At 33.3% G+C, this 135937-nt stretch overlaps 21 protein-coding genes across 39 annotated transcripts in view; 12 read left to right on the forward strand and 9 right to left on the reverse strand.

Moving 5' to 3' along the window:
- The first annotated feature begins 120 nt into the window (after window positions 1–120).
- Window positions 121–930, forward strand: LOC8274740 (PRA1 family protein F3). Its single transcript, XM_002520946.4, has one exon. The coding sequence runs from the start codon at window positions 210–212 to the stop codon at window positions 756–758; it is 549 nt and encodes a 182-aa protein (XP_002520992.1). The 5' UTR covers window positions 121–209; the 3' UTR covers window positions 759–930.
- Window positions 931–2361: 1431 nt separating this feature from the next.
- Window positions 2362–8133, reverse strand: LOC8274739 (E3 ubiquitin protein ligase DRIP2). Of its 2 annotated transcripts, XM_015720393.3 has the most exons (7): window positions 7561–8132; window positions 6953–7052; window positions 5011–5344; window positions 4424–4857; window positions 4256–4306; window positions 3385–3457; window positions 2362–2912 (listed from the first exon to the last, which is right to left on the reverse strand). In XM_015720393.3, the coding sequence occupies exons 1-7, from the start codon at window positions 7673–7675 to the stop codon at window positions 2736–2738; spliced, it is 1284 nt and encodes a 427-aa protein (XP_015575879.1). In that variant the 5' UTR covers window positions 7676–8132; the 3' UTR covers window positions 2362–2735. The 2 variants fall into 2 exon arrangements, with proteins under 2 accessions (XP_015575879.1, XP_015575880.1); XM_015720394.3 differs by lacking the exons at window positions 2362–2912; window positions 3385–3457 and adding an exon at window positions 3657–3817 and having other exon boundaries at window positions 7561–8133.
- A 3226-nt stretch (window positions 8134–11359) lies between these two features.
- LOC8274738 (magnesium transporter MRS2-I) lies at window positions 11360–15296 on the reverse strand. Of its 2 annotated transcripts, none has more exons than XM_015720361.3 (11): window positions 14790–15296; window positions 14669–14698; window positions 14410–14566; window positions 14199–14320; window positions 13870–13944; window positions 12824–13048; window positions 12697–12741; window positions 12450–12494; window positions 12296–12325; window positions 11808–11923; window positions 11360–11701 (listed from the first exon to the last, which is right to left on the reverse strand). In XM_015720361.3, the coding sequence occupies exons 1-10, from the start codon at window positions 15030–15032 to the stop codon at window positions 11855–11857; spliced, it is 1041 nt and encodes a 346-aa protein (XP_015575847.1). In that variant the 5' UTR covers window positions 15033–15296; the 3' UTR covers window positions 11360–11701; window positions 11808–11854. The 2 variants fall into 2 exon arrangements, with proteins under 2 accessions (XP_015575847.1, XP_002520990.1); XM_002520944.4 differs by having other exon boundaries at window positions 11808–11927; window positions 14790–15294.
- Window positions 15297–20157: 4861 nt separating this feature from the next.
- Window positions 20158–26018, forward strand: LOC8274737 (probable galacturonosyltransferase 6). The gene is made up of 9 exons (XM_002520943.4): window positions 20158–20912; window positions 21064–21098; window positions 21432–21479; window positions 21597–21825; window positions 21913–21986; window positions 23148–23380; window positions 23571–23928; window positions 24154–24675; window positions 25238–26018. The coding sequence occupies exons 1-9, from the start codon at window positions 20786–20788 to the stop codon at window positions 25511–25513; spliced, it is 1902 nt and encodes a 633-aa protein (XP_002520989.1). The 5' UTR covers window positions 20158–20785; the 3' UTR covers window positions 25514–26018.
- Window positions 26019–26169: 151 nt separating this feature from the next.
- LOC8274736 (photosystem II reaction center W protein, chloroplastic) lies at window positions 26170–26960 on the forward strand. Its single transcript, XM_002520942.3, has 2 exons — window positions 26170–26377; window positions 26461–26960. The coding sequence occupies exons 1-2, from the start codon at window positions 26281–26283 to the stop codon at window positions 26760–26762; spliced, it is 399 nt and encodes a 132-aa protein (XP_002520988.1). The 5' UTR covers window positions 26170–26280; the 3' UTR covers window positions 26763–26960.
- Window positions 26961–27337: 377 nt separating this feature from the next.
- LOC8274735 (DNA-directed RNA polymerase III subunit RPC8) lies at window positions 27338–30595 on the forward strand. 4 transcript variants are annotated; one of them, XM_002520941.4, is made up of 8 exons: window positions 27375–27537; window positions 27901–28085; window positions 28167–28262; window positions 28951–29038; window positions 29406–29490; window positions 29627–29702; window positions 29784–29867; window positions 30284–30595. In XM_002520941.4, exons 2-8 carry the CDS (start codon window positions 27975–27977, stop codon window positions 30326–30328), a joined length of 585 nt encoding a protein of 194 aa, XP_002520987.1. In that variant the 5' UTR covers window positions 27375–27537; window positions 27901–27974; the 3' UTR covers window positions 30329–30595. The 4 variants fall into 4 exon arrangements, with proteins under 4 accessions (XP_048235766.1, XP_048235760.1, XP_015575848.1 ...); XM_015720362.3 differs by lacking the exon at window positions 28951–29038 and having other exon boundaries at window positions 27360–27537; window positions 29581–29702; XM_048379809.1 differs by lacking the exon at window positions 28951–29038 and having other exon boundaries at window positions 27338–27537; window positions 29406–29702; window positions 30381–30595.
- Window positions 30596–31508: 913 nt separating this feature from the next.
- On the forward strand, window positions 31509–36448 carry LOC8274734 (glutathione reductase, chloroplastic). 2 transcript variants are annotated; one of them, XR_003079346.2, is made up of 11 exons: window positions 31509–31986; window positions 32069–32294; window positions 32664–32942; window positions 33031–33207; window positions 33493–33546; window positions 33645–33793; window positions 34652–34715; window positions 34785–34955; window positions 35047–35184; window positions 35588–35705; window positions 36065–36448. XR_003079346.2 is itself a non-coding variant. In XM_002520940.4 (11 exons), exons 1-10 carry the CDS (start codon window positions 31604–31606, stop codon window positions 35627–35629), a joined length of 1683 nt encoding a protein of 560 aa, XP_002520986.1. In that variant the 5' UTR covers window positions 31513–31603; the 3' UTR covers window positions 35630–35666; window positions 36065–36448. The 2 variants fall into 2 exon arrangements, 1 of the variants encoding a protein (XP_002520986.1); XM_002520940.4 differs by having other exon boundaries at window positions 31513–31986; window positions 35588–35666.
- Window positions 36449–36864: 416 nt separating this feature from the next.
- LOC8274733 (U3 small nucleolar RNA-associated protein 18 homolog) lies at window positions 36865–40257 on the reverse strand. 4 transcript variants are annotated; one of them, XM_048379667.1, is made up of 2 exons: window positions 40014–40257; window positions 36865–38913 (listed from the first exon to the last, which is right to left on the reverse strand). In XM_048379667.1, the coding sequence occupies exons 1-2, from the start codon at window positions 40039–40041 to the stop codon at window positions 37199–37201; spliced, it is 1743 nt and encodes a 580-aa protein (XP_048235624.1). In that variant the 5' UTR covers window positions 40042–40257; the 3' UTR covers window positions 36865–37198. The 4 variants fall into 4 exon arrangements, with proteins under 4 accessions (XP_048235624.1, XP_015575890.2, XP_015575889.2 ...); XM_015720404.3 differs by lacking the exon at window positions 40014–40257 and adding an exon at window positions 39313–39604; XM_015720403.3 differs by lacking the exon at window positions 40014–40257 and adding an exon at window positions 39356–39600.
- Window positions 40258–41420: 1163 nt separating this feature from the next.
- Window positions 41421–44646, reverse strand: LOC8274731 (phospholipase A1-Igamma2, chloroplastic). The gene is made up of 2 exons (XM_048369865.1): window positions 43096–44646; window positions 41421–41855 (listed from the first exon to the last, which is right to left on the reverse strand). Exons 1-2 carry the CDS (start codon window positions 44391–44393, stop codon window positions 41609–41611), a joined length of 1545 nt encoding a protein of 514 aa, XP_048225822.1. The 5' UTR covers window positions 44394–44646; the 3' UTR covers window positions 41421–41608.
- A 7414-nt stretch (window positions 44647–52060) lies between these two features.
- LOC8274730 (F-box/LRR-repeat protein 17) lies at window positions 52061–56701 on the forward strand. Its single transcript, XM_002520936.4, has 11 exons — window positions 52061–52766; window positions 53242–53343; window positions 53529–53673; window positions 53808–53992; window positions 54180–54284; window positions 54371–54468; window positions 54572–54786; window positions 54874–54940; window positions 55059–55144; window positions 55923–56018; window positions 56186–56701. The coding sequence occupies exons 1-11, from the start codon at window positions 52171–52173 to the stop codon at window positions 56249–56251; spliced, it is 1761 nt and encodes a 586-aa protein (XP_002520982.1). The 5' UTR covers window positions 52061–52170; the 3' UTR covers window positions 56252–56701.
- A 578-nt stretch (window positions 56702–57279) lies between these two features.
- Window positions 57280–62325, forward strand: LOC8274729 (putative uridine kinase C227.14). 2 transcript variants are annotated; one of them, XR_001535348.3, is made up of 12 exons: window positions 57280–57475; window positions 57805–57941; window positions 58053–58096; window positions 58259–58336; window positions 59517–59709; window positions 59794–59824; window positions 59901–59959; window positions 60124–60197; window positions 60594–60735; window positions 61765–61826; window positions 61929–61957; window positions 62063–62101. XR_001535348.3 is itself a non-coding variant. In XM_002520935.4 (12 exons), the coding sequence occupies exons 1-12, from the start codon at window positions 57418–57420 to the stop codon at window positions 62147–62149; spliced, it is 939 nt and encodes a 312-aa protein (XP_002520981.1). In that variant the 5' UTR covers window positions 57285–57417; the 3' UTR covers window positions 62150–62325. The 2 variants fall into 2 exon arrangements, 1 of the variants encoding a protein (XP_002520981.1); XM_002520935.4 differs by having other exon boundaries at window positions 57285–57475; window positions 60594–60680; window positions 62063–62325.
- Window positions 62326–64565: 2240 nt separating this feature from the next.
- LOC8274728 (auxin-induced protein AUX28) lies at window positions 64566–67448 on the reverse strand. The gene is made up of 5 exons (XM_002520934.3): window positions 66903–67448; window positions 65683–65906; window positions 65287–65422; window positions 65126–65187; window positions 64566–64847 (listed from the first exon to the last, which is right to left on the reverse strand). Exons 1-5 carry the CDS (start codon window positions 67175–67177, stop codon window positions 64810–64812), a joined length of 735 nt encoding a protein of 244 aa, XP_002520980.1. The 5' UTR covers window positions 67178–67448; the 3' UTR covers window positions 64566–64809.
- Window positions 67449–76665: 9217 nt separating this feature from the next.
- On the forward strand, window positions 76666–78664 carry LOC125371039. Its single transcript, XM_048378819.1, has 6 exons — window positions 76666–76765; window positions 76847–77018; window positions 77092–77202; window positions 77293–77404; window positions 77493–77751; window positions 78351–78664. Exons 1-6 carry the CDS (start codon window positions 76666–76668, stop codon window positions 78662–78664), a joined length of 1068 nt encoding a protein of 355 aa, XP_048234776.1.
- Window positions 78665–86503: 7839 nt separating this feature from the next.
- Window positions 86504–87544, forward strand: LOC8274727 (auxin-induced protein 22E). Its single transcript, XM_002520933.4, has 4 exons — window positions 86504–86861; window positions 86959–87161; window positions 87266–87365; window positions 87463–87544. The coding sequence occupies exons 1-4, from the start codon at window positions 86647–86649 to the stop codon at window positions 87533–87535; spliced, it is 591 nt and encodes a 196-aa protein (XP_002520979.1). The 5' UTR covers window positions 86504–86646; the 3' UTR covers window positions 87536–87544.
- Window positions 87545–95828: 8284 nt separating this feature from the next.
- On the reverse strand, window positions 95829–99433 carry LOC8274726 (protein OSB2, chloroplastic). Of its 3 annotated transcripts, XM_015720399.3 has the most exons (7): window positions 99070–99433; window positions 98245–98987; window positions 97775–97913; window positions 97602–97686; window positions 97399–97508; window positions 96406–96555; window positions 95829–96177 (listed from the first exon to the last, which is right to left on the reverse strand). In XM_015720399.3, the coding sequence occupies exons 2-7, from the start codon at window positions 98577–98579 to the stop codon at window positions 96157–96159; spliced, it is 840 nt and encodes a 279-aa protein (XP_015575885.1). In that variant the 5' UTR covers window positions 98580–98987; window positions 99070–99433; the 3' UTR covers window positions 95829–96156. The 3 variants fall into 3 exon arrangements, with proteins under 3 accessions (XP_015575885.1, XP_015575884.1, XP_002520978.1); XM_015720398.3 differs by lacking the exon at window positions 95829–96177 and having other exon boundaries at window positions 96194–96555; window positions 98245–98984; window positions 99070–99432; XM_002520932.4 differs by lacking the exon at window positions 95829–96177 and having other exon boundaries at window positions 96194–96555; window positions 99070–99432.
- Window positions 99434–99935: 502 nt separating this feature from the next.
- On the forward strand, window positions 99936–105474 carry LOC8274725 (NADH dehydrogenase [ubiquinone] flavoprotein 2, mitochondrial). Of its 2 annotated transcripts, none has more exons than XM_015720397.3 (10): window positions 99936–100242; window positions 100328–100360; window positions 100456–100521; window positions 102355–102471; window positions 103602–103679; window positions 103792–103897; window positions 104006–104052; window positions 104870–104947; window positions 105042–105107; window positions 105192–105474. In XM_015720397.3, exons 1-10 carry the CDS (start codon window positions 100039–100041, stop codon window positions 105297–105299), a joined length of 903 nt encoding a protein of 300 aa, XP_015575883.2. In that variant the 5' UTR covers window positions 99936–100038; the 3' UTR covers window positions 105300–105474. The 2 variants fall into 2 exon arrangements, with proteins under 2 accessions (XP_015575883.2, XP_002520977.3); XM_002520931.4 differs by having other exon boundaries at window positions 99939–100242; window positions 100325–100360.
- A 1891-nt stretch (window positions 105475–107365) lies between these two features.
- LOC8274724 (transcription factor UNE12) lies at window positions 107366–112395 on the reverse strand. Its single transcript, XM_002520930.4, has 6 exons — window positions 111855–112395; window positions 110592–110711; window positions 109935–110000; window positions 108910–108975; window positions 108121–108198; window positions 107366–108033 (listed from the first exon to the last, which is right to left on the reverse strand). Exons 1-6 carry the CDS (start codon window positions 112191–112193, stop codon window positions 107803–107805), a joined length of 900 nt encoding a protein of 299 aa, XP_002520976.1. The 5' UTR covers window positions 112194–112395; the 3' UTR covers window positions 107366–107802.
- Window positions 112396–115996: 3601 nt separating this feature from the next.
- Window positions 115997–119783, forward strand: LOC8274723 (tryptophan synthase alpha chain). Its single transcript, XM_002520929.4, has 9 exons — window positions 115997–116425; window positions 116914–117060; window positions 117134–117199; window positions 117728–117836; window positions 118027–118103; window positions 118532–118609; window positions 118724–118801; window positions 119319–119378; window positions 119468–119783. The coding sequence occupies exons 1-9, from the start codon at window positions 116234–116236 to the stop codon at window positions 119600–119602; spliced, it is 942 nt and encodes a 313-aa protein (XP_002520975.1). The 5' UTR covers window positions 115997–116233; the 3' UTR covers window positions 119603–119783.
- A 1192-nt stretch (window positions 119784–120975) lies between these two features.
- Window positions 120976–124557, forward strand: LOC8274722 (light-inducible protein CPRF2). Its single transcript, XM_002520928.4, has 6 exons — window positions 120976–121445; window positions 121565–121661; window positions 122395–122605; window positions 123059–123134; window positions 123241–123366; window positions 123929–124557. The coding sequence occupies exons 1-6, from the start codon at window positions 121089–121091 to the stop codon at window positions 124385–124387; spliced, it is 1326 nt and encodes a 441-aa protein (XP_002520974.1). The 5' UTR covers window positions 120976–121088; the 3' UTR covers window positions 124388–124557.
- A 709-nt stretch (window positions 124558–125266) lies between these two features.
- LOC8274721 (histone acetyltransferase GCN5) lies at window positions 125267–132125 on the reverse strand. Of its 3 annotated transcripts, XM_002520927.4 has the most exons (13): window positions 131273–132120; window positions 131131–131195; window positions 130947–131027; window positions 130351–130422; window positions 129803–129971; window positions 129228–129271; window positions 128815–128914; window positions 128126–128194; window positions 127981–128035; window positions 127723–127841; window positions 126990–127083; window positions 125714–125855; window positions 125267–125624 (listed from the first exon to the last, which is right to left on the reverse strand). In XM_002520927.4, exons 1-13 carry the CDS (start codon window positions 131882–131884, stop codon window positions 125561–125563), a joined length of 1686 nt encoding a protein of 561 aa, XP_002520973.1. In that variant the 5' UTR covers window positions 131885–132120; the 3' UTR covers window positions 125267–125560. The 3 variants fall into 3 exon arrangements, 2 of the variants coding, with proteins under 2 accessions (XP_002520973.1, XP_048227038.1); XR_001535346.3 differs by lacking the exon at window positions 126990–127083 and having other exon boundaries at window positions 131273–132124; XM_048371081.1 differs by lacking the exon at window positions 130351–130422 and having other exon boundaries at window positions 131273–132125.
- Window positions 132126–133101: 976 nt separating this feature from the next.
- LOC107261401 overlaps window positions 133102–135937 on the reverse strand; it is a 3545-nt gene continuing 709 nt past the window's right edge. For 2 of the 4 annotated variants that reach the window (XM_015720355.2, XM_015720356.2), the window contains exons 3-7: window positions 134650–134776; window positions 134423–134474; window positions 133935–134137; window positions 133462–133781; window positions 133102–133318 (exon numbers count right to left, since the gene is read on the reverse strand). In XM_015720355.2, coding sequence (XP_015575841.2) covers window positions 133484–133781; window positions 133935–134137; window positions 134423–134474; window positions 134650–134776 — 680 coding nt within the window. In that variant the 3' untranslated portion in view covers window positions 133102–133318; window positions 133462–133483. Of the gene's footprint in view, window positions 133319–133461; window positions 133782–133934; window positions 134138–134422; window positions 134540–134649; window positions 134777–135937 lie in introns of those variants that run through there. The other 2 variants (XM_048371183.1, XM_015720358.3) reach the window with 2 other exon arrangements.

A 135937-nucleotide genomic window follows, 5' to 3' on the forward strand; every position in this document is an offset into this window, starting at 1 on the left:
AATAGGTCCTTAAACTTTGGAGGCAGTTAAATAGATCTTTTTACAAAGTTTAGGGCCTATTTGGACCTTATTCCTTTTTACGATTCTATCTTGTTATTTGTTAAGTTTACTAACGACGCGTTTTTATTCCTTAATTCTCTACTCCTCAAAATATCTAAAACATCAAACCAAAAGATTCAAAATACTCTCTGTTCGGCTCTCTCTCTCTGATGTCTTCACCTTTACGCGCCACCACCACCACAACAACAACAACCAACCCTTTCTTCGCCACCCGCCGCCCATGGAGCGAACTAATCAAATTCTCAAGCTTTTCTCGCCCATACTTAATTGGCGAAGCAACAGCCCGCATAAAATACAATCTTTACTACTTTCGCGTAAATTACGCAATGATAATCCTCTTTATTCTATTTCTTAGCCTATTATGGCACCCATTATCAATGATTGTCTTCTTAATAATTTTTGTCGCCTGGTTCTTTCTTTACTTCTTTCGCGACCAACCTCTAACGATCCTCCGCCGTACGATTGATGATCGCGTGGTTCTTGGAGTGCTGTCGGTTATTACCATTGTGGCGCTGGTCTTTACACACGTGTGGTTAAATGTTTTGGTTTCGGTTGTAATTGGAGTTGTGATTGTTGTTTTGCATGCTGTTATTAGAAGAACTGAAGACTTGTACTGGGATGAACAAGATGTTGCTGATGGTGGGTTGTTTTCTGTTGTGGGTAGTCCTCCTACGACAACTGGATACACTCGTATTTGAGCACCAATCCGTGGACGAGTGATTTTTATTTTTGATTGGTTAATTATATCTAGAATTCTTTCTTTCCTTTTTGTTATGTTTTTCTTTTAAAGTTATTTTTAAGTATATATGTCATATTTGTGAATTTCCTACTGCGAATTTAGTTTTAATCTACCACGCAATGCTTTTGTCTTGTTTGATGTGCGGTTGTGTTAGCGAAATTAGTGTTTTATGCTACTCAATCTTGAAGCTGAAATGTTCAATTTCTTGTATATGGATTTATGCATTAATCTTTATGTGAGGGTTAAAATTTTCGTTTGGGATCGATACGGTTTCTAGTGGTCACCAAAGTTAGGTTGCAATGCATTTATGTGCAAAGTAAAAAAAATTAGTGTTGTTATTATCACTTTTGTTGCTTTGAAGTTTATGTATAGGTGACAAATTTCCAAACTCATATTTAATTGCGCTTATTCACAATTAGCACATATTTAGGGGTGAAAATTCTTGAAGGTAGATCTGCTTTTTTTGACAGTTTTCCTTTCCATGAACCCAGTAAGGGCTCAGTTAGGTGAGGGTATTTTCTTCCTGCATCGTGGTTGTTACTTATCAGACTGTCTGATTGATCAATTAACCATGTGTACTACTGCCCCAAAAGATGTTTCCATTATGCTTGAGGTGGAAGTTCGCATAAAGTTGGTTTTTAATTAATGCTTTTGCCCCATGTGAGGAAAGAGTCTTTTTTAATTGATGAAAGTATGGCTAGCATGAAGAATTATTGGTGTCGAGTAGCCATTGCGAAGCCACTGCTTTCCCTTTATTGTCTGGAGACACTCAGAGCTGGTTTCAACGTGGTCCTTTCTTACCTGTAGGTTTACTAGAGGAATTCTTAGATTGTCCTGCCTCTGATTTCGGGCAGGGATGAGTCTCATAATGTAAATGTGTGGTCTGCTATCTTTTGGGAGTTGGGACTGCACAAGACCATCTAGTCTTGTCGTTGATGCTGTTTCTAGGTGATATTTCTCAATACCATTGACAGCATCTTATGCTCGTTAAATTTATTTTTTTAATGCTGCCATCAAGTTCTTAGTTCTTTGAATAAAAGGTAAAAATTTAGTATGCGTTGGCTGTTGACTATATTGCTTTACGGAGATTCATATGCGAAGATTTTGGTTGACGGGTAGGTTATTGGAAGAAGTTTTGGTGAAAGGGCAATGTTAAATGGAAACGTGTATTATACCATTTTTTTTTTTCTTTTTTTCTGTAATATTCCTGATACACTTTTTGTGGGAAGTAGGAAGAGCGCAATGCTCAATTTGCATATAGTTCACAACATTCATATTCAGTCTTCTTGTTGCGGAGTTCTGCGACTCCTACAGACTTTGATATTCCAAAAGTACAGAATGATTAGAGAAAGAAAGTGGAGGGGTAATATATAGCTGCTTATTACATGTCAAATTGCCATCTGTTAGATCGGAAGGCTTATAGACTAGAATGAAAAATCCAAAACATGTCATCTACTGCGTATCCTTTCAATTATGGGAGCCTCAGAAGGCAATCGTGGAACCAACCAAGAGGGCATAGGGCAGATCAAGCAGTTTTGATTAGATACAGAGAAAAAAAAAAGTACATATAATGATGTTTATATTAATAATTGTAACAGTTACAGTTCTTTATCATCTTAAGTCGCGTGTAGCATTGCAGGTGAAACAACTATTTTGGTACATCTTCAAATGTTTATCATAAGATGATCTGTCGAAATGGAATAATCTCAACAACTGTGCACTTGCACCTCTAATAACATGCCACACCTTCGGCCCTCGTAATCCTGCAGCAGAGCATCGTAAGCTGCAGAGTGCCAGCTGCCCGTGTGGTAGAAAACTCATTGGTGGAATTGAATCCAGGCTCATAAGTGACATTGGAGAAATCCCCACCAGCTTGCCACCAATGAGGTTCGAAGAAGCACATGAAGTTGAGAAAGTAGACCGCAGAAAAGAAACATTACTCCTTTTCCTGGACCCTTCGAGCATAGACCAGCACCATCACGAAATCCTTTGCTGAAGAACCTATAGATGTTGTTACTCGTTCAGATGTCGATGCTGTCTGTACCCATTGATCAATTAAATTGTATAACAATAATGTGGGAACTACTGGTTGTCCCATGCATTTGATCTCAACCTGCAAGAACACCGATGGAGAACTCACAAATTCCTTCTCTTTCTTAAAAAAAGAAGAAGAAGAAAATCCCTTATCCTTTTATTAACAGCATAAAATCTCATATTAAATTAGGGAGAGAGAGAGAAATAAACTAGTCAAGATTAAGAGGATGTAAAGAGAAGTGCACTCGTATCTGCACTAGATTAACATGGAAATTAAAGACAACCCTCACGTCCATTGCAATGGCAATTTCATCCGATAATACCTTATGATTTTAGGGCTTATTTCATACTCCGAATCGATTTCTGCATATGCATAATATTAAATAACATATTTGACTTGGGGCCAACTGGGACAGTAGGAACCCGAGGCTAAGACCTTTTCTTTCCTTTTCTTTCAGGTGACAAGTGACCCGCTAGAAAGTTGAAGGCAATTCTCTCCAATTAACTACAAAATGATCTGAGAATTGAATATGTTTGCAAGATCCTCTCACCTCAGCTTCACTAGCAAGGTCAAGTTTCTTCTTCAGGTACTTCTGGATGAAAGAAACAGGTAAATTTCCATCCCTGCCACACAAAAGAAATCCAGAATATGAAAAAGACTCCCAAACGAGTTGATTGCTTTCATTAATTTAACAAAAATAGTATTGTCAATTGTCCAAAATGTATGAGCAGCGGCGAAGTACCACTTGCACACTAACATTAATCCAAAACCATATTATCAGTACTCCATAGAGGTTGACAGAGGTAGCATGGTAGAGAAAGATTCAGCCCTTTAAGTTTCAGGCTCAATTCATTTTCAAAATAGGTACATGCAATGTATATTTACACATGTTTAGATGTCTGCACAAGCTATAAAATTAGGCCTAATCGTCAATGTAGACAATCTGCCCCATCTTTGCCCTATATGAATAGGTATTGTGCAACCTGCAACGCAATAAACTTTCTGAGGGAAACTGTAACAGAAACCTTCCATTTAGAATAGTAAATAACAGAGAACTGATGGCTTTAGATGAATCAGATGCACCAGAAAAATGCATCCACACTCTACTAACAATATTCAGTAGGAATAAGAAAAAACATATAAGTAATATTGAGATATTTTCAACATTTGTAGTCAGCAAAAATAACCCCATCTTTGGACATAATAAGAGATCAGATTCTCCAGGTGATAAGTTAGTAGAGGATTATAAGGAAAACTATTTTTGAGAGAAAAAAACAAGTCATATCAGCAGGCTAACTAAAATTTCTAAATCGTCAACAATATTTAGGAGTGACCTTTGTAATTAAAACTGCAAGAAATGAACTAATGCCGGATAGAAAAAGTAGTTAAACGAATAATTAATGAAGCAAAAAGGAACTCACTTTATCCTCAAATAATTTGCAGGAATTTGTGGCAAGGGTGCATCTCCTTCCCTGAAACAAATTATTTAAAATAAGAACCAAAATATTTTTCTAAGAAAACGCATTCTAAATTTTTCTGTCCTAGAGAATTTGCTGTTAACAAATTAAGAATTTGGAACTGATTCTCACTGGTCCTCTGAAGCTACTAGTGAAAACCAAACTGGACCAGCTCTTTTTTCATGATTTACACTGGCAGCATTCAGCACAGCTTGGGATGAAATGCCTGAATCCCCAAAATTAGCTGCCTTTTTTCGACGAATTCTGCGCAGCCTTTTGGGTCCTGCAGCATCTGAAGGTGTATCAATGTTATTCTTCTCATCCTCTACTTTTAACTTTTCTTCCTTAAATTTAGTTTTCCGCACTTGAGGCTCATTTTCATGACCCTGTGTAGCTTCTTGTTTAGCATCAGAAACTTGTATGGACTTGAAAGACTTGGACCTATTTGCAACTTCTACTAAACAATTTAATGGTTGCCAAAGATCCGATTTCCCATCCCATGACTCAGCACCATTCTCTGCTTCATTATTGGGAGCAAATAAGCTGGCCTCAGCAGAGGAAGAATTCTGCACGAGAAAAATGTGTGTGTCTGAAATATATTAGTTATATGAAGCAAACACACAACTGTCTCTCGAGTCACCAGGAAGCAGAAGTACTTGGCAGCCCTATGAGAATATAATCAACATAAGCACTAAAAAGGGCATTTTGACTTCAAATACCTGTTTAGTGTTCTGATTGAACTTATTTACAGTTTCAGGAGAACTTGAGTTCTCTAGATGGTCTTCGGCAGGATCGTCCTCCTTTTTAATGCGCTTTTCAATAGGAAAATTGGAAATTCGTAAAGCAGTAGCCTTTCTTAGAACAGGTCTTGTTCTTCTTCCAGTTGTTGTAGTTTGCGCTGATACTTTGGGAGCATTGACCACCAGTGATGAAAGTGATCTCTCCTTTCTTCTAACCGGTAATATAACCGAGGATGTAACTTCAGGTGCCTCTACCTTTCTTCTTTTAAATGGGAAAATCTTGGCCCTTACATCTTGCAAATTGTGATCTGGCCTGATATTTCATATATGGATAATATGATTTAATTTACCAAGATTTCCAAAGCAGAGAATTTTGTACATTCTACAGTCTAGACAAGGCATGTTATTATAACCCTTCAGATGACCGATAGGTAACTGCATATCTCGAAAGTTAATATCTAATTGTATATCTTGCAAAACCATCTGGTCAACATCTACCCCATCCTCCCCAGTTCACATATATAAAGGCATGTACAAGCAGAACGGCCAGTGATCCTAGACATTACAGGAAAATAGCACCAACTGAATAAAGCAATGTATTAGGTGTAATTTAGTATAATCCCGATAAGCTAATGGTCCATATTTCATGTGCAAATCCAGCAAGTGGCTACTTTTCTCAGCCTTGGATTTCCGAAATTATAAACTCTTAGCAATCCTGCCAAAGTGTAACCAAGCAGCAACAAGAAAAAGGATATGATACAGTATACATAAGCATCAACAATTTTTCATTTCAAATTCTTTGCTAAAATAGTTATAAGAGACAATCTCCCAGGAATACAATTCTTTCGTATCTTGACCAAATCTACATTTCTTTAACAGCATACTTTTCCCTCCTTTTCTTCAAATTCATAGCTTATTGCTAATCATGACACTTTCCTCAAGTTTATTGCTTGTGTATTTGCAAACAAAATCTAAAATGAAAAATAATGGAATAACAGTAATAACTCTGAAAATTTTCCTACACCCTTGAAACTCTTTCATGTGGTATTTCCACAAAATTGACATTTCTGCATTCCAGTAAACTTGAATCATATGCCGCTGGTTTCTTCAGAAAATTATATCACCATATTTTTGTTAAGCACCATCACTTAGATCGCTAACCTTGGGCCTGAAGTCTTGCAATCATGGTGTTATACAAAACCATCATGGTGTTATACAAAAACAGCCTCATATGGGAGAGAGGGGCCGGGAGAGAGTTTGAGAGAAGAACATATGGCATAAACTGTCACCTTCCAAGTACTAGCTGAAAGGAGAATTGAATAGAGTTTGCAGAAAGCACAAGATTTACCACTAACCTTACAGTTTATCATTTAGGAAAGTAATGTAAATTAATAGAAAAGCAATATATTTTCTACATATTATGGATATAATTCATTACAACTGGTGCATTTAGGAGAACAGAAGTACTAATCATCTTCCTAATTTTTTTCACAAAATTTGCTAATATGATATATGATTGACGAAACCTTCAGACATCAGCAATCATCAAACATGTTACAAGCACCAGCATGACCGAACCGTTATTCTCACAGCTTTTAAATGTGGGAGACCAACCCAAAAAATAAAATTATACTCAAAGCTGTGAAGTAGGTATAGCATATGTAGAAAAGCAATAGTGTTTGATTAAGCAATCAACAACAGAGGTAAAGGCTAGTGTGATGTGCCTCAAGCATATTTAATGAAATAAATCATGAAACGCGTCCTACTAAAATGAAAACTAGCAATCCTCCTCCATTATCTTTTTTTTAAAATATCCTACATTATCATTTAAAAGCTATTACTTTTGCACGTCAATCAGTTCATGTCACGCATGGTATCAACCCAATAGCAGTATGAGAGAGAGCCAGGGTAAGGACGAGACCTTAATTTTTCCAATGGAACACAACCCAGATCGATATTGCATATTGGACAACATTCTACACCCTCATCTGATATCTTCTTATATATGCACTTTCTGCAAACTGAAAAAGAAAAGAAAAGAAAATCAGACATTTTTCATCTAGTGGCTTAAAAAGCAGCATTTCACCAAACTTAATTTGTTAGCACCACGAAACTTGAAAGTTAATATAACATTCTTCACCTAATTAAACATAACATGAACTTATGTAGCAGATACCCAGTTACTATGTCTCAATATTCGACTTCAATCTCAGCAAGCAAAGACGGGAACAAGAAAACTTGTCTATAGTACTACTTTCTTAATCTAGCATCTAGAGAGAGATGAAGAGGCTGATCAGCAGAGTAAGTACTAAATGCCCGTAGTCTAACAATACAAATTACGAAACGACCACGTCAAAATAAAGACAAAAGAAAACCAAATCAAGATAAAGAAATAACGCTTTGAAACAAGAAACAGCCCATAACGCACCCAGATTATCATCAATAATGCAAAATACAAACAAGAATCAAAATCACAATCACTCAAGAACAAAAGAAGAGATAAAACAGATTTAGATAGAGAACACTAACACGTATGTAGACATTCAGATATGGTAGTGGCATCTTTCAATAACATATCGCAAAGAGGACATGTCATGCATGCTGCAATCGTATCTCTCTTCACTTTCACCACCTGATTTGCCATCTCTAATTCTATCTTCAAAACCCCTCTTCACGTATTTTATTAATCCACACAAAGCAACTGCATGTTAAAACCATCCAGAAAGAAAGAAAGGAAACGAGAAAGGCACAAGATTCACGTTCATGTATCTGTATTTATCTGCATTAGAACTTGGAATAACATCACAAGAAGCTGAAAGAATACAAGAACGATAACAATAGAGCTAGCTGTATTATAACATTTTTATGCACATGGATATGTGTGTATGTAGAGAAATAGGAGAGAAAAGTGAGAACTTTCTGATCTAGAAATTAGAGTTCTGAGATTTAAGATATGGGTAATGAAGATTTGTGAAGAACCGACGTGGGTTTTGTTGGATTTGGACACAGAGAGCTTTTGGGATGATCTAAATCTAGACAGAGGGGCTTGGTTTGGGTCGTCGAAGAAAAAGCATGAACCAAGAGTTTCTTTTGTAATTCATTTTTCATGATATATATATATATATATATATATATATATGATTAAAATAAAAAATCTGTACATCAGAAATTGTATTTTATATAATAATTTACTATATTAAATAAATTATTTTGAGAATTAGTGCTCACAAATTAAATTAAATTAAGTTTAGAAACAAGAATAATAAAAATATTAATGTTATAAAATTTCTTAGTTAAGGAGCGTTTATTTCAGCAAATCTATAGTATGTATATTTATATTTTTCAAAAAAGCAAAAAATAAAATAATTTTCAGTTTAATTCTTTATTTCAGTTATAGAAAATATATATATATACATCTAATAATAATAATAATAATAATAATAATAATAATGTGGACAATTATAGAGTTTAGACTAGTACTACGAGAGAGTAATTAATTGAAGCTGGAGAATTTTGATAAAGTGCGCCGGTGGTGCGTAGGAAAACAAGATGTGCACTAAGGCGTGTTTCGTGTAAGCGACGGCGAGTTTTGCGAGGGCGAACTTTTATGGTGTGTACAGGTGCATGTTAGCAAGGCGTGCTACGTGGTGCACTTGTTTTAATTAGTATTATTTTGTTAACAGCTCGACATGGTACAAAAACCCTGATTTATTTCCAACATCCTAATTCATTTATGGCCACACTTTTTTTAATCCCTTTTCAGAAAAGATAAATATAATTGGCAGAATTTATTTTTTAAGTGCTCAATTTTTTTTAAAGATAAATATAATTAATTTTCCTATTTTTATATTTTAAAAATTTAATAATTTTTAATAAAAATAAAAATTTAATAAAATAAATAAAAATCACATAATATATATATATATATATATATATATATATATATAATATTCAATAAAATCAAAAATAAAATATTAAAATTTAATAAAAATTAAAATAAAATTTTAATAATCTAATAAATAAAATAAAAAGTTTCAGATACATAATAATAAATTTTGTCAATATTGTTTATACATTTTGATGAAATTTTAATTAAAATTAGGTGATAAAATATTTAACTTAAAATACAGAACTTAATAATTTTGAAGACCATAAGTGAGATTAAACTCCTTTTTATTTTTCAAATATATTCCTGTCATAAGTCTATTTTCGTCTTGCCAATTCATAATGTTATTTTGTATGATAATATTTTGAGAAAATATATATATATATATATATATGATTGAAAAGATTAAACTGGAGGTTTCAGTCGCTATAATTCTAATTCGCAGATTTGATGTATTACTTAACACAATAATACTTTGTGCTTGCATATGGACCCAACGTCTATTATTTAGATTTGTTGTCCCTAGCTTTAATGTTTTTGTTAATTCACGTGTAGCCTCAGCCTATGTGATTATTGGGAAGAAGAGAGTAATGTTTTAAGTAGAGTTATTTGCGAGAATAAGGAGGTAAGTTAGGGTTATTTTATAGGAAAAAATGAAAGAGGAAAGTGTTAAAAGAAATGGGGTTTACTTAGGTGGTAATTGTAAACTTAATGTGGAAGACAGGCCGGTGAGTAAAGCTCCTTCCTATAAAAGGACCGATGGGAAGGAAGGTATTCATTAATATATACACATAAATTTAAAAAGAAAAAGTACTGCTCACATAGATAGCAAAGCAATTTGAACAAAAATAAAATAAAGAAAGAAACAAGCTTGGCAAAGTCAAAAATAAGAAGAGCATCTTAAGTTGTCTAACACGATCGTGGAGGCCCACTCAAATAACTCTCTCCCTCTCTCTTTTTAAGAGAAAAGATAATTGTATAATCATATTAGTATGTACTTTTATAATCACATGACAATGAGTAAGTGGATAATTTACAAAAGAAAATTGTGAATTCTCAATGCTACTAAAAGCAGGGGCCTGCTGAGTTTTGATGGAACCACTGGAGATGGAGGGTTACTTATCCAATCCCCATAAGTCTTCTTGTACCGATAGGTGCTTGAATGATTACAGAACTAATGCGTTTTGGATGAATAAATACCTTAATAACAGAAGTGGAGTCATTTTTCTTGCTCAAATGGTTTTCCACTAGTTTTTTATTTATTTGCTTTGAGACCCTTATACCCTTTTAATTAATCTTTTTGTTGCGTAAATTTCAACTGATATTGCTAGCTGATCTCGTGATTTATCATTTTTATTTAAGTTTGTGTTATATAATCACGTACCCACTTGCTGCAGGATAAGGTTTTAGCTGTCAAGCTGAAATAATTAGATGACAAAAAGAATAGTAGATATTTAATCTATTATTCCAAGTAACAAAATCTAAAAAATAGCTGAATTCAATTCAGAATTTCGTAATGAGATTTTTTATTTTGTTGTGTTTTCTACGATCACAAACGACAGCAGAAAAACCGAACTCTGTTAAATGAAGGCACACAGCACAACATAAAGGCATTGCTGCTGATTTCATGTTTCACACGGATTAATATAGGATTTGGGTCCACGTTGGAGATTTCTGAAACATCATTCTGATCTCATGTTTCACATGGTTACTAGAAGAGCAACTAACAAGCACAGATGGGTGACAAAAATTAATGTAATGAAAGGGGACTCACCTTTTAATTTGTAACTCGTCTAATTTGTTACAATGCAAAGTGCTTGGGATCAGATAAACTACTGCTGTTTACATCTCCAATTTCTTAGGTAAAAATGGTTCGAGTCGATTATTTAGGTTTAATGTAGATCCAGTTATTAAGGAAGCAATGCCTTTGAGATAATTGGATTTATACGTTTTCAGTTTTCTTAACCATCCTGTCACCGTTGACAGCGAACAAGTAATGCTAAAAATGTTGTCGGGTAAGATATGCACTGTAAAGCAAGCTTGCTTAGGTTCACCATTGCAGAAAACCTGGCAGGTAATTCCTCGCAGACAAAATAATTGCAAATTGCTGAATACTTGCACAAATTATTTCCATGAACCCACAAAAGTAATCATTTGGAACAAAATGAATTGTTATAGAAAGGAGAGAGTGGGGAACATGAACATTTAATTCAAAAAAATTGTTCATAAAAATTGTTTCAATGACCAGTAATCAATAGCCGCGTGCTCTTTTACTAGAGTGCTTTACGGGGGACCTGCCTAATCCTCTGCAATCTGCATGGAAGCCAATTGAATCGGCCCCAGCAGTAGGCCATCTTACCTGTTAAACTCAAATGTAGCACTACTATATATATATATATATATATATATCTATATATAAATATAATATTATGCACATCACAATCACAAGTTGAATTTACCGGCTTTATCATACAAAATAACAATAATTACTCTTTGATTTTGTTATATCTACAGGCCTATAGGCTTATCAGACACTCTTGCTAAATTCAATGACTAATTACTTAAGGCCCCATGGTTCCCTATGTTTCTACATGAAAATGATAATGGGTAATCTAGCATCATGTTTGTTTTGGTTTTTCTTTTTTGGCACCTGAAATGCTGATCCAGTTATTGAAGCTTTGCCCTGTTATCCTATACTCATGACCCAACGAGACCTTTGTGCCGAGCGTATGAAATTATTGATGCGAAAAGAGTTGCACAAATTAGACTTGTAAGGATTACCACCTAAAATTACAGAAAACCAAAAAAGAAAAGAATTGTATGAGGAAAATAAAATCATCCAGTTTATGTGTAATATTGCTTTGGTTTGGAAGATGAGCATTATACATACCCATTTAAATACGTAACCATGGCCCTCCCTCCATGTATATTGCAAATTCATGCCAAAAATGGCTGCCACCAAGGAATATACAGACAAACACACAGTTCCTGAACACAGGAAGAGCTCTAGCTGCCGCATAACATTCAAACGAAAAAAAAGGAAGAGCATTTATCAAAGTTGTCCAGATGGAAAATTGTATCTAGTCAATTGAGTTTTATTAAGACATCTTGACTAGCACAAACAGCAAAGCAAAAAGAGATATAGTTTTAGAGGGCATTTAGAGGAAGGGGAGAAAAAAAAACCCTTAAGCAGAAATCTTTAATATTCAGAATCCCATTCTCAGATTCATCCTCTTGTAAGTCCATCCATGGTAATTGTTAAGATTTAGTGTATATAAATCCATTTCTATTAATCATTTGAATTAACGGTAGAAAGTAAAAGCAAGCTTAAAGAATTAAACAATGAATCAGATTACAGATTAGAGTCCAAGGTCGCACCTGAATGAGTTGATTTCGATGATTATCGAGCTGAAAAACAAGAGAAAGCATTGCAAACTTTATAATGCCTTGGAGAATTTCAATTTAAAATTTATAGATACTGCCCAACTATAGAAAGCCTCTTTCAGGAATGACTGCAACATCAACTATTTACCTGGATGTTGATGTAATCCTCTGTGTCATCAATGTATTCACGCAGCTGATGTGACAAAAATATTAAAACCAGCGTCAGAGAAACACGATCTAACATCAGCGTTCTAGATAATTTGTTTTTGAAGAAAGCAGCTAAGCGCAAGGCCATGCAATTTAGAGTCTACATGCGACTTTTCCTGCCTCGTTTAATATGTCAAGTAGACCATGTAAGAGCAGAAAATGATCTGCAAAAGACGTATGGTGCTTACTGTGGCCAGTTTATTCAATGTGCCATCAATCTGCATGAAGTACGCCTGCAACAGAAACCAGCGTCTAACTTGAGACCATTTTTATAGAATAGATATGTTAATAAGGAACTTAGATAACATGTACAACCTCGAGCAACATTTCAAGTTCCTCAACATCATGCTCTCCTTGCATTGTTGTTACACTGGCCCTACTTGTTCTGGATATCTTTGAACCTATAGTAGGAGAACTAAGAAACCAATTTGGAGGAGCGCCATAGCTACTAATAGGTGAAGAGCTTGCTAATTTTCTTGATAAGTAAAGGTCTGCCATATCATCATCGTCATCCAGAAGTTGTTCAAGTTCATCCCTTATCTGGAACATGACAAGTGTATGTCTAATAATTTGTTGATAGAAATTGTACCCATTCACATGGCATATTGCAATTGGCCTTCAGGAACTTACCCATAGGTGCTCTAGCATGCAGCTCTTACGAAGCATTTAGATTGACAACGTTCAAAACTCAGGTTGATATTAGTACCATTGAAGGATTAAAATAGATACAAATTTCAGTAATTTTCAGTTCTTGTGCTGGGTATCTCCTCCATGTGAAGGTATTAACTTGCAAGTTTATCTGTTTCTAATGTTTGTGTTTAATTTTCAAGTTTTCTTAGATTTTTCAGTCGGCTCCTCGAATGCAACAGCATTCTCACTGAGGCTTCTCCATTTTCAGGATGATGTGTGATATTTTGTTAACATGTCTATTAAAGATAAGAATAGGAGAACTTTTAAGAAAGAAATTTCTAGAAGGTAATACAGATTAAAGAATGAGAAGTTATATGAATTAATCATGGAACGACTTCTGTTAATTAAGAAAGGAATTTTAAACTAAAATGATACGTGCTCTCCATAGTTACATCTAGCAAATAACTATGATTTACATGAATCAGAAGAATCTCATCTGCAAGTACCAATGTCCGATGACATAGCGTAGAAATGAGATGACTAGCTATACTTTTTCACTATCTTTGAGACTACTAACACATATGCACATGCAACACCTATGCATAATTATGATTAAGTTGATAAATTCTTTTGAAAAAGAAAACATGATGTTTTTGTAAATCAGCAAACTATACAAAAGGAGAACTTAACCCGCTGGTAAAATTGTAGGTGCCACAGAAACATTGACATACCTTTTGAACCCGATTTGTCAACCTTGTCATAGAACTCTTCAGTTTACGCACCCGATCCAAATTAAGACTGCTAATCTGCATAAAATGATTGCAATTTGACAGAAGCATTGAAGCATTCCCGAGGATTTGATTGTATCAAGATATATTCAATAGTACAAGTTAAATTCTATGCCTAAACTGCAAGAGACCGGCTGGAAATTACAATAATTCATGTACTGAAGTTGCAGTGATAAAATTGGTATTCATGTAAGTGTCAATGAGGGCAACATAATATGATTCAGGCCAAAAACAAATCAAATACAAAGGTTATTAAGTAAGGCCTTTTTTACCTTGGAGGTGAGCTCATCTAAAGCTGGATAAGCATCAGTCTCCAGTTCTCGAGTCCGTGCATCTAGGAAACTACAAATGGCTTCAAGTGCAACTTCTAATGCTCTGAATTCAAATGGGAATTCTACATTTCACAACCCATATATGAATGTCATCAATAACCAGAGTGAATTGCGGACATTGGAACCATCAACTGCATGTCAGGGTACATACCATTTTCTTGGTCTGTGTCAACATCTTTTCGCACCCCAGGGTGCTCTTCTTCTTCAACTTGAACTTGAGTGGCGGTGACATACACGAGAGGCAATCGTCTTTGAAGTTCCTCAACGATAGGGATTACATTATCATCCAGTGGATCTCTAAGCAATACCTATCAATAGACAATTAATAACTGAAACGGACTCTCCATCTCTAAGCATAGAATTCATTACAAGTGAACATTTACTCTTCTCTAACAAACAACAACAGTTACCTCCTCGGCTGTGATTATAGCTTTGATGTGCTGAAAAGAAATAAGAACAACAAATTAGTAATAAAAAGAAAGAAACAGAAGTAAAAAAGAAAAAAAAAATTGTTAGAAAGTAAGAAAGGACCTCTAAATTGAGAACAATAACTCTTTCTCTGCCTAAAATAGTAGAAGGGTAGGATAAAAGAGGATCAAGAATTCGAAGATCTCTAGCGTGAATCTGAACTCTACGCATGATAGCATACTTGTCCACATCAAGAATGCTACTCTGTCCATTGCTGTCCAGCAAAATCCAGCTTCTTGAAACCGCAGTCTTCTTCTTCAATGACGCCTGTGGTTCCGCTGGAACCACAGCTATGTCTCTTTCCATTTCTTGCAATTGGATTTCACATACAACACCAACCAAGCAAGTACACAAGTACTCCTCTTTGCTTTATTGAAGTAAGCTTGCAAATAACGATGCGAATTGGAGAAAACGAGAAATCTTGAGAGTATGGTAATTAGAGAGAGAGGGAATTGAAAGATGAGTTGAAGAGGTAAGTGAAAGAGAAAGAAAGAGAGTGGTGATGAATATTGAAGGAGAGCAAGAATTGCATGGACGATAGTAGAAGGTAAGTAGTAACTAACTGCTAAGTGGAGAGGAGAGTTGCAGAGTAAGTTAAAATTGGAGGGGAAAAAGGTTTCGAACAGATAAGTTTGTTTCAGTTTCACTCGCATGTTTCGACGCGTGCTGCCTACATCCCGTGACGGTCACTGGGAGAAGCTTTCTTTTATTGAGAAAAAAATAATTACGTGGTTTCCCAATTTTTTTTAATTTTAGTTATTTTATATTTTAAATAACTTTTTCCAATCAAATATTTGAATTCTTCAGAAATAATATATTTAAATTTTTTTGCATGATCTAGACACTGATATAGAAACTAGTTAAAATGTAGATTCGCTCTTATTAAATAAACCAACATCATCTAAAATTAATAAAATATAAATATATATTCTTCTTTCCTTGTATTCATTTTGTTATTCTCAATAAACATAATTCACCTTCAAAATTATACTTTTATTTTTTAGAATCAAGTAATTTAATAATTATATTATTAGATAATTAATAAAACCTATTTAATTAGAGCTTCAGCGAGCTTTAATTGATAACATATCTAAATATTTTATAATTTTTTAAAATTAAATGTTTAATTAATTTAGAAATTATTCAAACGTTAAAATAATAAAAACTAAAAATAATAATATGATCATCGTATTTAGTTTGATATTGCTACCGCGCATGACTTCGAGAGTTGTGATGATATTACGGAGGAACGTCTTTATCAGAATATTTTTACTTTTCACTTCGGACAATTAGTAATAATTTTTCTCTGTGCTTCCAGAAATATCTTTTATGTAGCTTGGCAAGGAAATTTTGAAGCATTGTTACAAGACCCTTTCTAAATTCATTCTATTTATATTTATCATATTTATATATTAATTATTCATTTTTTTCTATTTTATTTTATATTAATTTATTAATTTTTATTAATTTAATTCTATTTATTTTATTTATATTCGGGACAGAGTGAATGAAGGGAGAAACTTCTAGAACGAGGAAAATGATCCAATGACTTCAAAAAAATTGAACGAGGATGTAAGACAACTTATGAGTTTTAGATTAGTGTTACATCATCCATTTAGTATGATTTTTAACTTTACTAGGTCTACAAATATTCAAATTTAAATCTTAATTAGAAATCAATTTATTAAACATAGTAAAGAGATTTTACATAAAGTTAATGACACATAAAAAATAGTATAAAATACCAAATATTGGTGAATTATGTAAGTTTTACTAACCAATTGAATTTATAACAACAATTTTGATATAAATCAATATTAAAGTAGTAAGTTAAAAATTATTATTATGTAGCTTAAAATGTTATTTATTCGAATTCGTTTTCTAAATATATAAATTTATAGATTTAAGCGGGTATAAATCTGAATTTAAAAATTTTTAGAGATAAAATTCATATGCGGCCAGCATGAGAACCCCACACAAGGCATAGCTTAATACTTCATCTCATTGCTGAAGAATAATTCAGAAAATTTTAGAGCTTATCTACTTATAGAAAGTTATGTAATTTTTTAAAAAAATTTAAATGAAAATAAAAGTAAAAATTTGTATTTATTTATATTATTTCTTAAAAATAAAAATAGAAAACAGTTTTTTATTTTTAAAATTATAACTAAATTTAAAAATAAATCATTTGCTTTTAAATAAAAATAAAGAGTTTTTATTTTATTTATTTTAATATGTTTAAAATATTATAAAATAAATTTTTTTATTTCAAAAACTATATAAAAAAAATTATGTATAACTAAACATGTGATTCATTATTTGAATCAATAATCGCCCACGTTATTCTAAAGCGCGTGGTAGAAGTTTAGTTTTGGCTGGTTTTGGTATTTATGTGAATGTGGCCATGCACCCACTGGCATTCATTTTTATCACAAACTCGCAATTATGGAGTAATGCGAAAGCAAATTGTACATTTCAATTCAAATAAATTAACGACACGTCCCACCCGATGTTTATTTTTCTCTTTCAATTTGTTATATGATTTTAATTATGAAAAGTTTGTGGATCAAACCTTTAATTTTCTTAAGATTATCTTTCTTTTCTTCTTTTTTTTTTTTTTCCTTTTTTCTTTATGTAAGACTTTCTCATTTCCCTCGACAAATTCAAACTAAAAACACCAAAATATGTTTTTTTAGCCTTCAATTTTCCTTTTTTTCTTTTCTCAATTTCCTTAGATAATCCTTACATTTCATTCAAATATACAGAGTTTATAAAATTTATTTCTACAAATATAAATATAAATTTTATATAATTGATTATAACTAAACTAAATTCTAATAAGATAAATATAATTTTAAAAATAAATTTATAATAATTAATTAATATATTTTATAACAGTAATTTTTCTAATTTTATTATCTATATTTTACTTCCTCTATTCTATTTTTTAAATAAAATAATTTTTTTAATAGATTTCAACTAAACATAATATTAATCTTAACTAGTAATCTTGTCCAACTCTTTTCTACCTATTTGGAAACACATAATTGATGTTAAATGGCAATGGATCTATGAAAAATTCTAATTTTAGTATATTTTTCATGAAATTTTTTATCATCGTATAAATTATTTAAAATTAACACTTTGAGTTAATTTTTTACCATCAATTATAGTTCTCTTAAATAGATAGACAAAATTGATCATTTGATTATTCTTTTTAATTTATTTAAGTTTTTGTAGAAAATAATAACAATTTAATGTAATTTCTTATATCTCTTAAAATACTAATTTAAAATTTCTTAAATAATTAAAATGTTTTCATTTTCGTTTGTTTATATTATAAAGAGTATAATTTTAATTGACAACAGTATTATTAATTGAAAATATTTTATAATAATAGCAAACAATAATTTACTAAATATTTAACATCAATTACTGGCTAGTAACAATTTAACTAAATAAGCGCCCATAAAGTAGGGAGTGTTTGATAATATATTATAAGCCTAACCTAAAAATTTAAATTAAGTTAAATATTACTTGAAATGACAATTAAGATTATTTAATTTAATTTTTCTACTAAATACGCTTATGAATTTTAAATTTTTTTGTTAAAATGACTTTTTTTCAATTTTAATGTATTCTTAAATTTTATACACAAATTAAAAACAGATTGGCTTAAGTGTTTGCATATGTTTCTATTGGGATTCACTTAATCTGTTTTTCCTTTTAATTTTGCAGTTTCAGACATTGGCGTGAGATTCAACTAAGATTAAACCGGTCCAATGTTTGGTCTATCTGTTCCAGCGCATAATCGAAAATAGCTCAAGCACGCCTCCAATGTCGCAGTTTGTTGGCCTACAATCTCTTTCAACACTTCAGTCCATAATAAAAGGGCTTCGGACAATTCAGTCCATAAATAAGATTACTCCATGAATAATATTTATTCACTCTCATAATTTCAAACATATGTACCATCTTGAAAACAACAAATTAATTAAAATATAATTTGATTTTGAGATTGGAATCCTCAACTCAAAGGGGAAGAAGACATAGTTTGGTTTTGGAATTATCGAACTTAGATTTTTGAATGAGAGACAAAAGGGTGGCTACTTCCAATTGCTCAATTTTTATTTTTTTAATTTATCTCAAAGCCCATTCCATCCAAATTGCAGACTCCAAACTCATTCATTTCAATGTGAAAATTTCCGTGAGCTTCCAAAAAGAAACACTCATTATTCATCCGTGATTATTTGGCATCCTACAACATGTTTTGCTTCTTCTTCTTCTTCTTTTTTCCTTTTTCTTTTTTATGTTTTGTATAAAAGTGATTATAATATTAAAAAATTTGTAGTTTAGTCTACCATATATATCATATGTAGAATAAATTAATTATATAATAATATATAATATTATTTATTAAATTTTATATTTATATTCATTAGTTTTTAATTATGAGTAAGTGGTTAATGATAATAAATAAAATATTACATATTACTATACAATTTGATTTAATTTATAGATGACGCAGTGAATTAAATTTAATTAATTTTTTTTTATAATATTAATATTGACTGTTAAATGACTTGTTTTTAATAATAAAACGGATTATTTGCTTAAAGAAATCAAACAAATTACCAATAAGATCAGAGATAAAAACAATAGGTAAATAAATAAAACAAAAATCTTTCAAAGCCGTACAGTTTTATACCATGCAAAATAAATTTATTTAACCCAATATTTTATATAAATTTATGACAAATAAAACAATAACACATCAGTGGATACAGAAGTATCTAATTACAGAAAATTCAAAATCAAAGCAAGAGGGAATGATGGATCTATGAGCCAATAAAAATTGCGTGAAACAAATGGAATTGGTTACAAGGAACAATTAAAGCAAAATCGATGGCAGAAGAGAAAAGGGGAAATAAATGCAAATAATCTGGTAAAATAAAATAAATAGAATTCCGTGCTAATAACAATATGTATTATTTAAGAATAAAAAATTTGAAATTCAAAGTTAGGTCGGCTTTGGATCACCAAACCCTAACTTTGCATGGTGAGAAAATTTCAAAAATCTCCACATAATTGATTTCTACTTTGATACAATTAGTAGGTTCACAAAAAATCTGATTTAAAAAAGAAAAATAAATAAATTCAGGGAAAATTGTCGTATTCGTGTGCAGCAAACACTTCCTGAATCATTGCAACAATCACTAAAAACGGATGCATAAACCTACAAAAAAAAATGAAAACAGAAAACAAAAAAGAAAATAACGCCGTCCATGTCACGTGGCGTGTTTCTTTTTTCTTTTCTTCAAACATATATTATATTTCATTAATTAATTTTTCCTACGAAGGAGGTAATTGACGCTAAACAAAATTTCCGAGGATATGCAGGTAAAGAAGAAAAACACAAAGATAGAAAGTGGGGTGAGAACATGTCTCTGAAAATAGGAAACCATTTTTATCTTTTTCCAGAGAGCGCCAAAATAAATAAATAAATTATTATGATATTGTTGTCACTACGCGTTAAAAATGGAAACACAGTGACAGGGCCAACAACTAGCACACCCAGATTAGCCACCACTGACACTCGTCCTCATCATCCGCCATCATGTGCGTCACTCATCGTCATTCTTCAGTTCTCATTCCCCATTCTCCATTCTCGAATCACTAAACTACACCCCAAAGTATATAAAAGTCCCATCCTATAAAACCTCTATTTGACCCAACCATTTTATTTTATTTCACAGAATTTTATTATTATTATTGTTTCTTTTTCAGAAATTCTCTCCCCCTCGTCAACAGGGCCGAGCATGGAAAAAACTTTTTAACTCCTAACTCTTAAAACGCAAAGCACTTTTTTTTTTTTTTTTTTTTTTAAAAAGGGAAATTCCTGAAACCCTAAATTTTTCTGTCCATTTCTTGCCAACGAAGTATCGAATATTGCCGATTTGCATTAATGTGTTTTCTGGATAACGATTGATTGAGTAGATACAGCATAGAATCTATTACTATAACCTTTTTTGGAAGATTTATAATTTTGACACGGTTTCATGATATTGATGAAGAAAGTGCTGCTTCATCAGTGGCAGAGGATTTTAATCCTCTCCTTGCTCTGTTTTACTGTCTTCTCTCCACTCTTATTTGTTTCCACTAGGCTCAGAAATTTTACTCCAGATGGTAATTTTCTTTGCATACATTTCAATGTATTCTTGTTTATGAATATTATTTTGATGATTGAAACAGAACTTTCTAATCTAAACTATAAATCACTTGATTTGATTAATAATGTGTTTGTTGGTTGATCTTTGATGTGAATCTGTTTTGGCAGGGAAGCAAGAGTTTGCTGATGACTTGTCTACTTTTGTAAGAACTTCATTTTTATTTTTTTTAACTTTAATATCAGTTTTGTACTCTGTGTTTGGTTGCTAAACAGAGAAAAGAAAAAGGGAGAGAGAATCCCAGATTTGACAAACTCAAATTAATGAAATTAACTTCTAATCAACTGAAAGATAAAAATTTGAGATTTTTATCAATCTCTTGGAGGTAGTGATTGATGATAAATAGAGTACTTTCAAAATAACTACTTAGGTTAGTTCATGTATTGTATTAATGTTATTCAGCAGTGCTAAATTACATTTGTCTGCGGATATTTACGGTTGGTTGAATGACGATTCAGTTTTGATCCTATTTGTTTAGGTGCACAAGTATAAGACAGATACTGTAATACTTAACGCGATTGAACAGGTAGCTTGAGATTATTGTTCCTTTTCTTGTTAGCTTTGCTTTTACATTTTTTGTTTTGCTTGTAGTTCTGTGCTATTTTAGGTTTTATCCTTGTCAACTGGTTGTTTTACACTTTAGGAAGAAGGTGAAGAATTGAAAGGTCCAAAACTGCATATTTACGAGGAGAAAGATTTCGGTTCTGCAGTTACTTATAGTTCTGCTGATGGCAATAAGGATTCTGAGCATTCTGAAATCACTGAAGAGATAATTCGTAATTCTGAGCATTCTGAAAATACTGGAGAGTCAATTCATGATTTAGAAAAATCTGAAAGTGCTGAAAATATCACTTTTCCTCTGAAAAGCAATGGTCAGAAGCATTTTCTATTTTTTCTCAATTATTTCTTACTGTTTTGATTACGTACTTCTATCTAATATGCAACTTTTTGAGTCTCAGGAACTAGCCATGAATTGAAAGAAAAAGATAACCATATTCAGCAGGAAATAGTATTAACCAAGACAGATGATCAGGTACATGTACACTTTGTAATTGTTTTAAAGGCCTCTGTGCATGTTATTGCACTTCTGTATCCTTTACTAAACTTGGGTTGATGTTTGTATGGGTTGTAGGATCATCATGAAGGTAATAAGCAATAGCATCACTTAGAATTAGATTTATCATTTGCATAAACTGGTCTGATTTTTTGAATCTGCATGTGGTAATGCCTGCAAAAGTTGTTTTATCCAATTCTATGAAACTCAATTTGTATGTATTTGTACTGTCTATCCGACATAAATTACATTAACTCATTATTCTGCCTTGTCTATCTCTGCATGTATTAGAGACAGAGCTTGGTGTTACTCTTGGTGTTGCCTTTTTCCTTTTTAGAAGTGTTTCACTTTCTGGTTGGGCATTTGATACATTGTCTGAATATGGTCAAAACAAGGGTATTGGCGGTGGATACTTGACAGTGATAGTTCAGTAAATATCTAGATCCAGTCCTGTGAAGTAAATATCAAATATCCTTTTTTATGTGAAAGGACTACATATTGTCAGGACATAGACTGATATAAGGAGAATAGTTAATGGCTTACGATGCCAAAGATATATGTCTTGCAGCAGAACATATTGCAAAATTTTAATTTCTTTAGCTGTCTTATTAACACCATCATATAATATGCACAAGGATGAGTGGTGTATTTCATGATTATGCCTGGTCCCTTGCCAACTCTATTGGCTTCGTAGAAGGCATGAATGAAAAAGGTCCACTCGACTTTGTCCCACTATTTGTCATGGTCATCTAAACACCACTTGTAGGTTCTTTCTGATTTCTAGGTATTTAATGATGTATGGACAGGTATCTTTCAGCCATTTTGCTTTAGTCAGGTGGCATTGTATCCAATCAAAGACTTGTGTGGTTGTACGTGTAACTAGGACTGTGTGGAATGGACTATGTTGCAAGTGCTAATCACGGCATAGTTCCATTGATTCTGTTACATACGAGCAATTTAAATATGATACTAATGACTTCAAAAAAAAACAGGATGTTCATTTGGTTTTCATATTTTCCTTCTTTCATTGTGCATGTTATTTACATTCCAGAATATATAGCAGATACAAGCATTGACTATTGTTCTTATATTGGAATAATAAGATTTATTGTTCATATTATTTTCTTTATCTGGCTGCAGTGGCGATCCAATCAAACAACAGTTCATCGTTATCAGAATGTGCGTACTCCAACACGGAGAGATAGAGATGAGAAAGTAAAGGAGATGAAAGATCAGCTGATTAGAGCCAAAGCATACTTGAGTTTTGCACCGCCAGGCAGTAATTCTCACTTAGTAAAAGAGTTGAGGTTGCGTATGAAAGAATTAGAACGGGCTATGGGTGAAGCCAGGAAGAACTCAGATTTGTCAAGGAGGTACCTTCACAACCAGTTTGTGCTTTCCTGCAAAAGTCACCAAACGTTGGAAATTGATCGATTATGAAAATTGATAATTTGTAATGTTGCTTTTGAATGAAAATGCCACAGTTGCTTCTGGAAGCATTTTCAAGCTCTGATTAAGAATGATGAGCCAAATTGATTTTATATGTGACATCATTGTTTGCAGTGCACTACAGAAAATGAAATCTATGGAGACTACCCTGTCCAAAGCAAATCGTGTCTACCCTCATTGCTCTGACATGGTCGCAAAGCTCCGTGCCATGAATTACAATGCTGAAGAACAAGTTCGAGCACAGAAGAATCAAAATACATTTCTGATTAACCTTGCTGCTAGGACTACACCAAAAGGCCTCCACTGCCTATCTATGCAGCTGACAGCTAAATATTTTGACCTGCCACCAGGGAAGAGGCTATTTCCTAACCAACAAAGGGTGCATGATCCAGATCTTCATCATTATGCTGTTTTCTCTGACAATATTCTGGCATGTGCAGTGGTCGTTAATTCCACAGTCTCCTCTGCCAAGGTAAACCGCATTGGTCATAACAGTCTTATTCTTAGCCTTCTATAACAAGTCATGAAGTTGGGCTTCAATACTGAGATTGTTTTTTCAAGTATGAGGATGCTACTTTTCTGCTTCGACAACCTTTATATTTGTGCGCAATTTTTTTAAATTTGCTGCTGTGCCATGATATACTTTATGACAAATGCGATAAAAGTTTAAGATTACTATTGTTTTAACTACTGGCAGGATGCAGAGAGTATAATTTTTCATGTAGTGACTGATTCTCTCAACCTCCCAGCCATCTCAATGTGGTTCTTACTGAACCCTCCCAGCAAAGCTACAATTCAGATCCAGAGCATAGACAACTTTGGATGGTTGTCAACCAAGTATAGTTCAACAGTAAAGCAGCAAAATTCACATGATCCAAGTTATGTTTCTGCTTTGAACCATCTTCGTTTCTATCTACCAGATCTCTTCCCTCTGCTGAATAAGATTGTGCTGTTTGACCATGATGTGGTGGTGCAAAAGGACCTAACTGGACTTTGGAGTCTTGATATGAATGGAAAAGTAAATGGAGCAGTAGAGACTTGCCAGGAAAGTGATACTTCATATCGCCAGATGGATATGTTCATCAATTTCTCAGATCCATTTGTGACAAAGAGGTTTGATGCCAATGCATGCACATGGGCATTTGGGATGAATTTATTTGATCTGAAAGAATGGAGGAGACAGAACTTAACTGCTCTCTACCATAAATATTTGCAAGAGGTATGTTAAGCTGTTTCATATGCATCTGCTTGTGCTTATTCGCTAATGTGGGTCATGTATTTATGTTGTCTCTGTTGTTGCTTTCTGGATTTGTGTTACCTGTGCTGTGCTCAGGATATATATATATTTTTTCAAATGTAGAATGAGTTCTTGAAGAAAGGATATAACTTTATTAACTTATAAATTGAACATTTACAAGGGTAACTATTCAATTCAAAGTATCTAGACATGGTTGTCTATTGGGTTTTGGACTGTGGTAAGGTAGGTGAGATGGGATAGTTGTTTCAATACAATACCACCAAGATGTAACCCATCAGACATTTTGATGATGGCATTAAGTACCTTTTTAGTTTGACAAGTAAAGATCTTTGTGTGTCTGTTATAATGCACATTTCTTTACATGTATATTAGAAGATTTTGGAATTTGTCCTAGGTGAGTTAGGGAATTGCACACCAGATATTTGATTGATGTATACATTTGTAATCTTCGCATGTGCACTTCTGAGTAATACATAGATTTGTCAGCTTGCAGTGAATATTCTAATACTTGAACTGGTTGCAGGGCTACAAAAGGCCATTGTGGAAGGCTGGGAGCTTACCAGTGGGTTGGGCAACCTTTTATAATCAGACGGTTGCTTTGGACAAGAGATGGCATAGATTAGGGCTTGGTTATGAATCAGATGTTGGACAGGATGACATTAACCAAGCAGCAGTCTTACACTATGACGGAGTCATGAAACCATGGATGGATATTGGTGTTGGAAATTACAAGACTTACTGGAGCAAACATGTGAACTATGATCTTTCGTACTTACAGCAATGTAATATCCATTCATGACTGGAATCAGAGGGGGCAAGTCGTTCTATGAGCTCAGAAAACATCATTCATTACTTCCTTTTATAGGAAAACTAACGTGTTCGCTTGATTCTTTGAGAATTTTCTCCTGTAAATCTCATCCCATTTTTTCTCTCCCAAAGCCGGCTGTAATTTCTGAGTAGATGAGTCAAGTTATGAAATAAGGGTGTCACTTGTAGTTAGTGTGTAGTGTACATAACTCAGTTCAGGCATTTTGGTTTAGATTTAACATCTTACATTTTAAAAGAAGATTCACTATAGTAAATGGTATCGCTCTTTTCAAACTATAGTTCTTTCTCCTGCTTTTAGATTTCGTGGATGAAAAGTCCCATGGTTCTCTAAGGATTGTGCAATTATTTACGTGATGTTGGACGTTGTGTTTTGTGCTGTTTAGTTGAGGTGTCAGTGGAATTCCCCCTTGAATATTCGCTTTCCCAATTGAATAAAAAGAAATTTTAATGGGTCTGAAGATTTCCCTTGCGCAGAATGTAATGTCTCTTGTAGAATACAGTTGAATTCTTGGATTGCAAACTCCTGAATGGATTATGTGACATGTGGAGGAACGTGGTTGGGCTTTCTTAGATAGCGGATATCAAATGGGGGTCCCTTATCCAGCCATGTCATGTGGTGCGTTGGACAGATTTTGTTTCTTTTCATAATGTTGATTTGTAAACCTCCTGTAACCTATTACTCTTTTGCTGCCAATTTCTGCTCTCTGTTTAATCCATTTTCTTCCAAATCCACGAAAAATGGCCACCATCTTTGCCAGCACTCCAACCTCATCTATCACTCGGGCAAATTTTGTGCACAAGAGTTCATCAGGGATCACAACCTCACGTAATCTTGGTAAGAACTTTGGATTCGTCACTAACATTATATTATTGAATGAAATTGAATTTTGTGTTGTTTAAATGCATAAACGGCACCAGACTTGCCAGCCATGGCAATGAAGCGAGGAAGCGTAAGGTGTTGTATGGATGAGCAACAAAGTAGGTCAAACAAGGGGATGAGTGCGTCGCTGATAGCATCTATATGTGGTGTAACCATGTCGAGCCCAGCCCTAGCTCTGGTGGATGAGAGATTGAGCACTGAAGGAACTGGACTGCCCTTTGGTTTGAGCAACAACCTTCTTGGTTGGATTCTGTTGGGTGTGTTTGGTCTCATCTGGTCTTTTTACACTGTTTACACTTCCACCCTTGATGACGATGAGGATTCAGGATTGTCCCTCTAGTGGGTGGGTGTACTGTTTGTCATAATTTCCATTATTGAAAAGAATATAGAAGAAATGCCAAGGGTTTGGCCTTTTCTTTACCATCCATTTTCACTGTTTCTTCTTTTCTTTTAGCAGTACTTCCTGTATATGTGCAATTTGTGTGCCCTGTTTTTTCTTACCTCTCGTTACTAATATTATCTCTCCATTAATCCTTCAGTTGCTTTGATGCAATGATGTTAATGAATGAATGAGAAAGATAGTTTAATACAGGAATTATTCAAATACCTCTTAGAAAAATACTGTACTAAAAGAAACATTGATGGTAGGAAAAACCTACTGATAATTTATGTACAACCTTAAGAAATAAGTTACTTTACAAAACGCTAAAAATCATATCTAGATATTTAAATTTTAATGGTTTTTATTTATTTAATATTTCAATATTTAATTTAATTTAACAAACGTTTTCAATTATTTTTTAATAAAATTTATATATTTCTTATATGCAACTTCATTTAACTTCATTTATATATTTATATATATTACCCATTGATGTTTAATATTACTAAAAATAAAATTAACATATTTTTTAAATTAATTAAAAATGAAATTATTAAAGTGGCTTGCTATAATCATAATGAACTAATGATCATGGCTATTTTTCCAAAAAGAAAATGAACTAATGGTCCATAAAAAAAGATGTTAAACGACGTCGTAGCAATAAGCTATAATAAACTAAAACATTAAACCTGGCATCTTCCACTAGCAACCCCCGTTTCGCGCGCTCACGACTGTAAGTTCTTCCCCTCTCCTGCTTACCATAATTATTGATATTACAGTTCTCGATTTGTAAAATTAGGGCTCTTAAGTTAGCATTTTGCAACTAGTGTCTTAGAACTGTACTGTTATTTCAATCATTTTATAAAAAAAGTCTTAAATATGATCTGATTTTTCATAATAATTAGATAAAATTATAATGGCATCTTTCATTTTAACTGAAAACTAAATAATAAATGACGCGATATGACAAGAGATTCGTGCTGTTTAGTGAGCTTTTTTTTTTTTTGATTCATAGTGAACTTTTTTTAGTGACCCAGCTATTAGCAGTTTAATCTGCATATGCCACTCCACTATTTAACAATTTAGGGTTTTACAGAGGGATTAGCGTTTGTCTACTGACGGCAACGAGAACTGAAGAACACTAGAAGGATAGCAAATCCGTAAGAAGTGATGTTCTATCTAAGCGAAATAGAACACACTTTGCGTTTACCTCCTTCCCTTCTTAGCCTGCCTCTTCAAGATGCTGTTAAGAAAGAGCTTGAGATTATCTTTTTAGATAAGGTTTGGTTTTTTCTCTTTTCTTTCTGTTCTTTTTAAATATCTTTTATTTTCTGTTTTGATGTATATTTGTTTGTTATGAAGGTTATTGCAAATTTGGGGCTATGCATTTCAGTGTATGACGTCACACATATTGATGGTGGCTTTATATTTCCTGGAGATGGTGCGTCTACATATACGGTATAGTGGAATCACAACATGTCTTTCTCTTCTCTGTGTTTCTTTTACGTTTTGGGCCTTTCAATTGTAGTGAGTGCTAAGTCTACTTTTTAATGCAATATTCATTATTTTTCTTTCCTAGACTGTAGGATAGGAGTTACCAGAATACATAAGGGATATTTGACCCTTACAATCAATGGAAAATTTGACATCACTACGAGAACTTAGCTCATCGGTATAGAAAAGAAGTGATGTGGCAAATAGAGTCTTGATAAGTTACTCGTGATGTCTCAAAGAGAGGTGACATTTTGAAATCATTGGATATATTGGTGCTAGAGCTAAGAGGGTGAGACCTTTGTCCAGTTTAGATGTTTCTAGGTAGTTTGTTTATTCTTCTTCTTCTTCTTCTTCTTCTTCTTCTTATTATTATTATTATTATTATTATTATTATGATTACTATTATTATTACTACTACTTCTATTATCATACAGTTTAATTCAGAGGGGAGTAGGCTCTCAAATTTGATTATGTATCAACTAACTTTGTTTTATTGCTTGTTTTGGTGATAATTACATAGCATTCTATCATGTTATGTTGAACGGGTAGATATGATGCATTAAATTGATCCTTTTTTTTGGCTAGTATTGCCTGAACGATCCACAGTTCTTTCATAAAATGTGTTGTTTCACTTGATTTGTAATTCTGGCAGGTGAGATTTAGAATAGTCGTGTTTCGTCCATTTGTAGGAGAGATAATTGTTGCAAAACTTAAAGAATCTAACAATGATGGTTTGCGCTGTAAGTACTTCTATATGTATCTTTCAACTCTATCTCTTCTGCAACACAAGCTTTATCATTTTAAAAGTGATACTGTGGCACAAGTAACCCAACTGGGTGCTATAGAAATTATTGGAATTATTTGGCATCTGAGTTTTAAGTGTTTGACTAAGGGATGCATTAAGTGAACAAATGCTTCTCTTTTTTTTTTCTTTAAGATGAAAGAGTTCAGCAAAATGAAACTTACTAGTCTATAAGGATTATAAGTTTCCTCCTCATTGCAACAGTTAATCCGATATCTTTCTTTTCTTGAATTCCATTTCATGTCATTGGTTCAAGCTATAACTGTGCAGTCCATGGATACTGATCTTGAACCCATAATCAACAGTGTCACTCGGATTTTTTGATGATATATACATACCATCCCATCGTTTGCCAAAGCCATCTTATTCCCAGCAGGATCCTGAGAATAGGTAAGACTAATATCGTTTTGCCAAGCTTCCCTATTTCCGCTTCTGGTACAACCTTACTTGTCATTGTCATTGTAATCATTTACTTCATAGGTGTTTCAGTACAAATTCTTTTTAAGAAAACTCTAGAAAATTTCAGATATCAGGCTATTTGGATTTGGGAATTTGTTTCGGAAGACAATAAAATGGAGTTCAATATTGATGGCTTAGATGAGGTATATCATGACACTGATATAGTTATGCTTCGAGTTAATACTTTGAGAAAGTTTATTCTGACTTCTGGTTTCAAATGACAGATCAAGTTTCGTGTTGACAGCGTAAAGTATCCTCCAGTTCCACTTGAGCAACAAGAAAAGCCGTTTGCTCCTATGGTGATAACAGTGAGTTTATCATTCAGATTTTCATTACATCACTATCTATTGCCTTTGGGAGTGTCATTACTTGATGCCTTTGCGGGTGTAGTAGAATTATGGCAGAAGATGAATTTAATAGCAGCTCGAAGTATTAAATGGTTATGTAAATGATTTTGTTCCCTTCCTTTTCATATCCCAATTTAAATCATGATCTTCTCTCTGAGATAAGTTGCTTAATATCCTTAAGCAATACTAAGATGATAGCATACTCATTCCTAAAGGTAATTATATATTTAGTTGATCTCTTTGATGACTGATGACACTTTTATCGTCTCCGTCTGGAACATGGGATAAATTTTACCTTTAGAGTGCTATTCTTAAATTTCATCCCCTTAAGGAGAAGTACTTCTCAGTGACTATCTAATCTGATTTTGGTCATGCAGGGATCTATTGATGATGAAGGTTTAGGCCCTGTTTCATGGTGGTGATGCAGGAAAAATTTGGAAATTGTAGCTTATCTTATCTTTTCTTTGGATTCAGGTGGTTGGGGTGGAACATTCATGCAATGGTTAATCAACCCTGTAAAAAGAGTTATAATTTAAAAGCTTGGAGAGAAATTTCTTCTTTTTCATTGTAGAGGTTAAGATTCTTTTTTCTTTTATTAATTTCCTATCCTTTATGTCAAACCAGAAACTCTCATTTTTCATTGTTTTTTTTAAAAAATAAAATAAAAAGAGTCTCTGGTTCGTTTGTTAGTAGGGTGGATCGGCGGACCCAAGTGGGGGCAAGTGAAGGCTGAAGCCTGTATTGACTTTTTCTTTTTACCTTTTTAAGAAAGGAAGGGATTTTGATAGAGTTAAAAACTAGGCTTTGGTTCTTGACCCTTATCTGTTGCCTCTGTTTACAGAACTAGGTTCTCATATCTAGCAGTATACATACTCGTAATTTGATGGCTAAGATGTGAATAGAACTGGTATAAGTTTTCAGCTGCATCACCTTCTGCGGTGTTAAATATTTCTATGTTCATAAAAGTGAAATTCTAAGCAAAGACTTGCTGGGGGGAAGTGATGCAAAAATGAGTTCTTGGTCATTCACACTGAAACTGAAGGCTGCTATATATTAAGTACAAAAGCCAAAACAATGGGTTAGCGGTGTCAATTGCCAATGTCAATGAGTGGTTTCATTATATGTTTTAGCCGACATATTTCATTTCTAGACCATACAGCTATGCCTATTTACTTGTGATTCGTTAAATTTTGTGCATTGACATGCCTGAATGTAAGAAAGACGGTATCCTATAATTTTTGCTGGTGCGTTAAGAAACTCAGTGAGCAAATACTTGGGTCCTTGGGGATTTTATCTTCAGATCATATTTGGTTATTTGTGATTGATCATATTTCTAGAGGCTGTTATGCACTGCACCTGTTGGCTCCCGCGAACAACAGCGGTTTAACAATGGTCAATGATTTAAGATCAGCAATCGAACAATAAAATTTCGGGTTAAGATAGCATTGACATAAAAAAATAAAAAATCTCATTTAGATGTATTACTAAATTATAATTCTGAAAAATACGATATATGATGGTAATTATTAATTAATTTTTAACTTTTGAAGAAAGAAGACCTAAGAATTCCGCAAGCACCTTAAAGACGACCCCACATCATGAACGGTCTAGAAATCTTCTCATTCTACAACCCCCGAAAGGTATATTTATTTCTCTTCACAGAAAATCCCACCAATATTTTTTCTTTTTAAAAAAAAATGGCAGCTACATCTCTGACTACACCTAAGCTAACTTCTGCTACTTCTCTTCAATCCCTCTATAGAAAACTCCCCGTTACAATCCCAATCCCAATCCCTCTCTCTTCCTCCTCTCTATCTCTTTCCAAAACCCTGACCTTTCTCTCTCCTTCTCGCCGCTTCGCTCTCCCTCTCCACCGCCGTCACTTCTCTGTTATCCGCGCGGACTCCGGTAATGGCGCCGAACCTTCTCGCCGCTATGATTTCGACCTTTTCACCATCGGCGCCGGCAGCGGTGGCGTCCGTGCCTCCCGCTTCGCCTCCAATTTCGGTGCTTCTGTTGCTGTCTGCGAGCTTCCTTTCTCTACTATATCTTCCGACACCACCGGTGGCGTCGGCGGCACGTGAGTTAAGAAAACAGTAATATAAATTATTTATTATTTCAGTTTAATTTTTTTATTTATTTTTCAATTACATTTAATGTAGATGTGTTTTACGTGGATGCGTCCCGAAGAAGCTGCTTGTGTATGCGTCGAAATATTCGCATGAGTTTGATGAGAGTAATGGATTTGGATGGACTTATGCGACTGAACCGAAGCACGATTGGTCTACTTTAATGGCTAATAAAAATGCTGAGTTGCAGCGTCTTACTGGAATTTATAAAAATGTTTTAAAGAATGCTGGTGTCACTTTAATTGAGGGTCGCGGAAAGGTAAAATGATTTCTCACTAAACTTTTTTTTTTTTTTTTTTGAAATGATTTCTCACTAAACTTAATTTGCTGGGAAAAGCATTCTTGTTTCTAGTTTTAGCATTAGCATTTAGAATTTGTCTGAAAAGTCTAAACATACATTCATTTTCATTTTTATTTAATTGAATACGTTTTAGTAATCCTGGTGCTTGGAAAGTTCATAGTTAGTAGAATTCACTTCTTTCAACCTTAAAAAGAAAGATAAATAAGGCATTTTGGAAGAAAAGAACTATGCTGAAAATGACATGATTTTCAAGAATAACTCGAGTCAACTAAATTATTGCATTTCATTCATTACAAACAAGCCCTTACGACGTTGGAGTATGTGCAGATTGTAGACCCTCACACGGTTGATGTTGATGGGAAAACTTATTCAGCAAGGCACATATTAATTTCAGTTGGGGGGCGTCCATTTATTCCTGAAATTCCAGGAAGTGAATATGCAATAGATTCAGATGCTGCCCTTGATTTGCCATCAAAGCCTGAGAAAATTGCAATAGTTGGTGGCGGTTACATTGCCTTGGAGTTTGCTGGTATATTTAATGGATTGACAAGTGATGTCCATGTATTTATACGACAGCAAAAAGTATTGAGGGGCTTTGATGATGAGGTAATAATGACGATTATTACTATCATTTTATTAGATACACAGTTATCTTTACCTCGCAACTGATTATCCATCTATATGCTCCTTGCAGATCAGAGATTTTGTTGCAGAACAAATGTCTCTGAGAGGGATTGAATTCCACACTGAGGAGTCACCTCAGGCTATTATTAAAGCAGCAGATGGTTCTCTTTCGCTGAAGACCAACAAAGGAACGGTTGAAGGCTTCTCCCATATCATGTTTGCAACAGGACGTAGGCCTAACACAAAGGTCGGAATATTTTCCTTTTGTTTTGTCACACTGAGATAATTTGGGCACTAAAGGCTTCAATGGAGGAATTTGGTCAATTCCTTAACTATGCCAATCTACAATTAAAATTAAAGAAAATGAAATTTGTGGTATTAGCTGTTTCAGTTTCTTGTATCTTTTTTCTTGCTTTTGGTGTAAATCGATACAAGTGCCAACCTGGTAAATCCCAAGCCACGTAGTCCATTTTATTTTTGTATTGGGTGGGAGGAGAGAAAAAGTGTAATGCCAGTTTGGCTTGCATTGCAGAACTTGGGATTGGAGACAGTGGGAGTAAAGATGAACAAGAATGGAGCGATAGAGGTATCCTTAATATTTTGGTTATCTTTTGGTTGATTTCCCTTATTGTTTGTTTCCCTCTGTTCTGCATGTCCTTAATAGTTCATCACTTTATTGTCCAGGTTGATGAATACTCACAGACATCAGTTCCTTCCATTTGGGCAGTTGGTGATGTTACAGATAGGGTGAATTTGACTCCAGTTGCTTTAATGGAAGGGGGAGCATTAGCCAAATCTCTGTTTCTGAATGAGCCAACAAAACCCGATTACAGGTAATCAATTTTGCAAAAAATGGATTATTACTGCTCATACAGAACTTTCTGTCACAATCCGTCTTCAGTTAGTAGCAAAGTTGGATTGGAAGTTTTTGTAGTATCACATATAGTCACTTCTAGACCTTTTCGGGATTTCACTCTCTCCCTATTGGTATCAGGCATGGAGGTTTGGACACTAGATTGATGGCTCCTCTTTATTAAGTAGTTGAAATTATGGTTCTACATCCTCTAGAAGTGGAAAAGTAGCATAATTTATGTAAAAAATACATTTTTACTTTTCTAAATCTTCTATCAATGTCTAGACAATTGGTAGCTGACTTGGGATGTGTATTTGCGAGTTTTTACATTATTATTTATTTATTTATTAGTGATATATAGGGAGATGGAACTTGATCCTGTGATAGGTGATTACTGACAGATGAAAAGTAGGTTTTTCACTTTGTACAAGGTTTATAAGTTACTCGCCCATTTTTGAGTAATAGTATCACTACTGGAAGATGTTAGATATTAGATAAGTTGATGCTAACCAATGGTATTGATGTGTCTATGCATCTGAGTTATATATATTGAAATGAGTGGACTTTAAACCCATGTTTGGAAATTTTGATGTACCCTGTTCTTCCTTTCTCACTGAAATGTTCCAGCAGGTGTTAGTATGGTCATACATCGTACATAGGTAACTAACACTGTGTTACCTGAACAAATTTGTTTAGGTAACAGAATATGGGGCAGAAGAGGAAAATGAGTCATGCAGCCAACAAATTTGTTTCTAGTGGGCCCAACATTTTCCTCTATTTCCTAAACAAATCCTAACAGTTTTCCCACTTCTGATTTTCTTTTTCTTTTTTTGGACAGAGCAATTCCGTCTGCCGTGTTTTCACAACCGCCAATAGGGAATGTTGGTCTCACTGAAGAGCAGGTGATTGTTTTGTGTTTTCAGCAGCTGAGATTCTACTTCTTGTGCTTAACTTTATGAGGGTTATTGCAGGCTGTAAAAGAATATGGTGACATCGATGCCTTCACAGCAAACTTCAGGCCTTTGAAGGCAACTCTCTCAGGGCTTCCAGATAGGGTTTTCATGAAATTAATAGTCTCTGCAAAGACAGGCAAAGTTCTGGGCCTGCACATGTGTGGTGAAGATGCACCAGAAATTGTGCAGGTTTGTGCCTTGGCCCCAATCAATGCTTCCAGATCTGTATAATTTCTTGTAATCTGGAGTTCAAATGGTTCTCTAATACTTGAATTTGCAGGGATTTGCAGTTGCAATAAAAGCTGGTTTGACTAAGGCAGATTTTGATGCTACAGTAGGTATTCACCCAAGCGCAGCTGAGGAATTTGTCACTATGAGGACTCCTACACGAAAAATACGAGCAGATCCTCCATCCGAGGTAAGTTAAGAAATCAGACTATGATCGAGTTCTGTGATAAAATATGTTCTCCATCCACGGGCGAAATCTATCTTAAATGAATCAAGAGAGTATTTGTTGGCAGTCCTTACACTACTACATGAATGCTGAGTCGAGTTTTCTCTAGCTGCTGACATTAGTACATTAACCTTAAAAACTTGTCTGATCAAATTATTAAGAGGTAGATCTGTGTTTATATAATGTCTTTGGCATGAAAATGGTATTGAAATTGTGAATTGCTCTAGCATCATGTATCACCAAGCTTGCGTTCATCACTCAGATTTATTTGGAGTTGATGTTAACCGATTCCTTTCTGATCTCAAACATGTATCTCATGTTCTTAATGATTCCATCATCATTGAATCTCTATTTTAATTTGTTCCAGGGAACGACAGATCATGAGGTTAAAGCTGCAGCAGGAGTTTAGTTGGTGTATTGCTGTATTATACAGCAACTCCTTTATGGTGCGGATGGTTTCGTACAACTTATTTTACATATTAATGGTTTGTAGATATCATCTATTAATTTCTTCCCGAGTACAAAATAGGAAGTAAATTATTTGGCTATGGGATGCATGTTACTAGCAAGCCTGATCTTCTGCATTTAGTTATCTTCGCTAGAATTTTATCCTGTTGAGACTAGTTTTTGCTAAGGCCATTTCCAGCAGACATGCAAAGATAAGAGACATTAAACAGTTTGTATGACAGCCCCTCAATCTTCTCCTGGAAAGATTGTTAGAATAAAATAGATCAGCTGGTATCTTTAAAGCTGTTTGAAAATCTCTGTAGCTCACCCTAATCAACTAAAGGGTTAATTATTCTATTGGTTTTCATGCGTTAATAAATCTGAACCAACTGGGCAGGTTGTACTGTGAAAAAGTTGCGGAACAGTGACCTGGATGCTGCCATGTGGTGATGATGATGCCTAAATGGTAGGCTTGTCCTGTTGGGAGGAATGAGCGAAAGAGTTCAGCTGTTTAGAAGGAGCAAGGAGCGTGTATCATAATCATATGGATGGCTTCCAAACATGAGAATGAGGAGCAGCGACTGGAACTGAGATCCTTTTTGAAATATTTTTGGTCGTAATTTATTTCTTTTTGCTTTCACAGAAAACACTTTTTCATTAGTTACACTTATAGATGAATAATGTATTTCTCCTTCCCTCTCCATCCATGCTTGGTGTGCTGGTAAATTTGTTATTGCTGCTTACATGCTTTTATTAAATTCTGGCCCGAATGCTTTTGGAACGTCTCGCGAAATTGCTAAAACTTTTAATCAGTGATGTCAATGATGCTATTTTACTTGATGAGAGCCGGGTGGAAGAAGTGCCATCTTTTATCTCTTATGCTGCTCGATATCATAATATACTTTTTCCTTATTTAATATCAACAGGCCACCCTACTCTTATTTATGCAATTTATAATCATGTTACGTCAACTTTTGACTAAGATTTATCCAGTCTATAATCTAAATACTAGGTGCAAATTACGTCTCAGGTATTCATAAGGAAAGCATTTGTAACCATAAACTTTAAACATACTTATCATAGCAAAAGTCGAAAAGTTTTTTCATCAAATAGCAAAAAGTAAGCCAAAATATCTGAGATGCAGCACCAGCAATTACATTACTGATATACAACTTTATTGCGTTAAACCCCTCGGCATCCAAAACTGAGTCTATAAAACCCCTAAAAGATTTGATTGTCAATTAATATAAAGACAAAATTTAGTAGGGTGATGTATAACTGGAAAATTCAAAATCAAACAACTACAATAACTCCCCAGATCATCACATGCAGCTCTAAGCAACGCTACAAGGCAATCTTTAATTCACTAATGTTCGCCGATCAACTCAATGCCCCAAAAGGGAAAAAAAGACAAAAAAAGAGATACATGAACCACCTTCCAGTTGTATAAATATGAATTTGGCTTCATCAAAGGTGCCAAGCAATGCAACAGTAGAGGACAAAACAAACATAACTTCATCGTATATTTGCCCTATGCATGCTGGTAATGATGCAGCTTGTACAACAACACTTTCCCAGCAGCATTTCCTACTGCCATGAATCCTCCACCAGGACTGAAATCCAAACAACGGGGAAAATGCAAGGTCGTGTTCCCAGGAGGCCAGTTAGAGAACACAGTATATGACGGGAGATGGATCAACTTTAAACTGTTCTTCTTCATGTGCGAACAAATAGCTAGTATTTGAGCATCGTTACTAAATTTCATAAAATCCACCTTAGTGGTCAAATTATCTATTGTCTTGATTGGTTTTCTGTTCCCACCTAAAAAAAGCTCGTTGTTGTAGACATTCACTATCCCACCGTCCGAACCAGCAGCAAACAAGCTCCCATTTGGGGAAGCGGAAAGCGCTGTGCCATTTATACAGCCTTCATCAACAGCCTTATGAATGCACGTCCTTGTCCTCAAATCCCAGTGGTAGACTTGTCCATCGCCTCCGTGGCTCAGTAATTGCTGTCCATTACCAGAAAAAGCCAAAGCACGAGCAGTCCCATTCATCTTTAGAGTTCCAATGAGTTCCTTTGTTTTGGATGACACCAACAAGATATAACCTTCATTCCCCACGAAGGCAATTGTACTAGAATCTGGTGACACCTCAAAAAATTCCAAGCTCTTCTCCTCCCTGCCAACCAGGGGGCCAATTTTATCAACTTTAGCATTCACCAAATCAAAGCTGTAAAAGAACTTTCTTCTTCCTGCTATAATCACCTGTGAACCATCAGGCAAGAAAGATGCCTTGCGAATGGGGCAATCATCAATGAAGATGCTTTGTATTTTTGTGTTCCGCTTCCCATCAATCTGAAAAAACCTGAGTCTCCGATCCAATCCAGCAGCAAGTAGCAACTGTGCATTCCGATGGAACTGAACTGAATTTATTGGACCATTTGATGCTTCCTGAGCATTTGCATCTACAAGTCTCGAGTACTCGAGGATCCCAGGCAACAATTTTTTCCTGCTCTTCACTACAAGATCTTCATTAGTTCGAAAAACATCATCAAAAGTTTCAGCAACTTCATAACCACGTGCAGTCACAATGCCATTTTCTTCATCTGAAGATTCATCGTCATATGAACCATTATTTCTTGACTGTAAATCCAGCCGGGCCCATTCAGTGCCTGGATTTAGCTTAGCATGATGAGCCCTTAATCTAGCAACATATTCCCGACCTGAAATCAAGTTCTCACTGTCCTCCTTCCTCAGTTTTCTTAGTCTATTAGTGTGAGCAATATCAATTGTAGTCTTTGCCTCTTCCTCATCAACCCAGACAGGCTTTCGCTGTCTGGGTTCCTCGTCAACGTCACTTTTCTCAAGGACTTCAGATTCCTCTTTATAAACACACAGTTCAGTACTAGCTGAACGATCCACAAAGAACAAAGCAGAACCATTTTCAACCTCATCATGGGCCTTCTCCTCCTCATCATTTCCAAATTCAATAGGGGAGTATAGGGATCCAAATAAAAAGTTCTCCAGCCTTTTCATTTCCTTTCCTTCATCAACTTCCAACTGCTCTTCCTTTTCTCTCCTTCTCTTTTTTGCCCTCGACATAGCCAGTTCAGAGTCTCTTCCATCCTCATTATTCTCTTCATTCCCTTCCATAAATGCAGGTCCATCCGTCTCCTCTTTTTTAGTCTTGACTCTGTTTTTAGAGCCCACATTTTGAGAAATCAAACTCATCGCTTTCTCACTGCCTGCAAATTGAAACCCAATTCAGAGGAACTTCTATAAAACTTGTAACAAGCTAAATATCCCTTATTTTGGAGATAGTATAAACAAACTAAAGCATAATCTATTCCAAGACCTACTCCACCAATGTAGGATAAAATGAAAGATTAAAAGAGTTGCAGAACTCCAGCATTTACAAATACATAAAATCTATCCAGTGCCCAGAAAAACAGCTCAAATGAATAATGAAGCACACAACACACGCTCAAGAAAATTTAAGCCTAATTAGCTACCTTGATGCTGTTAATGAGTATAGATAATTAGAAATGCAAGTATAAACATCAATTAACAATCTAGTTACCGTATCCCATCAAAATGAATACACCTTTCTCAAACCCCTAACCTCTTATCTAACCAATTTATACCATAAAGAAAAAGCGCTTTTCAGACAAACAAAACCCAACAAACCACTCGGTTTCTGAAGAACTTTCTGTATTAGGAGAACGACGCCGGTTGGATTTCACAAGACGAACGATAATAAGTAACGGCTGGGGAGTTCCTCAAAAGAAAAATAAAACAAAACAAAAAGGTAACGGCTGAGGAGAGGGGAGAGGGGATGAAAGGGGTTAGGGTTTTAGCCTTCTCTTTCACAATTCTCACCAACTCAATTCTGCAACTTCTGGGCCTAATCATTATGAATTTGGGCCTACAACCCGCTAACATTCGGTGTTCACTTATAAATAAATTTGGTTTTCATTTTTTTTTTCAATAATTAATCAATTTCTTAAGGAAAATAACATTTCAATTAATTACTTATCTATAATATATATAAGATTTTAATTTAATTAAGGGTTTTTTTTTCCATAAAGGGACAGGCAACAACCTAGAAAAACACATTAAACATAACATAAATGAGGGAAAGAGACACCCCTCAAATTTTACAGAAGCGACTCCTGTCAAGCGGGAGGGGTTATCGACACAATTGAGCACCCATGGGCAACTTCAAAGCTTTCGTTAGTCAGGTATTCTGCACGAGAATTGCTTTTTCTGTAAATGTGCTTGCCACACACCATCGGATTATGACTCAAAAAATCCTTAACCTCTTACAAAAGAGAGCAAAAATTACCGGGGACCATAGCCTTATTGGTAAGCATATCAAACAACCAAGTTTCACCTGGAGCTCAACCTGTCTAACATTGCAATCCCATGCCAACTTTAGACCATAATACACCCTCTATAACTCGGCCATAAGAACTCTGAAACTACCCAAGTTTGCCATAAACCAGTTATCAACCGACCATCATGAGATTGAAGAACACCACTAGAGGCGGCACGACCAAAACTTTGCCTCAAGGCTCCGTTTGTATTAACCCATCCAACATCAAGAGGATTTCTACCAATAAACACGTCCTTATAAGTCCTCTCGACTTTCTTGGACAAACACGTAGCATTACTAGCTTCCAGAAAGTAAAGAGCTTTAGCAATAATAGAAACAACTGAGTTAGGAGGATGCGAGAAATTCTCATCGAAAATATTAAAATTATGATTTTTCAAAATCATCCAGCAATAAATAGCAAACAGGGTCGACCAATCCACCGAAAAAACAATTATTGATTAAGGGTTTCAAATTGATCAAAGATGCAATTAGATCAATTATTTATTAATTCTAATTGAATTAGAAATGTATTAAATTATATTAAATACATATTTGAATTATAACAAGATTATATTGGAATTAGATTGATTAGTGAATAGTTATTCTGGTTTATCACTACAATAAAGATATCTTAATTTTACTTATTTATATTATTACTCTACAAGTTAATCCAACATATAAATAAAAATTTAAATCAAATGACTGTGCTATAATTCAAGAGTTAAAAGTGTCTATCTCGTATGTTAATATTGAATAGTTTTTTTTTTTTGAATAATATTTTAATATAAAATAGCGGAGGATTTTATTATTTTCTAAATATTGATCGTTGATTCTTAAATTTTATAAATTTCAAACATACGAAGAGTTCACAAATAAGTTTATGGAAAATAAGAAAATGCAAAGAAGAAAAAGGAAATGACAGAAATCCTCAAACGTAAACGAAATATATAAAGAAAATAAATAAATGCTGATGCCACTTTTAAGGTAATATCCCCTTATCGTAAAAACATTAAGCATCCGCTTCAAAGGGGAAAATAATTATTCCAATGCTATCTACAAATTATTTGAGAAACATTAAAAAGCTGATTTTAATTTCTAAAAGCCAATTTTATTTTCAAAATTAATAGAACAGTTAAAGAATTAATTGAAACAGTTATTTTTAAAAATAAAAATACTATGACATTTTATTAAACGAGTCTTTTAATAATATGAGATCAAATTTATATAATAAATGAGCCTTTTAATAGTACGAAATCAATCGGATTATCTATTCTTGAACATCAATATTCTTTTTAAAAAAAAGAAGTTTGATGAAAAATAAAAGAGGACTTGGCCCCAAGTATTAGCCCCCAAATGAAATCTCATAACTCCAAAAACTAGCTGGCCAACTGGCAAATAAACAAATTACGCCTTTCATGTTTACATCATTTCTGTCCAGTCCAGTAAATATATATTACATTTTCTTTAGAAAGCCTAGATCTTAACTCTTCTCTACATTTATAAATAATAGCGTCAAGTAATTAACTAATCAACCCATTTTGCCTGACGAATGATAAAAGAAATTCTCAGCATTCAGAAGAAGAAAGGCCTAATTTCTTGAGATGATGGTGCATATCAGAAGGATGATCGTCAAGTTTAGGGCGTTCAGGTTGAACCCACCTGCCATCATTATTCATGATCATGCCTTTGTTCTCATCTTGCCTCCAAAATGGTGGAACCAAGTAATGATCTTTCAAGAAATCTGATGCCTTGTTTACCAATGCAGGGTCCCTTCCACTTGCCAGTACAAATCTTTGCCCTTTTCCATGGTATCTGTACAAATCAATAACAAAATCATATATACATGAGTAAAATACACTCAACTCTTTCTTGGGTACCATTTTTTTCTTTTTTGTTTTTCTTTCTTTTCTTTTGGCTTGCTTTGCTGTATTCACCCATCTCAAGAATGTTAAATAATTCAATTTGGAATAAAAAAAATGTTCTCAAGTGATTAGACTATAATATCCTTTACTTTTCAGAAATTGTAAATTTCCTCGATGGTCAGAGACGAGTTGGGTTGGACTTTGGAACTTGGATCTTGGACTGGTCATCTATTAGGTAAATGGTCTTTATTGTTCCAACAAGGTGTGAAACCATATAAGATGGCTTTGAGAAAGAAAGTAATTTATGCAATTTACATTTCCAATTCAACAGACACAAAGCAGAACGATGCTAATTATTTGATTTCACCCTGAATAGTGTTTTTTTTTTCCCACTCTAAATTCAAGTCCTCTTATCTGAAACTAGAAAAAGTAGTACTTCCTAAGAGTTATCTTTTTCTTTTCCCTTTCCTCCAAGTTGCCTGCGATTATGATCTCACCTCACCATTAGAAAGACACTGGTTGTCACATTCCTAACTACCACTAATTGGATTGGGCACAAGCAATAGATGGATACTGGGGAAATCTGATCTTTTCATATTCATATAATATACAGTTTCTCCTTTCTTGGAAATGGCTTTCCAGCCTTAATACAAAAAGATCTCCATGCTTATAGTAATAAAAGAGACCCAGTGGGTCCTATATAACATGATGTAAGCCTGCTGAGATTATGCAGTTGTAGTATTCAACTAGAACTATATATAGATCTCAAGATAGATACTAATCTTTATTTTATATATATTTTTCTTTCAAGAAAACAAAGGTCATCTGCAAGCAGTAGTTCATATCATATGCTACAGAAACAGAAATGGTTTCTATAAATAAAAAGAAAACTGCTTCAGATAATGACTGTCATATAATCAATTATCACTTCCAGAGGTTAAGGTAGGCCCTCACTCAGTAGTGATATGCTAGTCTTACTGAGTTCGACAATATTCTCATTTTTTCTTTTTATGATTTTTACCTGCTCTAAGTAAATGCATATATAACTAATTTATATGTTGATATTAAATAATTGATGTATATATTTGATTATTTGATCCTAACAATTATATGCCTCACCTAAGTGATTTTTATTTTTATTTTTTGTTTTTGAAAAATGGAAAAGATAACAAAAAGAGAAAAGAACATACCCGTCTAGCAAATGCAAGTGAGCCTCCAAGTTGTGAGCACAAACCGGGTCAACCGTATCTTTCAAAAACGGAGAGTTTTTATGATCCAGAGCCAACTCCACTCCAATATGAGAATAGCACCACGGCAATCCTTCAGCCAGCTTCATCAGCATCGGCGGCACTTGTTCATTAAATAAGAACCCTGGAGCCTTAGGCACTACATCATGCACATTCACCACCCTCAACACTTTCACTCCTAATGATTCTATCCTTTCCTTAAATCTCACATTCCCGACCCGGGGACCCGAATATGAAAATACACAAACCGGCAAAGCTCTGCCATCTTGCATTAGGTGCAACCCTGTTTCAACGATATCGTATGCACTTAACATAGCCAAAGCACTGCCTAAACTGTGTCCTGTAATCGTAATGCTTATTTCTTCGTTAACATACATTTCTGTCAGCCGTTTAACCTCAGTTAAAATCTGTTCTCTAGCTGAGAACTTACAGAATCTGCAGTTCACTTCTTTGTCTGTATAGAGATCTAAAAACCCTGATTCAACTTTCACTGTTGGCTCTGGACATGGGATTTTGTTGCCGTTAACGGGTTTGAGAAAATCCATCAAATCTGCAATCCATTCGAGACGCGTAACTGTGCCTCTCCAGGCAATGGTGATATCACGGCGGCCTAAACGTTTAGTCGTTTCGTCGTTAGAAACGGCGACGTATCCAATCCAGTTAGCTTTGTTGCTCCACATTTTAGGCCACCGTGATCGCTTGAAGAAATTAGGGAGGTTGATATTATTTACAGCGTAGAGGTATCTAGTGACTTCATAGCCATGATGTGTCATACCAAGTGACTCGAAAAACCTACGCCGAACGAATCTGCAACTGCCGCAGTATTTGGAATAAGGGTCGTAATCGAAAGCGTCGTAGCAAGCTTGTGCCATCTCGCCGTATCGGATTAATTCTGATCGTAAAAGTGGGTCAACTGGATCGAGTAAGCCTACCCAGTCATCTTGACCATGGATTTCTCTCCAAACATTAGCTAATTTTCTTCCAGATTCTCGTTTGCTATGAGTTGCCGAGTAACTACTGAGGAATTCTTGTTCTTGCAGGGTTTCTTCTTTTTCTAGCTCTGTAATAATAGAGGATAAAGACTCGTTTGGTGGTGACAAAACTCGAGGTATAGTAATAGCAGGTGTACTACTTCTGGTAGCGAAATCAATAGATTTCGTACGGCTAATTAAAGGAGATGGTGTAGAGAAACAATTTTCTGATTGGAAAAGAAGAGGATTGTTGGACAGAGAAATGGCCATCGAGTTGTGTGGGTCAAATGTGGTGATGAATAATTTAGGAGAGGAAGGAGGTAGAGAGATGCGTATGGTATGCTCATCATAGATATAGCTGTTCCCAGGCTCTTTTATTTTATTTTTTCTTTTTCTATATATTTTATCTATTTTATTTATTTACCATGTGACACACGAGGATTGCTGAATAGTCAGCAAGGTCACGTTTTGTACTGTTGAAAAGGTTAGGAGAAGTATCAGGGTAAATGGATTTCCTTTTTGACGGTTAGTCTTTGTAATTATTATTTTTTATAAAAAGTAAGTATTCTTTTATTAATTAATAAAAATAAATATCAAATACTAAAAAATATAAATAAAAAAATTATTTTTAATAATCATCACTCTTATTAATTGAGTAATATATTGCAATTCTACAGAAAAACTGCTCGATGACACTAAATCAAATATCAATTTTATAAATATCTTTTAACGAATCTAATTATTTAAATAACAAAATTAATCTTTCTTTCTCTTCGTAACTTTTATAGATAGAGAATTTAACATTTTTGTACTAAATAATTATAAAATTTTTATAAAATAAAAATTTAAAATTCTCATAATAAATCTCTGCAAGAATAATAATAATATTTAATTAGTGTTTTATAATTGTTAGGTGATATTAAATTGATAGAGATTTATTTTCCTTTAAATAAGTAGTTTTTTGGTTTATTTTCTTTTAAATGTGTGTTTTTTCAAGCAATATCTATTTGATATATTGTTTTTTCTATAAAAAAAAATACCTTTTAGTTTTTGTTATCTATTCTCTAGTGAGATTTTGTTATGAGTTTCATGTCTTCTTTATGAATTTATTTTTATCTTTTGTTTTTAAAGAGAACCGATGCTATCTGAAACTTTAGACTGGCCACTCTGAATGGATGCAGGAGTGAATTTATCGTACTTCTTTTATAATCTTTTTAATTTCTTGCTTTCTGAATTTGAATCACATATTGTTAAACAATGGACCTTTGCAAATTTCTTAATTTCAAACAATTCTCTATGACTAGTTAAGAAGGAAAAAAGAATTTTATCACAAAAAAGAAAAAACAAGAGAGTACATTTTCACAATAAAACTATCTACACTTAAGCTTGCATTTTTAATAGATATAAGAAATCATATCGGTTTAATACCGAATTTTAAAACTAGCATATTGGTCATAATAGTTGCCGAATAAGGGTTTTTTCTTTTTTATGTCAGCATGTAGATAAAATAATAATTTATTAATTTAATAAATATTTTAAATATATATATATATTTATAAAATATAAACCATCACCGCTCTATTATGGGACAAATAGACAAGACTCGTTACATCATTAGCACGGTGCAAATGAATGTGAGCAAAATCGGTTGATCCTTGTATTATATTTTTGTAATTTGAAGCACAATAACCAAGAGAGATTCATAAATGACTTTGATCATCGCCTCGAAAAGTGAACAACTCCTTGTCCTTTATAATTAAAAAACTAAAACAGAAGTAAATTATTAATTCCAATTTCCATACCCAACTTTACCGGTAAGTTTTTCTCAACTATTTCATTGATTATTTATTTAATAGGAATTATATGTTTATATGATAAGACTAATGAGAGCTCACTTTTTTTTTCTTTTTTTTTAGTACAATTAAGTGTATGTCTTTGTAACTCGTAACTCACTTTCAGAAAAGATAGAGTGAGATGACTTAAATTTGGATAGACAAAAAGTGTTATATAATGTTAGTAAATAATTTTTATATTCATACTGTTTAGTACTTCGTATAAATGAATGCATAATTGCCTATTCTAATTGTTTGAAATAGAGAACCATCCAAGAAACTTCATCCAGTCTTTTTGTTCTCTGCTAAGAAATTGAAAGATTCTTTTAAGTTGCTCAACTTCCATAAATGTTTTGATAGGAAAGAAAAGCCAAAAAGATACAAATTAATATCAAATCATGAATTGATCAATCGCCAGCCGAGACACGGTGAACCGCCACCAAAGTTAATATGAATCAAATAATTAGTGTATGTCATTCGTATGAGCATTTTCAATTATGTATGTTTTAGTTTAAATAGTATTTTTTTTATTTAATAAATAATATTATAATTTATAAAATTTATATTTTTATTTAAATATAAGGAGTATGATATATTATTTGAGCTAATCGGTTTATTTTATTTTATTTTAATCAATAAATTTTATTTTTTTAAATAAATAAATATTTTTAAAGAAACAAAATCAAAATTAGTATATATTAATTAATTAAATATTTAAAAATTTATAATGCATTAATTATAATAAAAATAACTACAAATTTTCTAATTATTTTTTAGTTATTTTACCAAAAAATAATAAATAACTAAAACTGTAATTTAAAAAATAAAAGTTAACACTGTAAATTTGATGAAAAATAAAAAAAATTAATATTTTTGTTATTTTTCCAAAAAATCACAGTGGGCTATCTCTACCTCTTATCAATAAATTTCATAAAACAAATTATTATGGCACTAATATATTTATATTATGTGTATGTTTTCCTACCACGGAAAAAATATTTGTCATTTTATAAATAATGATTCACGAGAAGTATGTCCATATTATATCATATTTTTATTATTTTAAAATAATATTTTGAATTGCTGATTTATCACTAATTAGCTTGCTCCTTTTTACAAATAAATTATCAAAAATAATAATTACTTGACTTTTTTTATTAGAAAGGGGTGAAATTCTTTTTTTTTTTTTTGAAAATATAGAATAGCCTCTAAAAGTTGCTGTATTTTTTATTATAAATTTTATTACATGTTTTTAAGTATAATTTAGAACTGAAACTATTTTCCAAATTCCACCACCGATCACTGTTGAAGCTTTGTTAGATTGTTATAATTCGTATATTTTATACAAGAATCACCTTTGTATTGGTGATTAATAACTTTTTAAATTGAAATTGAAATCTTTTAATATTTGATTTAATTGAAATCGTTTAACTCTAGCCAACATATTGGTAAATAATTTTATTATTTAAATAGAGTTTTTTGGTTTTCTAAATTTTTTTAATTAATTTTAACTTAAATAATTTTTATGAAACCAAAAAGATCAATTCAGTAGGATAAAATAAATATGGTCTAAATTATATTATATATTTTATGTGACTCAAAAAGTGCTTAATCACTAAATTATTAGTGCAGAGTAAGTAATAAAATAAAATTTAATACACTGTTACGTTAAAAAAATATTATATATTTTATATTATAAATGTATTTTTTTGAAACAAGAATATTTTTATTGTTGTAATCTAAAAAGGGGTCTTTTGGGAAAAGATTTCATATGCAATCTCTAATACGAATAATATCTCCCGACGAATCTTAATACAGCAATAAATTATTGAGTAAATTTTAAGAGTTCTCAGACAGTGAAAAGATTCTGTTAATAATAAATTAGGAGGAAAAGAAAAGAAAGAAAGAAATGCCAATCTTATTGATTGATAGATCTCACGGACACTTGTAAATTTATCGAACCTCTTCACTGGGCGGTTCAGCAATCAGAAGCTGAGTTCTGCAAAAATCATGACTCTTGGGCTACATCCAATCCAAATTCTTACAGTCTCAGTAAATATTATCTTTTGCCTCACTTATAAGGAAGGATAAAGAAAGGAACTCTTCGTTTATTTTCTTTTTCATATTTTATATTTTATTTAATAATATAGAATAATCTAAAATATTTGGAACATGATATTCGTGGACCGTGATGGTTTCTGAAAAAAACAATTCTTTCTTTTGTTTTTTTCTTCATCCAAACATGGAAGAGGTAGAAAAAAGAAATCATTATTCTCCCACTTCCATAAATAATGTATTGGCTGCAGTTTTTCCATGCCCGTGAAAGAGAAGTTGAACTGTTAGAGTTCAATAATATTATATAATATGACTAACTAAAAACAATTAAAGAAAGTTTTGCAGTTTATCAAAATTTGCAATACTATGATCGGTTGGTGAGTTCATACCCAGTGGTCATTTCTGTTTTCTTTGATTAGCAGTCTTTATTATAAGTCCAGAAAGTTGTTGTACAGATGCTGATTGTTCATTCTTTAAACATAAAATAGAACTAAAAAATAGTGTCTAACTCAATATTTTTATATTGACTTGTTTTATGCTCTAACGTGGCATCATGGTATTGGTAAATATTTTGTTTATAATTAAGTTGGTAAATAATTATTAGGTTAAATAGTATTTTTCTACTGGCATGAAATTAGCTGAAATATCGTCGTTATAGGCCCAGGATATTACATGCCCAATACTTGCATTAACTTGATTTTTGCTTTTTCTTTTTGCCTTTTGTGTGTCAGAAAATGCAAGAATTTAAATAAATAATCTAAAATTGCGAACAAGGACAGGGTGGAATAAGTTTCTGGATCAGTCCAAAATTTGGACGATGGAGATTGAACGCGCTTAACGCGAGATCACACCAAAGTCTCAGCCCAAGGGGCCAATACTGGAAATGCATTACACGACAACAACGAGAGCTATCCGATGCCTACTTTGGCAGAAGCTGCCATTGCCAGCGTCTCTTAGAATTAGGACCAGTTTGCCTTGTTTTTTAATTTTTATTTTTTTTATTGACTTTGAATTTTTAGTTTTCTTTTTAGCTATGTTCATGCATTCTTATAATTTGATATATATATATATATATATATTAATTTTGATATTTAAATTTTTTTAACACGCGTGTCTAATTTTTAACATATAAATTTTTTATTTTGATATATATACTATTTTTGACACATAAAATTCACATTTATATGTAATTTTATAAATTTTTATAAATTTATTTATTAATAAGTTACATTTCTAATTAAATACTGAATCTAATTCTAAAAAATAGTATGTTTATTATATTTTAATATTTTATTAACTAATATATAATTTCATAATCAAATTAATTCTATCCTAAAAATAGCAAATTAATTATATTATAAATTAATTTTTTAATTATATAATAAATTTTTAATCCTAAAAGTAGTAATATCAATTATATTATTAAGTTATATAATACTAAAATTAATTAATTAATATTTTCAAAATAATTTTTATATTATTACACTAATAAAATTTTAAAAAATAAAAATATTTGAAAATAATAGTTTATTATTATTTTTTAAAATTAAACTATATCTAATAAAAATAATAATAATAAACGTGCAACGCATAGGTAAACGACTAGTTATTTTTAAAAGTTAGCTTAAAAGATGGTGTATAAAAAAGTGCATGATGCACATATATTCATTACAACAGTCTGATAGCTTATTAGGGTGACAAATGTAATTTTCAAGACTATTTCTCTTAAAACTAGGACAAGTTTGATATTTTTTTATTACATTTACCTTTAATTTTAAATTATATATATTATGAATTCCAATAAATAGATTTAAATGGAATTTATTTTTCAAAAATTAATTAAAAAAGAAAGTGTCTAAAAAAGAAAGAAGATATCAAATCCGCAGGTCATTATTTAGTGTCATGTAACACGGTGTTATCTTAAATTTTAATGGTTAGATTACTTATTTTAAATTTCAACCATTCAATTTTATTTACTTAAATAACCTATAACTTTAACAACTAGTTAAAAGAATTAGATTCAATTTAAAATAATAATAATAGATAAATAGTCATTTTTTTCAAAGATAATTTATTTCTATTCATTAAATTAATTATGTTTATTAAATTAAAACAAAAAATTAATATATTTTAATTTAATTTATTTCTAATTCTTTTTTTGATTATTACAATCAAATATTTGCTTAAAAATAGAACATATACACTTGTTCAATTTTATGAATATTGTTCATACATCTGTAATTGAGGTCCTATAAAAATACTATATTAATGAAGCAATTAATTTACATATATTCATCAAATAATTTTAAATTAAATTATCAATTCATATAAATTATATTTTTAAAATTAATTTAATCACATATTGTATCTATTATGGTATTTATATTATTACATTTATAAGAAATATTAAATAAAAAAAATGTTAAATTCTAATACAAAATATTTTTTGAACTTAAAAAATGCTAGATAAAGTCCTATTATGATAGGATTATATTAGGTTATGACATTTATTTGTAATAATTGAATAAAAAAATTTAATTAAAATCAACAAAAAATATGGTATAGAGAAACTTAATCCATATAATTGAAAATCATTTATTTTTATCTAATTAACTTTTATGATTGAACAATAAGAGTTTTATTTGGCATTATTTAGCATTAAGTTATAAGTATGTATTATTGGATTTGATTCCATCAAATACTAATAGTTCATTACAAATTTCTTAATATAGAATTTCTTTTTCAAATTTAAGTCCATTAGTCAGAAAAAAAATAGCCTTTTAGTTTTTTTTTATATTTAATAAATTAAATATGTAGGATATATATTTTAATTAACTAAATTCTTTTTGTTTTCTATAAAATTCAAAATATTTATCATTTATATATATACTATCTTAATGCAATAAAAATATAAAATAAAAATTAATTAAGAGAGAAGAGTGGTTTGCAGATTTTTTTGAATAAAAAGCATTTTATAATTGATCTAATTTTAATTCTAATAATTTTTAAATAATATTAATATCAAAAACAAATTTTGTTTATCACTTGTTTTACCTGTTATAGTAGGTAAAATAATTGTGACATTGATGATATATGACACTAAATCTCAATTGCCTAAATTCATGTTTATTAACTTACCAATGTTATATTCAATTTTCTAACAATATTCCTTATGTTTAATATGATATGTAAATAAGTAAAAATTTAAATTTATTAATAGATAAAAGTCAGATTGCAATATTATAAGAAATTAACTTCAATAAAACCAATTTTTATTAATTAGCTCAATAAAAGAAATGCTTAATCCACATATATAGATCATAACAATTTCATTAACACAGTGTTATAAGACAAATACCATTATTAATACATACTATTTCTTAAATAAATAAAGTAAATGGTTCCTTTTTTCAAAAATAAGATTAAGAAAGACAGTGAAAAAAGAAAATAAAAATTGAAACTTTTAGAAATTACAAAAAAAATATAAATATGTATATATATATAAAACAATAAGTTTTAATATAATTGTTTTTTTAACCAAGTTTCAATATAATTATTCATATAATAATTGTATGCTTTACTAAAAAAGGGAGGCAAGTAACAATATGAGTAACGGGGAAAGAAATTATACGACAATCTTCTTTCTATACTTGCTTCAACACTATACATTAGTTATGGCAATTTATTCAAACGTACACACAGTAAATGATGTCCGAAAACTGATAATTTTTATAAAATGAGTCAATTTCTTTTATTTAGTTTATGCATTTAAACAAGTGTACAGATCTTATTGGCAATTATAGTTAGATCCTGAGAGAGTACTAATATTTAATTAACTTTCTAATTATCTTTGTCCGTACTCCTATTCGGGAAAAGGAAAAGAAAACAGCAACAAAATCATTGTCAAAAAAAAAAAAAAAACAGAGAGAACCTTCCATAATACAAAACAGACAACACGTGTTTAACCCGCCAAAGAGGGATAACACCGTCATTTCACCAACAAACGCTCCTTCATTATTATTATTTTTTTTTTACTTTCAAATCGAGGGCGCGAAACCTCACAAATCTCCCGCGTCTTTCCATACCAAACCTTCTCCTTAATTTCTCCGCTGCCGCACACTCTTCTTTCCCCTCCCTGCCCTCCCTCCCTTCGCTTGACAATGTTCCATCCTAACCAACCCCACATCTCTCCCGCCACACCCGGCGGGTCCACCGCCTCCATCTCCTCCTCCTCCTTCGACTTCAACAACAAGCCACCCAAAAAACAACGAGGTAGTTACAACTGCGGCCGCTGTGGTCTCCCTAAAAAAGGCCACACCTGCCACCTTCCTCCTCATCCTGCAACCGCTTCCACCACTCCAACTTCCGCTGACTCTTCCTCCGCCTCTACTTCCCGTCCACTCCCGCTGCCACGTCAGCAGTACTCCCATTTACGTAGAGCGTTATCGTTTGATGATATTGACATTAGATGTGACTCTCCTGAGCCTGAAATGGATGAATCGGAGTTAGATCTGTTTGGTTCTGGTTCAGGAAGGTTACCAGCGAGTTGTATGTGGGAGGTGCTTCGCAGGTTACCGCCTGCAGGACTTTTGGCGGCGGCTAGGGTTTGTAAGGGGTGGAGAGATACGGCTAGGCGGCTTTGGAGAGCGGCGGAGGAGCTTAGGTTGAGAGTTCCCATCAGAGCTCAGCTTGGCTTTGTTGGATCAGTGTTGCAGAAATGTCCTGGACTTGTTAGATTAAGTCTTAGAATGGAAAGGTTTGGGTTTTCTCTTGATGACTCTCTGTTTTATCAGATCTGGAGTTTAACACAGCGAATCGGTTTAATATGATGAAAATTTCGATTATATTGTGTGAGTAGACAAGATGAACCTGATTTGATTAAATATAGTAACAAATTAAGGATGAATATAATTAATAAATTGACATGCTGCCTGGTTTTTCAGTAGAAATGGCAAGAGGATAATAGTAATTACAGTAAATGCTGCACGTCTGTGTTACAGTATGATTTCCAAATATCAATACAGGGCACGATGTCCTGCTGTTTGCTTCGTATTTCGCTAGATTATTTTGCCTGGAGGGAACTGAAGGCAAATTTAAAAATTGAGGCGATGATTGTTAAGAAATGTGTTTTCTTTGGGTGCTATATTTGCATTGATCTTGTGGATTCGGCATGATAGACTAACATTGGATTATTTGATTTTTAATTGGTATTTGTTATTTGGATGTTGCAGTGACGTGGATGCTACAATGTTGGCTTGTATTGCGTTCTCTTGCCCCAATCTGGAGTGTATGGAGATTTCTACTTCTGACACTGCAGTCAATCGAATCTCCGGGTATAAATCCGTTCCTTATTTTTCTTATTTCTGTTCGGACATTTGTGACATTATTTTGGAACAACCAATTTGTCACATTGTCATCATTTTTTCTCCCTACCATTTATTTTGCTACAAGAGGAAAGTGAGCTTGTGGTGGTTGATAAATACTATGTTGGTAAGCTGGGTTAATCTTTTGTACGCAGTGATGAACTAAGCCGTTTTGTTGCTGATAAACGTTGCCTTACAAGCCTTAAGATGGAAGGGTGTTCTAATCTAGGGGGTTTTGTTCTCTGTTCATCGAGTCTGTCTACACTTTGGCTCTCAGATCTTTATTCTTTGTCTAAGACGGTAATTGTCTTTTTTCTTTTTATATATTTGGTGTATCTTTCTCTGCAAGTCAAGCTGGATTATTTGTAAAAGGAGCATTTCGGCAAGTATTATGTCATTTAACTCAAATCCTTTTTACTTACCATTTTATGTAGGTCTTTAACTGTCCCAATTTGAAAGAGGTCTCCCTTGATTTCTCCCGCCAAGATAATGATAACACTGACCTTATTGTGATGGTTGATACTCTGGGAAGGAGTTGCTCTAAATTACAAAATATACACATTGCATCAGTTCGGCTTTCTCATGCTGCTGTACTAGCTCTTACAGCTGCAAACTTAAGGTTAGTTGAACAATATAATCTTCAGTCCGTTTTGTTTTTTATCTAGTCTTCATGATCATGTGCTTTGCTTACTTGTTGATACTTTTTAACTGCGCTAAGCTTATTTACTTTGTGTAGTATTCTATGAAATTAAACATTAAAATTGATGTATATATGATAATGATTGTTTGGTTGATCCATGGTTTAGGGGGCTGCGAATGCTTTCTCTTGTTCTTGGAACAGAAATCACAGATGCATCTGTTGCTGCCATCACTTCAAGCTATTCAAAGTTAGAATTGCTTGACCTAAGTGGGTATGAAATGGATTAAAATTCTCTGACATTTGAACATGAATTACTTTCTCCAAGATTGTATTTCTGATGCTACAATTCGCCTTCAGGTCTAGCATTAGTGACAGTGGAATTGGTATGATCTGCAATGCTTTCCCTGGAACTTTGTCGAGACTCCTACTTGCTCTTTGTCCAAACATAACTTCAAGTATGCTCTATGTTCAGGCTGCACATCTATGGTTATTTGGTTTTGATATTCATTGCACGCTTTGCGTAGGCTCTCTGTTAATGCTTTTGTTTGCATCTCTTAGGTGGAATTCAATTTGCGACTGCTCAATTGCCTCTTCTTGAACTTATGGACTGTGGAATGACCATATGTGACCCAAGTGGCCCAAGCTCTGATGGAAGTGAAGAAGATGAGTTGCGGACATCTTTTAAGAGCAAATTACACCTTATATACCAGAAGCTCATTATAAAACATGGCCGGTTGAAGAAACTGAGTTTATGGGGCTGTTCTGGCTTAGATGTGAGACTTTTGTTATTAGAAAATCATAGTGTATGGTTGCATTGGTTTTCATTTCTTCTGGTTCTCAATTTTTGAACTTGAATGCAGGCTTTGTGCTTAAATTGTCCAGAACTCAATGATCTTAATCTGAATTCTTGTAAAAACTTGCATCCAGGTACAGTTCTTTATTGCTCTTTGTTAAGCTGATTTTATGTTAGAGAACTACTTTAGATTTTGTTGTATTGTCCTGCTCAAATGATCAAGTCAATTTATCATTATGCTTTTGCCTGCAGAGAGATTACTTCTTCAGTGCCCCAGTTTAGAAAGTGTGGATGCCTCAGGTTGTCACAAATTGTTAATCAGGGCCATCCAAAGCCAGGTGATAGTTCTTTGGAGTTCAAATTCAAATTTTACCTTTTGGCAATTTCGTTAGCCTCCTAAGAATTGAACTATAAAGGCTGTCCATCTCACTTGGTAAAACAGAATTAGAGTAAACAGAAACTTTGGACCATCAATGAGCTGTGGCACTATATGTTGAATTTAGTTCATATTTAATTGTTTGAACTGTCGTGGAAAAGCTGAATTTTGTGATCTTCCAAATTTGGGGCTAGATGATTTCTTTTTCTAGTTGTGGAGATTTTTTTTTTTGCATCATTGCGCGTAACACATTATTTGGCAGATAAAATATAAACAACTGATTTTAGGTACTAGTTTTAATCTAGTGCCAGTTTCCTTTACACTTCATCAGAAGTAATTTATATTCAGTACTTCTAAAACCTGCTGCAAATGGATCTTCAAACTTCTTTATTGTTATTATGTTTATGGCATAGAACGAACATGCTGTAAGCAGGATGCAACTCTTAAAGAGATACTTTATTTTCAGTTGCATTAATCTAAAATTTGTTGATGTGTTGCATCATCACATCAGAGTTTTGTGACTTTTTTGTTACTTAAGAGTAGCAATTTTTAGTAATTGATACCTTACATTACCTTGCACGAAAACACACGAGTTGTGTAATTGATTATTCCTCTTATTAGATGTGGATTTATAATCAAGCTTATAGTATCATCTCTTTTTACTTTTGTGCATTAAATGGAGTGTGCAATGAACAAGGTTTCCATTCTCACTCTTTCAAGATTGTTGGACATACTTGCAGATAAATAGTGTAGGTGCTATGGAAAACCATGTACCTAGTAAACGTCTAGCTGATGGCTCAAAGAGGATCCGGGTCCCCCATTTTATGATTCAGCAGGTAACTTGACAATCTGATCTCTTTATATCTCTGCCTGACAATTAGAGCTTTGTTGAAGTAGTAGAACTGAATATAGTGAAACCATCTTATTCTGCTTTACATCGATGTTTAATCTTTCAAAGAACATGTTTTGGTTAAGGTCTTGAATGAAGTTTTGTTCTGTACAGCCACTTGATGATGATAGGAAGCGGAGGAAGATAGGATGTCGTCCTTGCAATGTGCTTGTGGACTGAAAATATGTTTATTAGAGATCATTCTTACTGTATACAAGATGCACTCTTGTGCTCGTCATCAATTTTCGGGTCATGTGCCCTGTGAATCCAGGATGGCGTGTAATTGTTCAAAATGGCAGTTAATATCTGCTGCCTTGTAGAATCGCATTTACCTCGACACAAAATTGTTTAGTTTCAAAGAGGACAACACTGAGAGCCTGTGTATGACTTTGGAGCTGCATATCAGAATAAAAGTTCCATGTTTCAGTGTATTTTATTTTATTTTTAAGCCGATATAATTCTGTATCAAAACTGCACTAAAACCAATAGCTTTTAAGTTGCCGTTTCATGGCCATCATCAAACATTAAAAGTTTCTTCTCAGATGCAGCTTTTGCATGGAGGAAAACTTGAATTGAATTATTGTATGGGACCCGAGTCCAACGAAATAAATATGTTAATTATTATTATTATTTTGTTTTACATTTGTCCTCGAGTTACTTTAATTTTTAACATTTCTATTTGTGTTGCTGTAGTTTACAAGTGATATTAAAAAAACAATGCAGTAGACAACTTGACATGGAAAAACATAGATAGTGATTCCGGTCGTTTCAGGCACAAATGTCAGTATTGAGGAGTCCGAGCGATTTGTGGAACAGAGAAGAGGCACACGGTGGTCAGCTAAAAGGCGCATTCTGAAATAAGAAATTGGGGATCAAATTCTTGGTTGCATTTTATGATGAACAATCTAAAAAGCTGGAGTATTATCATATAACTTATAAAAAGCAACTTAATCTTTTTGGCTTCATTGAGAAACCAGGATAAGTGGAATCGGGATCATCGAGGGAGTTTCAAATTGTTGACCCTAACGATTCACCGAATAAAAAGAGTTGACACTAACGACTGGTAGGACTTGTTTGGCTAAAGCATTAAGCATTTTAGCCAGTCGTTCAAACGACAGGCCGTTACGGACGGCTATCTCCTATTTGATATTTATAATTAATTTAATTAATCATAACGCAAAGCAAATAGCGACTGACACGTAGCGGTTTTGTATATGTGGCCTCATCGGAGCAGGAAACAACTGTGACTAAAACAGCTGCCTCCAAAACTCAGTCGAGTTCTATCACTGATTCTCTCGACTTGGTGTTTCAGCTTTTTCTTTTGTTGCCCTCCCATTGATTTGGAAATGGAAGTCTCTTCTCTCTCAATAACTTCAAGAGCCTGTCCCTTTTCTCCTGCAACAGGTCTCTCTATCGTGATCATATGCCAAAATTAGTTGCCATCAGTTTCTCATTAAATCATTCATACCAATACTCGATCATGTGGTCCTGATTTTGAATAATTCTATCTGTTCCTCTTTCGATTCTTAATTTCTTTTTTCTTAATACTGTAATCATGTTTTAGAACTATGGTTGTTGTCGTCAAATTGTATCTGAATCACTCAATAATTACTGTTATTCAATAGCACATCAGATTATTCTTCCGTTGTAAAACCCGTACTCTATTTAAGTTTTTCTCTGGTTATTTTGCAATTACATTTCTGCTTGATAATCGTTTTATCATAAATGTACAGAGTCACTGCTGCTTAAAAGGATCAGGCGGCCTTCACTTCATCAATGCTTAGTATCCATTTCGCTGAATAAAAGAACTTCACAGTCTTTGTTCTCGAGGCAAACTGGACCTACTGTTTTCAAAGAAAACTCGATCAAGGTAATGATTTTACTAAATCCTTTTATATATATATATCTATATATATGTATGTATATGAAAGATTTATTGTCATTTACAACGTAGTTTGTAGATTGATTTCTACGATATCAGGTCTTATGCAGTCTAAGGAGAGATGTTCCCGTGGTCGAGGCCAGGTATGTGACATCTGTTATGTCTGATTGGATACATACTACTCCTCTAATTTCGAAAATTATTAGCTCAATTGAACCTTAAACCCCAAATATTCGGTTTCATGTGGGTGATAATTTTACTTATTTGTTCCATTCATCGGTGTTGTTGCTTCTATCACCTTGCAGTTCTATGGGTGAGATATATGATGCTTTGGCAGAGCGCATTCTTCCTGCCGCAGCTGCTGCATCAAATCCTAATTTGAAGTATGTTTTACTCCCTTAGATCTATAAGTAATATGCATTTGATATCTTGTATGACTGAATTCTTATGTTCTGGCTTTTCCTGTTTTCTTTTCCATGTCGTATCGCACGAATTCTTACTGCTATTTTGCTTTGTTTAAAATTTATAATTGTTTTAAACCCAAAGTAAAAAGTTCAGCCTTGGATAATGATCAGAAAATCTATACTGCATGTGTTCCTTGCGAAGCCTCTTGCTCTTGTCGGATCATTTGTCTCCTTCTCCTTTCATGTGCTTGGATGCACATGTTGACATGCATACTGCTTTGGAAACAAAATCAGCTACACTCTTTCTGCAGCATTTTATATCTGCATTCTTAATTTCAATTAGATGTACTCGTGACCAGACATTTCATTTTATAGACTGTCGAATACTATGTTAGTATAATGCTGTTTGCAGTTATGCTGTGCCTAAGTAAATACCTGCATAAGAATTTGAACTTGTAAATTTTTATCTTTGATTTCATTGTGGAGCCCATCTGTCACTCAGCACTCTGTATGACACTCTTTGATCTGCATCAGCCAAGTATAAGAATGGCTAAGATCAATTAGCAGGAGCTTACCTTATGTAAATATTCGATCTTGTCTATTTTTGGTTGTCATTTCTGTAAAGAGCTAGATATTGTGATTGCACCCTGTCCCCTTGGGTCTTATCTCCTGCCATTGATCTAAAAGGGCCTAACGAAGGTAAGAGGGTGGGAATGGCTTTAGGCCAACCGTCACCCTTAGTTTACGAAGTATGTTTCTTTTTAATTTTAACTTTGACTCATAACCATAAGGAAAATTGTTTATCCTCAAAGATATACCGTCTATTGCTAAATTTTATTCCTGTCTCAGATATTCACTAATGTGCCCTACATGTAACAGATATCTGTGTATACTTTAATGCCTTTAATGCTGCTATATAAATGAGCTCACCTAGTGTACAAAATGTTCCACAGATAGCGCAAAGGGAAGGGGAGGATAGGCACAAATGTACTCCCCCCTGCACTTTTGCAAATAACATAACAATTTATACTTTTACATGTTCTCCCCACCCTTTTACTACTCCATTTCCATTTGTACGAAGAGTATGATTCTTTCCAATCTTTTTTTGTTCTCTTATTCTATATGGAAATCTCCTTTTCCCTGCTTAAATTATGTCCAGGCATATTGTAGGCTTGGCTGGTCCCCCTGGTGCCGGAAAGAGCACTATAGCTTCTGAAGTAGTGCGGCGTGTAAATAAGATATGGCCCCAAAAAGCTTCATCATTTGATTCACAAGTTAAACCTCCTGATGTTGCTGCAGTTCTTCCCATGGATGGGTTCCATCTTTATCGTTCCCAGCTTGATGCAATGGAGGTTAAGCTTGCTCTATGTTTCTTTGCTTTGGTTATTGGACTGTTTTGGTGCTTTATAGTACTAATTGATGTTCTTGTATTTTAGAATCCAGACGAAGCCCATGCAAGACGGGGAGGTGAGCTTCAAGTAAATTTGGAATTTGAAATGACATTATAGCCATTTTAGGTGCTAAACTCTCATCGGTAATTCAGCTCCCTGGACGTTTTCTCCAACTCTACTACTTGAATGTCTAAAGAAACTGAGGAATGAGGTGAGTGGATGTTAATGTTGTGAATTTAAATAGTTCATTTTTCTTGTCTTGAAATGTTTTTGGGACAATATTAAGTTCTGCTTGCAATTTTCCCTTGTACATGTTAATTTTTCGTAAGTGCTATATTGCTGGCTTTTTGTTATTAACAACAATAAAAATTTCAGGGATCAGTCTATGCACCATCATTTGATCATGGGGTTGGAGATCCGGTTGAAGATGATATCTTTGTGAGCCTTCAGTAAGTAATTAACTGCTTTCATTTGTGTTATCCTGTCAATAGAAGGTGATTTTGTGTAAATTAAGCTGCTTCTGGAAATCTCGATTGTCCATGATTCCAGTGGGTAATATTAGAGCTTAATTGCTGATCTTGTTGACACAACACAGGTGTTAAGCACACACATAAGTAATCCAATGTGGCTAGCAAGCTAAGAGGTGCATAAGGAGTGATGTCACTTCTATGCGCTTAATCACATGGTTGAACTGTGATGCTATCATGTTAATGTACTGATATGTATTTGTTGCAATGTAGTTTCAGAAGATAAATGCAGTCATAAGAAGAAGAATCCAGAGCTACAAATTTGAAATGTGTTGTTTGTGCTCCTTTAATAAAGCTTATTTTCTTGCTTCTTTGCAGGCATAAAGTGATCATAGTTGAAGGAAATTATCTATTGTTGGGAGAAGGGGCTTGGAAGGATATATCGTCTATGTTTGATGAGAAGTGGTAAAGAAATTTTTCGTACTTGATGATTTTACTCATGGGGAAGAGCAGAAAAATGGTACTGAAATTGTGTGCAAGTTTGATGCATAAGTTTTATACACTGGACATGGTGGATACGTACATTCACAGAATGTGGTTTCTGTTTGCTGGTTGCTTTTATCTTGTACTCAATTTCAATGTTTCAATCTCATATATTAATTATTTGCACAACATATTATGGAGAGTGCATTGGGCTGAGGCTTCTTAATATTTGATTATCATTTTATGAAGTTTGCTAGAATGAAGAAGTTTAATTTTAGAAAGTCAGATATCATATTTGATAATTCTTTTTTTTTTTTTCTTCTTCAATTTCCATTAGTCTAAAATTTGTTTTGAATTGTCAGTGAAGAGTACCTTGCTAAGTCGTTCAAATCCATGGTGCTAGATGTTTAGTTTCTGCCTGGCTGTATTTGTTTATTGATAACATTTTTAGGTGTCCGTAAAACCTTATTAAGTTAAAGGTACCCTAATAACTAGAGTTGTCGGTTTAAGAAAGCCAACCCCCAACCTGCCTAGATGGTGTTTTACAGTTCCTGGCCAGCAATCCCCATATGTTTTTGTATCGCTTCTGTAGCATATGCAGGGAAAGGTTTTCAAAAATCATTTCACAATGATTACACTGTTAAAGGAAAAGATTGCAGGTGAATTTGATCAGAGGTCAAACACAAAATTGAGTTTGTCTGGAGCCACTGGGCAGTGATGTAATCTTGAGACCAGCATTTCTTGCAACCAATGTATTGTTAATTTGCTATTTCCTTTTCCGATCAATCAAATGGAGAGTTGAGCACTCTTAGCACTTAATGCTAATACATAATACCTTATAAATCTATCCCACTGCTTAACCTGTCACCTTCAGTTTTGAAATCTGCTTTATGATGGAGAATATAAATTTCTATGAATCTGGATAACTTGTTTGATCCATCTTCATCATCGTGTAACCACCTTCACAGAAAGCCTTTATGAGCTTTCTTTTGTTCTTCAAACTTTGATATTTTTATTTTCTACGGCAACAGTTTGAGTAATTGGTTCTATGTTGCAACTTTCACAGGTATATTGATGTTGACATTGACACAGCAATGGAACGAGTTTTAAAGCGACATATTTCTACAGGTACTGGCTCGTGCTTTGTTTTGAATCAATTACTTTTCCTAGACAGGAATGAAAACTAGTTTGTATCTTAGAATTCTGATTCTAGTTTTACATGTATGGCAGGAAAACCTCCAGATGTTGCAAAATGGCGGGTAAGCGTTACTTTGTCATGAGACTCAAAACTTGTCTGTTACAGATGTTGATTTGAGAATATAAGTATGCTAGAAGTTTTCTTCATTAGTAAATTCATCCTGCAGATAGATTATAATGACCGGCCCAATGCAGAGCTAATAATCAAGTCAAGGAAAAATGCAGACTTAATAATCAGGTCTATTAATTTCTAACAAAATGAGGTGAGTTGAATTCTTTTTGTTTTTGCATTAAATTGAATAAATGAATGACGATTCTTCCATCCCTCTGTCTCTTCCCAGCCCCAATCTCTTAACACTACTGGAGATTCAGACTAGTCATGTTCAATCTTCATTGAGAAGTTGATATGCTAATTTATTTATTTGGGCAACTCTAAGTACGACTTCACTTATTCTCTGTTTTTTCTTTTTCTTTTTGCTTCTCTTTATTACAACTTTGTTCACTATTTACAGAAATTGCTTATTTTTCGTTGCTAGCTTTAGTTAATTATAATTTTATATATATATATGCTTACAACTTTACCCAATCTTTAATTATATTCTTTCTTCTTTTTTGAATCAGCTTCACTTTAGTTATAACCTTATTTGTGTCTTTTCTGATTTCATCTCAACCCGTTTATAGATTTGGCACCAACTACTATAACTAATTTTTATTAACATTTTTACATTGTAATTCATTTAAATTTAAAAGATTTATATCTTATTAAATTTTTAGATTCAGTAATAACTAAAGTAAATTTTATAAAAATCTTAAAATGAGTTTCAAACTCATCGGTTTTCTTTTTTGTCATTATAAAAATACTCCTAACGTAACAAAGTCCTATAAATCATCAGCAAATGAATTCTGCATATAGATTTTGAGCTAAACATAATTGCTTACGTATAAAGTTTTTGTATTTAATTCTTACTTATTAATTGAGTAAAAAGAGGTTATTAAATTGATATTCGAAATGGAACCGGAAACTGAATCAAATTTATAATTAAACTAATAGCCGAGGCTTAGTTTTTGACTTTAGTTTCCATTTTCCAGCTGAAGTAAGAAATATAAGTGAAAAATAACAGAGAATATAAATAAATAAGTTGGAGTATAAGTCAACAATAATGTTTTCAGCAAATTTATAAATATATTAATTATTATTTGTGGTGTTTCGTTTTTGACGGAGAGATGAGATTCAAAGCCAATAAAGCTAAAGACCAGAAAAAACCAACCTGCCTGCCTTCTTAAAGACAGAAATGTGACAGCAACTTACTCCCACTGTCCAAACCTGCATACCAGCCTCAACTTGGCAAGAGATAGACACAAACATAAAAGACAGTCGTACAATTCTTTAGCCTTCCCCATTGAGGGTACTCTTTTGTATCTCAAGCAATCCTAATGAATGTACATGTGCTGCACTTTTTACTTTCACATTTCTCTATTTCTACTCTCTTCCTATATTATTGGAACTCGCTTTTCTCTACTCTACTCTATTCAATTTACACCGTTCATTTACATGGAGATTCTGCTGCTTTACTTTGATTTTTTTTCTTTTCTTTTTTTCACTTTGTAATTTGAATTGTTAAATCTCCTATCCTACGACCTTTGAGAGAACACATATTAAAACGAAAGCACATAAAAGGAAACTCCATGTGACTAGTTAACTGTGTGTGTTTTTTTAAATTGTTTTTTCTTTTGACATGTTCTCCTCCTGTGTTGCCTTTTGAGCAAATCTATTTTTATTTTATCACCCTGAATCTGAACTATTCTTTTCCAATTTCAGGATCTGCAATAATTAATTTTTCTGGTTAATTAATAAGAAAACAGAATCGGAAATTGCATGGACATCAGCAATATGTTAGATCCAAGATATTATGAGTGTTATTCTTTATATAAAAAGGAAGGTCTGAAATTTAAATTATAAGGCTTATATCCTTTTTAATTTTTAGTTAATATGAAATGGGACACCATCAATATCATATAATACTTCTGCCAGCGAAACGAGCATGACCTTCACTAAATTCTGATCATCAACGCATTAAACATACAACGGCAACAGCAGCTGGTCGGATGTACAAATTGTTCATGTGAAGAAACATATCATTTCAATTAGGGGCTTTTGTTTTTCTTTTAACCAGGCAGTAGCATTTGGATTAGATTATGATAAACGCATCACTAATCCATTCTTTTAATCCAGTTTAAAAGCACACTCTTACGTCCCATATGAAGATTGTAAATAAATTTATTTATTTTTTCTCTTTTTTGTTCTTAACTAAAAATTCCTTCTTGTTGTTATATTTATAGCAATGAACTGAAGCCTTTCTGTAAATACTGAAGAGAAAATACAGATCAAGAAATGGGCATCCATAAATGTTCCATGAACAGGCACATGATCTTGTTTCCTCTTCCAACAAGGTCATGGGACATTTCCACTACTAAGTCTACCCCATGACCAGCATTATAGCAATTAAATTGTAGCATACATTACAAAAGAAATACAAGCATTAACTAGATAAAACCAAAACGAATAAAATAATGTTCAAAGAATCTGAGGAAATTAAGCAGAACAACCAACAGGTACATTAAATAATAGGCAAACCATTAACGCACACCACTAATTAAACAAGCCAAACATGATAACCAGGTCTTAAAACTTTTAAAAGTCATTAATGTTCCTGTCCACAATAACTAACACTCAAAATATCTCCACAAATAGTAATAAAGTATATATATTTATAATATATAAAACAAACCATAGTATTATAATTAATAGCAATACAGAAACAACCCTAACAACCTGCTCAATCCATCTGTGGGCTTTTCAAGTAGCTATTTTTCTTCCCCCTTCACAGTGAGCAGGCTGTGGTTGGCCACTCATTTAGCTTCTGTTCTTGCGTTTTTCCATGGCCCTTGGTGCTGAAAATTCCAAAAGAAAAAGAAAGCCATCAGTATCAATTTTTTTAATTAACTTGTATCAGAATTAACTCAAATGATAAAAAACTTAGGTCAACTATTAACTAAATAAGAGTGCAAACAACGAAATCACCTTTTAAGAAACAGTTATTAAACATCTTAATTAGTATAATAAGGTTAACTGATTCTGAAGTTTTAACCTTTTTCTTTTTCTTCCCCCTTTCTAGGGTAGGTTAATGTACTTGTTTTAATCATATATAAAGATAACTTAGTGTACTAACCAAGTCCAGTCGCCTCAGTTCCTTTCATTATTCGCAGTCGCTTGCATGATTCAACAAACATCCTGGGTTGAAATTAGCAACACAAATGTTAATTAAAAACTTAAGTGAGAGGTTGAATTTTCATTATAAGGAAGAACTTTAAATATAATTAAGGAACTTACTTCCATGGGACATCCCCAACAAGCATCCAGTCACCATCCTTATCTTCATAAGTTGGAACATAGTCAGTTCCATTGAGAAGATCTATGAGCTTGCTCTCATTCAGGAAATCTTTCATTCCTTGGGATCCACAGTTCCCTTCAATCATATATCAACTTACAATTAGCTCAATGATCCTTTATAAAACAAAACGAAAAAAATAATTGGGCACTTGAGAGCTAAATCAATTGGTTATATTTATAAACTGTCAAATTGATTTGCACATTTATAGATTTTACATAATTTGGCCAAGTGCCCTTTAGCCTAATCTACCTCAACAGTTAAAAATTCAACTGGCCCAGTTTTTATTTATTTATTTTTTTTTTGTAAAAAAAAATTATTAGAATTAATATATGTACCTATGGTGAAGGAACTGAACATCTTTCCTAGGGCATCAGAGAGCTCCTGGTAGCTCTTGTACATCTTCAGGTCCACTTTTCGGAGATAAGGTGCCCCGTCCATGCTAACCTTGACAAAGGTTGGATTGAGACCAAGCTTCTCAGTCTCCTCATTGCTGCTCTTTTGCACAGTTAACATGTGCTTTCGGAATGAACGGACTGGAGGCCAACCGACTACTTGTGCCCTAAAATTTCAATTGTATTTTTATTCATTTAGTGATATGCATAAGTCATCAAATCCTTTTCATTTAATTCCTTAACTCCCACAAAGAAACATATTCAATTACCAAAGGGTAACAAAATCTATGGGAAATGACAAAACAGGTCAATAAATTGATACATCTAAATAAATAACTAAAGGAAAAATAAAATGAAAATAGGCTAGGAATTTGTATGGGAAGTACAAAGGTATACACATGCTGGGTTCACAGTGTGTTCCTTTGCTTGTCCAACTAAATTCATGTAATACTGAAATTATTGGTATGAGTAATACCCCTTCAGTGAGATCTCAAATAATTAAGGTTTTTCCTTCTATATTCTACAGAAAATATTCTTAATTTATATGGACAAGATCTATTATCAAACTGCTGCTGATGAGATATATATACTAACAGTAACTTCAATAATTCTTTTTATATACATATGCTGTCTTATCTTCCTACAATCACTATCACAATTTTACAAGATCAAGCTATGATCAGGAAAAGTTGCACGTTTTATAATTGTCACTAATAATTCAAGGCTGCTAAAGAAATGCTATTGCTAGCAGCAGCATATCATATTATACTCTCTATATACTGATTAAAGTAGGTAAAAAGAGAAAATGGAAATAAAGGTAATATAGTTCATACAAACAGTTAATTCTTGAAAAAAGAAATTTTAGCAGACTTATATTCTTGGAGTGAAAACTAGCCAAAGAATGTGGCTGTTCTCTTTTTCAGTTCTTGCAGTAAATTTATCTAACTTCAGTATGTTAAGCCAGAAACTGTACTTTCCTCTCTCTCTCTCTCTCTCTCTCACACACACACACACAGAGATATGAAGCATATATGGTTAGCCTAAGACGTGGCTTACCTAACCAGTTATGCTATAAAAAGAAAAGAAAACGAAAGAAAAAAAGAAAGAAAGAAGAAAGAAGTAAATAAAATAAGATCACAAAAGAAGCGTGCAATATAACATACTTAGCTGGAGGCTTGGCTGGATCATCGGCGCTGAGAAGATTGTTTTCTCTTGATATTGTTTTAGTATTGTCATTTGGATCGATCCCTGGTTCTTTCGAAGAAAGATTAAGCTTCAAATCCACAGTTTCAGAGAATCCTCTCTTTCTTGCCACCTCTCCTTCACTAGCAGTATTTGTAGTACTACTCCCTCCTCCTCCAACATTTCCTGGTAGCCCTAGCCTCAGTTCAGTCTCTTCAAAACCCATCTTTGTTGCTGCCTGCTCTACTACTTCCATGATCAGTTTTGGCCTTTCTAGCTTTCAAGAACTCAATCTCTCCCTTTCTCTCTCTAACCCCACTTTCTTTTCTTTCTTTTCTATTCTCTCTCTCTCTCTCTCTCTCTCCCTCTCTCTCTAACTTTAGCTCATGTAGGTTGTGTACCAACTCTAGGTAGCTAAATGGGTTATGATTCTTGAATTGGTGTTATTGAAATGTTTGAGAGATAAAAGAAACAGTGACTTTTATGAGATATAGTAATATTGGTAACAATAATAATAATACAAACAACTCAATCAACAAAGGGAAGAGTTCTGTTTTGTTGGGGTTGATGGGTATTAATAATGTGGATGGAGGGGGCACTTCGTAATTTTAAACTCTTGGCCTATTGGGTTATTGCCACGTGGAAGCTTTTTGTCTGAGCTAGAATTTTAGAAACTTTACTGGTAAATAGGTGACGTACGACGTGGTGATATTAGGGTTGTTATGATTGGTTTGTGGCTTGTTTGCTGCTCTTCCCATTTTCACCTTTCCAACACCTTCTGCTAATTCTTGCTCTTTCATAACTGCGCCTTACAAATTTTGAGAAACTTTGACGATTTTTAAATCAAAATCTCACTTGGATCATCAAGAAAAAGAGAGAATTAATGTTTATAGATTTACATGGTCGTCACATTATCCTAAAGACAATAAATATTTATTTTTAGAAAAAGTATATAATTATTTGAATGATTTAACCATTAGTTAGATAGATATTTAATTGTTAAATTTTATACGTATCAAAAGAAAAATTAAAGAAATTAAAACATTTAAATATAATTTCTTTTTTCTTTTTCTAACTTTAGGTAGCTCATATTTTACTTAATAAGTACTTTATATCTATTCATTCATATGCACATTTTTCTATTAACAGTGCGCTTTTTCATTTTACTATATACGTATCACATTAATGAATTAACTAAAAGTTCCAGCAATCCATTTTGCTAATAAAATAACCTGAATATATTGATTTATTAAGAAAATATTAAATTAAAATTAACTAAACCATTAATTTTTTAAAAATAATTTAATAAAAGATATGAAACCAATAAATTGATTAATTAATTCTTGCAGTAATCTCTAATTCTAATATTTGCCAAAAAAAATTAATATAATTCATCATTGAATTGCTTTCTTTAAAAAATCGAGTTCTAGATGTATGATAGACGACTCATAATTTAGTATTTTTGTAAATTTTTTTTTTTAAAAATTGTAAAATAAAAAAGGAGATAAAAAAATATTCCTTTCCAAGAAAAGTACTAAAAGAAGAAGCAATCAAGGGAGTAGAAAACTGGGATTGAAGGAGCCAAGGAAGAGTGCTTCCACGAGCTGCTTGGTAGAAGCCTTTGTCCGTCAACACAGAAGAGAGGAGTTTGGTTATGGCAGAGGGCTGCTGTGTCTTGTAAGTCTGCCATATGATTGGATCAGAAAACTTCAATTCTCAATCTATAATTCACTATTGCCCAAGTGTACTTGAACAGAAACAATATCAGGTAAATCTTTCTTCTCTCTATTTTTCTTTGTAACTATATTTTCCTTACGAAGACCTTTTAGGTGGACAGCGTAATCTGTATAGCAATATATTTAACCAAGATTCCTTGTGCAGAAGGGAATAATTTCAAAGTAAATTCAAAAGCTGATTGTTACAGTGTAAAATTATCTTGAATTAGTCAATTTAGCCTGAATAGATCCAATAGAGCCACCATCCTTGATTGGGACATGGATTGGCAAACATTCCTATGATGACCAGTCCAAATCCTGTGCGTTTGCACGGATCATTTATGAAGATTTTAATTATGTATTGGAAATTCATTCTTGTCATAGTTTAACCACAATCGAAACCCAAAAATTTATTATCAACATTTACAATTTAAAATAAAAAATTATAAGATAAAATATAAACTAGATATACATGACTGACTTCAATATACATGACGACGTAGATGAAGGAGATAAAAAAGTAATTACTGGGAGTTCGAAAGATAAATTCTGATATATAAATTATTTATATATATTATTTATACATATATTTTCTTAATATCTTTATAAATCAAGCGAAGATTAAAATAAATTTAAAAAAAAAAGGAGTATTTCACTTTAATAAGCAGGCAGTATGAAATGAAAATACATATATAACAAATGGAAAGAATAAAAAGTAAAAATGAAGTAAGGGAGAATTAATTAAAAGGAGAAATCGCTGTTATATAGATATTTTAAAAAAGAATAATATTAATTGACAAAAGTGTACTGAAATGTTATAAAGAGCATATATATATATATATATAGAGAGAGAGAGAGAGAGAGAGAGAGAGAGAGAGAGAGAGAGAGAGAGAGAGAGAGAGATGGATGGATAGTACGTAGTTATCAAAGTTAATGAGAAAAATTAATATGAGAGGTGGCCCTGCCCACACTGCCCCTGTCAATTACCAAGTTCCTGGAAATTGAAGATCCAAATTCATGTTCTGTGGCACACAGTATTTGGCTCGTTATGACAATTGCAAGACATCCCTTTCTGCATTTCTCTAACATTTGCAGATTCAACTATATTAATGAAGACTGGATGCAATTCCATATAGGCTTATTATCCAGTGTTCCTGCTTGTTCGTTTCAATAAATATTTCTGTAATTATCGGAGATTGCTTTGGAAATCGTCAAAAATAAAATACATAAAATCATCATGCAAGTGCGATATCCGATCTGTATCTAACTTTCTCTATTCACCTGTCGAACAACGTCTTTTGTTCATTTATGTCCCAAATGCTTCTACTGCTTTTCTTTAATTCAAGGAAATATCCTAATTCATACAAGTATCTGCGACCGAACTGAGTTAATTTAGTGGGCGAGGGGGCAATATTATTAGATATCCTTGTACGCCACTCAGGTGCTTGGAAAAGCAGGCACAGCTTGTCTATGCAATTGTGTATTTTTAAGCTGGCCATATAAAAGGAAATGTGGGTAATAGAGCATAAAGAAGATGTGAACCCATTGTTTGACAGCCACTTTTAACTGTCTTGCTATTAGGTATACAAGGAAATTTGTATATATGTGGTATGTTAGTCTGTATTTTGTTGGTCTATAATTGCATGCACACATGTAGCCCATGTTCATTTTCTGCATTTCTAGCCACCAATAGAAGTGGCATTACATTGCAAAAATTGTGTGTGTCTATATAATATATATATTATTAAACAAAAATTTACATCCATAGACTTAGTCTAACTATATATATGTATTTATCAATTTAAATAGAATTTCTAGTTCGAAACTTCTTCCTATTCTTCGTAATAAAAAAAAAATACAAAATTTACAAGAAATAATTGTAAGTATAATATCTTGTTAAATTTGAATGCGAGAATTTGTGTATACATATATAAAAAAAATATAGATCTTGCAATCAACAAGAAAAATATTATATTTAATTAAAATTCATAAAAAGATTCATTTCATTTGAAAAAAATACATGAAAGATAATGAAATATAATTAGACCCCATATATACATGCACACATGGCCTGCTTGCTTAAATATGAGGACCCTGGCTAAATGTATAATTGGAATATTTTCTTGTACTGCCCCTGAATTTAAGTGTCTTTTTGTATTGGTGTTCTTCATATTATTGGTTCCCATATGAATTTTGATTTTTGTAAGCTAAAAGCCCTTAAAGGATAGTTTTATCTAGTTTCGGTTTATTGTTTAATTTGTTATTAAAACCCATTGCAATAGAGATGAGGATGACGACCTTATGATTATGCAGTCTTTCCCTTATCCATTTACTGTAAGATCTTTTATGAAACTTTGATTACATTAGAGATTTTTCAAATTAAAAACTTTTAAGGGATAATTAGTTTTTCCCTGTATATTGGACTATCGTTATAATCTTTTTATTGTTGATATTTTTGATTCGTAAGATTTTTTATTTAAAAATATTTATACATATAAAACTTAATTAATCAAATTAAATAATTTAATTAAAAGTATAGTTGATAATATATTATATAAAATTAAAAGAATAATTAGTTTATTAATATATATATATATATATATATATTAATTATATTAATGATTATTATTTGATTATAAAAATAATTTAATTAACTTGCTATTTTTTAAGATTAAAATTATTATTTAAATTAAAAGTATTATATTTATCAATATATTTATATAATAAATCAAATAAAAATCTAAGAAAATATAGAATTTATACAATAATTATATATTTTAAAAATAAATACACATATTAAAGTCTATGGTCTATATATTGGAATTTCTCCATCTTAAGACATACGAAAAAATAAATGCATATAAAAGCATTATTGTGTTCTTTATGGTAAAAGAAAAGTTTAACCACATATGCATTAACCGACATAAAGCAAGAATTAATTAATTATTCTTTCTTTCTACATATTAAGGATTGCAATGCTATCTGAGGTGGGTTCCGGATGGTGCAATAAATAATAGGTATTCATATTATAATAGAGTAATTTTGATTATTTTTTTATGTACTATACTTAATTGACGGATGAGTACTATATATCTAAATGTTTTGTATTTAAATAGTAAAGGTTATACATATATATAATATTTTAAATTATATAACTATTAAATATGTATTACTTATTTAACTATATTAGTAGAATATATGAAACGTAAGAAAGAAAATCTTAAAAAATGATGGTAACAAAAAGAAAATCTCAAGGTATAAAAACAAAATAAATAAAATCTGAAGAAAGAAAAATTAAAAAAAGGGAAATGTATAAGGTAGGGTGGGACCAAATTGGGTTAAAGAAAAGGCATGTGAGTAGATTGAAGAGAAGGGGAAGGGCATGTGAACTTGTTGGGAAATGGGGGCTTTGTGTGTCGCCCAACTCTCTAACCCTTTCCCATGTGCGCCGCTGCAGGGCAGCCCACTTACCATCATCATCTTCATTTTTCTTTTTAATTAAAATGTGTTATTCTTGGGTTACATATTAATATATAGCAACTTCCATCGATCAGTGAAGATCTACACTCTTGTTGCACTAAGATTATGTGTAAATTCCTGACACTTGTTTCCCCTACACATACTATTATATATATTTAACACAATCACCCTTCATTAGTTTTATTTTTATATGATATCATCAAACCCCAAATGATCGTCACTGCTAATACCTCTATGTCAGTGATCATTGTATATGTTGTTAATAATTAGCCTCTTGCCCATCTTTTTATTTTTATAATTCCTTTTGCATAATTGAATTTAATGATTCAATGATTATTGATCAGAGCTACTGTAATAACTTATTCATTTGGGCGGTGGTTATATATATATATATATATATATACACACACACATACACATAGGACAATAAATAAAAACTGTGGGTCAAATGTTCTTAAAGTTTGTAGGGTTTGGACTTTAGGAGAGAACCCAGAAAGAAAACCAAATCAAATATTATGTAAATTTATAGATTCTTGATGCCTATGTAATTATATAGATTCTTTATGCTCTCCAAGCCTGCTCCTATGCCATGTTATGACTTAAAATTCACCAAAACAAAAGGAAAAAAAAAAAACTCATAATTTGAAGCTAGAAAAAGGGATCCTAAATAGCTGGAAAGCATTGATTTATCAAACTAGCAAGTTTCTTCCCTTCTTTGCATCTAAAAGTACTATGGGTTCTTGTGATCATAACAGTTTCTTGGTATACTTTTTAGTGCAAGTTGTTTTCCTTTTTGTTCTTTTCTAAGCATTATTATGAGCTGAGGTATCTAGAAACTAAGACCTCGTTCGAACGAGTTCTTAAAAGATGCACCTTTTTTTTTTCTTTTTCGTATGCACACTTCACAAGCACTACTTAGTACCTAAGAACTTGACTTATTGGAGTTATCATTGTTCTAATGCTACCTATCGAACACATCTACATTTTTAGGTTATTTTAATAGAGAACAATAATTCAGAGAGTGCACAATCAGCAGTGCAGTGTTGCTGTCAATGTATGTTCTAGCTAGTGAGGATGCATGGGGCTGGGAAAAGAAAGATAATTCAGAAAGTGCACAGTTTCAATCGCGAATTTATTCCTCACACAATTCACTATCCAGTAGCTTGTGTAAAAGCATATGTTTATTTATATTTCTTAATGATTTGGTGCAATTCCCGGTGTCAATTATTAACGAACCATATATATATATATATATATATATATATATATATATATATATATATATATATATATATTATATATATATATAGTAGTATTTTAAGAAATAATCATCAATGCACATGCATGCATATGTAAAATCATCTCTTGTTCAAGAGGGCTAACTAATAAAACAGTAAGGAGACGTTATTTAATGATTAATATAATACATAGTGAAAGATCTTATGTTTATCAGCTAGGAATTATAATATCCAAGTAAATGAACTGAGGTTGTCTACTGATTCCGGTTTCTAGGTCTCATGTCTGCATATCTATAGGAAAAAACATACAATTACAAGCTTAAAATTCCAACTTAAAGAAGGACTTTATAATATCTTTAACTCTTTGTTTGGACTTTTGTGTATAGGCTTTGGTCGGAAATAACGGTCTACTAAATTTAAAACACCAAATCTGTTGGAAATTAGAAATTGGATTTTATACATTGGTTTAAAAATATATATAAGATTTATTTATATGAAAACTACTAATTGAAGTATCTAAATTTATATGAAACGACTCTCTAAAACTTATAGAATTTAACAATCATATGACAGACAAATTAAACAACCGAAAGATCCTAAGTTTATTTAAAAACTTAATGTTTTGGGCTAGTAATAAGGAGGCAATAGGCTCGCTGATATACTTTAATTTCAAGAAGACAAGCCGAAGTATGTTTGTTTGACGGTGGATATGGAGATGCCATCCATATGCATATGCAAGTAACAACTAGACTAGGTCTAGCTGCATTTTAAAGAAAATATTGAAATATAATTTCCCGTGTTAATTGAAAATGAGAATTATAAAGGGCATTTAATTAAGTTTATACAGTACAAGATGAGCCCTTACATCTCCCCAGGATTCCATGAAGTTTAATAATATAGCATACAACAGATCAATAAACTTAATTAATTTGTAGGCATAAAAAAGAACGATAATCAAAATCTCTATCGATAAGATTATATTTACAAAAGAAAGAATGTGATAAATCACATAAAACCATTGATGCAGGTTGTATTAAATCTTTAATACAATTCCAATTGCAATAATGCAAACCCCCAAATCACATATGTGACTGCATCAAATAAATACATACATCTATACAATAAGAAAAATAAAAAGAAAATCCTGATGGGAAGGCCGCATTAATTGTAAATAAAATGACATGAACCATTCGTGTGGCAAAGAGAAGATAAACGAAAGCTAAAAATTGAGTGGACGTGGTGGCGGTGGCCAACAATTCAAAATTTTTAGTTCTTGAGGAAAAAGAAAAGAAAAGGCGAAATGAATGATTAAAGGGGAGATGATCGTAGATAGGCACCGAGAGTAATATGAGCTTGGTCATTTGCCGGATATCTTGTCCCTCTTTTTGATGCCAAAACGGGCCATCCTTTGTTTTAACGCTTTGCATCTGTACCATAATTGTCAGTGTTAGGTTCGGGCTCCTATCATCCATCCCCTATTAATGCTGCGGGTCCTTTTTTATGGGATGACCTCAACCTCACGTGTGCTTGTAATGGAGAAAGTCTACTAATGCTTTTAGAGGATGCTGTCTGCCCGATGCGGCCTAGCCGGTTGGATCGAAAGACCGGCGGCACTATATATAGGCAGACCACCCTTTTCTATATATATCCGCTAAATATCTATTGATTTAATTGGGCAGATCGATAATTTGGTGACCCAATTACGGGTAACCCATTTACAAGAATAAGAATAAGAATTTAAAGTCTAAAAGAGTCACTAAATGCTTTCACCAATCAAACTAATATACTTCTTATTCAGAAATAATATTTATGAAGTGTTATTATGAACGAATTGAAACTAGAGGATTAATTATGTGATAAATATTTTATGACTCATTAGTTTTAGTTTTATTAATATAATAATTTATAAATTTTAGACATAATAAATTAGTTAATATGTATCGACTATTTAATTAGTATATCATTTCTATTTCTTTTATTTTTAAATTTTTGATAAATTAATTAAAAAATTCAATAAAAATGATATGTTAAATTTTGGTGGGTAATAATATTTCTTGAAATTCATAAACCTTTTTAAATTTAAATATTAGATCATATAAAAAATATATTGTTTTAAGTATCTTATAATAGATATACATTTATACAGTCTAAATATAAATATTTAATAAAATTAAATTCAATCGTTGTTCAATTCGGTCGATCCTTATATCTTTGATTCTCTACTTTCTTCAATTCAATGACCAGGCCACTCCAAAGTCATGGTTGTGAATGTTAATTGACCATAGATTGATACCTAACCTTTTGTTTTATTCTCAAGCTAAATGTAATTAGCCACGCATGGGACAAATATCCTCAACTTCTTCCTCCACAGAATTTCTAGTTCATTGACATCTTCCATAAGAATTATGTTCTTTGCTTAGTTCAGCTATAAAATCATCATTCAGAAGTAATTGTTTTCTTAAAAAGAAAAATAGAATGGTATATTATTATTATTATGTCATACAATCATGTTATCTAAAAATATAAATTATCACGTGAATTTCTGATAATAAACTCATATCTTTAGTACATCTCTACATGTAAATGTTTATTAAATTTAAAATAGTGAGAAATACAAAATTATTTTATAATTTTGTGAAATATATATTAATAAAATAGGATAGATGAGAATCCAATTCTAACTTTTTCAAGAAGTGTTAATGCTCTTATAGAATATACAGGAACCTTGATTATGTGCAGAATGACTTATGATAAATTGGTGCAATAATAGTCATACATTATGTAGCAGCAGCATCAGTGTAGCACCATTGCAACAGATCACAATAGGAATTATAGAAAAGAATGTACATATTATGTTTTGTAGCATAAGATATTCTTTTATTTACTTTTCTTACTTTGTCTTCTAGTTAGTCAGCTAGTTTTCTGTTGCAACAAACTTAGCAGGCTGTAGGCTATAAATAGCAATGCTTCTCATTACTGTATTTGTAATTTTTCCATTTTCTCTTATAAAATCATATCATAATTCTCATGATGGTATTAGAGCAAGAATGCTTCTGACCTTTCCTTTTCTTCTTTTCTTGGTGAACAAACCAATTTTTTAATCTTAAAACTATCATTTTTTTCTTTATCGTTCCTTGCACAAGTTTTCTTTTTCTTCTTAATTGATCTCAGCCATCATGGCGAACAACAGCAAAGTCAAGGAGGAGGAGATGCCTTCCAGTCCATATTTTATCCATCCAAATGATAATCCGTCTCTTGTTATGGTTCCTAGCATTCTCATCGGAGGAAACTATCACTCATGAGTAAGATCTATGAGAATGAGCTTGATTTCTAAAAATAAAATTACATTTGTTGACGGTTCCATTAAGACACCTGATAAAGATGATGCTACGTATTCTGCTTGGGAAAGATGTAATAACTTAGTTGTTTCTTGGATTCATAGAGCAGTTTCACCTTCTATTGCTTAAAGTATAGCTTGTATTGATTCTGCAGTTGATGTCTGGGAAGATCTAAAAGATAAATTCTCACAAAGTGATATCCATAGATTATGTGATTTACAAGAAGAGATTTATGGTTTTAAGCAAAACAACCTTTCGGTTAATGATTATTATACACATTTAAAAATGTTGTGGGATGAGTTATCCAGCTTTAGGCCTATTCCGAAGTGCACCTGCACTCCTCAATGTAGCTGCAATGCTTTAAAAGCTGTTAAAGTTTATCAATGATTATGTGATCAGATTTCTAAAGGGGCTTAATGAGAACTTCTCAGTTGTCAAGTCACAGATCAAGCTTATGGATCCATTGCCTCCAATCAACAAAGTCTTTTCAATGGTCTTGCAGCATGAAAGGTAGATCACTAGTAGTAATTTTCCTGAGGCAAATGTATTTGTAGCAATAACCAACTCACAGTACAATATTTCTGGTTCCTTTGGAACAAGAGTGAACAATGTGAATACAAAGGTTAATATTTTCTACAGCAGAGGCACAAATTATGGCAATAAGCTATTTAAGAAACCTGGATATAGCTATGGAGGTTCAATTAAGAAACCTGTTTGTATTATTGCGCAAAGAAGGCAATACTATTGATATTTGTTACAAAAAACATAGTTTTCCACTTAGATATTAGTTCAAATTAAAGACGGAAAATGCTAGCTATGCTAATCATGTTGAGGCAGGGCAATACACTATAGATAAAGTGATGAGTAATTCTGGTAAAGAAGTTGTAGCTGAAAAGCATAAGGGTTCAGGTAGCAATTCAGGAGGTCAATTCCCATTTACTCAGGAGCAATATCAAAGGATTGTAGCTTTGATTCAAACTAATGCAAATGCAGTGTCATCACCTACAACTATTGCTCATGTTAACACACTTTCAACTAAGTTTGTACCCTCTAAACCAGGTGCCACCTATCATAAATGTTATTTTACCTCTAAAACTTTAAATAGTAGCTGGATCATAGATACAAGAGCAACAAATCATATAACATGCAATTGGTACAAAAATTTCATTCTTACAGCGAGACATAATTTTCATAAAAGGTAAAAAAATTTAAGAACTGATAATGGAATTGAGTTTGACATGTCAGCCTTTTATGATTCAAAGGGAATTATACATAAGATCACATGTGTTTATACTCATGAATAAAATGGTACAGTTGAGCGCAAACATCAACATATATTCAATGTAGCAAGAGCTTTAAGGTTTCAGTCAAATTTACCCATTCATTTTTTGCTTGACTACATTGAACATGTTGTGCACCTAATAAACATAATTTCTTCACCAGTAATAGAAAATAACGCACACTTCTCACTTATTTATAACAAGCCTGCTACTTACAACCATCTCAAGGTCTTTGGCTGTTTATGCTTTGCTTCTACCATTGATACCTTTAGATCAAATGTGTCTTTTTAGGCTATCCTCTTACTATAAAGGGTTATAAATTATATAATAGACAAACGAAACAATTTTTTATTTCTAGAAATGTGGTTTTCTATGAAGATCGGTTTCCTTATAAGGGGTTGACTGTTACAAGTGATTCTACTCAGTTGGATCATTCATCTTCCATCTCTACTTTTGTTCTTGATGATTTTGATTATATGAATGATTTTTTAAATGCATCAAATCAAACTCCTACCTCACAAACACCTGCACCTGCATCACATATTGCTCATACATCACCAATCCTACATGATCCAACTGCTGAACCACTCTTTACTAATCAAGACCTTCCAGACTTGAGGAGAACAACTAGAACCTCCTATTTGCTTACACATCTTCGAGATTACCAATGCACATTACCCCCATCTCTCTGACATACCACTTCTCCTCATAGCCTTAACCAAGTGCTCTCATATCAACAACTATCATCACACTGTAAGGTTTTTTCATTAAACATATCTTTTGCACATGAGCCAACTTGTTATGATGATGCTATTAAACAAGATTGTTGGAAAGAGGCTATGAATCTTAGGTAAAAGCATTTAAGGACTATGGAACTTGGGTTTTAATTGAATTGCCGCCTGAAAAACATGCTATAAGCTGCAAATAGGTATACAAAATAAAATATAAGGCAGATGGAACTGTTGAAAAATACAAGGCTAGGTTGGTAGCTAGAGGATTCACTCAACAGGTAGGCCTAGACTACATAGAAACCTTCTAACCTGTTGCCAAAATGACAACTGTGAGAACTTTGCTTGTTGTGGCAACTGCAAATAATTGGCATCTGAAGCAACTTGACATAAACAATGCATTTTTGCATGGTGATCTAACAGAAGAGGTCTACATAACAGTACCACCTGGATTCCGGACAAAGAAGCCAAATCAAGTGTGCAAACTGCTCAAATCTCTTTATGGACTCAAGCAAGGTAGCAGACAGTGGCATCACAAATTGACTGATGCTTTACTCCAACAAGGTTTCAAGTCAGCTCACTCAGATCCTTCTCTATTTATCAAAGGTACCACATAATCCTTTATTGCCTCGTTTATCTTTGTTGATGATGTGATATTGGCCGGTAATTTACTAAAAGAGATTGATTCTATCAAGTCTTATTTGAATGATGCCTTCAAAATAAAAGATTTAGGCAACCTGAAGTTCTTCCTTAGCTTAGAGGTAGTCAAATCGACAAAAGGAATTAATTTATGCCAAAGGAGTTATGCTATTGACCTTTTAACTAAGACTGGCTTTTTAGAAGCAAATTCTACTCCTACACCTATGCTAGCTTCTACCAGGCTTAAAAAGGATGATGGACCTCTCTTGAATGATAATTCTTATTATAGAAGAATTGTAGGGAAACTGCTTTATCTTTGCACCACTAGACCTGACTTATCCTATGCAGTACAACAACTCTCTCAATTCTTAGATTGTCCCATGGAAACAAGCTATAAATAGAGTTCTGAGATACTTAAAAGGATCCCCAGTAACATGAATTTTCTTCTCTTCTTCCTCAGATCTTCAACTAAAAGCATTTTCTGATTCATATTGGGCAACTTGTTGTGATACAAGGAAATCTGTTTCTAGGTATTGTTTGTTTCTTGGCTCATCACTCATCTCCTGGAAATCAAAGAGACGATCTATTGTTTCTATGTCATCATCGGAAGCAGAATATCAAGCCTTAGCCAATCTAACATGTGAACTTCAATGGTTGCAATATCTTCTTAATGATCTCGGACAAAAGTTTAAGCCAGCCAATGTTTATTGTGACAATGCCTTAGCTCTACAATTAGCTCATAACCCAGTATACCATGAGCGTACCAAGCATATTGAGATCGATTGTCACATAGTTCGAGAGAAGATTCAGCAAAGCCTTTTTTATTTGCTACCATTACATCATCTAATCAGTTGCCTGATTGCTTCACCAAGCCTCTTTCTCCTCAAGCGTTTGCCTCTGCAATTTCCAAACTCGGCATACAAAATTTATATGCTCCAGTTTGGTGGGGGGGGGGGGGGGGGGTTCTTATAGAATATACAAGAACCTTGATTATGTGCAGAATGACCTATGATAAATTGGTGCAGCAATAGTCATCCAATGTGTAGCAGTAGCAACATCAGTGTAGCACCATTGCAGCAGTTCACAATAGGAATTACAGCAAAGAATGTAGCATAGGATATTCTATTATTTACTTTTCTTACTTTATCTTCTAGTTAGCCAGCTGGTTTTCTGTTGTAACAAACTTGGCAGGTTGTAGACTACATATAGCAATGCTTCTCATTACTGTATTTGTAATTTTTCTATTTTTCTCTTTTAAAATTATATTATAATTCTCATAAAATGCCACGTTAAAAAACTATTTTATTAGGTGAAATCTCAAATCGTATTACTGTAAGTTAGACCCATTATCCTCCATATTTACTAGCCTAATTAAAATTGAGTAGATTTGCGTTAAATGGAAAAATGGTTGGGATTCTGTGCATTGCAGTGCAATGGGAGACGGTGGCTGATTATTACTGATTAATGGAGCATAGGGGAAGGCGTACGGACATAGGAGACAAAGGATAAAGCTGAAGCAGACAATAGGGGGAAAAATATTAGACAGCGGAAAAAACCCACAGGTGGGGGCTTTGGTTCACTACTATTCTTGGGCCTAGGAAGTCCATATTACAATCTTATAACAAACCACGTGTCCTCATAGGCCCACATCTCGCTATCAAAATTATACTCATCACACGTGCATTTCACTGATTTGAAGCCTTTTATTTTTCTTTCTAGAATTTGTATTTATTGCCCCCGCAAAAGCCGCAGACTTACCCACCTGGTAGGGTGCAGCATAAGCATGTCGTATATAATGATTTATCTTCCAAATTTTCTCAATCCTTTTATTTTATGCTAAATTTAAAAATTAAAATTCATTCTCTTATATGTGGTATTATATAAGTTCATAAATATTTTAATATCATTTTGATTTAATAATTTATTAATATGATTAAATATTAATATCATCTTGATTTTAATAATTTATTAATATAATTAAATATTAAATTAATTAATTATATATAATATTTAATTATTATTAATTAATTAAATTATTTTACTTATTAAATTTTTTATTTGCTTTTATAATTTAATTAGTAGTACTATAATTATAAAATTTTAATTTGTACAGATAATTAAAAATTACATATAAATTTATTGTCAATTTATATTTACTGGAAGAACATATAAAATACAATGGTACTCTAGTAAAATTTAAAAGATATATATTTTTTATATTTATATATAAATTGCTAGAAGAAATAAAATAAAATAAAAGTGGAGGAGAAGATGTAAAGAGAGGGGCAGTACAAAATAATGGAGTGGAGTTAAGTAGGAGGATGGAAGAAGAGGGAATTGCCATAGAAGCAGACGACGCCAAGATCTGTGTGTAGTTAATTAGGAGTTGTGAACAAAAGGTGTGTGGACCCTTTTGTAGTGTAGTGTGGATACCCTCACTAAAAAATTATGCCAGCCAGCTTGTTCCATTTCGGGTTGGTTCAACAGTTGTGTTGTGATTTCTGTCCACTGCCCGTCCTTTTAGTTTTTGCAAGGCGTCTCTGAGTTGTTTCTTCCCCCATTTTCTTCTGCTGTCATATTTCGCAGTTCATAATATATACGTGTTACGTTAGGCTTCGAAGAAATGGCCTACCATACTTACGCTGTGCTCAGACCTTCGAAGGTACATTCGTGACCAGCAAACATAGTTGGGTTTTGCTGATTTGATCTCCAACTAACTAGCAGAGCCCGCGGCTGTGTGCCCACTGCCAGAATAAGGCAGCAGCACTGTCTGTCCACGAAGTGCTTTTCTTTTAGCAACTTGTTGATAAACTATAACACGCCTTTTTTCCCTTTGACTCCCATCTGTTTTCCAGTCAATCCCCGTTGTAGTTGGTCCCTGGTAAGTCGTTATTTCGGGTAACAGTTGGATTTTCTTTTCAATTTTTATTATTTTGGATAATTATTAACTATTTTCCACATATCAAATAAATAAAATAAGAATAGTAAGATATATTTTAAATTTTATAACTAAAATATTTTATATGTATCATTTATTATTTAATGAAAGACTGAAATACATTATACATAGGTAAAAAAAGTACATCTAATTTTACATGTAAACTATAATAAAATATGCAACTTTTATAAGATATTTAATTAAAATTTCTTTTACAAGAGAAATGAGGATTACAAGGCTATTGAATTCAAAGACAAAAGCCTTGAAAGTTAAAACTAATAAAAAACCATGAAAGACCAATACAATTTAAAAAAATTCTCTAACAATTAAGAAAAGAACCATCAACTTTAGAAAAGAACACTCATAATGTCTAAATAAACTCATTATAAGTAAATGGGAAAATACAATTACAAACAAACCATTACAAAGAATGCTTGAATTATTTGCATTTATCTCTGCATGCGCAACTGTTTTAAACGGGTTAGAAAAAGAGTTGATTTACGGGTATAAAATCTGTGATATTTCATAAAAGAAACAAAATAAAAAAATGGTCTGTGATCCATGAATATTGTATAAAAAAAAAAGTAATTCATTTCAAGAATCAATAAAATGATGGTATAATCGTCTTTATCAGGAAGATATCTAAATAAATAAAGCATTAGGCAGGCCACCAATGGCCACACATTTGGAAAAGTATAAACCATATGAAAGACGAAAGCTATGCTGAAAATTTAATATGAACAGCTACTATGACCTTGTATTGTAAACTACTAATTTCCATGTGATGTGCATAGCATTAATTAAATGGGAAATTAACACGTACGTACGTCGAAGGTCTCAGTCGGCACATTCTATAGGACATGCATTCTCATTGCTACCTCAATTTCCCTGTCATGACAACTTCTGTTTCTACAATCTGTGGACGAGAATTTGAAGAAGTGACAATCAAACTCATGTACCACTTTTAATGCATCTCTGCTGTTCACATTAATCTTAACGTTTTTTTAAACCAGCTTTGGCCCTTAATTCACATTATGGAAATCAGTTGCAATTTCAATAAACTTTAGCATCTTAGAGAAAAAAGAATTAAATCTCAATTCATTTGCTTATGTGGCTGCTTATATTAATATATTTAGTTGGACCTACAAAAAGTTTGGATAGATCAACTCAAATATTAGTTTTTTTTTTTCTTTCTATTTATAATTAAATAAAAAGTTTGACGTGTTATCAGAAAAAATTAATAAAAAGTAATTGTTCTTTTTGCATCCATTCTCTTTACTTTTCTTTTCATTTCTTGAAAATCTTGTTTATACTATAAATTACTATTGAAACTCCTTCATTCTCAAAAATCAAAAGGGATAACATGATCTTTCTTTAAGAAAATAATAATAAAATTTGGTCTAAGAAACTGATTCCTGGTTTCCACTAAATCACCACTTCCAAATCTCAATTTATTTAAAAAAAGGATCCCCTTGTCTTTCCCTTGATTTCTCCATTTAAACCCAAAGAAGCCAAATCATATAAGGCAACGCCATCTTCTCCGCCAACAATTTTGTAACTGCCGCTGAACACTATCTCACACTCCCGCTTACCTGCCATATCCTATATGCTTGAATTTTAATCCATCTATTACTCTCGCCTCTCTTAGCAGATGTGTTTATGCCAAGAAGATCATCCAGCATTAATTTAAAATAATTTCTAATTTAAAAAAAAATAATAATGTGAATTATATTGATAGTATTAATTTATATAATATTAGAATTAATAAGTAAATACTTTAAGAATAATTTGCTGATAGTATTAATTTAAAGATAATATTAATAAATAAATATTTTTAAAAAAATTAAAGATATTTAAAAATAATTAATTTAATATTATTTTTAAGATTATTATAGTTAATATTAAATATTGAATAATTAATTAAATTATATCTATAAATTTAATTTTATAATAAAAATAATAATAACAGTTATATGAAATAAACAACTAGTTTGAATTTGAATTTAAGTCTGAACGCTCAGCCCCAAGAAAGAAATAAAGAAAGAAAGTGTGATATTTTGTGACAAAAAGAGAAAAGAAACGAAAGTGTTGATATTTATTTTTTTTCTTTTCCGCAAGTGATATATAGGTAAATCCCAACTCATTTTTTGGTAGCTAAAGCAAGTTTAGATGCCACATCAACGCGTCTCTCTTCAATTTTAACTAATATATTAAATGATAAAAATTGTAACAAATTTTGCAATAAAAACTAAAAAAGAGAGTTGGTCAACATAATCAAAGATATAAAATACTTAATTTTTTTTTTTTAAATAAAAAACCTTTTAATGTGATATAAGGTGTTTGGTAAACATATCTATCAACTCCATTGATACTATTAAATTGAAAAGATATTAATTAAAACTATTTTAGACACCAATAAAATAATTTAAATTGAACTGTCGGATAATTGTACGCCACATGACTTAACTAACTGACGATTTTGTGGAAGTCGTTGGTAATGGAGTCTATGAAGCACATGTGCGTAAGCCTTGTTGTTGAAATATGGGAATCCCATTTTACCTTATATATTTTCGAGTTTCGAGTTTCGAGTTTTTTTTGTACGCTCAGTTAATAATGTGGGAACATACTTCTATATATAATATTGAATGAATCCCATTATCTTTCTTTCTTGGGATTGTTAACAGAGTGTTTAAAATATGTAGAGATTAATTCTAATTAAATAATATTTTTTATTTTAAATTTTCCATAATAAAATTAATTTCTATTTCGTTAATTTTAATTTTTCCTAAAAAATTAATTTGAACATGTCGAGTTTTGTTGGAATTGGTTGTAATTAACTAAATTATTTTAAATGATAATATTTTATTTTTTCGGCTATATGTTTTTTTTATCTTTCTAATTATATATGTAAATTGCATATTTTGGGAGAAAATAAAATGTGTAGGAGCGTCGTAGAAAGAAAATGCTAGCTTTACACCACTGAAGCATATTTTCGTTGGAGTTTCACTTTTTAGTTGTAATTATAATTTGATATGTTTATGCACTTTAAATTTTACTCAATAATAAGTTTGACATAAGATTTCTAAATTTAAAAGAAAGAAAAAAAATATTTTATTTATAGACTCTGATTATATATATTTTAAAGATATTTTAGTCATTTTTGTTAAAAAGAGTTTGTTAGTATGTGACGAAAAGAATTCGTAATAAATCATTTGATTTTATCTTTACATAAATAGAAAAAATAAAAAAAATGTCTTTAATTGATATAAATTTAAATTATCTTTATAATTTAAATAAATTTAATGTAACTACTTTGCAGATATATATATTTGATTGTATAAATTATATTTAATTAGAAATTAGTTAAAATTAAAAGTCATTAAAAATATATCTAACACATTTCATCCCAAGATGGTAAGGGTGTAAGGTAATTTATAAAGAATTATATAATATATAAAACAAATTGTAAATTTCTTGTTAAGAAAAAGTGGGCAATTTTGTAATTTCTGCGAATAAATTAACTGAAAAAGAAGAAAAGAAAAGGGTCCCATCAATCAAAATAACCCACATGGACATGCCTTTCCAATCAATAACATACACGTCGGAGCCACCCTCTGGGTCACATGCTTATGTTCCCATCAAAATCCAACGCTTCTGATGACATCAAATCAAAGCCGTTGATTCCTGGTCCACAGTCTTGAATACCGTCGGCTTTGCTTGTCTCCCCTTTGTCCCCCTTACCTACAGCATCAAAACTCTATGAGGTTCCTGAGTGACAGGCAACCAGATCTGTTGCTGTCCAATTACATTAATCATTTTTCTACACGCGCGCGTTCTCTTGGGTCCCTTTTACAAGGCCCTATTGGTAAAGCGCGTGTTGAGAAGACACGTGGCCCAGCCAGAAATTTAGGTGAGCTTCACAAGGGACTAAAAGAAAAAATTTCATGTTCAGAATTTATCATAATATTTACAAGGGCCAAAACTTTATAATATAAAATATTTACAAGAAAGTCTGAGATCAATTTTAAAAGAACTTAAAAGAATAGAACTACATTTCAGATGAGGCCATAATTGAAAACATAAAGTTTTTGTAAGGGGGATTCTGAAATTGTTGGAGGCTAGGGATCATGTGGATATTATCAATTGTAATCAATGAAATTCATGCACGAAGAGAACAACTCACCTAGATGTTGTCCCCTTTGCTAAATCAACCCTATAAAAACAATTCTCCACTTGCATTTTTCTCATCAACCAAACGCAACAGTTTCTTTTCGATCAACAACTAGTTTCCTGGAAAAATCAACAAAAAGGGTACTTTAAGCTTCATACCATAGCAATTGTAGCTGAAGGTCATCAAGATTCATAGAAAATGGCATACCATGGAGATCTCAATCTAAAGGCAACAGAGCTAAGATTAGGGTTGCCAGGAAGCGATGAGCCGGATCAGAAACAACCCACATCTAGTGTAACAAGAGGAATTAAAAGAGCTTCACCAGAATTATCGGAGGAGTCTAGGACTAGAAGCAATATCACTAGTGGATCCATTGTTGAAAATGATGAAGAACATTGTGCATCTCCTGCCAAGTAAGTTATTAATTCCGTAACCATATAACAAATAAATCAGCTGATGGATCGATCGAAAAAGTTTAACTTATGTTTGCGTTGGTTAATGATTTTACAGGGCACAAGTAGTGGGGTGGCCGCCAATCAGATCTTACAGGAAAAATTATTTCCAAACGAAGCAAAGTGAGGGTGAGGGTGCTGGTATGTACGTTAAAGTGAGTGTGGATGGAGCTCCGTATCTAAGAAAGATTGATATTAAGGTGTATAACAGCTACCCAGAACTCCTCAAGGCATTGGAAAATATGTTCAAGCTAAAAATTGGTAAGGATTATACATTTAAATTACCTATATGATATAAGCAGCCAGGGTTGTTGGGTTTTAATAGCTTTCTTAATTTTAAACGAGTTTGGTTTGGATTTTTACAGGTGAGTATTCTGAGAGAGAAGGGTACAATGGATCCGACTACGCTCCTACTTATGAAGACAAAGATGGCGATTGGATGCTTGTTGGAGATGTCCCATGGGGGTAAGTTGATTATTTCTCTTTCTTTTTTCTCTCTTATATGAACTTTTCAATCATCCCTCTCCTCAAAAACTTATAAGGGTTTTTGATCTTATTGCAGTATGTTTATTTCCTCATGCAAGAGGCTGCGAATTGTGAAAGGATCAGAAGGTAGAGGATTGAGCTGTTTATAGAAAGCCAGAGAAACAAGTAAAGAAGAAAACATATATGCATGGTGAAACTCAGAGGGGATAAGAACATTATTTGGCTTGTGTTCTCCAAGAATTAGGTCTTTCGAAGTTACCGAAGCAGCACAAATAGATTGACCGGGTCTTCTTTTTCGTGTTGTTTTGGCTTCAAACTCCTTGGTTTTTGATCTTATGATGATACCTCCGAGAAAAAACGAAAAAACCTACACATGCGAAAAGAATAAGAAGAATTATATTCAAGAGATTCAACTGTACAAAAGAAATATTGTAATACTTTCACTCTAGACGTGAATATGGATCATAGGATTATAAAGAGAAAATTATATCATTTTTTTTTGTGGAGAATTATATTTATGTACTACAATGATCAGAAATTATAATAGAATGAAAATACATGTTACTATTTTCTCAAAACCATGTCTTTGTACTTTGAATCATCAAACCTGTCTACTTTTAGCTTCCTCTATTATTGTTCGACCTGTTTTAGCCCATATGCTTGAATCCCCGCCGCAACGTTAATTTGTTTCCCCGGATGAGAAAGTATCAGGGAACTGGACTCCAAAGATTATTCTATTAAGAATTCTTGTTATATTTCAGCAGTAGTACAAAGCACTCAGTTTTGCACATAATTACTTTTAAATTTAATTTGATTCCACTAAATAGATAAATTATACATAAAATTGGATCTTAATTCTCCTTATGAGATGGCTTCTGAGAGAAAGAGGCAAGGGGTAATTAGGTCTAATAAGGTCAAAGATAAGAAAAAAAAAAAAAAAAGAACTAACTTATCCATGGCCATGGAGCCATTCGGACTCTATCCCGATCAAATATTGTAATTCCTGAGTTGACGGAAATGAATAAGGATAAATCTATATCCGAAAAAACAGTTCCTAATTTGATTAGAGTGTGGGTAATTTATTACTTATATCTTTAATATGGCATGAATAAATATCTTTATTAATTAAATTAAAATTATTATTATTTTTTTAATTTATGAAACATAGAAATTTCAGTAAAACGAACCTGCAAAATTAGAAATTAATTGAGCTTTTCTGATGTTAAAGAAAAAAAGTGAAGACAATACAATTTTTCTCTATTTCCGGCTTACTAAATTACATTATTCCTCCACTTGATATTGAGTTAGAATGGGAAACCTTGCTCAATGCCAAGTTCAGCTCACCACCAGAATTCAACCCATTTAAAGATTTCTCTGGTCCACCTTATTATTTTGAGAATCATCATATACTAGGGAATAAGTTAATCAAGGGTTATCCAAAATTCTATAAATATGGAAATGGGTTTCCAGTCTCGTATAAATAGGAGTAGGCAGTATATTTCCATGGATATGTACGAGTAACTCTGCCGTAAGTCAATGCCAATTTATGCAGCACCTCCACCGCGATGGGTACTGATTTAGTTCGAGCAAAAGGAAAGTTAGGCTCATTAGTTTATACATCAAAATTACTAATTTAATATTAAAATATAAAATATTCATAATACGTATCATTTTATTTGTTGTAGTGTATGTATAGAGTTTAGATAAAAAAAATTCTTTATTTAGAGCGGCAAAGATGTTAACGGGGATAACATGCAGTTTTGAAGATGGTCTGAATTGCCGGGCTGACAGAATAACCTATCAAAGAATTTTGTGCTTCCAAGCCTAAACGGTTAGCAATGCAACTTTTATCCATGTGCAAATGCTGGAAAAATTATTAACATCAGACCTCAATATTGTAGAAAAATATGAACCTAATAGAGTAAAATCACAACTAATAATTTGAGAAAATAAAGATAAAGTAAGATAAAATACACAATAGAATACACAGATTTACGTAGAAAACTCCTAAACAAATTAGGGTAAAAACCACATGCAAGGATAGAAGAATTTTACTATAAGAAAATAATAAGAGTTACACATGCAAGGATAGAAGAATTTTACTATAAGAAAATAATAAGAGTTACAAACTCTCTATTTATAAAGGAGAAAATATTAAAATTCTCTCTTTATAATAGGAGAAAAATAATTGCTTAACTCTCTAATATTTTTCTCTTATTTTTTGGATGAATGAATAACAAAGTGAGGCCTCTATTATATAGGCTTGGAAGGTACCTCAAAATTGTTAACTTAGTAATGTGGGAGAAATACTCCTCAAAATTAATAACTTAGCAATGTGGGAGAGATACAAATCCCTAAATTCCAACAATCTCCCACTTGAAGATTTGATTGAGGATCAGTCAGATCTTCACACCGTTCTTTCTTCCTTGCCTTTCCATGATGCTTATGCTTTTATCAGGCCACTAAAGGATTGACACCAAATAAATTTATCAGTGTTAACTACCTTCGTCAAAAAATCTGCTAAGTTGTTTTTAGTATGAATTTTCTGCATATCCACAGTGTTCTCTTCCACTTTTTCATGAACGAAGTGATACTGGACTTGTATGTGCTTTGACTTTGAATGAAAAGCTGGATTCCTTGCGAGATGCAAGACACTCTGACTGTCACAGAATAGAGGAATATGCTCTTGTTCGTGCCCGAGTTCCTCCATCATCATTTTCAACCATACTGCTTCCTTACTAGCTTGTGTAGCTGCTACATATTCCTTGTTGATGTCGCCACCGACTACGTTTGATACCACTCACGCGAAGTGTGAACACATACCCTGTAGTAGATTTGCTTTTATCAAAATCACCTGCATAATCTGAGTCAACATATCCTCTGATAATAAAGTCTGATCCATCATAACATAATGCAACATCTGAGGTTCCCTTAACATATCTTAGGATCCTCTTTACAGTATTTCAATGCTCTCTGCCAGGATTCGCCATGTACCGACTTACTACTTCCACTGCATGTGAAATTTCTGGTCGTGTACAAATCATCGCGAACATTAAACTCCCCACTACTGATGCATACGGTACTCGAGACATTTCCATCCTTCCTTCTTCACTGCTAGGATTCATAGTGGAAGATAATTTGAAACTAACAGGAAGTGGGGTAGAAATTCACTTACAATCTTGCATATTGAAATGTTGCAAGACCTTCTTCAAATAAATTTTCTGAGAAAGCCAAATCTTCCTATTGTTTTTGTCTCGGTAAATTTGCATCCCTAGAATCTTGTTTGCTGGTCCCAAGTCCTTCATTTCAAATTTCCTAGCCAATTGTGCCTTTAGTTCTTCAATATGATCTTTGTTGGGACCTGCTACCAACATGTCATCTACATACAACAGTAAGATAATAAAATTACTTTTACCAAACCTCTTGAAATATGTCAAGGGTCTGCATTAAGTCTGTTATATTCAAGGCTCATGATGAAGGAATCAAATCTCTTATACCAACACCTCGGTGCCCGCTTTAGACCATATAGAGATTTGTTCAACCTACAAACCAAGTTCCACTTTCCTTTTTCTTCAAAACCTTTTGGCTGGAGCATATAAATTTCTTTCTCAAGATCTCTATGAAGAAAAGTTGTTTTCACATCTAGCTGCTCTAGATGTAAGTCAAATGTAGCACACATCGCCAAGACTACTCGAACAGTTGTTAATCGAACCACGGGAGAAAATATTTCGTTAAAGTCAATCCCCTCCTTCTGAGCATATCCTTTCACCACCATTCTTGCACGAAATTGCTCCACTTGATCATCACTATTTCTTTTGATCTTAAAGACCCATTTGTTGCCAATGGCTTTTCTTTCTTGTGGTAGTGGCACAAGCTCCTAAGTCTTATTCTTATGCAGAGCTTCCATCTCTTCTTGCACTGCTGCCATCCACTGAGATGCATCTGAACTGCTCATTGCTTTTTGGAGAATTGATGGCTCCCCTTCCTCAGTTAGAAGACAGTATGCGACATTGCTGCCTATATCATAATCTTTCTGCCAGGTTGGTGTAGATTTTGTACATTTTCCCTTTCCAAGTTCTGACTCTTCAGACTCGGCTGGCTCTTCAAACTCGACTGGTTCTTCCTCTTCGTGCTCTAGTGCTGCTTCAGAAGAATCTTCTTCTATAGACTTTCTCTCTACCTGTATAGTTGTAGTCTCTGAATTTTCTTTTGAAATGTTATCATCTTCTCCCTTCAATTTATCTTCTAAGGAGATTACATCCCTACTGATTATAACCTTATGGGCAGTGGGATCCCACAGGCGATACCCCTTCACACCATCAGCATATTCCAAGAACAAACACTTCCTGAATTTTGGATCCAGCTTTGTAGTTTCTTGGGTATTATACATCACATACACAAGACTTCCAGATATATGGAGGTTTGAATAATCAACTGACTTCCCAGTCCACATTTCCATCGGTGTCTTTTGATCAATTACTATAGATGGAGACTGGTTAATCACATAACAGGCAGTGTTAACTGTCTCAGCCCAGAATGCCTTATTCAGGCCTACAGCTCCCAACATTGCTCTAGTTCTTTCTAACAGAGTTCTGTTAATCCGCTCTGCCACTCCATTTTGTTGAGGAGTGTATGCCGTAGTGAACTGTCTCTTGATGCCTTCTTACTTGCAAAAGCTATCAAATTCATTACATGTGTATTCTCCTCCATTATCTATCCTCAAACACTTGATCTTATTGCATGAATCAAGTTCAACCCGCGCTTTGTAAGTTTTAAAAACTACAAATACATCTCCTTTGCTCTTGATAGGATACACCCAACATCTCTTAGAGTAATCATCGATGAATGACACAAAGTACTTAGCTCCTCCTAGTGATGAAACTGGTGCTTGCCATACATCAAAGTGAACTAATTCTAGAACATCCTTGCTTCTAGAATTGGATGTATTGAACTGTAGTCGATGCTGCTTGCTTGTTATGCAATGCTCACAAAAGGGTAATGACACCTCTGTGAAACCAGGAAGTAGATTTTTCTCAGCAAGAACCTTCATGCCTTGTTCAGACATATGTCCAAGCTTCTGATGCCACACCATTGCAGATCTCTCGCTCGAACTACTTAAAGCAACAGATGCTTCTGCTTCATGCACAGTCTCTCCCAAAAATATATACAAATTAGTAGCAATTTTTTCTCCTTTCATAATTACAAGCGCTCCTCGGCTAATCTTCATGATTCCCTTCGAAACTTTGATGATGCAATTAAGATCATCCAGTTGTCCCAGAGATAACAAATTCTTCTTCAGACCTTCCACATGTCACAATCCTTGAATAGTGCGGACTGTACCGTCGTGCATCTTCAACTTGATGGTTCCAATGCCTATGATCTTTAAGGCATTATCTTCAAAACTATACACAGATCCTCCTAAGATAGGTTCATAATGATGGAACCATTCTCTTCGAGAGGTCATGTGATAAGTTGCTCCTGAATCAAGAAGCCATACATAAGCAAATCTCTTCGTGCTCTCAGTTGATATTGCTGCTTCACAACATAATACATTTCCATCATCCGAAGTGCATGCCACATTCCCTTGAGGATTGGAATTATTCAGACTCCAATAATCCTTCTTCAGGTGACCTTTCTTACCACAATAGTAGCATTTATAATTCTTCTTACTTTTTGATTTTGGTCTACCATGATTGTGACTCCCATTTGGGCCACGTTCTGTTGATCTCCATCTCATCACCATCAAGGCTTCCACCTGTTGTGAACCTGCCTTCTTGTCTTCCTTGTTCCTTCGCCGATTTTCTTCTTCAAGAATAGCGACTGCTATATCATCAAAGACTATAATTTCGGTAACAACATTATTTGTCAAACTGATGATGAGTTGATCATACGAATCAAGTAGACTTTGGAGTAGAAGTTCTACACGTTCTTATGACTCTATTTTATAGCCAAAAGATATGAGTTGAGAAATAGAGTATTCAAGACATTAAGATGCTTTGTCACTGAAGTAGATTCTGACATTCTTAAGGTGTAAAGTTTCCTCTTAAGAAAAATTTTGTTGTGTAATGACTTGGCCTCGTATAGTCTAGTGAGGTGATCCCAAATCTCCTTTGCCGTTTTCTTTTCTTCTATACTGGACAAGATCCCATCTGCAAGTGCCAGATGAAGGTTTGCAATAGCATTCCCATCCATCTCGTTCCACTTATTATCATCTGTGAATGTTGTCGGTCGTTCACTGATAGCCGCAAGACAATTGTCTTTTCTCAATATAGCCTTTATCTTTAATTTCCACAGTGAGAGATTACTCCCGTTGAACTTTTTAATCTCAAGTTTTTCCACCATTGCTTCTATCACAAACGGTGCCTTTTAGCTTGTAAAATGAACCTCAGTAATGAACACAACTCACTAAGTAAGTTCCCAGGAAAGACTGGAGGGTGACAAGCGGACCTCTTAAGTACCAATCTCCTTAGACAGAACCTTCCCTAAATTGTAAGTGTTCTTACTACTCCATACAAGCTTTTTTGCACCAAGAAAACCTCAAAACCCTTTTCTAATATGAAAGATCAGACTGAGCTGCAACCACAGAAATTTTAAGGAATTTCTTGCCAACCAAACTCTGATACCAAATGTAGAAAAATATGAACCTGATAGAGTAAAATCACAGCTAATAATTTGAGAAAATAAAGATAAAGTAAGATAAAATACACAATAGAACACACAGATTTACATGAAAAATCCCTAAACAAATTAGGATAAAAACCACGGGCAAGGATAGAAGAATTTTACTATAATAAAATAATAGGAGTTACAAACTCTCTATTTATAAAGGAGAAAACATTAAAATTCTCTCTTTATAATAGGAGAAAAATAATTGCTTAACTCTCTAATATTTTCCTCTTATTTTTGGGATGAATGAATAACAAAGTGAGGCCTCTATTATATAGACTTGGAAGGTACCTCAAAATTATTAACTTAGCAATATGGGAGAAATACTCCTCAAAATTAATAACTTAGCTATGTGGGAGAAATACAAATCCCTAAATATCAACAAATATCAGTCCGATAGTTAGTTGTTCAATTCTTTAGTATTCATTCTCCTTAATCAAATTCTTAAGTTCACAAGTACCTTCTGACCTTGGTTTTAGATGCCAAAAAAAAGGGAAAACAAGCGTCAAGGGTAAAATATAGAGGCCAAGAAAAGAGCAGCCACATGATTCTTTTGAATCATCAAGGCAAAAACACCCCAAAATTCCCTTTAAGAAAATAAATAAAAGACATGCGGAGAATAGATGAAAGCTTCGATGAAAGAAGAGGAATGACTTTTTAGTTAGTATCTGCGGAAGTTTCTGGACAAAAAAAATCCTTTTGTTGATCAATTTTCTTAAATGCACTACATATTGAAAAATACGAAATATTGTTTTGTGTGTTTTTCAAAGAGTTAGAATCATATATAGGAAATGAAAACGAACATGGTACTAGTACTTGAATCTAGTGGAGAAAGGACTACCTTCAAAACTTTTAACAAAGAAATGATAATGGTAAATCAAACTTTCAGGAAAAAAAAAAAAAAAAGAACGATAATGGAAAATCCGCTTTATTAGAAATATGTCATTGGTTAGCTTAGTTGGGACTCAGATCTGCAGCTTCATTGATGCTGGAAAATATATGCTTATTATGATATAGCATTTTTAATGGTGTTTTTTTTTAAACATAAAATTTCTATAATTAAAAATATTTTAAAAAATATTTATTTATAAAAAGTAAAATATTATTTTTAAATCCAATTAGAGATTATAATTTATTCTGTATTTGTGGATAAATCTGTAACCCGATCTAAACGGAGCAGAAAATACCTGTCCCACTGTTAGTGACAGGACAAAGATGGATTTAAAACACTTTACCTTGTTCCCGTCTCATAACCCACATCGATTTATACCTAATGTATAAGTAAATAAATATATTAAATATTATTTAAATCTAGATTTTATTCTTTCGTTCTACTTAATAATAGTTAAAATATTACATAAATATATTAAAAAATTAATAAAAATATATAAAATAAATATAGTGAATATTATCCGAAGACGATCCGATTTCACTTTAAAAAATAAATTTCTATCCTATATCCACCCTGATCCTTGATGGAGCGAGGATGAGAAAGGCTAAATCCGCCCCAACTCACCCCATTGTCATTTCTAAATTCATTTTTACATTTTATTCTATATCTTCCAAATAGATTTAGCTTTTTTCTTTTCCTTTTAACTTTTACTAACAAAACAACAAGATTTACAAATATTAATTAAATAGATAAAAATTTATAATATATTTATTAAATATAAAATAAAGAGTAAAATTTAATTCTCTAAATTAACTCTATACTTTATATTTAAAAATCAATCAAAAATACATTGAAGTATTATTTTATAATATAACTTTTTAAAATAAAAAATTTAATATATATAAAAAGTATATTGAAAGTGCTATTATTTCAATTATTTTATAGATTTAATGATCGGGACAAGCAAATATGAAAGCAGCTCATTACCATCGAAAAAGGAACTCATACATGACCACGCCAAACCAAAACCCCATCTATACAATTTTTGGATCTCAAGCAGGCCGGTCCCCAGCCCAAATGGGTCAAGCGGCGGTTAGACTCGGCCGAAACAAAATATTAGGCTCTAAAAGCTCACGCTCAAACCTTCATTTCTTCAAGAGGCTGAATACTTTATTATAAGTTTTGGCAGCAATATTGATCTTTGTGTATATCTTAGCGAAAGACAGTCTTCATCTATTTTCAGAAACAATTCAAAAACTTATGATCAAATTATAACTTCCAGAGCATATAGATTTTATTTTACATTACAGACTATATAAAAAAGCCTATTGATGCGTTACAAAATATTACCTCAAAAGCAAAGTGAATAGTTAGCAAAGACGCTGCATTAAATGGCAGCAAATAGGCCAAAAATACAAGTTACTAAAATGGCATAAAATCATCACCAGCAATCGAACTTACATGCATCCTATCATCCTGATCGCGGAGGGATCCCATTCTTTCATCTAGTACTGCTAACTGGGACTTAACCCAGGGTGGATTATACCTGCCTTCGACCCATAAAGCTTCTCCAGTATCTTTATGCTTGAAGTCCGGATATTTTGGGTTCCTCTGTAAATCAAAGAAATAATGTTATCGATAGTGAAGCCAGAAGCATAACTGAAAGGAGGGTAAGATAATAGCCCGCATAAAATATATGCATATATAGCAATAATAGATAAATTGCATAATTTAACATTACAATTAACAAAAGAAATGAAACTTAACAATTTTACAAATAAAGTAATACTCCTTAGAAAATCATGAACTTGAGGTACAAATTTATTGATGATTTTCTTTTTACTTTTCTATTTGATTAGTTTCAAAAAAATATCAATTTAAAAATAGAATTTGATACTCGTAAAACTATAAAATTCATAATTAAAATTTTTATTGTATTTACTTTTAGTTGCATTCCTCTTAATTTTTACTAGACTTGTCTCAAAAACTACTTAGTTTTTATTTATTTATTAGTTTAAATTTAAATTATGATAGACATGTTCTAAGATATTATATCATTTACATATATAAAGTACAACAAAAGGTAAATTTCACAATAATGAAAACTAAGAGGGTTGGGTGTAATTTTAAAGGGGAAACTTTAGTTTTTACAAGAGGGTCGAGTGTAACAATTCCAGGTCTTCAATAAGTTCAGAGCAATTGGCCCAATCGAGTTGGTTTTAATTTTTATAAAATGCCATATATAAATTAAAAGAAGAGAAAATGAATCATCACATTTAGTTAGCATGTCATATGGGAATAAAGGCAAAACCTCTTATGCATGAAGGCGTTTTGTCATCAGTCATTCATTATACGCATATGCGCACAAGTGCTTGTGTATGCATATGTAAGCAATGCCATAATAACCACATGAATGCATGCATTTTTTCAATTCATTAACAGAAAGGAGTATACCTTGTTCTTCCTGTTGTCCCACCAGTCCAAAGGATTAGCAAAAAAGGCTTGCCATAGTTCTGTGGCATTCAAGCCACTTGCAGCATTATTACCAAACTTTCTACCTGGTACTGGATATATATGAGATAACATCAAGAAATGCCTGACAATTTTAATTTACATAGTTCCGTTCCATGCCACATTCCAACAAAGATATGACTTACTTGGTATCATGCCATCAGAGTCACGATAACTTGAAGGTGCTGAATAAGAGCTCCTTTCAATAAAATTCAGTTGCTGGACAACTACCTGCTGAGGGTTTAGAAAAATGAGAACCCAGTTATACGAATTAATGAGAAAACAATATGGATGCATGTAAAATCTTGAAGAACATAACCTTGTAGTATGTCTGCTGCTTTCCTTCTTCATTTTCAACTACATCTGAAACCAGTCGACCGGCAACATATATTTGGTGGCCTTTCTCTACATGCTGAAAAGCAATTTGTGCCAGATCATCCCAGAATGTCAAATTGATCCTACGAAACATCAGATTATCATTTTCTAGAGAGGCTTGAAGGTTTTATTGTCGCCACTTTATCTATTCTATAGAGTGATCACAATGTAATGGAGCAATCACCTATAAACATAAATACTAAATTGGGGGAAATAAACACGCGCCACACACGATTAAACACAAAGAAAACATATACAGAGTAAATTCTAGTCCATTAACAATAATCATAAATGCTATTCAAGCCGAAACATAATAAAATTTGTCCTATTTAGAGTGCAAGACACCCTAAACACATACCTAATAATACGCAAGTTCCAAAATTGTAGCTCTAAATATGAAAGTTGTATTTATACCAGGTGGTCTCGGCAGCAGATCTCTTAACGGCAAGTCGTGTCCAAGCAACAACCTTGCCGGACGGTAGGTGTTTGATCTCAACGGGAGCCCCAACATTTCCAATGAGATTAACGGAGTTACAGAGGTCCTTTTTCCATGGAATTTCAGTTGGTTTAGCATACTGTGCCGCTTGATTGTAATCAAACGAGCATTTTAAAGTGCCATTAAGACGCTGTCGTATAGTATGGTGCAAGGATAATTTGGCTAGAGACAAAGCCGGGAGTCGCGGTTGCGCGCTGGTGAGAAGTTTGGGTAATATGTTAGTGTAGGATACGAGTGTTCGCTCGAACGCCATTGTTCTGTGCTTCGAGTACTATGAGTAAATTGCATAGGGTTTTTGGGTTTTTGCGCCAAATATCTTTAGACCCGTTTTAACTTGTCTGGGCCGGGTCAACACGTGTATTGAATAAGGAAAGAGGAGCGGCCAGTGTTCCTTCTGGACTGACCGTACTCCTTCTTCTCTATTGTGAAATGTTAGTGCTAATTAATTTGAGATGAGCCGAAATCCCATTACTACAGCACCAATTTTATAATTAAACAAAAAAAATCTAATTAAATTGTAAATCAATATGCTGAAAAAGTCACCAATTCCGCAATATGAATCAGATATTTAAAAGAACATTCATATACGTATAAATAATGTGTAAGCGTAACCACGGTAACTCCCGTAGTTTAGGGCAGTGGAGAAAGATCGAGATATCTGCTGAAATTAGAAAAATAAACTTATTAGATCAATAAGGAGTAATTGGATGCAAGGAAAACTTTTCTCGAGGGAGAACAAAAACCTGAGAGGATTGACCGAAAACTTGACGGATCTCACGGAGACGAGTGGCAGCGAGACGAGCTAGCATTTTGGAGGACACTGAGCTCTCAGTTAACAAAAGCACCGATTTTGACAACTGCGAGAAGAAGAAGATGCAGAGAAGAAAATCAAGTCCGGAAGCTATCGCCCTTTCAAGTTGAAAGCGTATCATAGTAGCAACAACCATTCAGCCCATTTAGATGCCCCTTAGTTTTGGGCCAAGCCCTTTATCCCCATAAAACCTATTAATGATAGGGCAGAGGGTCAAGTTGGCCCTGAACAATTTTCAAAGTCCAATTCGCCCAAAATTAGGAATGAATTGGCCGAAGCTCAAAACCCTTTAACCGAGAACCCCATTAAGAGTATGTTTAGGATTGGAGGTTCAAAAAGTAAGGTTAGAAATTTTTTAATTTTTTTCTTATAAATTTTTTACATTGTAAAAGAAATAGAGATATGAATAAGAATAGACTTTATACCTAGGCTTTAAGCTGATGAAAAAATTAAATTCGATTGAACTAAATAAGAGAAAGATAATTAATCGAATAAAAAAATTAAAATACTTATAGTCATATATCTTTTATATATTTGTCATTGAGATTAGAAAAATATTTTCTTAATTATTTTTTATTTTTAATAATTATTTAAATTTAATTTTTTTTATATTAAAAATAGGTGAATAGATGTTTTTCTTAAAAATAGATTTGAAAAATATAATTTATAAGAAAAAAATTAAAAAATTTCTAACCTTACTTTTTGAACCTCCAATCCTAAACATACTCTTAATGGGGTTCTCGGTTAAAGGGTTTTGAGCTTCGGCCAATTCATTCCTAATTTTGGGCGAATTGGACTTTGAAAATTGTTCAGGGCCAACTTGACCCTCTGCCCTATCATTAATAGGTTTTATGGGGATAAAGGGCTTGGCCCAAAACTAAGGGGCATCTAAATGGGCTGAATGGTTGTTGCTACTATGATACGCTTTCAACTTGAAAGGGCGATAGCTTCCGGACTTGATTTTCTTCTCTGCATCTTCTTCTTCTCGCAGTTGTCAAAATCGGTGCTTTTGTTAACTGAGAGCTCAGTGTCCTCCAAAATGCTAGCTCGTCTCGCTGCCACTCGTCTCCGTGAGATCCGTCAAGTTTTCGGTCAATCCTCTCAGGTTTTTGTTCTCCCTCGAGAAAAGTTTTCCTTGCATCCAATTACTCCTTATTGATCTAATAAGTTTATTTTTCTAATTTCAGCAGATATCTCGATCTTTCTCCACTGCCCTAAACTACGTGAGTTACCGTGGTTACGCTTACACATTATTTATACGTATATGAATGTTCTTTTAAATATCTGATTCATATTGCGGAATTGGTGACTTTTTCAGCATATTGATTCCCCGGATAACAATCCAAACATTCCATGGGAGTTCTCTGAGAAAAACAAGGAGAAGGTAATATTAAAAATGCTAGTAATTTTAAGTATCAGAATTGTGTTTATGCGTGTTAATTGTTATTTGAGGAGCTTTCTCCTCATTTATACGTTGATTATTAGTTTTTTTTTTTTAATAAAGCATTAATCTTTCTATTATTTATCGTGTATTTAAACTTTCTAATCGACTTCACGTATACCTATTAACAGTTTTTATGTTGATTATTAATTTTTTTCTTTATACAGCACGAATAGTTCTAATGTTCTATTGTTTATCTTATATTTAAACTTGCTAATTCACTTAATGCATACCCATCAACACTTTATATGTTGATAATTAGTAATTTTATTTGTTTTGTAAAGCACAATCTTTCTATTATTTGTAGTGAATTTTAACTAGTTTATTGACTTGTATACTGATCAACAATGTTTATGTTGATTATTATTATTATTAATTTTGGTAAAGCATGAATCTTTCTGTTGTTTATTGCGTCTTTTTTAACTTGCTAATTGACTAAATGTATGCCTATTAAAGAAAATGCTGAAAGTTAAAAGTGAACGTACTGCTTACGGAGTTAGAAATGCTAGTGGTGTTAGACCTTTAATGCACGTGCAGGTTTAAATGAGAATGTAAAATATTTTAATGGAAGTTATTCAAGCTTGACTTAGGTAACTAAACGTTCTTTGCCAAGCTAAGGCCTAGAATGACCTGGACAGGTTTTCTAAAGCTGGTGAATTATTATTATTTTTTTTAAAAGATTTAGTAACCTTTCAAAATAAAGCAATCCATTATCATATTCACATTGGTAGCCATCAATCTATCACCTTGCCTAGACTTATCTTATTCTCTGCTTTGATGTTACACAAAAATATTTCGAATTTACCTGTCGTGGCTCCTATTATTAAATGCTAGGCACAGAAATGAATGTTAACTGCTGCAAATCAGCATATCTAGATGAGACTTTGTAAATTTAGCTGGGTCCTAAAGCGTAATAAGCAAGCCATCAATGCAAATCATTTTGTTTTCTTGGTTCTTTTGATAGAAAATGTCAATGCAAGCATGGTTATTATTTATTAGTGACATGCAGCATTTCATTAAGTGGAACTCTTTCCTTAGCCATAACCTTTTTCTTTCAAGCGTGCAGGAATCTGTTTTTTTTTTCCCCTTTGAAATAAGAGTTTGTTGGTATGTCACAACTTTCTAAGTAATGTGGTTATACATGCGTATTTTACGTTGAAAATTTTATCAGTGGAAGTACTATAGACCTTATGCTAGTTCATGCTCTCTCATAATGCTTTAGCTACTTATGATAGAAATTATTTTCTAATGTTTCCATCACCTTGGTAGTTACTTTTTCCAAGTTATAAATCTAGGGTGCTTAGGCCAAAAACAGCAGTTTAGCCTCTCACTAGTCACTAGAAAAAGACAGGAGTAATTACCCTGTATCTTTGCTTCAGATCATTCCTCTTTTAGGTACTAAAACTTGCCTGATGAGATCTCCAATTGTTTGTGATATGTTGCTATGAAATTATAGCTATCAGAGGAATCTTCCTTGCAAGGGCTTAGGAGTAATGTAGAGATATAAGTATTTTTTTTCCTTGAATGATAATTTTAAATAGTTGTTACAGGGGATAATAGAAGAAAACAAAATATTGAGAACTTTTCACGGAATGCTATAAAATCAGCTTCTTGCATTCTTTGTATTGGTTGAACAATTTTCATGCTGTCCCGCATCTTGCATTCATAATTGATGCGTCTTTTTTAACTTTTTCAACCTAGCATTGACATATTGATTGTTAGTTACATCTCTTCCGTTTCGGTTTTCATTTTTGTTCTAATCCTCTCCTTTTTTAGGTTAAAGAGATAATATCTCACTATCCATCCAACTATAAGCAATCAGCAGTTATTCCTCTGTTAGATCTTGCTCAGCAGCAGCATGGAGGATGGCTTCCTGTCTCTGCAATGGATGCTGTAAGTGGACAAGAATACATGAGATCTATGAAATCAATTTGCATGTGTATGAACTCATAACAATATTTTAACATTGCCTTGCAAGTCTTAAATCGAGGGACATGCTTGATGATACATATCTTACATGCCCTTACGCCACCATGAAGTACAAAATAACACTAGTTGGTACCATAAATGAGAATAACATTTTTGGGTGGTTGTCCTTTATTAATAGGAATGATATTTGTGCTAATTGAAATGCTAGACCCATTTGGGAATTGCATATGATTCAGAGGGTGGTGAAGTTTGTCTGGTTAGACAAAAGCATGCTATTACATTATGGCTATGATAACCACCGTCTACGAAAAATGATAGCACTATAATGTACCTTTCTGTTAAAAGCATAGTTTTAGATTTACAAATAAGCCTACGGAAAAAAATGAAAGGAGTGGTAAATTGTATCCATGGTCATTGAATTTAGCACTTAGTTTGATAGCAGCCGTGAAGTTGCAATTTATGTCATTAAATAAAGCAATTTATTGCACTCAAATTATGATCACAGGACTTCTTCCAAGGGGAAATAGAATCTGACATATATTGGAATGTCAACAGTTCTTAAACAGAAAACATGCATTTCCTTCAGTCTTCACCTCTTAAAGAATCCAGTATTTTAACTAATATCACCGGCAAGATGCTGCACCTCCCCCAAAGTCCCAATCACCATTATATCCTCCTCCTAATCACGTGACAAGAGAATAAACAATAAGAACAATATACGTACGCTAATTGGGAAATAACCTGATCATTCCCCTTTCGATAATTGTCCATTAGTGGCATATTGCCTCAAAAGCGAGGTGGCAGAAAACTTATGATTTGATACTTATAATCTTTGAGGCATTTTTGTATATCTGGATTGTAGTGATACTTATAAATATGGCATTCGTATTTCGTTAAATGAATAAGATATTTCAAAAATAAAGCTTTAATATGCTTTTATTGGTTGCAAACTGTTTTGTTTTATTGTTGTTTGTTATGGCCACAATGTATATCATATGCCAAATGTTCTTATGGCTTGAAGAACATTGTTATCCTCCTGCTGTGCAGAAAGATATATGCATAACAGTTCAGCTGATGTTTTATAAATGCTCCAGGTAGCTAAGGTTATTGAAGTTGCTCCTATTCGCGTGTATGAAGTTGCAACGTTTTATTCTATGTTCAATCGGTCACCGGTGAGAAAATACACATCTTACAACTATCAAAATTGGATTCTTCTACATTTACCAATTTGTGGTGGTGCAATCTGCAATTTAGTCGGATCAACTATTTTTATTGGATTTTTAGGTGGGAAAATACCACCTATTGGTTTGTGGCACAACACCTTGTATGATACGTGGTTCACGAGAAATTGAAGATGCATTACTGAAACACTTGGGAGTGAAGCGCAATGGTGAGTCATAAACAGCTATGTAGTTAACACTTGTTTCAAATTACACCTGACTACAAGATGAGATTTTTAGACTTTGACAATAAGCTATATGAACTTCCGAATGTGCAGAAGTAACAAAGGATGGTCTTTTCTCTGTTGGAGAAATGGAATGTATGGTAAGTCTTTCATTTCTTTCACTGGTCTTGATTATATTCTTTTCCAACAAGGTTTAGAGTTGGACTTGCCTGGTCCACTGAAATAATTGAAAAAAAGCATTTTAGTTGACAATCTACAATAAGCCTACTCTATTTCTTCATGTGTAATTTTGCCATCTTGTGAGTATGCATGCATGTTTATTCTTGGAAGTTATAGGTATATCTTACCCTATATTCTTGATGCATATATTTCTATTTTATTTGGTTCTATGTAGTTAAATGGAACCTATGTTATTAATTACCACATAATCGTATTGATTGGATAAGTACGGCCATCAATGGAGAGTTATCAGCTAGCATGGCTGTGCCATCTTAGCAAAGATCTAAGCAGTGTCTGTGAGTATGCATGCATGTTTAGTCTTGGAAATTATAGGTATATCTTATCTTGTATTCTTGATGCATATATCTCTATTTATTTCGGTTTTATGGTATTTATATGCTAATGCTATTTATTACCGCATCATTGTATTGAATGGATAAATATGGCCAACAATGGACAGTTATCAGCTAGCATGGTTTTGCCATCTTAGCAAAGATCTAAGCATATTTGATAAATCCTTTGGCATAATGCAATTCCATAGGATGATGAGTATTAAATTTAGTTTCACAAAAAGTTCATTACAGTAATAAACAAGCACTAATGCAAAGCCATGCCATTATAAGAATGGGTGGCATGGGTCAACCTTGAATTGTAGATATACCAGTTCCATGCCATGTGTTTTCTCATTTGTGCTGTTTTCACTTGTGCACTGAAATTCTTTTTCTTGTTTCTCTGCAGGGATGTTGTGTAAATGCTCCCATGATTACTGTTGCTGATTATTCCAATGGATCCGAAGGATACACTTACAATTACTATGTGGGTCCATGATATCCCTTTATTCCTGACAAGTTACCATTTGTTCAATAGGAAGCTCTAGAAAATTCATGTTGCTTTCTTACCCTAATTGCAGGAAGATGTTACTCCAAAAAGAGTTGTTGAGATAGTTGACATGTTAAGAAGGGGGGAGAAGCCACCGGTAAGGCCACTGCAGGTTGCTGAGGTTTTTTCTTGTTTGATAATGATATTATTCTTTGTACTTAAACCTTTGTTATTTATTCAGCATGGCACACAAAATCCAAAACGCATCAAGTCTGGGCCAGAAGGAGGCAATACTACTCTAAATGGCGAACCAAAACCTCCTCCATGCCGGGATCTTGATGCCTGCTAAAGTCATGGTAAATGTTGTCTCCAATAAAGCAAAGCTTGGATGTCTTCAGACTTCGCCGTGTCATCCATGTTGTTTATCTTAAGCTTTTCCATTATTTGTATTTGCCTGCCAGCAACGGTTCTGGCAGATGTACAACTTCATAATCAAGTTATGAAATGGCTTACCAGTTCCTTGATGCTCATGGATTTAAATGTTTTGAGTTTTGCATGACATGGTTCAGAACCACCGGAAGGACAGCCAGATGTTCATTCGTTCCAAAAGCAGAAAAAGCTGAGGCTTATTTTATTTTTTGTCAGTGAGCTTTTAATACTAAGAAATGTTATGCATTTCATCATCTTCCTGCTTGTATGGGTCTGTGATAGGGAAGAGAGTTTCTGCACTTTTTACTTGCTGTCCTAATCTATTGCTGCACCCTATCATCTTTGGGTTGCAGCCAATTGGATTGACAAAATGCTGAATGTTTTCTATTCATATTGGTAGGATGATAAGGAGTTTGTTCCGTGGTGAAACATGATCTTGTATTTGTGCCGGACAAAGTATAGAAAGATATTTAGCTGGTAAAGCACCATAGGCTTCCTTTAGAGCTGATGTCTAGAATGGATTTGGTTAGCATGTATTTTATTACTTTTTATCTTTATATGCACTTTTATCTTTTTCCTGTAAAAGGATGACAAAGTATAGTAAGTGATTGAATTGAGGGTTTTAGAAATGATGATAGATATGAACACACTTGTGGTGGTTGGAACCAGCGTGTAGGTTGGGGACTTGAGATGAGTTGCTTATTATTGGTTCGCCAAATTGGGTTAGGGTTGGATTTAGTCAGTGGGGAAATGAGAATTAAAGCTAAAAGGTTCCATGCCACCTTTTCCGTTTAAAACGATGAATAGTTCCAAGATGTTAAATTTACATAATGGAAGTTAGGGATGGAAAAACTTAATTCACGCTTATAGGAAATTCGTCTGTCCAAACATGGGAGAAGAGTCCCACTCCTCTTTAACAGTTGAACAGTTAAACTATTTCATTAAAGATCAGCTCTCAACAGAGCACCAAAATTACTAGGAATGGTACCATTCGAAGTTGCTGATGCTACCCAATTTTGTGCTCTGAAAATTATTTATCCACTCCAATCCCTTACGAGATAGAAACGGAAATCTCAAAGTCTGTCCTGCTTTGCCCTTCTTCTTCCTTGTAGAAGCTGCACGCGCACTTTCAATTGCCAAATTCAGAACGAGACTGGCATTTAGCAAATCTTTTTTTTCCACGCCATTATGTATGTTTATTTGACCTTTTCTTGGCTAAACGGAATGGTGCGCTTTGCCATATCAATATGTTATCATATCTTATGTGCAACTTATTCCATACCATCTAATAATGGCAATGGAATGGAGATTTCGTATTTATACAATGGGACAAAGAATTCATGTTTCTTTTTCCCCACCAATCTGAGATAGGGCAAAATCTTTAAAAAGGAAAAAAAAAAAGTCATTGCTAATTATCTGTTTTCTAGATTTCTGTTTGCTATTTTCCACCCTCTTATACCTTCTCCAACAGGAAACAGAATTATTTAATATGGAAAAAAAAAGGAAGAAAAATAGTAGTCTTAATGTAATTATAGTCAGTCCATATTGTGTGTTGCTGCCGTACTCCTTATTACATTTATTTTTTTCCCTTAATTAGATCCCTCCTCTCCATCCAACTGCTCTCCCAAGAATCAATTCAGAGTTGAAATAACAATTGAAAAAATGGTGGGCTGCAACCTGGTTAATGAACCAGTCAAATGAAGAAAAGTTGCTTAGATGCCCTAAAACCAAAATTGAGCCACCTCTCTCTCTCTCTCTCTCTCTCTCTCTCTCCAATGATTAAACCTCCAATAATGATTCAGGAGAAAAAGAAAGTCAAATTTACTTTTGGAAACACAAACATTACCCCTCTTATCTCAAAAAATAAACTAGCACTATGATTGATTTTGTGTTGGACTACAACACCCTCAGCATATTCAAATGGAAACCAACCAACCAACCATCAGCCGTTCTACGTTAGCATTCCATTTCATTACGACAGTAAGCTATTACAATAATAATATTATTAATATCATGAAATTATGTACCCCTATATCCCTTTTACAAGGTCCCACAACCACTACCAAAAATTAGAGCCCCCACTAGAAAAGTGCTTCCATCATTTCCCACTATCCCCACCACCGATATCAAAAAGGAAGAGCTATCAAGTGAGCTTTGACAATTCTTCTCCTTCACTTCAACTTGGCAAGCCTTTTTTTAGGCTTTGACATCGAACCCTATTTTGAAAATAAAAGATGGAAAAGAAATGCAAAAGCAAAAACTATGGCATCTGACTTTGATTGCAATTTGAAATTAGCCAACATCTAATCGTGGGATTTTCTTTTTTCTTTTTCTTTTTTAACGGGACAAACAAAATGTGGGACCCCAAGCACTTAGGCGACCTTTTTAGATGGGACCATGGGATGCTTACCCGTTTGTACGGTCTATGATGGGGGATTTGTTTCTGGTTTTACAATAGTTGAGGTATCCGGTGCTTGTGTATGGTAAATTGCTGTGGCCAGTGAGATGGGCATGATGCAAAGAGCCTTTGATTGCAGAAACTGCATGGCAGCACCCACATTTTCTTCCATCAGTTTAGCCACTTGTCGTTCTGTGCCATCGTTCGACCACTTCTCCCATGCTGGTTGGTTTCTCCCACCTTCCCCAGTTTCATCCTATAACAGGAAGAATAAGCTCAACTGCCTAAATGTAAAGGGAAAGCACACCTATTATCATCCAGAACATGCTCCTTTGTTTATTACCTCAACTGATGATAGTGGGATGTCCGTTACAAGTGGTGCGACTGCACCAGCTCCGCCCAATCTACTCATGCTTAATACCTGTTAATGATGAAGAAACATTAGTCAAACAGAAGGGGACAAAGGAATAAAATATTTCAACCATCCCCCCGTGATTTTTGCGGATACTCCAATTCCAAATGAACAGGGTAAGCACTTCAGTCCTAACATTAATTAAATTCACCTTGCAAGGTGACATTGGTATCCTTTGCCATGTATAGTGGAGGCAACCATTTAATAACATTTATGAGCATTCAGAATTGTTTTCGGGAAAGGGAAACTAGACTCAGCCCCTCATTTCCTTAGCACAGTAGTATTCACCTAAGTAAGCCATAGTTGTATAATTCAGACACCTCCCAGAGATCCATGGTGAAACAACTTGTGCCTCTTAACAAGTTGTGGAAATTCATAATTGGTGGGAAAGACCACTGCCAATATTTGAATCAAGTATTACCACCAATGCTTTATTATTAAAGTCTGATTTAGATTGGATAGGAGAATGACCCTTGAAAACATCATCATTGGTAGAGCAATCATTAAATACTTCGACTGAAATAATCAAACAATGCTTGAATATATATTAGATAAGGATGGGAAACATCTAAAACAAATATAAAAAAAAAGTCTATATGGTATTCAAACGGATGCAGTTTTGTTTCAAAGCTTGTATCATCCTACTCATTTATTTAGCATGAAATAATAGGATATAATCAAAAGATCTGCTAAAAAGGAGTTCATTTATGTTTATAATACCTTCACTTGGAGCCTTAGAAACTTCACATAATCCACAATTTCATCAAGCATGGCAGCTCTATCTGTCTGCACAAAATAACACATACATCAATAAAGAAGTAAGAAGTTGCAGATAGCTTCTAAAAGTTTAATCAATTATAAGATTCATTCTTCAGCCAAGCTCCAAGAGAAACATTTTATATCTTCAAAGGTTATATATATATAGGATAAACATAAAGAACTCTAATTTCTTTACCAGCCAAAGCATCAATGCCCAAAACCCACTAAACCCCAACACCCAACACACACAAAACAACCACCCTAAACCTTTTCTTTTAGAAATCACATCCTAAAACATTCTAACACTTGCTTCATTTCTGATTCTAAGATCTTAAGCATTCACAAAGTTACGCCTAGGCCATAAGTTGCAAAGTTCAAATATATTTTAACAAGTGTTAGAATGTTTTAAAAGTTCAAATATAATCTCTAATGATATATTTTAACAAGTTCTCCATCCCTAACAGTTGCCAAAAGTGTACGAAAATATCCATATCAGTTACATCAAGGACTAACAAATGTATATGGAAGCACAAAAAAGAGACAAGTAATTAATGACAAATTATAGAACAATCATCCATGACGCAGCGAGCAGAGCTCATGCATAAAGCTAGCTGTTTCCATGAAAATTAACAGTGCCGCACTGAAGTGCTTTTTCATTCCCTTTCCAGTTCACATTGTTGTTATTTATGTATTACTTAAAAAGTGATCTCCAGACAGTCAAATTACAAAAACTTTTGTTAATTGTTCTAGTTCTCTTGCAGGATAGAAAGAAGCAAATTCAGATTGCTAAACCTTGCTATTAAACAATAATCATTGCAGATAGGTTATAGGTCCATCGGGTTTATTTTTTTCCTTAAATTGTTTATTACGTACCTTCTCAACATAGGAGATAGATACAAAGTGCAGAATGCTTTAGTCTACAATATGAAAACCGAAGCACCATTCTGCAATTTAGTTCACAGAATGACATAAGAGAAAGAACTGACCTTGTTGACACTAGGAACCAGCTCCTGCAATGCCCTAATTCTTTCAGCTATTCTTTCTCTGCGCAACTGTATAGAAAGAATTGAGAGTGATTGTGCCATTACCACAAGAAAAGAACTAATGAACTTCAGGATGCAAATGAAGGAAGAAAAGAAAAACATATGGCTCTCATGGCAGAGCCCCTCATCAAGTTTTCAATCCTATTGAACATTTATACAGTAGCAGACATGTTTGAAGAGATTAGAGCAGATGACTTCATATGTCAAGTTTCTAAAAGAGCACACATAAGTTTGATCCGATCAGGTACATAATTGCAATATTTTAAAACATACTTTAAACACTAGCAGGCATCATTACATAAGTTTAAATCAAATTCAACATCATTATATCAGTCAATCAAACGATAAATTTTTTAAAACAAAAGATACTGCGTCTAAATCACATGTTAAGCAGAATTTTCAACTTTTACAGAACGACTATGAGAAACTAAATTTCAATCTTCAACAAGGATATAAAGTTGGGGCTCTCAATTTCAGCCTTTTAGTTTAAGTGTAGTTATTTTTGGAATTCAGACCTTTTCCCTCATGTCTTTTTCAAATTAACTAAGGATATTTAATGCTTCTATGTAGCCATCTTTTTGCTTGCTACACTAGACTTACCCGCTCAGCAATGCTGTGTGGATCTGTGGCTTGTCCTCGTCTAGCCCGCACCCTGGGGCGCATTGTGGGAGGATGTGGGGCTGCAGCCATAGTTGTGGGCATTGGTTGACCATGAAAAACCTGCAAAAGATGAGAATCACAAGAAGAAAAAGTTATGACAGAAGATAGTCCATTCAACCAGCACCACTGAATGGTTTAGGATGCACGACCCAAGTATCCAACCGCATAAAGGAGGTAGAAGAAAAGAAAACCAAATTAATAAATGAACTTTCAGTGATTTGTCAATTATGTGAGAAAAAATAACATCAGGCAATAAAGTTAAAACAGTTGTAGCAGTACCAGGAGAGTAGAGAAATAGTACAGAACCCCTTTCACAAAATCGCAGCATTTTCCATTTCAAATAATATTTGAAAATTCTTTGACCACCAAGATAACATGTAGTGTAATCGAAATACATATGAGAATTCAAGTGCTTCTTGGGATAAAAAGCAATTTGCTAGGATATGGCAAAGCATCAAATACCTTTACTGTTAAGATTAGGTGGAATTAAGGTTTCTTGCATGAGAAATTGCGGGGATTGCTGCTATACAACAATAATAACAATAAAAGGAAGCAACGCCTGCAACAAGCTAAATGCTAGGATGAATTTTATCAATTACCTGAGGTTTTAATTCCGGATAAAGACATAGAAAGACAATATAACCCTTAGCCAATACTGAATCAAGCATAAACGAGGATAAAAAGACATGTTCAAGTTTCTTCTTTCTGCGGATTTGAGAGATTTTTCTTTTCATTACAGTTTCAAATTTTGGATTTTCAGTTCTTTATTTCAGCATTTATATTCCATATTAACAGTTGCCTATAGATATAATCCAAATTTGCCAAATTTGGTGACTTGGAAAGTTTAAATACCAAACTTGAAGAACTGTTACTATATTGCTTTGCTTGTGTTAATCAACCGACAGAAACATAAGGAAAAGGAAGAAACAGTGGGATTTTTTCTCGTTGAAAAGCATGCTATAAATGTGCAAATGTAATTGTAGCCTACCACTCAGTCCTAATAACTCGAACAATTGACTTGGAAATGCAAAAACAAATTTCAAATGTGGCGTTTCCTCTCATTTTTCTTCGCTCATCTCGTCCGCTACTAAGAAAACTCATCCCAACATCAAAGTTCAAAAGAAGAGGTTACAGAGCAAAGAAAAATGACTAATTATACAAATATATATATATATATAACGTCCAAATAATGAAAACACTTACGTTCTTAACAGTATTAGCTCTGCCATCGACAACGTCATCACGAAACCTCTTTCCACTTCCCGAAGCTTCCTCAGGCTTTAAAAACCCTCCTTTTCCTTGCTCCAAGCTTAGCCCCAACGGAAACCCGTGAAATCCAGCGCCTCCTCCTCCTCCTCCCCCTCCACCTAGGGCAGTGATGTGGTTGGAGCCGTCTCCAGAGCTAAGCTGCAGCATCATCGGAGTAGCCAAGGCACCGTCGGCTCCGACCAAGCCGGCTGCGTCAGCCGAAGCGAAGTTAGGTAGGCCGAGTATTTCTTGGAGGAAATCGTCGGCTGGAGGTTCTGTGGGATTGTTTGCCATTTGCAGGAGTCGGCCTGAGAGGAGATAGCGAGTGTATTATGGGTGCAAAAGAGCATCTACTGCTGCTGCTTGCAATCGAGAAAGAGAGTATAATTAAGAAAGGTTTTGGAGTTTGCTTAACTTTGCTTTTCTGAGCAGTGCTGCTACTTAGAGCCAACAGACTAAAGGCAGGACCAAAAGTTCTGCCTTTATCCTCGATTGATTTTTTTTCTCTTTAAAAAAGGTTCCTTTTTCATCAAATTTACGTCCCTACCCCTCCCATTTTCTCTCCGTCCATACATGCACTGTAATTGTCACAGCTCTACCCCTTCTAAAATGATTTTCTTGCCAAAGGCCATACTTCTCATATATCAGTAGGGTCCAGACCCAAAAACCTTTTTCTTTTTAACAGACAAAGAAGAATTTTTGATCCGCGTGTCTGTTTTCTATAGAATTATAATTAGTTTGAGATTGAATAAAACAAATCTAATCAAATTCTGACTTCATTGATCTTATATGAAACATAAAATACCTCAATAAAACCGTTTCTTCGGAAAATCCAACATCATCCTTTAACTTTCACCTTAGTCTCCATTCTTTAGAAATTGATTTTCCAAGGAACAACCAATTTGGACAGTAAAATAAATAAAATTTCTAAATTTGGGACCACGTTTTGCATGAGCTCTGCTAGATTTGAACCCAAGTTAGACAGTGGCCTCACTCTAAAACGGGTTGGACTTAAAGCTCGGCCCAACTAAAGGAAAGCAAGAGGAACAGTCTGCAAATTGCAATAGGATATTGGTAAATTTATTTGTAGATTCGGAAATCTAGGTTACCAAATTCAGGCGACAGATGGTATAAAAGGTTATACACTGTTTACCTGTAGAATTTTGGATTACAAATGACAAATTGAGAGTCAGTATAACAAATTATATAAAGAAGACATTGGTGGAAATGACTATGGAATACGGAGGAGATAAGATTTTGCCCAAAAAGTTAAAAATAATTCTTGAACTCTTCAGAAAAAAAGTCTGTTAAACATAAAAATTTCATTTTTGTACGACTAAACCTTAAACATTTTCTTAAAGGATTCAATTATATTAATTTTTTTTTTAAATGGGTCGATAAAATCTAAGATTTCACATTCACTGTTGGCTTGCAGTGCATATGCCTTTGTAGCTGAATTAGTAGCCAAATCTTATAAAAATATTGGTTTATCTCATGCTTGTTTAGTGGTGGCCTCACTTCCTCTGAACGCCTACTCTGTTATTGGATACCTAACAGTGGTAGTTGCAAATTTTAGCAATGGATTTGTTATTTAATTATATAAAATTTACTGTTAATTAATTGTTATTTTTACCATTCAAATATTATATTGAATTAATAATTTTCTTATAAAAGAGACAAAGGAGAACAAGGCTGGATAATGACCCAATAAGTAGGAATACAAGAATTCAGAATGGTTGTAGTTACAAATTCAGCATCTTTATTCATCTGCCTATTAACCTGCACAAACTTAGGAATAACAAAATACAAATACTCAATCTCCCAAGAACAAGGATCATAGAAGTTTAGAGGGTTTACAAGAACTAAGTTATCTGCTTCAAAAATACAGTTCAATGCTATCATTTCTAAAGCTAAATTGACTGCATCTAAAAGGGTCATTGCTTCAGGAAAAAAAAAAGGGACAGGAACCCTGAATAAGTGAAGAGCCGCCATCTATCAACTGTCCTTTGAAGTTCCTAACATACTATATCTGTTTTACCCTTCGCTTCATCAAACGCAACATCACTATTGAATTTATAGAATCCCCTTAGTGGAAGACTCCATTTCAAGAAAGTCTTAAGTGGTACTCGAATCTCCAGCAAGTCTCTTGACATTGATAACAGATTGTTAAGGATTAGGCAATAGGTCATTAAACACGATATTATTTTTATCTTTCCATATTTGCCAACAACTAGCAGCAGCATGAATGATGAAATCACTCTTGCCCTCGCTCTCCCCTTGTTCATGTATCAGAAAGAGATTATATGGAAAAACAATTGGGCTCAGAGCCTAAATTAGAAGCCAACCAAGTGGCTTGGGCATGATCAGATAAAAATAGCATATGCTCAATACTCTCTTCTGATTGGTTACAGACTGGACATAGAGAAGGATCTACCATCTTTGGTTTTAACAAATTAAGTTTAGTTGGTAAACAATTTCTAGAGAGATAAATGGTTTAAGTTTAAGAGACAATTGGGGAATTTCAAATAGACTTCCAATGGGCATCTGATAAAAATCTAGGAGATGAAGGTCTATTTTGATCTCAAGAATTATCAAACTGATCATAGATGAATCTGTATGCAGCTTTTCAGCAGACAAACATCATTTGGAATCAAAGTGCCAAATAATTTTATCCTTTTCATTAGCGGGACCAATTGGAAAGTCAGTTATGTTTTTAACTTTGTTTGTAAAGAAAATAGCTTTTAATAAGCTCATATTTCATTTATTTCAAGAAAAAGATAAATCTCGTAATAAATAACATCGTATTTCGTGATGATTAAAAATTATATTAAACAGTGTGAATTGACATATTTTTGATGAATAATTTTATAAAATTTATAAATTTAATTTAATTTCACTGTTAGATAAATAAAAAAATAGTTTAAATCTATAAATTTTAAGAAATTTTTAGTTATGAATTTTAACTTTATTTGTAGAGAAAATAGCTTTTAATAAGCTCACATTTAATTCGTTTCAAAAAAAAATGATCTCATATTTCATTCATTATAATAGTTAAAAAGACGAGAAACCATATTTAATATTTGGATTGAAGAATTTTAAATAAAATTTTTTATAAAATTCATGAATTTAACTCAAATTTACTGTTTGATAAATAAAAAAAATGGTTTAAATCCATAAATTTTAAGAAACTCTTAGTTTTTTAAAATTTTTTATTTTTTAAAATTTTAATTTCACGTATAGAATATGAGAAAGTATAAAATTTACTATTTAAAAAAAAATAGATTTTTATAATATATTTTTATTCAAATATTATTTCTAATAAATCTATTTTATTCTAAAATTGTTTTAATTTTAAATAAAAATTTAATGTTTTTATTTTAATCCAAAACACAGAATTTTAAAAATTCATTAATTTTAAATTTATAAATTTAGATTAAATTTATGAATTTCAGAATCCTCGATTCAAAGGGTAAGTGACATTTTAAGATTAAGGGGATATCACCCTAAATCGAGGCAGCTTGGAAATCCATGAGTCATCAGAGATGCTAACCTTATTCAAATTGCCCATATTATATACCTAATTCCCTTACTAATGAAGTAAGCAAATTGACACTAGCAAAGTATTTTTCTTTTTCTTTTTAAGAATTAGCAAAGTGTCAGTTTGACTTCATATATTATGGCCACATGAGATTTTAACTGTTTTTTTAATATAATTACAAATTTATTGTTATTTAAATCCCCATTCACTTTTCATTATCTACTTCGATAATCTTTGATATACATTTAAACTCTTGTTTTTCCTTTTTCTGAAATTGAGTGTCCCACTCAAATTACTTATGTTTATCATTTCACTAACAAATATTTCATAGAGATAATTAAGAAATCTTAAAAAATATTAATGTTTTGATAAATAGAATGGAACCATTCAATTCCGCAGTCATCTTACACCATTTTCGTATAGAATCCAGCTTGGCACTTCCAAATTTTTGTATTTATTACCTTTTTAGGATTTTTTTTTTCTCACCATATAAAGACCATTTTTCTTAATATAAACTTTATTTTCCATTTCCTAAGTCTTTCAAGTTTCATTATCATAATAGGGAAGATAGACAAACTCACCTACCATCAAATTTTACCGATAAATTGTTCAAAAGAGAGAAAAAAAAAAAAAAAAACCTATAATTGCCCCACCAATTGCTCCGCGTCATGTTCACGGATCAATCAAAACCCTTGCAAAGGTTTTTCAATTTTTGAAAACCCACCACAATATTACAGTGCCCAGTCTCTATCGAGAAACACTGTTTTTTATACAGTTTCTTTTTTAATTATCAGTAATGGCTGTTGCCTTAAAATCAACGACTAGCTTCCTCCACGACAGGAAACCAGAGACCCATCTTTTAATTCGTTCTCCCTCTTACAAACCCACCGTCATTTCAACCAGAAGATTTGCTCCAATGGCCACTCTCACTGCAGCTAAGAATCTTAGTCTGTCTGAAACTTTCTCTAATCTGAAAAAGCGAGGCAAAGTAAGCACTCATCTCATTCTCCTCCTAATGTTCATGTTCTTGTTCTCTTTGTTTTTTTAAATTTTGGTATGTGGATTCCTTTCATCTTCTTGATGGGTATTGGTTACTGTTCTTGCAAATTGTTTTCGGAGAGAGAGAGAGAGATAGAGAGCTTGTAAACTGTTGATTTATTGGATGGACCTGAGTTTAAATTGGTGGGTGCTTTCAGTTATACTTGCACTGGCCATTCCAATTCGTTGAAACGCAATGACAAAATCCAACGGTTTAATATATCAGTAGAACGGTCTTTTAGTTAGTTCTGGAAAGAGGATTCAGTAATCTACTTGTTCTTGGGTGATGATATTTTTAAATATTATTTAAAGTAGGTTAGCTAGAATTAGGAGTGTGTATCTGTGAACAACATCTGGGAATGTCAAAAAGAGAATCTTTTTGAAGATTTGTGTCAATATCTCGTGATAGTGTTATTAAGCGTAAACCTTTGTGTGAAGGTGGCATTCATTCCATACATAACAGCTGGTGACCCTGACCTTTCAACCACAGCAGAAGCCTTGAAGCTGCTGGACTCCTGCGGATCTGACATTATTGAACTTGGTGTTCCTTACTCTGATCCTTTGGCAGATGGTCCAGTGATTCAGGTTTGATAACTCTATTACCTGTTGGATAAATTTAGTTTTCAGTTTGTTCTTACAAGTTTCTCTCATTGTTTAGGCGGCAGCTACCCGTTCTTTGGCAAGAGGGACCAACTTCGATGCAATCACATCAATGTTGAAGGAGGTAAACCATCATACAGTACCGTGCCACCTTCTTGCTGCAATGCCACTGAGATAGATTGGTCATTAATTATTTCAAAGTTCTTGTCATTTGGGTTGGTGACTGATAAACATTGGTTGGATTAACTTGTGCTTGATATTAACTCACCTCTTCCAGTCTGAGTGTCGATTAGTGGTACATTTTCCAGATAGTAGCGTTATTTTGTCTGTCCTGCATAGGAGGTCTCTACCTTTTTATCAAACAATAAAAATTGAATCTTTAAAATATTATCTTCATGCTGATTCCTATCATGCTATTGATTGTCAATTCAATGTTACCCAAATTTATGCACCAAAAGAAACAGGCTCAATAATGCCTTCTCATTTCATTATTTACCCTTTTGTTAAGGTGGCATGTTTCACTATACATGCCTAAATGAAGAAGCAAGTAAAAAATAATAGGCACATAGTAATTCTGTTTACAGCTTTTTTGCTTTTTTCCTTTAAAAGTAAAGAATATGTTCTTATACCACTTCAATGGTTCACTCTACAGGTGGTTCCACAATTATCCTGTCCTATTGCTTTATTTACATATTACAACCCAATATTAAAGCGTGGGATTGAGAAGTTTATGTCCACTGTTAAAGACATTGGAGTACATGGTAACTAACAAGTATTATCTGCTTAAATTTTATACTTCTAGCATCCAGGGTATCGAATCTATGCAATGAACTCTTCAACTAATCCAGTGTTCTTAATACTAGTTACTTTTTCTGTTTTCGTTCGTTTTTCTTATGTAGATTATTTGTGTTGTATGATTTTGATACTTAAATGCTTCCAATTATGTTTCAGGACTTGTAGTCCCTGATGTACCTCTAGAAGAAACTGAACTTTTGAGGAATGAAGCTGCTAAGAAGAATATTGAGCTGGTATGTTCTTTGCTCTTACTTGAATATATAGCCATTTATCAAATCGTGTTGATCAGAACACCATTTAGAATAAAACTTGATTTGCTTTTACTTTTTTTGTTTAAAGGGAAAACATGAGTGCCTGTGGCTGGTAGCAGTTAGTGGTGATTGTGTTACTGATACAAAAATATTGTTAACCAATGATTTTATTGTGCAAACCAGTGCTATCTTAATGATATCATTTTACGGCTTACTAAAAGCTGCCTGTAAGTTGACTGATTAAAAGGGATGCATATAGTGTATGTTGGTTTCATCTTAAGTTAATTATGCATGTTTGAATGGTTAAACCATTTGCGAAATCAGTAATGAAAGTTGAGGTTTCCCTTCGTTTCTGCTAATCGTTAAATGCATCTAATTGATGTGCTGTTCTTGAATTTTTTGTTATCTAGGTACTTCTGACGACACCAACTACTCCAACAGAAAGAATGAAAGCCATTGTTGAAGCAGCAGAGGGATTTGTGTATCTTGTAAGCGTTTTGAAGTGTCTGCACATTATCATAGTTGAGCTATAATATTAACAAAGAATGATTATATTGTGTTCAGTGTCTCTTGTGACATCTTCTTTTCTTCTGGGGTTACAGGTTAGCTCAGTTGGAGTTACAGGTGCCCGTGCATCTGTAAGTGACCGAGTTCAAACCCTTCTTCAGGAGATTAAAGAGGTCTGTTTTAGTTTCACATTTGCTTATGATAAATAACTAGTCTGGCAAATTCTAAACATCCAAGGTAAATTGACTTTCATACAGTATTTCTAGTTTTTCTTGACTAAACCCTCAAGACAAAAATTCCAGTGGTGCTTGGTTTATTACATGTGCGGCCTTTCTCAAATATGAATTTGGGTAGAAGGATGAATGCTGAGAGAATTTATTCATTAATTTCGTATTCCATGAGGGACTTTCCTCTCGGCTTGATGGCCTACTGATAAATGGCCTCAGATCAATTGATTGAGTCCAATGTATGAACATATTATCTCTTGTCTATTGAGACGTCTGAAATATGTTGGATAAATCTTATCTGCTCATTGAAAGCTGGTATTGATACAATTTATGACCTTAAATACAATTCAGGAATCTCTTAAAGTAAACATATTCTATCATTTGTGGTCATATAAGGATTTTGTTTTTATAAAGTTAAATATTCAATCACATCTGCCTCATGCCTCCATTTTGAACATGACAGGCGACAGCTAAGCCTGTAGCAGTTGGCTTTGGGATATCAAAACCTGAGCATGTGAAACAGGTTTGTCCTTTGACATGGAAAAAATCTTGCCCATGGCTTCTTGTGGTAATGCGTCATGTTAGATGTTTATTGCCTGAGATTTATTACAGGTGGCGGGATGGGGCGCCGATGGTGTCATTGTAGGTAGTGCTATGGTGAAAGTGTTGGGTGAAGCAAAATCTCCCGAGGAAGGGTTAGAGGAATTAGCAACTCTAACCAAATCTTTGAAGTCAGCACTTGTTTGAATCTAAATTCGTGTTATCTAATTTAAGCTTGGGACTGTTATTTCCACAGTGGCATAAGATAAAATCTCTTTTTGTATGTTAGCCCGATCTTGTAAGCTCCTGAGCGCCTAGGCACTAGGAAATTATTGCAATTGCTTTTGGAAAATTCGTTAGTTTTTCTCTATCAAGTCTTGTTGAGATACATCTAGCAGTCATCATTCTTGTAGCCACCACTATTAAAAGAAGCTGACTAGTGTTGTCATGTTAAGATGCTCCTGTCTGCAACCTAAATAAGGATCTTCTGATCTAAAAGGATATATACTTCCTGAATCTTCCTGAGGAGCCGAGGCAGCAGTTAAGTGCCCTTCTAAGAAGTCACCCATCTTTCTCCTTTTAATAAAAAACTTTGTACAGACATGTTTTAACTGGAGAACAAAGAAGGATTTAAGGAGGAATGGAACAAGAAAAAGAAAACATATGTAAATTTGACCATAGATTTTTCATAGCACCAACTGCATCATAATCTATTTAATGCGTGCAATTCAAGAATCACGAACATTTCTTGATCAGAGTCCACCACAAGTGTAATTTGTCTTCCTATACGGTCTACTACAAGCTCATTTCGCTGAAAATTTAATTTTGTAATTTCAGGACAAAAGAAAAAAGAAGAAGAAAGGGAAGCAAAGCTACTGACTTTTCTATTGTTAGAGACAATTACAACCATGTGCCTCAAATTTAGCACATTTAACACTTTTGTCCCTGTAAATTTTACAAAAATATTACAGCAGTTCTGACACTCTTTTGTCTGTTGTTAGACAATTATAAAATCAATACACTTTTTATGCGGCAAATGCTGACACTAAAGCCATATGAAGGAACGAAATTGATCTTAATTTATTTTCTTTTTATATAATATTAGATGGACCTTTTAGTTATTTTGCGGAGTTTATTATCAGGATTAAAGACATTTTTTTCTTCTGAAAAGATTACATACACGAAAATAGTAATACACAGCAAACTCCAGAAGCGGTTGCAAATTTTCGGGAATTCTGAAATTGGAGATTAAACAAATTTTATAACTAATCTTTCTCACTCTCACATAGAACAAGGGAAAATTCCTTTTCTTTTTTGTTTTTTGAAAATGTTTTCCGACAAGCATGTCCAGACAAACGGAGCTGAAATAAAATATCTTAGTTTAGAGTGTGCTACGCATCCACTTTACCAACCGGGAACTACTATACAATAAGTAAGGTCTACATTCAGACTCACCGTAGCCCACCGTTTCTCCACTCAAATAAGCGATCTAAATATTATAAATTATCGAAATAAATACGTGGCAATTAACTATTCAAAATTACCATATAACATAAACCACGTGATCATTTCTTAACTTTTGACATTGCATCGACAAACACAAACAAAGAAACCTTTCGCGGACACGGAAAAAGCATTTCTATACAATTTTATTAACCTTTTTTTTCTAAAAAAAATTAAGAAAAAAAAGCCGATGAACAGTATCTTCTCGGTGGACGACTTCTCCGACCTGTTATGGCAGGCTCCGATGACTAGAAGCGCATCGGAATGGGAGTTAGAAAAGTTTCTAGAAGAATTCCCTGCTTCTTCCTCTATTTGCGACAACAACAACAACGACACCACCACCGTCGCGGTTCCAAAATCACTGACGTCATCGAAGCGTCGTGAGATTTGTGAAGATGAGGTAGTAGAGATTGAAAAGGTTGAAATTAATAGTCAGCCGTTGGATCGTGCTCCATTGCCGCCTCCAGAAGATACTGACGGGTATCACGCTTTTCTTAAGTCACAGCTTGATCTCGCTTGCGCTGCAGCTGCTGCTGCTAAGTCGAGGGTATATTTGGAATATATGTACATATATATTTTAGGATGCGAATCTACGTTATATTTTTTTATGTACTTGATTGATCGATAATCATAGAGATTATTAATGGTAATAATGTTTTAATGAAGGATTCGAGTGTAAAGCCTGAAGGCGTTTCTTCGTCTTTCGCTGAAGATCAAAGAGTAATTAACAAGAATTGTGAATCGGGATCATCACCAGTTTCTGGTAAGCTCTTGGTTCTTTTATCTATGCATTTAGGTTACTTTTTTTATCAAAATGCATATAGGGTACGTTGTGGTTGGGTTTTTTGACTGAAATCAACTGTCATCTATTTAAAGTAATTGATACATTAGAATGTTCTAGACGACAAAAAGATTGACAAAACATGAAAAAATTGACTAGTTAAAACATGCAACAGAAGATGACAAGTTAAATTGAAACTTGATATTAGTTTCTGATTTTAGGAGCAATGCCATGGGAATTTTGGTGAAAAGCTAAGATGCTTTTTGTGCATTTGCACCTTTTCGCAACTACAATCCAATGTATATTTATTGTCAAAGGAAGTGAATTGACACGAGTTTCTTAGTTTCTTGGCTTCTTACCTCTTTCTTTTTCTTTAACAAGAATGTCCAGGGTGTCCAAATGATGAAACACCGGCATTGCATGAAAGCATTCTTCTTTGATATCTTCTGTGCTGCTTATGACTTAATTTTTTTTGGCAGGTCACATTTGTTAGCTGAGTATATTACTCGTCTTTTATTTCTCCATGTTTGTTATCTGTTTCCTGGTCACTTTTTAACTGCACTTGCACCTTGTTGCCACTAATATTTTTTATCAGACTGCTTTACATATGATAATGCGGTGGCATCTAATATGCAAGATCTGCTCTGCAAGTGCATATCATTTTCTATGGTTATTTTTACATGCTTTACCAATGTCTGAGTTTCACCCATTACAGGCAATGGTCATGGTATCACAAAAGGGCAGAATGAGGCTGATGGTGGATCACTTCGCCTTCCAGCATTACCTTCTATGCCCAGAAAACAAGAGGTACCAGTGAGGCAAGCAACCAGTGGATCTTCAAGAGAAGATTCTGATGATGATGAACTTGAAGGAGATACAGAAACCAATGACAATATGGATCCTGCTGATGAAAAACGTGCGAGGAGGTAAGTATACTTTCATGTTTTGTCTAATTCTCCCTTTTACTTTTATCACTGATTCGGAAGACTATTTGGAACTTTGTGTTCTCTGTTCTGCTTGCTCACTTTCCTTTATTTTGTTCCTGCAAATAATAGCAGGGATTGTCAAATGATTGCTTCTGAATAATTGAATTTCATTTGAAATGAGAGAATGTTATGGGAATAACTTTTATCATATGCTGCCTTGTGAAATTAGCTAAGTGCTTCATTTGAAAGTTGCAATTTTGAAACTGTTTAGAGTAATTGACAAAGTGAGTCTGCTCCTTTTCTTTTTTCCTTTGGAGATGCAGAAGGGAGGAATTGTTTCTTTTTTTATTTTTTTGTATAAAAAATTCTCCCCTCTTTTAATTTATGTTTGTTACATTTGAAAGAAGGGCCTTTTATCAATCGAAATATTTATGCCTTTGATTCTTGACTCAGGATGCAGTCAAATCGAGAGTCAGCCAGACGTTCAAGAAGAAGAAAACAGGCACAGCTGAATGAACTTGAAGCACAGGTCTAGCCCTGTGCTTTTCTCCAGCACTTGCTTGCTGCTCTTTAATCATTGTCACTTTTTTCCGACTCTCAAGATCAAAATGATTTAAATACCTTGTGTCTAATAGGTTGGTCAACTGAGAGATGAGCGCACATCATTGCTTACGCGCTTAACAGACATAAACAAAAAGTGCGATGAGGCTTCTGTTGATAACAGAATTTTGAATGCTAATATTGAAACATTGAGGACAAAGGTAAATCCTGCAACATTATATGTCTCATATTCTCTTTTGGTCATTTACTTTATCATTCCCTTTTGGATGTGTGGAATTTCCTTATTGATTCACTCTCAGACATCATGCTGTAACGTTTTGATGCTTTTGGAAAAAGGAAACTTAATTAATTTATGAAAAACCAAAGGTCTTTCAGGATATCATTTGGAAACTGATTGTATGCGCACACGTGTGCTTGCCCATGTGTGTTTATAGCAGAGGGAAATATCTGTTTCAGAGCAGGGCCATCACAGATTCTATTATGTATTGAATTAGCATTTTGAGGACAACATCTGCTCCAAGTTGTTCTCTCCGAATACTTGGGAACAAGAAATTCAATGCCAATTACATTGAAGTTGGTTTCCTTGATATCAGGTGTTGTTAGCCGCCACAAAATTCCTGGTCTAAAATTAAATGTCTACATGTCTAGTATAAAAGCTTCTAGATTTATCTCATTCCTTGATTTCAGGTGCTTCTGCTTGTGGATGACTTTCTGTTTTATTGACCAAATTTATCTGGGATATATGTAATACTCATTTTCCAGGTAAAAATGGCCGAAGATCAAGTTAAACGAGTGACGGGTTTGAACCCAATGGTTCTAGCAAGGTCCAACATGCCTAATATGGGGATGCAGTTTGTTGCTGGCCAAACAGATGTATCTGCAAATGTTGCTGTTCCAATGCAACCAAACAACAACCATTTCTTTCACCATTCTGTTCCTGATTTAACCTCTGGAGCTCCACATCTCCAGAGACTAAGCAATAGCTGCCCTAACAATAGTGTAACTCCTCTGGCTACACCTCTGCCTGTGAACAACGGGACAAGCAACATTGGTGGAATAGCTCCTTTGCAGCAGGTAACAGGTGCTCAAAATATGACTGATGTGCCTCCCTTGCAGCATGTGCAAAAGCAGACTGGTCCGACTGTCAGTCCACCGGCCTCGGTGCTCATATGCAACAAAGGGCTATCTCAGCCAGTTGCTAAGGACAACAAAAAGAAATGATTCGGATGCTTCTCCTTTTATGGTGGTTGAAATTGGGGTTAGAAGAAAATAGGCGCTCTCATGGTACAATCATTGGTTAAAATAATTATAGGACTTTCAATGTGTATTAGGTGTTGTTATTTATACTAATAAGTTCTTTTACCTAATGGGAAAAACATTTCGTTTACAAACGCCCGTATTACTGTTAGCGCAACTGAGCTTCTTGTGAGCCATTATACAAGTCACAGTTGTTGCAATACAACCAACGATTTATCAGTGGTGAACAATAAGCGCAAAGAAAATAACAATAGGTATATAACACGAAGATCGTCAAGAAAGAGTAGCCATTTATAGTGCTCGCTATTGTGAGCCCAGATATAAACTATAAATTTTCATTCACCTGTTTCCTGGATGAACGGTGCCGCTAACATCCCTTCTGCATCATCCATTCAGGGTATATTAAACGCCATCGGTACTGGCACAAACACCTGACAACCACTCTCATCGCTGCAACTATCGGAGATGCCTATGTCAACTCATTGCTTTGGTAGCACCATGAACGTCTAGTTCATACGCCGCCACCTGTACTAGCAGCAGCATCACCACTGTTGCTTAACCCCATCACTCCGTGACCCAGTATCGCTGAGTTACTCATCCTACTACTTGCCACTAATGCCGTCCGTCATCACTGCCAAAAATTTTCAGACACATCCCTTTCATGCCAATCACAACATAAACAAAACGTTTATGATGCCATTTTTATTTAGTTATTAAAGGAGGTAATGCTGAATACATTTGCTACCTCCCAAAGTACAAAGAAAACTGGAAACGGGAAGAAATTGGAGATGATACATAAGAAATATACATATATATATATATATATATATATAAAAGCTGCTCTTACTAGCAAAAAGGCTAATACACGGACAGTATCTATTATTTCTTTGGAATACCGGGGGGATGGAACACCAGAGAGAACCTGGCAAATCATAACCAAGCAACTCCAGCAAGATCTTAATTGACAAATGCATGTACAGTATGGATGATTCAGGAAAAGAAGAAAGAAGGAAAAATAATAGCATGATCCGCACCCAGATGTGCATTATATAAGGATACACAAATAATCAGGTACAGATGCTACTAAATCCAAACTAGTGAATACTAGCATTATTGTATGTACATTCATTGATTTCATTACTGCTGAATTTTAGCAGACTGGAAACCTGATTGAACTTTGCTTTCAAAATGGGCTTCCAACCTGCATGATGTACACAAGCATAAATAAGTCTGGAACGATTGAACTAAATGAACTAAAACAGAAAAGCATAAGGAAGAGGATTAGCTTGCCTGGTTGCACATTTATAGTAGATTGTATCAGGTGAGTTATATGTGCGTGCATTGGCAAACATCCTCTTAACATCCGCCACAAACATGTCAAATGTTACGTAGTATTGCTCTGACTCTATCCTTTTTGACATTGTCTTCAGGTCTGTAGAATATAAAAAATTGAATAAAGAATTGCATAAGATCCAATTGGAAGAATTTTACGTGTCTTATAAAGTCTCGATAAGAACAAGTCAAAGACGAGAAAAGGACTCATAACAAATTAACTATCAAAATCTGGAAATGTAGCAATTCAAACAAAAATATTATTAACATTCCAGTTTAGATCCTAGAACCACAATTGTTCCCATGGTTTTCACCTTAATAACCTTGTTCCATGTTCTCCTATTAGATACTTCTTAAGCCATTTAACTGAGACCAATATTTTTTTTCCTTGGAGAATCACAAGGAGATATAATATCCCGCAATTTGGTCGCGTCATCAAAAGTTAATTCAGTATCACTTTCCACATTTGGAGTAAAATATTTCATAGGAAAACAAAATGTTAACAACTCCACCTTTTTTCCATTAATTGAGCATTTAATGATGGTTGACAGCAAGTGGTAAATTGATGAGCATACGCTTTAGAGATTTCTTGGTTGTTTTCCCTCTTTGATTAAAATTGTCAAAGATGAAAATTGACTTCCCATTTTGAAAAAAAGAAGATATTTAGCTTAAAATTAGCTTAATTATTAAACTATTTTTCTTTGAAAAATTTTTCCACACTCATTAGAGCTCCGGAAAAATGCATGAAATGTTTCTGACAAGAATTTCATCCCCACATTGTTTAGAACTGAAGAATTTAAATGTGAGGCAGAAGAGAGGCAGGGCATTTATCCTCATCTAAATATCTTTCTTTCAATTAAAAGGGATAACAGCATAATTTTTTTTATGTTTGATAATATTGCTTATCATTACAAAATGAGATCCTTTTGTTGTTAAATGATAATAGTTCACATATACTATTTCAAGATGAATGAATTTTACATACTTTTACAAGTCCAATTTATAATATAAGAAAATAGTTTTAATAGTTGAGTCCATCACAAGGTGGGGCAGAATGGGTAGCATAAACCTATGACCTACATTTGGTGGGATATGAAGCAAGTTAAGCCTGACAGGGCAAGTTATAATGGCCAGCTCTACTGCTCCGAGTTAAGCCATTTACAACATATGGGCTTGGTAATGGGATTGCACCTAATAGTTTGCTAAAATGAAGAAAAAAGAATTGATATCTTACCTATGGGGTCTTTGATAATGTCATAATAATCAGGGACATCACGACCATCAACTGGCTCCTTAAATGGCCAAGCATCAACATGGTCATGCATTGACTGTTAAAAGGGAAAATGAGTATACAGTAAAAATCCAACAAACATACAGGCAAAAAATTGTGTTTGCATGGAGTTGTGAGCAAAGAAATAAAAGAAAAGGTAAACCCCAATGCATGAGAAGAACGTAGAGAGATTGAAGTATAAGAATTTATCCTATAATAATACTGTCAGTTGAAATTGGAATGAGTTGGTTTTTAGTAACTGAGTTGATATGGATAACAAAAGCAAAAACATGTCTGTTTTTATATCTTTAAGATATCATTATTCAGGTACAAACTTGACTATATTTTAAGGGGCAAAACGTGCCACGTATTTTGCTGATTTTCTATACAATGATCCCCTAATGTCCCAGTTTGAATAGAAGTAACAATTGATTTAACCTTCAAATTAAACTAAGCTTTGTAGTTTCCCTGTTTAAACAAAGCCCAATTTATGGACAGATGCAAGAGAGAGAATTAAATTTTTAAAGGAAGATATCAAGTCAACCACAACAATTTGCTCACTCAGAATATTATTTGCTATTATTATCTTATCTATGTTGGAGCACTTCATGATTGTTAACCAATTTAATAACCAAGAATTACTACTATATTGGAAATCTAGAAAGTAAGATGAAAAATAATTCTTTCAAAAACTTGCCTTTAAAAGTGAGCGCATGAATGCAGTCCAATGCTTCTGATTTGTGGCAGTGTCTGTAGAAGTATTAAATGTATTAAAACGCGAATGGCCCCACTGATCAGGAGTCCATCCAGCCTCCCCTATTATCACATAGACAATAAACTTTGTATGAGTCTCTGAAACCATCCAATTACATAATAACTAAGGTAGTAATCTCCAATAATATAATGTACTTATGAAAAAGATGGGAATGCCAATTCGGCAAGCTCAAGAACTTACTCAAGCCAGGAATATCTTCAACCTTGACAATCTTTTTAGGAATGCCAGCTTCTTTCTGAAATTCAAACAAGTTAATCATCTGAACTAAATTCCTATATGAATTGATTAAGCCATAGGATCTTAAACACAACCGGATGGTTTATACCTTCTGAAAGTCAATCCCTTGATAAACAATGTGACAATTGGATAGCTCTCTTATCTTTTCATCAATTGCCTATCATCATCAAAATAACAAGGATAGTAAAATTAGTGTAGAAGATCTACTAAAACAAGGTTAGACAATGAAGGAAAATTTTAATAATAAGAAGATTCAAAATTCATGCACTGAACAAATTTTTGTAGATAATAGGTAGAGCATACAATATATCAAGGATCACAAACTTTACAATGTAGTCAATAACAAATTGAGGCCTTGTCCTCAATGAACAATTGTGACCCTTGAAAAGACAGCGATAATGCTTTCCCGATTTTGATCAAATGGAACAACAATATGTAATGGTATGTGCACAGGAATAATCAGGATTTCCATGTTAAGTAGTTCAACCGCTAAAAAATTCAACTAACCGCCCAGTGCCAACAGTAATGTATTTTCTCTGAACCACTTTCAGTTAGATATTTTTAACAGAGAACTGCCAAAACTTCTTATGTTATGATACAGAAAAGCAAGAGAACCAAATTGGGAGTAGAAAAGCCTTTAAACAAAAATCTCTAATAGTAAGTTGAATTCATGTGTGTGTAGTATACTTTAGGCAAATTTCTTTTTGGTTACTGAAATTCAAATAGCATCCAGCACAAAGGGAAGGAATCATTTTAGCAAGCACATCATTATCTCACCTGTCTTTGACGACGAATCATTGTTGACAAATCAGTGTATGGAAGTTTTGGATCAATTTTGCACTCCATAAGGATACCTCCATCATAGTCTTTAATGTACCTGAAATTGAGACAAGTTACAAATAAAGCACATGCACATGATGACAGTTAGATTTAGTACATGCACATGATAACAGTTAGATGACAAAGGAAAGTCAAATAAATGTGATGAAACATCTGCTCAAAAACTTAACAATTTAAAGATTGTAAAAAGATTAAGCAGTAATTAATGTACTTCCAAGCTTCGCGTGTCCCACTTTCCTACCATCCAAATAGAACATATCCATAGTACCTCATCAAATCATAAGAGCATATATGTCAAGTGAATGTGTTAATGGACAAAGTTATTGTTGAAGATTGAGCATTAACAATACCCTTGCCATCGATCCTTCTCCAAGTAAATCTCTTTGGTAAAACCCTACAGGTTATGAAAAATGAATTATTAAGAAATGCAACCCTCTATGATCATGAGAAAATAAAGGGAAAAAAGTCAAGAGTATCAGTTGAAAAAAAAGTACGAACAAGAATTAGCATGGTCTGAACAGCACACTAAGTTTCATAGAATATTGTAAGCAATAATGTTTAATATAAAAAAGTTAAAAGTGTTCATAAAGTTATATGAATGGATAATCAAATCAATTACTAATTGATAAAGAGAAAGAACTCTTAACAAAAATAATTATCTATCTTTTGCATCTTCCTTGCACATGAGGGGTGGAATAGATCAGCTACCATCTAAGTGATTACACTAAACCTTCTATTGATTTCTGAACATATTCTTTAACTTTCACAAAAAAGAATATAAGTTGATAACTTGTTATACCATTTTGTCACAGGTGGATTCCAGACATATCTTATCAACCAGCAAAGCCTTGCTATTTGCAAGTCCATACTAAAACAAGCAACAAACCCAAGGCAAGAGAAACTTTACCAAATTAATTAACCTGACCTGTTTAATGAAATAACCAACAGCATTATTGTCGGCATATGTCAGAAAATGTGTCAGCCCATCAACGTCGCGTGCGTGCTGCTTCAAATGATTCATCAATCTTGTTCCATACCCTTTTACTTGTTCATCTGCTGTGATTGCACAAAAAGCTATCTCCCCAAACTTTTGGCTGTTCCAGTGAAAAGAGTGCCAGTTATAAGAGCAAATAAATTTTTAGTTATATTACTCCACAGTTCTAACTACATAGTTATAAGATAAATCTAGAACCCCGATGGAACTATTTATTCTTAGTTAGCCTCACCAGGACCTAAATTGTGAATGTTGTTCATGATATCAAGATCAGATAGCTCTCTCATCCGGTGAAGCAATATCTTTAGCTATAGTACTACAAAATGGAAAGGTAACAGATGGCTTTTTTACTTTCTTCCAAGTCAGTTATGGGAAAGAAAACTATGGTATATTTCCTTCCAATTAAAAATATATCTAATGACAAGACAGTACACTTGCATGTTGCACGATATGATGAATGGTTTGAATCTAAAGCTAACCTGACATATGGACGATATGTGATGCCACCAACAACGTGATTACGTCTGATGACCATGACGGATTTGTGGCTTCTGTAAAACGCAAAAAGAAAAAGAAAGGAGGAATACTCGATATATATATAGAGAAAACAGTATTACATAACTAGAAAGATGATCTTTGACAATAACATACTGAAAGTCTGCTGTTCAAGTACATGAAACAAGAGGTTATTTTTAAAGGACGAGCATCGGGTTTCAATGATGCTAAATACTGGCTATGATGACACAGGTAGATTAGAAATCTGCTTCTATAGTTCTAATTGAATGTAAGTTGCAACCTCAGGCTTGTGGATTATAAATTACAAATTGCCCCTCATTCATGTTATCTCAATTAAAACCAGTTCTGCAGCTAATTAATATCATCCATAAAGGTCAAGACAGGCAGCTTTCACCCTCGAATTAAGAGGCTCCCAGTTTTTAACCAGAGGAAGAAGAAGAGGAAGAAACGAGACTGTCTCATATCTTGTTACTGAATCTGTCCCATTTGGTAGACCATTGAAACAAAAAGAAAAATAAGCATATTTTTATGAATTTATGGGAAATTTTACTGGAATTACCGATCCATGACAAGACGGACAATGTACTCCTTAGGCATGTTAGGCAATTGCCTGGCAAATATGTTCTTCAATCCTATCAACCTGAGAAGAAAGACAAAGACAAAAGGTGCGTCAAGATTATAACTCCAAACAAAACAATCATAAATAGAACATAAAGGGGGGGAAAAAAAGTAAACTTAGATACCAGACCATGTGGGCATCAATACCATCATTTGAAAGACATACAAACTTGAGTCTTCCTGCTTCTTCCTGAACGAAAAGAAAAAGTTATCAAATTTGTCTTTCTATATCAGAAAGGAATCAACTTTGGAATAATTTCATTTTACCTCTCTCTTTAAACTTTCTTCTCTAGCACTATATGCGCCACTGGTTTGCAAATTCTCAGTAAATATCTTAACAGCGTCTTCCTTCGCCAATATCGAGCTACCAGCCGTGATGGACCCCATTGCACCGGTCCCACCATCTTTCCCGCCATCTAACTTTTCAATCTTAACCGTCGAATTCTCCGTCTTTATCTTTGTATTCCGAGCCGACGACCCGCCACCACCGGAACCACCGCCGGGAGCGGAGGCTCCGGCATTGGTCTCGAGACGCGCGGCATTGAACGTGCGCATGGAGGAGTCGTTGTCAAACTCATCCTCGTCATCATCAACGACGGCGTCTGAATCGTCGGCGTCGGAGTCGGAATCAGCGCCGCGAGCTGAAATGCTCTCTAGATCGTCGTTGGAAGTGAGTGCGCCGTCGCGTGTGTCGGCGGAGAAAGATGAAGGAGGAAATGGTGGAGCATGGTCTTCAGATGCGGCTGAGGCGGCGGCTGCTAGCTTGCGTTTGTGAATTGAGGAAGTGGCGGAGGCGGAAGCTGAGTGAGACGGAGATGGAGACTGAGAGCTACGAGAGCGGTTAGTTACGTTTAGGTGAGAGTGAGAGTGAGTGTCCATGGAGTTTATTTGAGTTATCTAATTTCTGAATTCAGTGAGTTAGGGTTTTGAATTTAGGGATTTAGGGGTTTTAGCAGGGGGACGTCGAAACTGGGGAAGACGACGATGAGAGGGAGCGGTTAGAAAGTGAGTGATGTCGTTATTACAGTTGTCTTGTCCCAGCACGTGTTCGTTTTCGCACACACGATATGCCGTTTTAGTTTCGTCAGTTAAGAAGGTCCCGCGCGGACTTTCAGTTCGGAACAACGTTTCTGGTTTTTTTTTTCTTTTGCCCTTTATATATATATATATATATATAGACAAAATGCATTTCTCTTCAGTGATTTATTTAATTTAACATTTTAATTTTTGATGCAATTTAATAAATATTTTTATTTTATTTTTTATATATATTATATAAAAATATCTAAATATTATTATAAAATAAAATTTATATGTATATTAAATTAAATTAAAAATTAAAAATATTACATTTAAAAGAAAAAATTTAGATGTCTGTAATATTTAACTGAAAGCTAAATTCAGAAGTATAAATATATATCTAATTATATATGATAATTTAGTTATTTAATTAATTCAAAAATTATAAAAAAATAATTTCATTCTATATTGAATACTTAGTAATACTATTATCCGATCATTAATAAATTTTAACACTTATAATTATTAAGTATTAGGAGTATCTCATAGAACATTAGAGTATGAGAAAGTAAAAGTAAATCTATTATTGTCAATATTAAAAATTCTTTTAGAGTTTTTACAATTATTTATTGAATTGAGAATTAAATATTTAAATAAAATATAAATTCATTTTCATTAAGAGACTTTATTTTCATTAATTTTTATATTTTTTTTAAGAATTTATTTTTGTTATATTATAATTTTAGATCACTTATAATTCTACATGGCACACGCTTTAAAACTTTTTGTTCAAAATTGAATAAAAGTACTAATTAATTTTAGATTTATTATTCAATTAATAAAATTAATTATAATTTCTAAATAAAATATAAAATTTGCATTTTATTATTAGAGGTTTAACGATTAACTAATTTATTAATTGTTAATATAAATCAAAATTTATCATTATTTGAATAAAATTATATTTATTCACTTTAAATTAAGTAGTTGTTTCTGTTACGTCCCTGTTGATATTAGGAATTCTATATTTTACATATTCAAATAATTTTAAATTTTTAAATTAATATAAAAAAAAGTACTTTAAATCATTGCTATAAATATAATATATAAAAATATTAATAAGATTCACAAATAGAAAAACAGAAAAAAAGTGAAAAAAAGAGCAAAAGTTTCAACTTTCTCTCTTATATATAAATCCATCTATATATAAAACAAACTAGAGAAAAACTCAAGTTGAACATAAGTAAATTAGACTCTTGCTGCAATTCACCATGTTTACTCCTGCGGGAGGACCTGAAATACAAGAAAAGAAGGAAAAGAAAAACAATGTAATAAGAAAGAAGATTATAATCCGTTTTAAATTAAACAAGAAATTACAAGTAATACTTAAGCATGGAACAAATAGGTTTATTCTAAAAAGAAGAAAAGAAACTAACCGATAATAGTATGATGGCACAACTAGTACCAGTAGTAGGCATCCCTCTTCGTCTGTTTATATAGAGGCACATAAGGAGTGGTAGATGGTTTTGCAGCTGGCCTTCCCCTTTTTCTGCCTCTGCCTGCCCTCTTCTTTTGTCTATACACAGGCACATAAGGACTGGTGGATGGTTTTGCAGCTGGCCTCCCCCTTTTTCTGCCTCTGCGTTTTGCTTGCTCGGTCCTTGGTTCTTCTTGTACTTCTCTTCTTGGAGAACGGTTCTCAGGAGAAGTTTGTGCAGTCTCTCCAACTACCACAGCCTCTCTCTCCTCTTGCTCCCTTGAATTATTGTATACAATAGCTCAAATGAAGTTAAGAATTTTCATACATGTATGTACGTCCCCATGCTAAAATAAAATGTTATATGTGCAGACAGGTGGTCGAAAATTGGTACAAATCAAATAAGATGTTTGATATTTTTCTTTTAATTACCTAGGCTCGAGATCATTAGAATTGACTTCAATAGGATTGATAGAATTGATTTCAACAGGATCATTAGAATTGACTTCAATAGGATTGATAGAATTGACGTCAACATGATGAATAGGATTGGCTTCGACAAGATCATTGCCAACTACAATTCGATCAACTTCATCCCGATCAACATTCTCAGATATACCATTTTCATACACAACCTGCCCCCATACATAAATAAATAATAAATCAAAAGATTTAAAAAGCAATAAAAGAATATTAAGAGAGAACATAAAATAGTTTCTTAACTATTGCTAGAAATCACAAAATTCATAACTGGTGATAGGCTGCAAGTAGCCAAATAATCAAACCCTAGACCATTAGATCATAGAGACTTTGCCATACAAAAAAATTATTGACTTCAACCAAAAACTCAATCTATTAAGTTGAGATCCTAAGCATAGCTTACTATTAAAAAGGAAAATGTTTAAAAGAGTTTATCAAACCTTGAACCATCTCTTTTTAGCATCATAGTCAACTACTTCTCCCATATGCTTCCTGCCATCAAATACTTTACTTACAACCATACCAATCTTCTCTCTCGCTGCATTATTTCGTTGATGCTCCAAGAGAAAACAATTTATGAAGAATAGAAAATAGAAGAACTAGTTAATTAGAGGACATGACCATCGTTTACACTTGTCTGTATCAATAAGACGATTCATGAACTTACATATTTTCTTTCACTATTAAATGCATGGCATGAACAAATCCATAGCCGCCCGGCACCTCATAGTGATCAATGTCGATAAGTTTTGAGATATTGAGATCATAGGATCCAGCTGAGTCTACTGATTCTTCTGTTCCACATGATCAATTAATCATGTTAGGAATCATGTAATGCCAAGATTAATCAGTCGACCATATTTAATAGTCGACAAGTTAAAGAAATGGTGTTGTGTGTATAACTACCAGATTAAATAGCATTAAGCAGATAAAATAATTTTATGAACAATCCTGTACGTCTAGAAGTGGAACAATTTTGTAACCGAATAAAATAAAAAAGATAAGAAGTGGGTATTCTGGTTGATTCTGAAGGGGTTCTAATTACTTCTCTATTGAAATTTTAGCCAATTCTATATAATTTATATACAAATCTGTATAAGAATATATCGAATAAATAAATCAGCAAAAATGTGGTAAAAATAAGTAAATATACTAAATCTTATTGGACTATCTCAATTAATGAGATCAATAGTTTCCTAAAGGTGCTAAGTATGTCAATTAAATTCTCTTTCATAACAATTTATGTTCACTCGCTCGCAGGCGCGTGAAATTTATAAAAAAAACATGCATGCATTTCATGTAAGTACGTATACATATTCTTTCTAATGTTTATAAATAGCTAATAAATACTGCTTTTAACACGAAGAATATCCACATATATATAGATACAAGATGACTTCTATTTCTTTTTCGAATCTTTGTATGATTCATTAGTTTTAGAAATGATCGGCCATGATCAATTACATATATGAAGGGGCATAAGCTATTCAAACTTATGCTGAGAGGAGCTCAAGATTCTGTTGGGAAAAGGAAACCTATCGAATAAATCAAAGTTAAACACACATGAGAGAGTCTTTTAGAGTTGAAATTCCCTTGACATAAAGACCATTATTTCATGTGAAAAATTACTTTAAAAAATAGATCTATTAATAGATTTAACCGTGCTGTTATTTATCAATCAAATTTTTCAGCATATCCTAAACAAACGTGCAAACTTTTCTTAACATTTTAGATGCAAAAGAAAAAATAAGTGATGAAATCTGAATTATCTCATCATTAGAATTTCAATAAAATCGATATTTAATTAATTATTTATCTATCTGTCTGAATAGTAGGAGTAGGAATTACTAATTTGATCATAGGAAGTTGATAAAAAAAACTTGTTTCTTTACTTGTTTGGATCAAAAGCCATATCAATCTTTGTCACATAAGATTACATATATCAACCTGGACAT

Source organism: Ricinus communis, chromosome 1, assembly GCF_019578655.1.
Source record: "Ricinus communis isolate WT05 ecotype wild-type chromosome 1, ASM1957865v1, whole genome shotgun sequence".
Taxonomy (NCBI): Eukaryota; Viridiplantae; Streptophyta; class Magnoliopsida; order Malpighiales; family Euphorbiaceae; genus Ricinus; species Ricinus communis.

What these genes read in the sequence shown, in the direction of transcription:
- LOC8274740 (XM_002520946.4), top strand. Translation starts at nt 210, where the DNA reads ATGTCTTCACCTTTACGCGCCACCACCACCACAACAACAACAACCAAC.
- LOC8274739 (XM_015720393.3), bottom strand. Translation starts at nt 7,675, where the DNA reads ATGGCAAATCAGGTGGTGAAAGTGAAGAGAGATACGATTGCAGCATGC. An exon ending in TCAATCAGAACACTAAACAG is followed by an intron (nt 4,858 to 5,010) that starts GTATTTGAAGTC and finishes TTTCTCGTGCAG; the next exon opens with AATTCTTCCTCTGCTGAGGC. An exon ending in GCAAATTATTTGAGGATAAA is followed by an intron (nt 3,458 to 4,255) that starts GTGAGTTCCTTT and finishes TTTGTGTGGCAG; the next exon opens with GGATGGAAATTTACCTGTTT.
- LOC8274738 (XM_002520944.4), bottom strand. Translation starts at nt 15,032, where the DNA reads ATGGAAAGAGACATAGCTGTGGTTCCAGCGGAACCACAGGCGTCATTG. An exon ending in TTATTGTTCTCAATTTAGAG is followed by an intron (nt 14,699 to 14,789) that starts GTCCTTTCTTAC and finishes ATTTCTTTTCAG; the next exon opens with CACATCAAAGCTATAATCAC. An exon ending in TGACACAGACCAAGAAAATG is followed by an intron (nt 14,321 to 14,409) that starts GTATGTACCCTG and finishes TGTGAAATGTAG; the next exon opens with AATTCCCATTTGAATTCAGA.
- LOC8274737 (XM_002520943.4), top strand. Translation starts at nt 20,786, where the DNA reads ATGATATTGATGAAGAAAGTGCTGCTTCATCAGTGGCAGAGGATTTTA. An exon ending in AACTCAGATTTGTCAAGGAG is followed by an intron (nt 23,381 to 23,570) that starts GTACCTTCACAA and finishes CATTGTTTGCAG; the next exon opens with TGCACTACAGAAAATGAAAT. An exon ending in ACCATAAATATTTGCAAGAG is followed by an intron (nt 24,676 to 25,237) that starts GTATGTTAAGCT and finishes AACTGGTTGCAG; the next exon opens with GGCTACAAAAGGCCATTGTG.
- LOC8274736 (XM_002520942.3), top strand. Translation starts at nt 26,281, where the DNA reads ATGGCCACCATCTTTGCCAGCACTCCAACCTCATCTATCACTCGGGCA. An exon ending in CACAACCTCACGTAATCTTG is followed by an intron (nt 26,378 to 26,460) that starts GTAAGAACTTTG and finishes AAACGGCACCAG; the next exon opens with ACTTGCCAGCCATGGCAATG.
- LOC8274735 (XM_048379803.1), top strand. Translation starts at nt 27,975, where the DNA reads ATGTTCTATCTAAGCGAAATAGAACACACTTTGCGTTTACCTCCTTCC. An exon ending in AGATTATCTTTTTAGATAAG is followed by an intron (nt 28,086 to 28,166) that starts GTTTGGTTTTTT and finishes TTTGTTATGAAG; the next exon opens with GTTATTGCAAATTTGGGGCT. An exon ending in ATATTGATGGCTTAGATGAG is followed by an intron (nt 29,703 to 29,783) that starts GTATATCATGAC and finishes TTCAAATGACAG; the next exon opens with ATCAAGTTTCGTGTTGACAG.
- LOC8274734 (XM_002520940.4), top strand. Translation starts at nt 31,604, where the DNA reads ATGGCAGCTACATCTCTGACTACACCTAAGCTAACTTCTGCTACTTCT. An exon ending in ACCGGTGGCGTCGGCGGCAC is followed by an intron (nt 31,987 to 32,068) that starts GTGAGTTAAGAA and finishes CATTTAATGTAG; the next exon opens with ATGTGTTTTACGTGGATGCG. An exon ending in TTGGTCTCACTGAAGAGCAG is followed by an intron (nt 34,716 to 34,784) that starts GTGATTGTTTTG and finishes GGGTTATTGCAG; the next exon opens with GCTGTAAAAGAATATGGTGA.
- LOC8274733 (XM_048379667.1), bottom strand. Translation starts at nt 40,041, where the DNA reads ATGCTTACCAATAAGGCTATGGTCCCCG. An exon ending in CAATAAGGCTATGGTCCCCG is followed by an intron (nt 38,914 to 40,013) that starts GTAATTTTTGCT and finishes TTCAATTTGCAG; the next exon opens with GCAGTGAGAAAGCGATGAGT.
- LOC8274731 (XM_048369865.1), bottom strand. Translation starts at nt 44,393, where the DNA reads ATGGCCATTTCTCTGTCCAACAATCCTCTTCTTTTCCAATCAGAAAAT. An exon ending in CACTTGCATTTGCTAGACGG is followed by an intron (nt 41,856 to 43,095) that starts GTATGTTCTTTT and finishes TGATTTGTACAG; the next exon opens with ATACCATGGAAAAGGGCAAA.
- LOC8274730 (XM_002520936.4), top strand. Translation starts at nt 52,171, where the DNA reads ATGTTCCATCCTAACCAACCCCACATCTCTCCCGCCACACCCGGCGGG. An exon ending in TTAAGTCTTAGAATGGAAAG is followed by an intron (nt 52,767 to 53,241) that starts GTTTGGGTTTTC and finishes TGGATGTTGCAG; the next exon opens with TGACGTGGATGCTACAATGT. An exon ending in GAATTGCTTGACCTAAGTGG is followed by an intron (nt 54,285 to 54,370) that starts GTATGAAATGGA and finishes ATTCGCCTTCAG; the next exon opens with GTCTAGCATTAGTGACAGTG.
- LOC8274729 (XM_002520935.4), top strand. Translation starts at nt 57,418, where the DNA reads ATGGAAGTCTCTTCTCTCTCAATAACTTCAAGAGCCTGTCCCTTTTCT. An exon ending in CCCAGCTTGATGCAATGGAG is followed by an intron (nt 59,710 to 59,793) that starts GTTAAGCTTGCT and finishes CTTGTATTTTAG; the next exon opens with AATCCAGACGAAGCCCATGC. An exon ending in AGCCCATGCAAGACGGGGAG is followed by an intron (nt 59,825 to 59,900) that starts GTGAGCTTCAAG and finishes TCGGTAATTCAG; the next exon opens with CTCCCTGGACGTTTTCTCCA.
- LOC8274728 (XM_002520934.3), bottom strand. Translation starts at nt 67,177, where the DNA reads ATGGAAGTAGTAGAGCAGGCAGCAACAAAGATGGGTTTTGAAGAGACT. An exon ending in GTTCAGTTCCTTCACCATAG is followed by an intron (nt 65,423 to 65,682) that starts GTACATATATTA and finishes ATATGATTGAAG; the next exon opens with GGAACTGTGGATCCCAAGGA. An exon ending in AACTGAGGCGACTGGACTTG is followed by an intron (nt 64,848 to 65,125) that starts GTTAGTACACTA and finishes TGGAATTTTCAG; the next exon opens with CACCAAGGGCCATGGAAAAA.
- LOC125371039 (XM_048378819.1), top strand. Translation starts at nt 76,666, where the DNA reads ATGAGAATGAGCTTGATTTCTAAAAATAAAATTACATTTGTTGACGGT. An exon ending in GTATTCTGCTTGGGAAAGAT is followed by an intron (nt 76,766 to 76,846) that starts GTAATAACTTAG and finishes TTGATTCTGCAG; the next exon opens with TTGATGTCTGGGAAGATCTA. An exon ending in AGCTTTAGGCCTATTCCGAA is followed by an intron (nt 77,019 to 77,091) that starts GTGCACCTGCAC and finishes TTATGTGATCAG; the next exon opens with ATTTCTAAAGGGGCTTAATG.
- LOC8274727 (XM_002520933.4), top strand. Translation starts at nt 86,647, where the DNA reads ATGGCATACCATGGAGATCTCAATCTAAAGGCAACAGAGCTAAGATTA. An exon ending in CATTGTGCATCTCCTGCCAA is followed by an intron (nt 86,862 to 86,958) that starts GTAAGTTATTAA and finishes ATGATTTTACAG; the next exon opens with GGCACAAGTAGTGGGGTGGC. An exon ending in GTTGGAGATGTCCCATGGGG is followed by an intron (nt 87,366 to 87,462) that starts GTAAGTTGATTA and finishes ATCTTATTGCAG; the next exon opens with TATGTTTATTTCCTCATGCA.
- LOC8274726 (XM_015720398.3), bottom strand. Translation starts at nt 98,579, where the DNA reads ATGGCGTTCGAGCGAACACTCGTATCCTACACTAACATATTACCCAAA. An exon ending in CTCTGATGGCATGATACCAA is followed by an intron (nt 97,509 to 97,601) that starts GTAAGTCATATC and finishes ATATATATCCAG; the next exon opens with TACCAGGTAGAAAGTTTGGT. An exon ending in GGGACAACAGGAAGAACAAG is followed by an intron (nt 96,556 to 97,398) that starts GTATACTCCTTT and finishes TTTGATTTACAG; the next exon opens with AGGAACCCAAAATATCCGGA.
- LOC8274725 (XM_002520931.4), top strand. Translation starts at nt 100,039, where the DNA reads ATGGTTGTTGCTACTATGATACGCTTTCAACTTGAAAGGGCGATAGCT. An exon ending in CTTGGGAGTGAAGCGCAATG is followed by an intron (nt 103,898 to 104,005) that starts GTGAGTCATAAA and finishes CCGAATGTGCAG; the next exon opens with AAGTAACAAAGGATGGTCTT. An exon ending in GAAGGGGGGAGAAGCCACCG is followed by an intron (nt 105,108 to 105,191) that starts GTAAGGCCACTG and finishes TTATTTATTCAG; the next exon opens with CATGGCACACAAAATCCAAA.
- LOC8274724 (XM_002520930.4), bottom strand. Translation starts at nt 112,193, where the DNA reads ATGGCAAACAATCCCACAGAACCTCCAGCCGACGATTTCCTCCAAGAA. An exon ending in GAGCTAATACTGTTAAGAAC is followed by an intron (nt 110,712 to 111,854) that starts GTAAGTGTTTTC and finishes CATCTTTTGCAG; the next exon opens with GTTTTTCATGGTCAACCAAT. An exon ending in TGGTTCCTAGTGTCAACAAG is followed by an intron (nt 108,976 to 109,934) that starts GTCAGTTCTTTC and finishes TATTTTGTGCAG; the next exon opens with ACAGATAGAGCTGCCATGCT.
- LOC8274723 (XM_002520929.4), top strand. Translation starts at nt 116,234, where the DNA reads ATGGCTGTTGCCTTAAAATCAACGACTAGCTTCCTCCACGACAGGAAA. An exon ending in CAGATGGTCCAGTGATTCAG is followed by an intron (nt 117,061 to 117,133) that starts GTTTGATAACTC and finishes CTCATTGTTTAG; the next exon opens with GCGGCAGCTACCCGTTCTTT. An exon ending in CAGAGGGATTTGTGTATCTT is followed by an intron (nt 118,610 to 118,723) that starts GTAAGCGTTTTG and finishes CTGGGGTTACAG; the next exon opens with GTTAGCTCAGTTGGAGTTAC.
- LOC8274722 (XM_002520928.4), top strand. Translation starts at nt 121,089, where the DNA reads ATGAACAGTATCTTCTCGGTGGACGACTTCTCCGACCTGTTATGGCAG. An exon ending in GGGATCATCACCAGTTTCTG is followed by an intron (nt 121,662 to 122,394) that starts GTAAGCTCTTGG and finishes CACCCATTACAG; the next exon opens with GCAATGGTCATGGTATCACA. An exon ending in TTGAAACATTGAGGACAAAG is followed by an intron (nt 123,367 to 123,928) that starts GTAAATCCTGCA and finishes CTCATTTTCCAG; the next exon opens with GTAAAAATGGCCGAAGATCA.
- LOC8274721 (XM_002520927.4), bottom strand. Translation starts at nt 131,884, where the DNA reads ATGGACACTCACTCTCACTCTCACCTAAACGTAACTAACCGCTCTCGT. An exon ending in AAGAAAGTTTAAAGAGAGAG is followed by an intron (nt 131,196 to 131,272) that starts GTAAAATGAAAT and finishes CTTTTCGTTCAG; the next exon opens with GAAGAAGCAGGAAGACTCAA. An exon ending in GTCCGTCTTGTCATGGATCG is followed by an intron (nt 130,423 to 130,946) that starts GTAATTCCAGTA and finishes TGCGTTTTACAG; the next exon opens with AAGCCACAAATCCGTCATGG.